General features: G+C 38.8%; 1 protein-coding gene and 1 pseudogene across 2 annotated transcripts; one reads left to right on the top strand and one right to left on the bottom strand.

The window, feature by feature from the left end:
- The first annotated feature begins 3,934 nt into the window (after positions 1 to 3,934).
- LOC149175029 (tobamovirus multiplication protein 1 pseudogene) lies at positions 3,935 to 5,050 on the top strand (annotated as a pseudogene).
- A 43,842-nt stretch (positions 5,051 to 48,892) lies between these two features.
- Positions 48,893 to 126,672, bottom strand: LOC149175028 (uncharacterized). Of its 2 annotated transcripts, XM_089419499.1 has the most exons (7): positions 126,332 to 126,671; positions 125,175 to 125,585; positions 124,494 to 124,546; positions 124,300 to 124,340; positions 50,700 to 51,000; positions 50,222 to 50,556; positions 48,893 to 50,081 (listed from the first exon to the last, which is right to left on the bottom strand). In XM_089419499.1, exons 1-7 carry the CDS (start codon positions 126,342 to 126,344, stop codon positions 49,058 to 49,060), a joined length of 2,178 nt encoding a protein of 725 aa, XP_089275625.1. In that variant the 5' UTR covers positions 126,345 to 126,671; the 3' UTR covers positions 48,893 to 49,057. The 2 variants fall into 2 exon arrangements, with proteins under 2 accessions (XP_089275625.1, XP_089275626.1); XM_089419500.1 differs by lacking the exon at positions 125,175 to 125,585 and having other exon boundaries at positions 126,332 to 126,672.
- Positions 126,673 to 144,179: the final 17,507 nt, after the last annotated feature.

Here is a 144,179-nt window from a genome sequence, read left to right as displayed (position 1 = left end):
GATCATACAACTGCGATACATTGCGAACTCGACGACAACATTATGGAAGGTTTTATGTTATATCGCATCCACCCTATCAGTGCTCGCATAGTGCAATACCCAAAGGGTTGTCCTCCTTCAAGCGCCAATTGCAATGAATGTTGCGGACCCGATGCAACATTGTGTTTTTCTTTAATATCATGTCGCATCCGCTAGTGAATCAGCCATCAGCCATCAGGAACTTACAACTGCCGATTGCGATATATGTAGCAGATCCGATACAGGAATAGATTGAGGTAAAATGTATTTGAAGTCCGCCCTTTAGCGTTTAAGTCGGATTTTCATATATTTCCTGTGTGATTCAAATAATTGTGTTGCGCGGGGTTTTTAGGCCAAAAGGCTTATGATAACGGTTCTGATAGTTCAGGAGGCCTAAACGATGCCGACTGTGATTGTGATGGTGACGTGGCCGGAAGGGGCCGTCCTGATTGACAAAGGAAGCCAAAGGATCGGGAAGCCGAAGAAGCAAGACAGTACAGAGGAAGCCACAGCAACCGAGGATCAAGCAAGGCAGAGGAAACTACAGCGACCGAGGAGGAAGCCCAAGAGCCAGTGGAAAGAGGAAATCGTCGGACAGAGGCATCAGGAAGATAAAACAGGAGAAACAGAGAACAAAGGTGGGTTGAACGTTGTTGAAAAGGCTAGAGGAAACAGAGGCAGCAGCAGGTGTCCAGCGGAACAGAAAAAGGGTCGAAGGACCAACAGGACAGCAGACAGTCAAAGGGCAGAAGTAGTCAGCAGGGAAGCAGTCATGCTGAAGTATTCACTGTGACAATGAGAACATATGCCTCGAACAGAAAGGTGGTTCTTATGCAGAGCTTAGTGCAGGTAATAGTAGACTCACTAAAGTTGTGTGGAGACATTATCAGAGGTCATCTATTGGAGACTCTGTGTGGACAGTATGAAGAGTTGTAAAGACTACTTCATAAGAAGACTAGTTGTCATTGATGTTGTAGCCTGGAGACTACAGTGAAGTTGTAAACAGACAGAACTCAGTAAAGAAGAGTTCTGAGAGCAGAACATTACTATTGAACATGCCTTGACAAGATTGGGTTGGAACCATTGGGGTTGGTGCCTCAGAAGTAAGAAGGATTGGAGTCCTTGGGGTTGATGCCTCAAAAGTAAGAAGGATTGGAGTCCTTGGGATTCGTGCTGTAGTGCCCACTCTAGTTTCCTGACCCTAATACGACATTATCTTAGACACTCTATTCTTCGAGGACCTCAAATTGAGGATCTGGACCCATGACACTATTATTAGCGATTGAGATATTCATGGTTGTGATGTTTATGAATGCTTTCCATTGATATTATGGTAGCATGAATGGTTATGTATCTTATCTATCAGTATTCTGATGATTGCAATATTAAATAGTTAAGTTGGTCTCTATTTGAAATTATGATGAGGGTAGTAAAGAATATGTATGCGCTCTACTAAAAGCATAACGAGGATAAATTTTATGGATAGGTATATTTCTACAATGTTACGATGTTGATTAGCTTAATGAATATGTATGTTTCCATTGATGATTATTGATGATAGCCATGAGGGATGTGTCCCCTATGTTACCTACTTACTTTAGTTCAGACTTACAATGGACAATGATGTGAATGACCAGGAATTGTTAATGATGCTATTATGATAATTGACTAACATTGAGAAACCTTGTTACTGATGATTATTGAGTATGGCAGGAAACCATCAGAGGCACTCGCATATGACATGTCGATAACACCTGGTTTGATGAAAATTTATATTACTTTAGCTTTGAAAGTCTAAGTCGATCTTGGAATCTGCCATATATGTTTAACTATATTATGATGATATATTAATGGTTGCAGGCACAGATTAGTTGCTTGACCGAATGACTCACATATGGGTGATGGGGTTGTACAAGTGGATGGAACTACATGGGAGGGGTGGGACAGAGTCCCTGATCTCACCCACTAGCACTCCCGCCGTGACTTGGGCTGGAAGGGTTGAAACACCTTCGCCTTGAAGATCACGATGCCATGAGGGCAGGTTCCAAAGTTGGTTCGCTCATGAGGACTTTACCGGGGGGCGCGCATCAAGGCGGATTCCTTGATCCCCGACACCATTAGTCTCACTATAGCAGGCAACATAAGAGATGATAGTGGTCTATGACGTTGCACTATACTTTCCCCTCGTAATCACTGGATGCTTGAAGGGAAAGTGGTGTGGCACCCTTGGAACTTCAGGGGAATTTCTTGAAGGGCACGACCAACTTGGCACCCTTGGCATCACAAATAAACTATTAGGTGTGGCACCCTTGGAACTTCTAGGGAAGTTCTTGAAGGGCACAACCAAACTGGCACCCTTGACATCACAAATAAGCTATTAGGTGTAGCACCCTTGGAACTTCTAGGGAAGTTCTTGAAGGGCACAACCAAACTTGGCATCCTTGGAATCATTAAAAATAAATAATAATAAGTAAATATAAGCAAGGAATGAAAACTAAGTAAATTTACATCAAGGGTAAATGATGATTAGAAACCAATGTAATTAAATCAAAAATAAAACTTGGAATAAGGAGGATCATAGGAAGAATTAAAATAGAGTACCTTAAAAACTCTACCCTTCCCATTTTGGAAAATACTAGGAAGATTATGTGGTTTAATTAGGAAAAAGGGGAAAGACAAACATAATGGTAAGGATAAAGATTAATCCTAAACTAATTTAAACCTAATTAAGAAAAGGGGAAGGTGAATTAAAATGAGAATAATAAATTAAATTTAGAGAAATGTAGAGAAGCTCCATGTGTCAACAACCAACATAAGAATATCCATCTAGGAGATAACCTGAGTTAAATTAGGGAGTAGATTGGGGATAAAATCTTGACTCATTAATTGACTTCAAGTAATGAACACAAATTAAGGAATAAAAGGGGGGAATAAAGAGACAACTAGGAGAAGAAATAGGAATCTTGTTGAGGTGAGGAAAATATTAGTTTTAAATAAAAAATTAAGTAAATAATTTTGGGAGACCCTTGATGTGAGAATGACACATGGGTGGGTGAATAATCAAGCTATTGAATTATAAAAAAATAATTAATTATGCATGACATGACAAGTGTCACCTATGAGGACTCCTATAAAAGAAGGGGCAAGCCATGGGAGAAGGGACTTTTGGGAACCCTATTGTTGGATGGATGAGATGATGTTAGAGCAGTGATTACGAAGCTATAGTGAGTTTGGTGAGGTAGAGGATTTTAGAGAGGGGACTCTTGAGCCAAGGTGTGCTCTCCTCTACCAGCTAGTGCTTTCCTCCATTGTACAACCCCATTGCAGCTCGGGGGTCCGCGGGGAAGAAGAGTACCCAAGGAGTAGGTGGGAGGTTAACCGGTGGGTCTTCGCATTCAGATCAAGTGCGCCATCATTCACTCGCGGAGGTGACCAGCTACAAGGGAATACCAGCAACAGCAGAGCAAGTGGAGTCTCGCCTTCTGGTGAACGGTACATATGTATTTCATTACTATTGATCTTAGTTAAAAGTATGAAAATGTTATGATATGTTTCCTGAAATGAGTGGCAGGAATGTGCGTGCTAAATAAATTTGAATTTCAATGCGTTTCTTTTCTGGATGTATTTGCTGTTAAAAAAAAAAAAAAAAAAAAGTATATAGTCTGGATTAGGTCCTCACACTTGGTATCAGAGCACAAGTTGAACCCTTGAGGCCTATGGGCCCATGCATGCATAACTAGTTTTGTTTGCTATGTGGGTATTTCTCTAAAATCAATTTACTCAAGTTTCAAAAAAAAAAAAAAAAATGTGCAATTTAGGAACATTTTTAAGAGCTCTATATTGTATTATGATCCAAATTCATGGACAGAAATGGAGTGGATTTATGTCACAGATCAGAAATAGAGACATCAAGCCAATAACCTCAGAAATCTGGGTCTCAAGTGCTTTCGAGCCTTTAGAGTTTCCGAATAAGTCTATAGTTGTTAGGTAACTTACGCAGGTTTTTTTTGGATTTAGAACCATGGGAAGGGATGTGTTATTCTGGCATAGGTTTTGGCATGAGGGTATAATAAAGTTAGAGGCGGCCTCGGATTGGTGGGATGAAGTTGATGAATCCCAGAAGTGGCAGGACGGCATTTATTACGCACTCTGTGCTGCTTATTCCCTGGTTGCAGCGGTGGCTCTGATACAACTCATTCGTATTCAATTGCGGGTACCAGAGTATGGGTGGACAACGCAAAAGATTTTTCATTTTATGAATGTTATTGTAAATGGAGTACGCGCTATACTCTTTGGATTTCATAAAGATATATTCATTCTGAGGCCAAAGGTTTTAACAGTTGTTCTGCTAGATCTTCCTGGTCTTGTGTTCTTTTCTACATATACATTACTTGTCTTGTTTGGGCTGAGATTTATTATCAGGCAAGAAGCCTTTCTACAGATAGTCTTCGGCCTGCCTACTACATAATCAATGGTGGTATATATTTTATACAGGCATGCATCTGGATATACCTTGGGGTAGAAGATAACAGTGCATCTGAGGCAGTTGCAAAACTATTCTTTGCAGTTGTATCACTCTTTGTTGCGCTGGTTTTCTTATTTTATGGTGGAAGGCTTTTCTTTATGCTTAGGCGTTTCCCAATTGAATCAAAAGGCCGGAGAAAGAAACTAAATGAGGTTGGCTTTGTTACAGCTATATGCTTCACTTGCTTTGTCGTAAGGTGCATTGTGGTTGTTGTTTCTGCATTTGACAAGAATGCAGACCTTGATGTTTTGGACCATCCTATTCTTAATTTCATTTACTACATGTTGGTAGAGATTCTTCCATCAGCACTGGTCCTTTTCATCCTCCGAAAGCTACCCCCAAAGCGAATGTCAAATCAGTATCACCCAATTCATTGAAGATGATAAATCTGTCAAACTGCCTTCGGCTGTTAGATCCTTGATCCACCAAGGAGGATAATTGCTGGATTGCATTACCTGTTTTGGTCTTTCTAATTAATTAATTTGTAGTGGTGCATCAACAGGATGATGATGTCCGAGTAATGATGTAGGTGGTGGTGCGTGTATTTAGTATTTTTGGAGAGATGGTGTACATTGTTAAGAGGCTGTGCTGAGGAAGTTGAATGTCATTTTTTCCTTCTGTATGTTGTAATGCGTTAGGGAGTTGATTTATTTTCAACACAGAAATCTAGTTACTAGGGCTCTTGAATATTTTGAAAGTTACTAAACCATTATTGTGTGTTTAAATTTTCAGAAGTGGTTGTTCATTTTGAACTTATACATATATTAGAGTAACAGGACCAGGCTCTCTGAAGAGAGGTGTGCATTTTTGGTGGAATGAAAATTTTGCAACGCATCTGAGTAATGTCGAGGTTATCTTAATATTCATATTCAAAACAAAAACAAATTGTCAATAAATATAACATTCCTCTTAAAAGATATGCAGAGATTCCAAATGCTTTCAGTTTCCAAGGAAGAAAAGCCGAAGAATTTGGAGCCATGACCGATCATTCTTTTAAGCAGTGATCATAGAACTCCGAACTAAACTTGTCCAGGGCACGGTCACAACTCCACGACATGTACAACCAAAGGGGAGTCGATTGATAATTCGACATCCGGTTCATGGAAAGGAGGCATCGTGGGCAGAGCTGGTCTTATCGTTTCCCCCGAACACTTGTCTGGTGGTCGATTTGAGAGGTCCTAATAAGATGGGATTCATAACCAATTCGAATGAATTATGCTTTTCATCATTTTTCATTAAGATCAGAGTAGGGTCGTCGTCAGTGAGATATTACGGTGAAATCAGCGAGGATAACGACCATAGAAATGCGTACGAGGTGTTGGGAGTGGCGAGCAACTGCAGCGATGTTGAAATCAAAGCAGCATTCAGGAAGCTCGCGAAAAAAACTCATCCAGACCTGCACATACATTCGGATGCCAATTTATTCTCTCGCCGATTCGTCCGTATTCTGACCGCATACGAGATATTACCTTTAGAAGCAAAGTTCAACAGCCATTGGAATCATTAAAAAAATCATTCAGGGTTCTAAGAATTTAGATTACCTGATTATAGTAGGTGTCACTTGAACTTGAAGTGCAGATTCTCTCGAATCCACAGAAACGTGCCCAGTATGATGCTGATTTGTTGGTCCAGAGGAACAGTGTTCAAAGCAATTCTAAAAAGCAACCAGATGTGTCTACAGATGATGGTATATCACAAGAGTTTTCTAGAGGAAGACAGATGGAAGTAATACAATGGCTAAAATGGTACAGGCATGCAGTCAGTGAGATAGTGTCACGCAAAGAGATAGGAATGGGGTCTGGACTTAAAGTGTTTCGGAAACCAGGCAATGAGATCGTGTTGACTAACTGTTCCGAGATTAAAAAATGGTATGTGGACAGTGTACCATTAAGTGTAATCAAGATGACAATAAAATGACGGGCATATCATTTTATATAAATTTCACAACTCTACGTTTTAAATGCAACGTGGACAGTTTGTATTAAACTGCATGGGCGGTGGTTGCAGATTTTGATTAGGATGCAACAAACTGTATAACAGTAGTTTTGATCTCGTCTCAGATCTAGAACCGAGCTGAACTTCGAACCGTTATTGTAAAAATTATTGATAACTCTATGTGTGTGCGAGTATCTAACAATTCTACAGCATGTACTGACTGGGGAACTGACAAATACATCAATCTTTCACGTTGTGAGCGAGGAAAGCGTTGTCTGTATGAAGGTTCGACCCCACCCGGCGGTTCCCTGAATTCATAGGTATGCACATGCTTAACGGTTGTCAAATATGATAAAATCAAATTCACCTGTGGTTTTTATTTTCTACGGGCGTTTGCTGGTTTAATCTTTGTAGGATGTCTCTCGCCACACTTATATTATTAGAGTAATGCAGTTTGTAAAATATATATTAATTAGGCAGTATTCCTTTTTGGCGTGTGTTGTTTTACCTTGCAGACAAATATAATTGAATATATTTATGTATCCTTTATTTTCTTTGCTTCAAGTGTCATTTATTTTCTCCTATAAGCTAGAGGGCAGGAATCAAAACTTTGGTTACAGTTTAAATTTTACACCTTTTGCTGTGCAATTAGCTTCATTCTCTTATCCTTTTTATATGATTTACAACTGGATATGGGTTTACTCCCTCTGCTTCATGGTTCTTTGGTGTCTTGTCTCTATATTGGTGAAGTCTTTTTGCATGGTTGCTATAGTGCCTGCTTCAAAAACATCTATACTGTTTGTTTCTATAATGAAGCCAATAATATCAAAAGAGGTTGATCTATACGAGTGCAACATACTTATCAGATGGATGATCAGGAAAGAACTTATATTCTTTTATTGTATAGATCTAGGAGATTTGCAATCACCAACATGGAAAAGATGTCCAAGAAAGTTTGCCAAGAATGGTGGATTTTGGGGATTGACACAAGAATTAAATTTTATTGACTAAATGCATGAAAGTATATGTGAACTCCTGCTCTTTGGATTGTATCTTGTTTTTATGGCCAGACATTTAATTTATTTTTCACCTTTTTAATTACTAGCAGAATGGTGCAACTCATTGCACATCAGATCTTACGATTTACAAAAATGGAGAAGTCCACTGCTGGGAACAGAGCCTATGATGATGAAGGAACTCAGGTTTGGGGTGTAAAATATGGCCCTTATGAGTTCAAACCTGCAACAACTTCAAGTTCAAATGGGTCTTTTCTTCCATTAGATTTTTCATCTATTTCTTTAGGCAAGAAGCTGGATGATAAATCATTTGTAGTTGATGGACCTTGAAGAGTACATACCTTTCTCAGCGACTAAATGGTCTTATAATGGAATGGTAAGGATGGGTTCCGTTCTAATGCTTGGAAATAATATTCCAAAGCCTTCGTATGTTCCCCATTACTTGTATGCACAAGACCTATATTATATAGTATATAACTTCGATCATAAGGATCAGTTTCCAGTCGCATAGCTTCATAATAATTTTGTAAAGCTTCCGCATAGTTCCCCTTCCGATTGAGCTGACATTCGTTACGGTCGTTCATTCCATTGAAATGATCTCCGCTTCAAAATCGTACATGAGATTCCCACCTCTTACGGCTCCTCCTTTCTTTACAGTAGGTAATATGGGGAGTAATCTGTGGAATTGAAAAAAAAAAAAAACAAATTAAAGAATTCATAAGAACCAGGATATCTCATTTTATCTAAACTGTAGATATCATCATATGCTGTACCTTCGCATGGCCGTCCAAATATGGTAGACTTCAACCTTTTCCAGGTTGCAAAGAGGCATACGAACAAAATGAGCACGAAGCCGCCCTCGACACCTAAAGTTATTGATAATTATTTAATTATTTAATAAATAATAATTTAATTATTCAATTGTAAACAAGATTTTTCTTGATTCTTGGTATGGATTCGAAATGACTAGTTTGCTTATAGAGCATAAATGCACCCAGCCGTATATGTCTGGTTGTTGAATTAATGGTCTGCTCAAATTTAACCTGGTCTGTTCAAATCCAATCCTATATAGCACCGTGTACGTGTATTTGTGGCCCATTGGTTATTGGTTATTTTCGGAGTTGTGTTTTGGGAAATTTTAATTTGTGTTATTCAAATTGATTTTTAACTAGATTAATTAACCTTGAACATATTTCGGATCGCATTGATTATTCAATCTTCTTGAACATATTTCGGATCGGTTGCATCCGTTGAACCTTGAGCAGCCTGTGCAAGAGTGGGATACAAAATTCAATAAGATATTGGGTCCTCGTGTCAGGCGATTTGCATGTTGTTATCTGCTCTATGACAGCTCTATGACAGACACAGTTTCAAGATTTAAGTCAAGGGCTGCATTTTGGGAAAAGGTTCAAGGAGTGAAGAAAGTTGTATTTGCTTTAGCAATTGAAGAAGGCAGAGAGACTGATTTTTTTGCAGGCTATCGGCATCTAGGGTTTGTACACACAGAAAGGTATAAGGTTTTAAGAATTGTTTTCTCCTGGCATCCAGTTTTGCAGTTCAGATTGAGTTTTTTCAGGAACAGGAATAAGCTGACTTCTCAAGTCGTTTTTGAAAAGCTACGGCTGAGTGATGACCACTACCGTTGAAAGAGGATTTCTGCATCTCTATTGTTACTAAATAGCTTGGCAAGTGCTCCAATACCTTTGGGATCATTAAACTCTGTTTAGGCAACCTGAAGAACTTTGATGAATTGTTCTTATATGTTATATGTTGTACATGCATTATGAGGTCAATAGCAACAAATGTTGGTCCTGACAGTTAAAATTGCAAAAGGAAGGTCTTTATGATAGATATTCATCCAGTTGTTCATGTTGCATAGGGAATTTTGCTTGATTATGGCACAAGTATAGTTATTGGTAAAACTGCCACTGTTGGAAAAAGATTCTTCCAGTACCTTGGAACTAAAGCATATACTTGCCTATATCTATTCAGTTTTTAAACCCATGAAAAAGTTAAGATTGTTCTTAACTGGATTGCAAAGAATCCAAAACTCTTGAAGAACCCAAAGATAATCGAGGAAATAGTTGAAGTGTGGAGAAATTAAATCCGATGGCACATACAGATGAGTCTTTCTGGTTGAAGAATAGTAATATGGTCAGATCAATTCAATGTCTAAAACCAAAGAAGCTCCAGTTAAGAGGTCTATAGGTGGGAAGGATATATTGCCAGAGAGGGATTTGTTTATAAAAGCTACTGGCTAATTGTTTCACTTTCAACGATTAAGTGAGAGGCAAAACCTTCATGAATTTGTTTGAGCATTTCAAGCTTGCAAGGGGAGTTTTTAGGACTTTTCAAACGAATCCATGAGAGGTTTTGATGCACTATTGTTTACGTTCTATGTAGTTAACATTTTTTTTTTATCTCTAGATAGTGTGTACCATTAGGTATCCACTAGAAAGGAGTGGTATGTATTTATTTTAAAGTGCTAATGGTAGTTTTACAACATTGAACTTTCAGAACATGGATCATGAAGGTAAATCAAGTCTCTAAGAAGGTGTAGTAGGCATTGTTAGGTCCCCCTAGCAAGCAGTGGCATATATTTATTTTCAAAGTACTGATTGTAGTTCCTAACAAAATTGAAGATTTAGAACATGGTAAACAAAGGTGGATTACGTCATAGGTGAAAAATCAAACAATAATTAACACAATTATTATTGACCATTACAAATATTGAAGTCCAAGCCTAAGGTGGGTAGTTCCTCCTATGAAAAAGGCATAGGCATCCCCTATGAATTTGAGTTAATACAAAATTATTGCTATCTTAATTGCATGATTGAATGAATAAAACTAGAGAGATTTCTCCTAAATTAGTCAATTTGTCATTTGAAGGAAGGTGGGTGTTATTAATTGTTGCTTTAATTAGTTGTGATTTTGATTATGATGATTTTGTTGGAAAATTTTATGTATGACGCTTCCTTTAACTATTAATTTTAATAATATCTATAATGTATGTTTTGTACATTTATACAAAAAGTGGGTTGCAATGTTCCCCAGATATAGTCCTTCAGTTATAACGGAATTCGTGTTATAGATACCTTGGGAAAATTTTAACCTGCCCACCAGAAGGTTGGCAAGAGTTTCAGGAAGGGTTCCTAAGATTATGTGTCGCCGTTTCTCCTTTATGTTCTAAGGACTTCGGGACGAAGTCCATTGTTAAGAGGGGGTGTATGTAGTGCCCACTCTAGTTTCCTGACCCTAATACGACATTATTTTAGACACTCTATTCTTCGAGGACCTCAGATTGAGGATCTGGACCCATGACACTATTATTAGTGATTGAGATATTCATGGTTGTGATGTTTATGAATGCTTTCCATTGATATTATGGTAGCATGAATGGTTATGTATCTTATCTATCAGTATTCTGATGATTGCAATATTAAATAGTTAAGTTGGTCTCTATTTGAAATTATGATGAGGGTAGTAAAGAATATGTATGCGCTCTACTAAAAGCATAATGAGGATAAATTTTATGGATAGGTATATTTCTACGATGTTACGATGTTGATTAGCTTAATGAATATGTATGTTTCCATTGATGATTATTGATGATAGCCATGAGGGATGTGTCCCCTATGTTACCTACTTACTTTAGTTCAGACTTACAATGGACAATGATGTGAATGACCAGGAATTGTTAATGATGCTATTATGATAATTGACTAACATTGAGAAACCTTGTTACTGATGATTATTGAGTATGGCAGGAAACCATCAGAGGCACTCGCATATGACATGTCGATGACACCTGGTTTGATGAAAATTTATATTACTTTATCTTTGAAAGTCTAAGTCGATCTTGGAATCTGCCATATATGTTTAACTATATTCTGATGATATATTAATGGTTGCAGGCATAGATTAGTTGCTTGACCGAATGACTCACATATGGGTGATGGGGTTGTACAAGTGGATGGAACTACATGGGAGGGGTGGGACAGAGTCCCTGATCTCACCCACTAGCACTCTCGCCATGACTTGGGCTGGAAGGGTTGAAACACCTTCGCCTTGAAGATCACGATGCCATGAGGGCAGGTTCCAAAGTTGGTTCGCTCATGAGGACTTTACCGGGGGGCGCGCATCAAGGCGGATTCCTTGATCCCTGACACCATTAGTCTCACTATAGCAGGCAACATAAGAGATGATAGTGGTCTATGACGTTGCACTATACTTTCCCCTCGTAATCACTGGATGCTTGAAGGGCAAGTGGTGTGGCACCCTTGGAACTTCAGGGGAATTTCTTGAAGGGCACGACCAACTTGGCACCCTTGGCATCACAAATAAACTATTAGGTGTAGCACCCTTGGAACTTCTAGGGAAGTTCTTGAAGGGCACAACCAAACTGGCACCCTTGACATCACAAATAAGCTATTAGGTGTAGCACCCTTGGAACTTCTAGGGAAGTTCTTGAAGGGCACAACCAAACTTGGCATCCTTGGAATCATTAAAAATAAATAATAATAAGTAAATATAAGCAAGGAATGAAAACTAAGTAAATTTACATCAAGGGTAAATGATGATTAGAAACCAATGTAATTAAATCAAAAATAAAACTTGGAATAAGGAGGATCATAGGAAGAATTAAAATAGAGTACCTTAAAAACTCTACCCTTCCCATTTTGGAAAATACTAGGAAGATTATGTGGTTTAATTAGGAAAAAGGGGAAAGACAAACATAATGGTAAGGATAAAGATTAATCCTAAACTAATTTAAACCTAATTAAGAAAAGGGGAAGGTGAATTAAAATGAGAATAATAAATTAAATTTAGAGAAATGTAGAGAAGCTCCATGTGTCAACAACCAACATAAGAATATCCATCTATGAGATAACCTGAGTTAAATTAGGGAGTAGATTGGGGATAAAATCTTGACTCATTAATTGACTTCAAGTAATGAACACAAATTAAGGAATAAAAGGGGGGAATAAAGAGACAACTAGGAGAAGAAATAGGAAACTTGTTGAGGTGAGGAAAATATTAGTTTTAAATAAAAATTTAAGTAAATAATTTTGGGAGACCCTTGATGTGAGAATGACACATGGGTGGGTGAATAATCAAGCTATTGAATTATAAAAAAATAATTAATTATGCATGACATGACAAGTGTCACCTATGAGGACTCCTATAAAAGAAGGGGCAAGCCATGGGAGAAGGGACTTTTGGGAACCCTATTGTTGGATGGATGAGATGATGTCATAGCAGTGATTACGAAGCTATAGTGAGTTTGGTGAGGTAGAGGATTTTAGAGAGGGGACTCTTGAGCCAAGGTGTGCTCTCCTCTACCAGCTAGTGCTTTCCTCCATTGTACAACCCCATTGCAACTCGGGGGTCCGCGGGGAAGAAGAGTACCCAAGGAGTAGACTGGGAGGTTAACCGGTGGGTCTTCGCATTTGGATCAAGTGCGTCATCATTCACTCGCGGAGGTGACCAGCTACAAGGGAATACCAGCAACAGCAGAGCAAGTGGAGTCTCACCTTCTGGTGAACGATACATATATATTTCATTACTATTGATCTTAGTTAAAAGTATGAAAATGTTATGATATGTTTCCTGAAATGAGTGGCAGGAATGTGTGTGCTAAATAAATTTGAATTTCAATGCGTTTCTTTTCTGGATGTATTTGCTTTTAAAAAAAAAAAAAAATTATATAGTCTGGATTAGGTCCTCACAGGTGCCTCAGAAGTAGGAAGGATAGGTGTCCTTGGGACTGGTGTCTCAGGAACTGGAAGGATTGAAGTACTTGGGAGTTGGTGCTCCTAAGTCCAAGATTGTTGCCTTGGTGAAATAGAGTTGGAGCTCTGGAGGTTGGAGCCTCACAAAAGTCCAAGGTGGTGCTTGGGAACTGAATGCAACGACTTATATATTGTATCTATTTTATTGCATAGATTATATTAATAAAAGCATTGATACTTGTTATTCATCTTGTGTTCTGAATATAAATGTTTTAACTGGTAAAATAATAGTTGAAAATGAAACACTGATTCACCCCGCCTGTCAGTGTTTCCAACAATGAATTGGTGCAAAGTGTGAAAAAGTGGAAACACTACTTGATGGGTAAGGAAACAATTATTCACACTGATCATCAGCCATTGCAATACTTGCAATCACAATCAAAGTTTCAGCAATCAAGGCACTTCCGATGGATGGGTTTTCTTCAACAATTCTACTTGGTAATAAGGTATAAGAAAGGTATCTATAATAAAGTTGTTGATATGCTTTCTAGGCCTATTTTTAGTGCAACTAATTCACTCAAGCATATTTTTGTTTTGAATGAAATTTATATTGAGAAATATGCATTAGACAATGGCTTTCAGGATGTCTATGCAAACTTGAGTCAAGGTAACCAAGTAGAGGAATTGGATTATCGTTTGCATGATAACTTGTTGTACCATCTTGGCAAGTTGTGTATTCCACAGGGAGAAAGAGTCAACATCATAAGAGAGGCACATACTTCTCTTATTGTTGTTCATTTCGGTGTAAGTTAAACAATGGCACATCTACAGAGGTATTGTTGTTGGCCTCGTATGCTTGAAAGTTTGTCACGTTTTATTAAAGGATGTTCATTGTCTACAATCAGTAAGCCTAGCAATAGGAAGTTAGGATTGTACACACCACTTTCAGTTCCTTCACGACCGCGGGAGAGTGTTTCTATGGATTTTGTAGGAGGTCTTCCTTTGTAAAAAAGAGGTCATGATTATTTGTATGTAGTTGTGGATAGGTTCAGGAAAATGTGTATTTTGATGCCATGTAAAAGCAAGTTACAGCTAAACAAACTACTCAGTTATTCTTTCATAACGTATGGGTGCATTTTGGATTGCCCACATCCATTGTTAGTAATCGAGATTCTCGCTTTATTGGGAATTTTTTGTCAAGCTTGTGGGGATTCATGGACACCAAATTGAAAAAGAGTACAACATTTCATCCTCAAACAGATGGTCAAACAGAGGTGATGAACAAAATAGTGATACATATTCTTCGTGGGTATTGCAGCAAGCATCCTAAGTTGTTGGATGAACATTTTCACTATATTCACCATGCTTACAACCGGGCCAAGCACTCTTCAACTCAAAAATCGCCATTTGAGGCATGTTTGGGATACTTGCCTAAGTCTCTTTTGGATTTAATTTTTGGCAAAGATGTTGCTATTGATGATCATAGTGACATAAACAAAGCAAGAAGGTTCATTGAAAAAATCCAATTGGTACACCAAAGAGTACAAAAACAGTTTGAAAAGAGCTAAGGCAAGTACAAAGCAAGGCATGACAAGCATTGTGTAAATCACAAGTTCCAAGTCAATGATGAAATTTGGCTTCACATTAGCAAAGAGAGGCTCCAAGGAGAAGGTAAAAAACTAAAACCAATTAGATATGGTCCATTTAGAATTTTGGAAAAGATTGGTAACAATGCCTTCATGTTGGATTTGCCTTCATATATGATAATTTATGTTGTTGTTAATGTTGAGAACTTAAGGTTGTATGAGCCTCCGTTGATTGAATATTAAGGATAAAATGTCCAAATTCCTTCCATAAAGGATTTTTCTCTTGAATACCTTAATGAATTACAATAAAACACCATTCTTGATAGAAGAACAAGGTCTTCAAAATGAGGGAATGTGGATTACCTTCGAGTGGGGCTCAAGGGAACAAATCCTTCAAAGGCTAAATGGATTGAGATTGGAAAAGTGAGGGAATTGTACCCTCACCTGTTGGACAATTGAAAGTGATCTTTTGGGGTTCAAAAGGCTTCCGTGGGGAGGAATGATCAGGTGCTCAAAAAGTAGCTCAAATTTCAAAGTTTTCGGATTGGTGTGGAACCTAGACGACCGCGTAGTGCTCATCATCCTGAATTCGACACAACTGGTTTCGCATGAAATGGACTCTGTATGACTCCTGAAACGAGTTCTATTCACTTTCCCAAACAGGAAAATTTAAATTAAAAAAAAAGACAACCTAGCCACTAGTCCGTACTGCTAACGTGGCGTTGACTGGGCAGGTGATGTGGATGTTGACTTGGTCAATGGGTTCCTTAGTGAATTATTTCATGCCAATTGGTACATTCTGAATGGTCGAAATTTTGTGTTTTTTATTGGTTGGAATGATGGCCAACCACAGGCTGACACGTGGCATAGCCGGAGGCCGCCATGGTCAGCCCGGGAGGCCACTAAAAGTTTTGCTATAGTCTGGCCAGAGGCAGCGAGGGTCAAACCCACGACTTCCCAACACACAACAGAGCCAACTACCATTGCACCAAGCGGTTGTTACTTAACCATTATGAATGTGCGTTCATTATAAAGCTTACTGTCACCCAGTTTGGAGATTGGGCCAACCCGTGGACTTAACCGCCCATGTGAACGCTGCATTTTTAGCTACCAATAGCTTATGTGACCGTCAGAGGAAAGGGGCCAGCGTCGGGGGCTAGCCCCTGGGTGCATGGCCCTTCATATGACCTTTCTCCTAATTTTTAGGCCTTAGCAGACAAATTATCCGTCCAAAAAATCCGCCCAGATTTCGATGGATTTGGTGGCCAATTAGCGAAAATGAGGGTTCGGTGCCAGATTTTGGGCAATTTGTGGAGCGAATAGTGGAGAAACTAGGAGAGGTCATAACTTCTCCAGTTCTCGACCAAATTGGGAGCAAAAAGAGGCTAGATAGGGACAGTCTGCACTGATTGGAACAGGTTGCAGAAGCATTTAAGCATTGTAAACACATATTTTTACACATTTTGAGCATAATAGAGAGGCCCAAGCCATTGGAAGCTGGAAAATGAGACATAGCCCAAGAGGGGTGAACTCCTTCATCATATTCCTGTTGTGATGTGTTTTTGGTGATGTTCTGTACATTTATATATTTTTGTTCAGTTTCTTATTTATGTTAAATTACTCATAAAATTAACATAAAAACTCATTTTCACTTGCAATAAACTCATGAATCCTTAAGCACATGAATATCATTTTGTTTATAATCTGAGGAGGATCTTAGCACAATTAAAATAATATTCCTAATCAGATCATGTATGCTTGTGTTTAATATTATAATGTCATGTCATATGGTTGTAGGTAACATGGACCATTGCTTCTATCTTGATAAGCACAATCAAGAGAAAAAGATCTCCTCCTCTAAAAGGATGTAGGAAGGCATAAGTTACGCTAGATGAAATCAACACAATATATCCTCATAGAAGTATGAGGTGGTTGATTACAATTTAGAAACTCTGATTGAAATTTCATGGGAATTGAATGTGTGAGGAAGGAAGAGATCGTGAGATATGAAACCATGATGAAGGCAATCAACATCCAAAAGACCAAGAAGAATTGACTAGGAAATCTCTCGGAAGGATATGAAGACTCCGATGAAAGTTTGAAAAAGATGAATACCCTTGACAATGGATATCTTTGGGAGATGTGTTAATATGTGTGCATTATGTTGATACCTACAAGAAGAATTCATGATGAAGAGCCATATCGTAAGGTATGATGTTTTGATTTATTGAATAATATCTGGATAATGCAGGCCTACTCAAGCAAGAGTTGTATATACAAGTACAACTAGCATTGATGTGGTGGATGGAAGAAGCATGATGAGAAGGAAGTAGTCATATAATGAAGGTTCTAGATATGAAGAAGGTCACTTTCCATGAAGAAAGGAATTACATTATGAACTAAGGAGGAAAGTGATCAATGGTTGTTGCCCTACAAGGAAGAAGCACAACTGATTTTCATGACATCAAGGAGAGAAGTTGATCAAGCAATTGAAGGACCCATGAAGAAGAAATTGTTGATGTATAGAAGAGTCCCTAGCTAAGAGAGAGATCTGATAGGTCCCTGATCAAGAGGGAGCTTGGATTGGATCACCCCTTATTAAAAGGGAGTAACATTTGTGTTTTTCTATTTCATGTGTCATGCACTAGACCCTGACTAGCAGTGGTAAGTCTAGGTGAAATCCATGAAGAGAAATGTAGACACATGATATCCTCCCTAGTTGAGAGGAGAGATAGACACAACATTCTTGTCTTCACTTTGGAAGAAAGAATGGAGGATTGGGTAATCATTTGGCATCTGATGCTATTTAAGGATGTGTAGGACATCCAAGACAAGAGTAGGCAAGAGGATCAATATTCTTTGAGGGCTAGGAACCCAAGATAAGAATAGTCCTAGAAGTTCATACCCAGTGAACACCCGGGTGGGTATGTATCTTGAGAGACAATGATGAATGTGTCTATAGTCATTGGTCTTGCCAACATTGTGCTCTAATCTAATGAGAGATAAAGTTGTCAGTCAAGGCCTTGTTGTGGAAACAATGTTGGTTACTATGATGCTATACAAATGGGTTACCAATCTGATTGTTCTTATGAGAAATTATTTAGATTGAGAATGACCAAATACCATTATAAATACCTCCCTAATTAAGAGGGTGTGTTGAAGAAAGTGTAACTAGGTTCAGTATTTACAAATGTAATTTTGAACTTTGTACTTGTGAAGAAAAAGAAATATTATTTTTGTAAGTTATAAGAATGGGTTTCTTGCTCATTTCATAGTTCTAGGAAAGTCAAAGAGTCAAACTCATGTATAAGGAGCTCTTCTAGAGCCTATGTGTAAATGTATACTAGTATAAAAATCCCTCCAAGACAAACACAAGAAGAAGTTTTCAAGCTAAACGATGAACAAGACAGTCATGTTGGCCTCAAAGCATATATAAATTTCATGTCGGCTCAATAAAAGAGACACATCGGTTCACATTGACACGTTGGCTAAATATGGGAGCCTGACTACTATATATACTCAGTTGGAGTCACCACAAGAAAACGGAATTTCACGCATACCTCTGCAACTTCGAATGGTACAGTGAAAGCTAGAATCTCAGACAAGATATAGTGGTACAGATTCTCGAGCAAGCACAGGAGTACATTCTCTTGGATGGGTACAGGGATCTAATCCGCATTACAAGAGGGCATTATCTTCTGGAAAATTTCAATGAGTATATTACAGTGTCGGTCTAACTATGATGACAATCTCGACACAAGAATGTCACTATCTCGGTATAGATAAGATGATAAAGATCACATTGCTAATCATTGTCTCAACATATTGGATGGAGAAGATACACTCACTTTCTCAGCACTTTGATCTCACAAGTAATACACTCTCAGCATATTAACTACAGTCATGACCTTAATAGATAAGATCACTCTTCTCGGTGAATCTAAGTGCAGTTGTCCCATATATATATATATATATATATATATATATATATATATATATATATCATACTCTTTGTTGTGAAGATCTCGGTGAGGATACAGCAGTGATGAATATCTCCGTGATAGTGCATCAAGCTACAATAATGATGTAACAGTAATGGTGGTAGAGATGATCTCAATATGCAGCAATGATCTAAGTAAATATGGAACAATGATGAAGCATCAGTGATGATGATCTCATCAGTGACAAAGAAGAGGATTCTTGTCTTGGTCTTGGAGTGGCATGATAGGTCAAGGGTCACGGTCTTGGTATTCGTCAATTGGAATCTCTATAAGAATAATTTTGTGCAGGTTTTCCTCTCCAAGAGGGAGAGGTTTTGGCCCTGGCAAGATGTCAACATCTTGTGTTCTTGTCTCTTTGTTTTTGTAGCTATTTGATGAACTAACGAAGACACACTCTAATAATAATAAGTGAAGATTGGAATAAGAAGAAAAATTGAAAAACACCTCACAAATAGTTATCATGCATAGAAGAATATCATTAACTATAATTGCCCTAGATTCTTCAAAAGAGTGTTTGCAACCACCAAAGGAAAAACCAAGGCTCTGGAATTTGGATGCAAGCCAAAATTTTGGAGGGTGTTGTAGCCGCTACAACAACATCCTATGCTACAAAACCTAACACTCCCTTTTAGAGAGGAATGTGTTCTAGTGCTCTACTGCACATCCTGTGTGAGCACCATGTCTCGACATCATCTCATGTCATATCGTTGATGTTTGGATTTCTTGCCCACCAACTACTGCGTAACTCTGATATGCATTACATCTGTGTTGATGTTGACTCTGCTGAATTGATGCCAACACTGCATCTGCACTGCAACTCCCTCTCATTGTTGTGGTTGCAACTACAACAATTGCAACTGAGAAGCATCCTAAATATTGAATCAATTTTTATCATTATGCATCTACCTCCTGAGTCTCTATCTACTGCTAATATCTGCGTTGTCACTGAGGAATTTACGTTGTTACTAACTCTGCCCTGTGCCACCTGCACTGCTGCCAACTCTGCACTACGCTCCTCAGCAACTGACTGCTACTAGACTCTGCATATGTCACTCTGGCATCTAACTGCATCTACTACCATTGATCCATCCTGCTACTAAATATTGTGAGCCCTCGTAGCAAGGCACTAATTCAATAGGTGGACCTCCTCAAGAATCCTGCCCATATGTAGCACTCTGCGGCTACAGCACCAAGTCACACCACTTCACTCCTAGGGGTATATCGACAAACATGGCAAAGTCTTCCTCCACCCTAGAGGAATCCTACCAATCTATCTTGATGCTGCCTGTTGGTCCTGCTTCTCCTCCTTGTCCTTCTTCCTGAGAGGAGACTAGGTATTGTAGTGACCGAGCTCACCACATCTGAAGCACTTAACCTTCGACAAGTCCTTCTTCTTCTTTCGCTACTCCCCTATCCCTGACTAGGAGCCTTGGATGTGAGGGCCACATTCTTCTCCTCCTTCACCTGCTTCGATCTGATACTGCTGCCACTAATGGAGCTCTTTAGAAGAGCTCGCCTCATTTCCAACTACTACAAGTCATCCCACATCTTTTCCCACTATGGTAGCTTGTCGCTGCCCAATATGATTTGGACAAAGACTTGCCACTCCTCAAAGACACTGTTGGGTGCCAATCTCACAAGCTCTGTCGGTTGAGGCGTTTCCCCAATAGTTGACAATTGATCTCGAACTTCTTGAATCTTAGAGAGGAAGGGGTCTATGCCTTCCCCCTTTTTCATCCTGATGAGCCTCAGCCTCTCCTCTAAGTACATCTTCCATGGCTCGGAAGTGCCCTGGTATAGCGTAGTGAGAGTTTCCCACATCTCTCTGGTAGTCCCTTTGTCAGTTATGCGTGAAATAATGTGATCTTGAACACCATAAAGGATCAACCTCTTTGCCCACGCCGTCTCCTTTCAGTACTCCTTCAACTGATTTTCATCCTAGGGAACAGCTACCACTGCATCTATGTACGTCTTCAGGCCAAACTCATCCAAAAGGAAGGACATCCTTGCCTTCCAGATGACATAGTTGGAAGCACCATCCAACCTGTCATGATCTCGAAGCCCAATAGTGGCCATCTCAACAAATGTCGAAAATCTCCACTTCCCTTCTGCTCAGCTACTGCTAGGCTATTCGCACTCCCTTCTGGACTGAGAAACTTTGCTCACAACGACTTTTGATCTGCAAGGGAAATCGACCTTCTTGAGACTAGAAGTTCCATGAGGAAAATTTTCCCTCATTGTGTGCTCTTTTACCACCCGACACTAGCTCTAATCTAGCAAGTTATTACAAAATTATTGCATCCAGCTAGAGATATTTGTGAAAATACTAGCATCTCCCTCTACCTTTGGAATCCCTCAATCTGGAGAGTTCGAATTTTTATGCCTCACACTCAAAAAAATCGAATCTCCTCAAAAAAATTGGCCTCTTGGCCAAGGTGACTGCACTACCTCTGGGGTTTTGATCTGTTGCCCACACTGAACAAAGAAACTCTCTCTTCCTACGCCATTGATCTCTCCAGCTGATCATATGCTCTCTGATACCATGTGAAAATTTGGAAACCTAAATCCTATTGCAGCGACTGGAAATTACTCTAAATACTAACACAATCACTATGTCACTAATTTTTGAAGGTTGGGAGAGCGATATGGAGGTGAATAGGGCATACGTGAGGGCGAATTCTGCGATAGCGATATATCTGCTCTGTCGGTTTCTCTCAGTCCAGGAGATCATAGAGGCTTCTTACACCAGACAGAAGAGGGAGGCATCGACGACTTGTAGCTAGGTTACGCTACTTAACTGTAATCGAGCAAAGCGACCACAATGGGGAGGCGCCTCCTGAACAGGGTTTTGTTGGGACAATCCGAAGCCTTTGCCATGTGCTAGAAGGATTAGGGCACAAAGGGATATTCATCCGAACACCATTGATCAGCATAACTAAACCTTCTTTTATCTGCGCAAGAGATGGGGATGAATTACCTTTCATCAATCTACTGTCCAGGGCCAGATCTACATTTGCAGCACCGAGACAACGCCCCTCCTTCAGTATTTACTATGGGAATATTAACGCTTCGGTCATCATACCTACTAGGAGCCTTCACCACATTATCGGGGATGATCAACTTTTCGACGCAGCGGCCAGATCTGACCCGATCTTGCGGTATGGATGGACATCCTATTCAAGATATTGTTGTTACCAGCTAGATCTGTTTTCTGTGAGGTGAGTTGTCGTAAATCAGGGGATTTCTACATCACTGTATACAACGAATCCCATCAACATGTAGAAATTCCCACTATAGATCAACAAATTATGCAATATACTAAAGCAAAATACAAGATCTACTTCTACAACAAACTTTGCGGAAGCTTAATCAATTTATGAGCAAGATCAATTAGAACACATATAACAGATGAAGAGAAATCAATCACACATGAACACAGAAGAATAACCCAGGGAAAGCCTCAGCCTAAAACCACAATCTCTGTATTATCATACAGGTGGAAATATGTTCAAATTACAAAAAGAATCAGCTCACAAGCTATCTTGCTCTCTCTGCAATCAAACAATGCCGCTCATAGACAGTCAAAGGCTTCTCCAAACCTTCTCCTTTGCCCTCCCAGCCTCCTATTTCCTTGCACAGTTTTCCTTAGGGTCCAGTGTTGCCACCTGTGTGAATTGGCCTCTTCACACACTCACTAACATCTGATCTAACCATGCAATCCTGAAGGAGATTATTCCTTCTGCATGGATGACTTTCCTATATAGGAAAAATCCTCCAACTGATAGTACATTGTCCCTTCCTCTGATCTCAACTAGGTCTCTGACTGAACTAACATGCATGAGTTATTTATGAGAGAATATTCAGTTATCTAGAGAGCAGCAGTTACATGCATGCAAGCATTAATTAACTGAACTCACAATTAGTTCAACAGACTATTTGAACTAATCTAACTGGACGTAACTCAGATAACTGAGCTAACTAATTACAACTCAAAGTACAACTCATCTTGGTCTCTTTAACTAAGGGATAAATTCCTCAATCAATGGAGAAATTGTTGCATGTCTTCACATAGACTTCATGTTTGATTTCCTACAACTAATTAAGTCAAGATAAATTAATTAAATATTTTACAAACCGCTGCTAAGATCAAATTCGAATTTAACTTCTCAATTTTAGTTCAAGGACTAACTAAAATTGGAATCCATCCCAAAATTCTATTTATAGCAATGTTATTTTTAGATCTTCCATTTTTCATTCATTGTTGCTATGTCCAACACTGGTACCCGAACTTCTATTTATAGTAATGCTATTTTTTGGCATTTCTATTTTTAACATTTCTTGTTGCTATTTTCAACACTCCCTCTCAACAAGAAAGGCATTCAACTCGAACCCGATCATGAATCTTTGGAATGTTCTGCATGCAACACTTCTCCCAAGCGTTGTTCCTCCAGCAACTCTAGAAACAAAAAAAACTCCCAACTGACTTCTTTGTTGGGCTATAAACATCCTCTGATGCTAAAGCTCCATCTGCCACTGACAAGTGCTCCCTCTCTAACCTTTGAGCTACTGCAACACTCCATGCATCTCGCACCGTTGCACACCTCTCTATGCCATCCTGCACTGGTGCAACACTCTTGTGCCTCTCGCATTGTTGCAGCCTACTAGCTCTGCACTGTCTTGGGATTCCTGCACTGTAGCTCTCTCTGCCACTCCATCTGCATCTGTCTCTACCCACTCAGCCAATCCTGCTACTCCTCGTCGGGGCTCCCGTAGCAAGGTCTAATCAAAGAGGTTGGGTACCTCAATGATCCTGCCCCTATTCCAGCCTTCTTCGGACTGTCACTCCACATCGCCCCACCTCCTACCAGGAGGTATGAAAGCATGTGATCCCTCTACCCACCTGGCTCAAAATTTCCCCCTACTGGAGGTCTCTGCATGAGTGGATGCCTCCACTCAGTCTCCTCTCGGCTTCTCCAGTTGTGGCTGCTCCACAACCTCCTGAAGCTGTTTCACCAATTTTGGCTCCTCCACAATTGTCTGAGACTTCTTCTGGCGCTGCATGTTGAGAGGTAATGTACTCTCCCTCTCAATCACCAAGTCTTCAACAGTTTCCTTGCTCCTCAAGGCTTTGCATGCATCTTGAACCTCAAGAGCATACAGGTTCTTGACTCGTGAACCGATCTGCTTCACCTGTCTCGTGGTGATGTGTCGAAGGAAAACCTTTCCCTTACTGAAGACTACATCATAGCCTTTGTCTTCCAACATTGCGATCGACACCAAATTTTTCCTCAGTCCTGGTACATACTTGACATCAGTCAAGGTAATGCGAACTCCATGCTCCCTCTGAAAAACAACCATGCCTACACCTGAGACACTATACTTTTCATCATTACCCATCGCTATGAGTATCTGGAAATCTTTCTCCTCCAAGGTACTGAAAAAACTCTTGTCGTCAGTCATGTCGAAAGAAGCTCCACTGTCAAGAAACCAACCATATTCCACCATGGATGAAACCATGCATGCGAAGAGGGTGAAATCCAACTCGAACTATGAGGCCAATGCCTCACCTTCAGATCCTTCCTTGGATCCCATCTTGGCTTTCTTCAGTGGACAATTTGTAGCAAAATGGCCCACTTCATGATAATGAAAGCATCGCACTTTCGATTTGTCAAAATTCTTCCCACCATGGGAAGAACTCGATTTGGGATGAGAATCCTTCTCCTTCCCTTTCTTCCCCTTACTCGCTAAGGCGCAATTTTCTTCATCCTCCTTGGATGAAGAACCATCTCTGGTGCTTCTTCTTATCTCCTCCTACATCAGATCCGACCAAAGTCGTTCCCGATCTAGCAATTTATCTCTTCAATTAACCGAGTCTTGGTAGCTATGCCAGCTCTTAGGAAGACCGAGGAGAGCTAGACTCACCATGTCATCATCGACTGTTGTGATCCTTACACTTCCAACTGATAGTACATTGTACCTTCCTCTAATCTCAACTGGGTCTCTAACTGAACTGACATGCATGAGTTATTTATGAGAGAATATTCAGTTATATGGAGAGCAACAGTTACATGCATGCAAGCATTAACTAACTGAACTCACAATTAGTTCAACAAAATATTTGAACTAATCTAACTGGACTTAACTCAGATAACTGAGCTAACTAATTACAACACAAAGTACAACTCATCTTGATCTCCTTAACGAAGGGATAAATTCCTCAATCAATGGAGAAGTTGTTGCATGTCTTCACATAGACTTCATGTTACTCAAGATGAATTAATTAATCATTTTACAAATAGCTACTAAGATCAAATTTGAATTTTACTTCTCAATTTTAGTTCAGGGACTAACTAAAATTGGAATCCATCCCGAAATGCTATTTATAGCAATGTTATTTTTAGCACTTCCATTTTTCATTCCTTATTGCTATGTCCAACACTGGTACTCAAGCTGCTATTTATAGTAATGCTATTTTTTGGCATTTCTATTTTTAGCATTTCTTGTTGCTATTTTCAACACAACAAGCCATCAGAGATGCATGCAATGCAATCTTCACCACAAGAGCCAGAAATACCTTTCGAAACTAATCTGGATCTTCACTCCCTGGATCAGGAAGATCAGAACCTCTTCCAAATTTTTCTAAGAACTCCAGCTGGAAAATCTTCATTAATATCAATGCAAGCTACAAACAAGGTTTTCAAGTTAAAGCATAATATCATGCAAAATTCTGGCTATCCAGCACACCTGCAACACCTGATTTGTGATGGAAAATCTATGCAGGATAATTAGAATCTACAAGAATACAACATTCTATCAATGACCACCATCATCCTAAATTTGAGACTGATGGTGGACTCTCCTACAAAAACATCCTATAGGGAAAATCAGCAGATTCAACTCACACAGAACAAACACGCAATATTCTCAGCCCCTACATAGTGGAGCAAATGAATCATGTCCCAAAACTGAACATAGACATTCCAAAAACAGGTGATCTCTACACTATATATGAAGCGCAAGCCATCATCTGCAAATTTAACAGTTTCTGGCCAAAACCAATGGATATCTTTCATTGGATATTCACAAATTGAACAACAAACTGCGAAATACACCTATGCTCCAAAGGATTCTTCATTATAAATTTTGCATCAACAAAGGATCGTGATATTACTCTTTGGGAAGGCCCATGCTTTTGGGGATCAACGAGACTTTTCATTACTCCATGGTTCCCAAACTTTGATGCAAATACCATGACTATATCCAGGATGTTGGTTTGGGTGAGGTTGCATAACCTCCCCTACATTTCTGGCACAATCAAGTACTAGAAGGTATTGGGACTATCTTAGGACGATATATAGAAACTGACACACAAAGAATGGAGGAAATAATCTATACCTTCACATGAATATGCGTGGTAGTGGACCTCAACAAAGGCTTACCAGATCGCATACACTTGATACACAACAAGCAGAATTAGACTCAGTTCTTAGATTTCGAGAACACGGCCTTCAAATGTCGAATATGTCGACAAACAGAACATCTTCAAAACATGTGCTCTTAAGCAAAGAAAGAATCACGAAGGAAGAAGAAACCAAAAAATCATCCCAAAGGATGGCAATTTCCTCCAAATGAGCTATATGAAAAAGAGTATGAAGCATAAAAAGATCACATTCCCAAGGTGGACAATCAGAAATTGCATGAAAAATAAAGAAAAGGGGGAGTCTCACAAGATCCAATTGACTTACAGGTCACTACAACGTAGCTAGCAAGGATACCAGAAGTAAAGGATACTAGCAGATTCAAACATCATCATGCATCAAACAAGGAAACTGCAAAAATAGAAGAAGGAAATCAGCTAGCTATCGTCTCTTCCACGCCATCTCAAGGAGAATGGCACAAGGTTGAAAAAAAAAATGGAGAAAAGTTTAACTTTTCTCTTCATATGTTTTTAGTTGATTTTTTTGTATGAACATGATCATCAATCATTGACTAGATGATGGAATGCTTATAAGCATCTGCAACATGTAATTTTGGTTTCATTAATAAAATTACGATTTTTCCTTGGGGAAAAATGGAAATTACTCTCCTAATTGTTAATTAAATTTAACAATTTATTTATTGTTTCCTACAACAAATACTAAATAACTCGCACTGCAACCTACACAAATAAAACTGCAAAATAATAAATGCTAGAAGAAATGCTAACACACAGTTATTTTTGGACCAATGTCCCCGGAAAAAACCCAACTTGGGAAAATCGATGCAGTAGTGAGGGTTTATTTTATTAAGCAGCAGTGAAATCTGAGTACATCTATGGATGCCCAACTATCAATCCAAACAGCAAGAAAACCTGAGTAAAATACTTAAGGGAATTACCCTTCTCCCATAGGCAATCTCTAGTTGGACTTTCCCTATCAAAACTCAGCCCCCTGAAGCATTGCGTCAGCGTCTGCACTAATTTGTGTAGCTGGCTAGACGGCTTGCTCTAGACTGGGCTCAGAGGAAGTCATTTTGCCTCTGGAAGCTAAGAAAATCCTCTCTGACCCTCTAAGACTCCTCCCCGGATTTTGGAACTGAAAACGAATAATTCTCCTCACCAAATCGATCTGCTTCACTGAAGCATTGCGCAGTCCCTCAACGTTGCTTCTCTGGGATAATTCGACTCACTTATTATTGTCTCCCCGTATATGGAAAATCTTTCCTCCGGCTCACTGTCCCTGCCCCTCAATCACTGCTTCGATCTCACTAGCTCTCTCTCCGGCAACTGATTTCTACTACTTTGGAAATCGATCTCCTCATGAAATCGAACTACTAAAATTCTTTCTCCAAGACCCATTGACTTCTTATAATTCTCTGTTGAGACTTCAACAACCAAGATTAGATCTTAATAAATGGATAGGATTAACTTGAAATCGATATGTGTGAGTTTCTAGCACATTCACACCTTGACTTAATTAATTCTGATTAATTAGTTCCATTCCCCATGTTTAGATTTAGGAAATATTTAAAAACTGACTAATAATTTAATTAAGTCATTTCTAGGCAGCATTTCTAGAAACAATTTTTGGGTTTTGGAGATCTCATGTATTTTAGCCTCTCCACAAAATTTCAAGGCTAGAACACATCCTATGCTACAAAAACTAATAGGCCTTGGATAGTTTCAAACATATATTAGTGTTTTCTTAAGAATAACTTCATGTTGGGGTGGATGGGCTAAGGAGGTGTCTCAAAGGATTGAATGGCATGGAATTGTACCAGAATGCTTGAATTCCATTTTTTAAGAAGGTTTTCCATACAATGGGAGTTGATGATCTCTACACAATTGTATATCATTCCTTTGAAATTGTAGTGATTCCTTTGAAAGTGTAGTGATGCAAGATTAAGTGTTTAATTTTCCACAAGAATGGGCATTATGCATCACAATGTCCAGAGAAAAAGAAGGGAAAGTAGAAGTCACAACAAGAGTAGCATTAGCAAAGGTTCAGTTAGATAAGTTTGCAACAAAGTTTGAGGACTTCTCATTAGTCTCTTATCTTTCTACCAACACCATTGCCAAAAGTGAGTGGTAATTGGACAATGGTGCATCACATCACATGAGAAAAGCATAGGAGCTATTTAGCAGTCTAAAAGAGAAATATTTAGTGGTTCATGTGGAGTGTGTGGTAATTGGACAATGGTGCATCACATCACATGACAAAAGCATAGGAGCTATTTAGCAGTCTAACAGAGAAATATTTAGTGGTTCATGTGGAGCTTGGTGATGATGTCAAGTATGAAAAGAGGGGAGAGGGAACTATCTTATTTCAACTCAAGTCAAGAGTATCGTTGGAACCCAAGGATGTGTTGTATGTACCAAGACTGAAGAAGAATTTTCTCTCGATCTTAGTGATGGAGGACAAAGAATTTGTAATCATGTTCAAGAATGGGAAGTGTTCATTTGTCCAAAGGAATCTAGAACTAACACGGTCATAGCCATCAGGGTACGATAAGTTTATTAGGTTTTGGTACATGACAGGGACAACTTGTCTGAGTTATGGTACAAGAGGAAGGGACACCTACATTATGAGGTGTTTCCAATCTCAAGGGAGATCATAATTGGTCTCCCAAATTTTAGTATTGAGCAGTGAAGTGTGTGCAAAGAGTGTGCACTTCACAAGAATGCCAAGGTTTCTTTTCCAAGCAATGAGCATAGGTCCAAAGTGATATTGGATCTCATTCATTTAGATGTATGTGGGCCAATGTCAATGGCATCGATACAAAGAGCACTATATTATGCGACATTATTGATGATTATTCTAGGAAAACTTGGATATTCTTTATGAAGACCAAGAATGAGGTCTTCAGTTGGTTTTGAGTGTTCAGTGCCTAGGTGGAGAACCAGCCAAAGAAGAGGATAAAGGCATTGAGGTCAGACAATGGGGACAAGTAGACCTCCAATGACTTCAAGGATTTTTGCAAGGAGGTGTCAGGCCAGGAGGTAACTCCTCAAATGAGATTATATTATTCATTTAGGTTGTTCATTATTATATACATGAGGGAGTGACTGTTGAGTTTCATCTCCTAATGACTCTTTATTTTCTCTATTATTTATTTACACTATTTACAGTTGTTCACCCAACCCCTATGATTAGGTGTCAACATTTCCCCCCTTAATATGAAGGGATGTTGGTGAGTCCAAGCATCGTTCTGAATCTTTAAGGCTTTTCTCTTCCAAGCGCTTAGGTGAAGATGTCTACAATCTGCTCATTAGTGGAACAATGGCAAATATGGATTGTTTTGGCCTCAACATGATGTCGAATCAGATGATATTTTGTATTGATGTGCTTCGTTCGATCATCGAACCTTGGGTTCTTGGCCAACTTTATTGCCGAAGTATTGTCAATCATGAGTGGAGTCGAATGTACTTGTTTTACCTGCAAATCTTCCAGAATTTTCCTGAGCCACACAATTTCTTTTGTTGCCTCAGCTACTGCCACATATTCATCCTCTGTTGTGGAATCTGCTGGAATTGATTGTTTGTGTGATCTCCAGGAGACAACTCCTGATCCAAGACTCATAGCATAACCAGAAGTAGATACCCTAGTTTCTTTGTCTCCATTGAAGTCTGAATGAGAGTATTCAATCAAGATGAAGTCGTCCACCTATGTATACTTGAGTCCAAAGTCTTGAGTTCCCTTTAAGTACTTTAGAACTCTTTTTGCAGCAAACCAATGTCCCTTACAAGGCTTTTGCATAAACCTGGAGAGGATTACAACAACAAATGAAATGTCTAGTCTGGTAGTATTTAGGTAGTTGAGACTTCCTACAAGATGTCTATACTTTGTTGCATCCTCAAATTATTTTCCTTCAATGGATGTGAGCTTTAAGTTTTGTTCCATTGGAGTAGTCAGAGGATTGCATTCAGCTATGCCAAACATGTTCAACAGATCTCCAATGTACTTCTTTTGAGAAAGGAATATGGACTTTGGATGTTGAGTTACTTTAATACCGAGATAGTAATGAACATAGCCCAAATCAGTGATTCCAAAACCTTTCCTCAATTCCTTCTTTATGGATGCAATGTAGCTTGTTCCCTGTCATCAAAATATCATCTACATATACCACAAGATATACAATTGTTTTTCCAACTTTATTGACAAACAAAGTTGCATCATCAAGATCATAATGTTTGAAATTGAGTTTCAGAAGATGCTCAATTAGTTTTTCATACCACGCTCGTGGTGCTTGTTTGAGGCCATACAAGGATTTCACAAGTTTGCATACTTTATGTTCATGTCCTTTCACAGCAAATCGTTCATGATGGGACATAAAAACATTCTCTTTTAGATCTCCATTCAAGAAAGCAGTTTTTACATCCATTTGATGGACTTTCCAACCATTCTGAGTTACTAGGGAAAGAGTGTCTGGATGGTAGCCCATTTTGTTGTGGGGGCAAAAGTCTCCTCATATTCGACCCCTTCCTTCTGTGCAAAACCTTTTGCCACAAGCCTGGCTTTGTGCTTGTCAAGTGAGCCATCAGCATTATACTTGTTCTTGTAGACCCACTTGCAGCCAACTGATTTGGTTCCTAATGGAGGATCAACCAGCTTCCAAGTGCCATTTTTTATCAAGACATCATACTCCTTTTGCATTTATTATTCCCATTCATCATGAGAAGCAGCTTCTTTGAAGGAATTTGGTTCAAAATCTGTAGACAAATTCAATTCACAATCATAAGAAACATCCATATCAACAGGTGAATCAAAGTCATCTACATCACCTCCATTTTACCGAGTTGAATTTCTAGTTCATGTCTTTCCAACCTCATCAAGATGAACACTTTCAAATGTCTTTGTCAGCAACTTTAGGGGACCTTTCTGAGATGGTCCAGGCTGCTTAGTTGATTGAGTTGGGACTGAATCAAGATTGAGTCTCATAATTTTGTCAATCACATCACTCAAACTATCATCCATTGTTGGAGTTTCATGCGGGGGAGAGAGTGCTTCAGAAGAAGATTCCACAGGTTGATCTAGTATAGGAATCCCCCCTTCAAGATGTGGAATCTGATTATCAAATTCTTGAAATGATTTTGCGTTTGCAAATCTATCCAAGCAATCAAGTTGTCGCTTAACAACATTGTCAGTTTTGGATGATTCAAGAAAGATTACATCTCTAGATACAACAAACTTGTTTTTGACTTCATCATAAAGACGGTATGCTTTGGAGGTGTTTGAATACCCCGAGAAGATACACTTACAACTTCTTGCACCAAGTTTTTTCTATGTACCTTTGGTATCAAGGCATAACATGTGGAACCAAAGACCCTAAGATGCTTTACTGAAGGAATGTGTCCATACCACATTTCATAAGGAGTCTTGTTTCTAATAGCATTAGATGGACATCTATTCTTTACATATACAGCACATAGAACTGCATCAGCCCAAAACATCAATTTTACATTTTTGAAAAACATCATGGAGCGCACCATATTTAAGATTGTCTTATTCATTCTTTTAGCTACTCTGTTCTATTGGGTATTATAAGGCACAGTTGTTTGATGTTTGATCCCATGTTGGCGAAGATAGTTTTCAAATTCATTTGAAGTGTATTCTTTTTCATTATCAGTGAAAATAGAGCCAATATGAGATTGTGCATCATTTTCAATCCATGTATGGAAGTTCTTGAATGTTTGAAAAGCATCAGATTTTTTCTTCAATAAATAAACCCAACACATTCTGGTGTAGTCATCAATAAATGTCATCATATATTTATTTCCATTTGCAGAAGGAACAGGCATTGGACCACATAAATCTAAATGAATGAGTTCAAGTTTTCTATGTTCTCTCGAATGTGAATCATGAAAATATTGTTTGCTATGCTTTCCTAGAATGCAAGCATCACATTGTTTGAGTTTCCTAGGAATTGTAGGCAAACTAGTAACACCATTTTTCTTCAACAAGCGAAGGCTATCATAGTTCAAGTGTCCAAATCTGGCATGCCATAATAAACATGATGGAAATGTACCTTCATCATAATGAGAATTGTATGAGAAATTTTGTGCACAAACAGAGGTACCCTGCAGCTTGAGAAGCCTTTCTTCTTCTATCCCTGTCATGACAAGTGAGTGATCTGATGCTTTTCTTACCTCAACCTTGCCATCAAACATGTGAATGGAGTGTCCTTGTTGGCGGATGTGGACCAAGGACAGCAAGTTTCTCCTCAACTGTGGGAGAAATAAAACATGATGTAGAAGAAAGTCTGCAATACCAGGAAATTTAAGCCTAATTGTGCCAAGCCCTAATGGCTTGAGTTTTGATTTGTCTGCAAAGTATACTGCTCCATCAACATTGTCAGTAAATTCTTCAAAAAAATCTCTTCTAAAAGTCATGTGGCAAGTTGCTCATGAATCAAGCAACTAATCATTTTTCCAAGAAGCAAGTGAAGCATTAAATAAGTTTTCATTTACTCCAATATTATAGTGTGCCACAACATAGTGAGCGGATTCATGTGCTTAACCTTTCTCTTTGTCATTAGTTTTACCTTTGGGTTGGTTTCTTTCTTGCTCAATTTTGTCCCAAGGCAACTTGCATGTGGATGCATCATGTGATCCCTCTCTTTTGCAACGTATGCAATGTAAATCTGACTTTTCTCCTTGAGAGTGTATGTCCCCCCTTCCTTTGAAATTTCCTCTTCCTCTTCCTCTTCGACCACCTCTTCCTCTGGAAGAATCTTGAGCAAGATTCTTCTCTCTATATGCAAGACACACAGCCTCTTCAAAACACTAAGGCGTTGTCTTCTTCCCAAAAGCTTTCTCTCTTTTAGCAATTTGTTTCTCAAGGGAGTCAAAGGTAATATCTTTGAGGTTTCCATTTGCTTACAATGACTCAAGATAATTTGAGTAAGTGAGATAAAGTGCCTTTAGAAAAGCTATGAGAGAAATATCCAGTGCAACATTAGTGACTTTGATATCATGCATAATAGATTTTACTTCTGAAGCAAGAGCAAGATAATCATCATTTTGTAATTCAAGGTTGAACAATTTAATCATGAGTTGAACAACTTCAAGTGCAGAGTGTGAGTCACAGGGTTCCTTCAATTTTTGTAACGCTTCGAAAGCATTTGAAAATGGCGAAATATGGCGACTCACCTCTTCATTTACTGATGCTGCAATCAATGCATAAGCCTTGTTGTTCTTATTTTCCCAAATGGAGAATTCCTTGTCTGACGTACGCTATTCTGGATCTTTGTCTCCGTCTCCAACACACTAATTTCCACATCTCATTAAAAATGAGAGTGTGTTTAATTTTCCTTGACCATTCTGGATAGTTCTCTTTCCCAAAGAGAACTACTCCAACAATAGACATCAGTGAATGCATTCCCGAAAAAATATATTTGCTTTTGATTTCCAAAACAAACACAACCTTTTTGGATATCTTTTGTTTAGGTGGAAAATAATTCACTATATTAATACTTTTAATGTAGCATATATTCCTCCACTCACAAATATATTATATGATGGTTTCAACATATAAACCATATAATATATATCCAAAGAAAAAAAATACCATCCAAAATTCTCATTCTATTATCACCATTCAAAAATCTCAACGAATTTTAATACTACCACCATTTTCAAAGGAGTTGAATGGGCTTCACACCATAAATATTCACCATACCTCGAACTTTTGTCTACGAAACTGTAGCAGTGAATTTGCAACCAGTTTGAAAAATACCCCAACAATCTTCGACGTTGTGACAATCAAAGCTATGGGAGTGGCGCTGAGGAACAGGGATTTATATGCAGAGTTTCAAAATATTCCTATTGAAATATCAGTGTATACAGCGTTTTGATATCAGACCAGCATATGCAATGTTGGGCCTCAAAATAGTCCCTATTTTCACTCCATTATTCACCAATATCTTCACATTTTACCTTCATGTCACCTCCATTCCACCTCCACATCATTACATTTACCTCATTATTGGGTCATAACTATGCTTTTCCAAAGTTTATTAATTCTTAACATTTTTAAGTGGATTTATGGCTAAACTTTAGAAAAAAATATGCTTATACTTATACCTAACAATTAGAATGAGTTTGTTGACATGTGTAGGTACAAAGGAAGCTTCCAAGGCATCTTTATGTGGCCTTGAATGATCAAATTCGAATTTGATAAGATAAGCCTCATGGAAAAGATCATGATCTCATGGAGAAGATCATGGACCTCATGGAGGAGATCATGGAGGATAGGGTTATGTGTCTAGATGGTTGAGAAATGTATGGAACTAAAGAGAGATTAGTGGATCATCATTATGAGTTTGTTATCTCATCCCATTGTATAAATAGGAGTACCTCCTCCATTCCAAAGGGAGGACTCTTGGAGCATGCATCCAACTTATGATGGAATAGAATAAAGCTTCATTTTACATATATTTCCATTATGTAGTTTTAGATATAAGTTGCCTTAATGTAGTATATGGAATAGCTTGTCACTTTGTTCTTAGGAGAATTGAGCTCACTCTAGAAGGATCAAAGGAACATGTTATTTCATATTAGATCTTATTTCATTTAATTTCTTAGATGTTTGAGGATTTGTTTGTGATTGATGAATGAGTTTTAAATTAGAATCTTATCAGCATATGAGAGGACAACCAAGGCTCTAAGTTAGGCCCTCTCTCCATTTGATTTGTATGATAATTGAAATTCATTCTTTTGCTTTTAAGTTTCAAGTTATTTCATTTCTTATGCTTATGAATGAATCTTAGTTTAGTTTGGATCAGTATATGAGGGGACAATCAAGGGACTAAGTTAGTCTCTCTCTCTATTTGAATCTGAACAACAATTAAATTCATTCTCTTGTATTTATTTCAAGTTTCTAGTTTTATGTAATCAATGATTTCTTTTCAATCTATAATACTGTAGGGAAGGACAACCAGGACCTCCTTAGTTAGGAGCCTCTTCCCTTGCATATTATATTGAATCGTAAATAATTTAGTTAGACATAGAGTTAGTTGCCTACTCTTGCATATATTTCGCTGGCACCATCGCAAGCTTACGAGTTTCCCTGGTTGATAATTTAATGAAAGCAATTTAAGCAAATAAATTGCCCAACATTTTGGCGCCATTGTCGGGGATGGTGCTAAGGGATCAGGCATTAGGAATTTAATTAAGTACTAGTATTTTTCTTTAGACAAAAGAATTTGTGCAACCTGGTGATAGCAGGATCTTCACAAAGGAAGTTCAAGTTTGAGTTTTCTGATGTTTTAGTGTTTAGCTAGTTTTAAATTTCGTCTTTTCAAAAAAACCCCCCCTGCATAAATAAAAACAAATCAAGCGATTAGTATGCTCTCTTCCTGCGCTTCGTGCGATCAGGAAGATCAGAAAATCTATTGATTTTGTTCCAATACAAATACTCTTACTGGAGAACTAATTTGCAAAGAGACAATAAAGAATTTTGTGAATAAAAAAAAAACATCTTTAAATTTTTAGATGAAATTTAGTTTTTTTAATTTTAGAAATAAAAATTTCCACAAATAATAATAATATATGTATCATATATATACATATTATTATTATAAAAAAAAAACTAAATAAAAAAAACTAACTATTTCTTTTTAAGATTTGTTGTTTAAAAAAAAAATAAATAAAAAAATAAAAAAAATCGATTATGAGAATCATTAGTTTGTGTTTCCGAGGAAGTGCACATCAGATCTATGGTGCCTTGAATATCTTGTGAACTTGCAGCTTGAGAGCCTCTGAAACTGCTCCCCTGCAGCAAGCCAAATATATTTCCTCCAAAGTTTGCCATTTGGCCTGCATCGGAAACGAGTGGATGACCTTGGTGCTGCTTTGAATATCTTCATCTTTCTGATCATTAGGGGTCGCCTTATTTGCAATTCCATGCTCTTGCTTAATTGCATGGTGACTTTCTCTCTTGACTTGTTCATCTAATGCCCGACCAACTCTTCCATCTTCAACACCACTATAGAGTGATGAAATTGGGGATCGTGGATTCATTGAAGCCCTTCTTGCTATAACTTGATATTGCGGAGAATGATCAGAACTTGACGCACTAACGGGATCAGCATCATCTCTAGATGATTGTCTTTGGCCACTAAGTGTGGAACGGCCGCGAGCCTTCAGAAGGGGATGTTCTGGACTAGATGGAAAGCTTCGCACTCCATCCAGTTTATGCCTTCTCTGGATCCACATAGGCTCTGTGAATTGCTCTGGGCTGGAATTCGCTGACCGGTGTTCGCCAGTGACTTTCCTCCGGTTCCGGTGTAAGAAAAATTTGCAATGTCTGGTTCACTTCTTGATACACTTATTGTTTTATCTATGAAAGCAGCTCGTCTTTGCTTTATGTCTGGTGATGTTGGGCCTGATGATGTAAAAAGATTTTCACCCTTCATCGGGTATATAAACTTGAAGCTGTGATCTTCCAGTTCTGGGCTTTCGTTGCAATATTTGTCTGACAGATCAAACATGGGACTGCTTGGTTCTAAAGGAGAATCACAGGAATCGTTGACGTCTTTGGGGAATCGAGATGACGCTCCAGGAGCTCTTCTACTGTGTCTGGACCATTGTTAAGGGATCGCCGTTGTGAAAATGTCAAGAATTTCCGCCATGCAACTGACAACCGTAAACCCTCAGTGCCATCGATTGCCTAGTCTTTTGGCCCCGGATTGGTAATTCAAGCTAAGATTTGTTGAATTTATAGGTGCCCCGTGAACGTGGCCATAGAGGTTGAGGTTTTAGCGCAGAGCAACCCTTCGAACTCGATTCCTGAATTGGTAACTCGAAGCGGAGATTTTCACATTCAACGAGAAATTCATGACTGTGTAATACTACACTGGTTGTGTGATTGGGATTAAATCTGCAGATGCTCAAGATTTGTTGAATGGTGGGGTATTGGTTAATCATAAGAAGCAAGCATGCCCAACATTTCGGCGGCATGGTATAATGATAAATGTACACCCAGCATACACATCCACGTGGGAGAATGCAGACAAATATAGAACGCCATCATTCAAAAGTACATCAAATCCTGGCGATGATGATCCTCCCAGCAAATCTTCCGATTCTAACCGAGATCCTGGAGAGATCATAGGAAATCATAAATTTCGAGGATTTTTCTCTGATGCGATGATGATCCGCCCAACAAATCTTCTGATTCTAGCCGAGTTCCTGGAGAAATCGTAGGAAATCATAAATTTCAGTTGTTCCTATAGACCGACTTGCAAATATTTTTAGATATGTTAATCATCCTGAAGCTGTGGCAGATGCATTTCGAAAGATTTGGCCAATTTTGAAAGCGGTTTTTGATCAACGTGCTTGGGACATGCTGACCATGGAACGACTATGCCAGGCTTGCAAATATGCTGTTAGAACATGTGGGAGATCCATGGGTGTCACAATAGGTGATATGCTACAGGTGGTCCAATTGCAATATCAACATCACCATCAGTCTTGCTTCCTTTACCTTTCAAGCGAAGTTATAAAGGTATTTGGTTCTGATCCCTCATGTGCAAATTATCTGGGAGCTTTAATTACTTCACTCTTTAGCCACACTATTAGCCTTCTAAAGACTATTCAGGATTTTACATCGAGGCCAGACATTGCTGATGACTGCTTTCTATTGGCATCAAGATGCATCAGATATTGCCCCCATTTGTTTGTACCGTCGACGATATTCTCTTCATTAGTCGATTGTGCAATGACTGGCATCACCATACAACACAGGTTATTTCACTGGTTACGTGATGAATTGGGTTCCAACCCGGATTATTTAATTAGTTTTCTTGAATTGCTGACAGTCTTGCCACAGGAGGCATCTAGCTATAAAATAGCAGCCCGTCCAGAGAGGCGTCGTCAATTCCAAAAGGAGCTTGTTTCATCCGCGGAGGTTTCTTTTGGTTTGCTGGCTTCTTGTTTGAGTTTTAAAGAGCTGCATGAACAGGTTTTGGATGCTTTTGCATCCTGGCTAAGACTGAGCCATGGGATACCAACTGCCACCCTTGCTTCTCATTCGTTGGTCCTTGCAGCTATTTCTGGTTTGAACTCAGAGCAACTTTTTGATGCAGCAGTGAATGCCATTTGTGAATTGATTCGTTACACAGTGTATGGAAGTCCTGGTGGCCTTGCAGGGCAAATGCCACTGGTTCAGGTTCTTGTGCCCCAAGTCATGGGACTCAGGAGTCATTTTTCGGCATCATTAAAGGTTGCTCTCATGAAAAAGAAGGTAATCAAGGAGGAGAATCTGGAATAGATCAAGCTTATATGGAGGATGATGAGATTGTGAAGGGAATGGCTCGCTTGTTTGCAGAAATGGGGGATTCTTATGTTGAGTTGATTGCAAGTGGTTCGGCTCACCTTGCTTAGGGATTTACTTATTTTTCCTTTAATATATTATTTAGATTTTTATTTCTTTTTGTTAAAAAATAAAATGCTAATAAAAATTAAAAAAAATCAAAACACCACAAAACAACTTTCTTGTAATTTTCTTATTTTTATTTTATTTTTAATAACAAAACAAAACAATTTAAACAAACAAACAAACAAACAAAAAATACTAAACTTTTAGTGATAGTTTATTTTAGAATTTTTCTTTATTAGGTTTTAATAAATAAATTTTTGTTGATTTTACAATTTAAAAAAAATAATAATAATAATTCAATAAATTAAAAAAAATTTGTTTTTTTAATTTGTTGTTTAAAAAAATCTAAAGCAATAAATAAAATCAACATAAAAAAATAAAAAAAAATTATGTTATCATTTACTTATTACTTTTAATATTTTCTTTTTAAAATTTGTTGTTTAAAAAAATAAATAAATAAAAATAAAATAAAAAACCAAAATTCACACAGATTTGAAAATAAAAAATGGAATACTTGGAAACAAATTTCAAAAATCGATTTATCAAACATTGGAGGATTCTTCTTTTGATAGCTTTAAGTTGGCATTAACTCATCACATCTTTCTGTTGTATGCTTTATGATGCACTAATATGCAGAACAGAATTGCCAAGCACATTTCATGAATTATCTAACACAAACAGGGAGTATTATTTTTCATGGATTGAAATTGATATCATGAATTGAGTTACTTTCAACACTTTGATTTTTCTTAAATCTGTTTTATTTGGTATGAAATTTTTGCGTAAGAATCATGAAGGAAATGCGCAATTCTTCTTGAACAAACTTATGTTTTCTTTCTGCCAAGTTTTTTTTACAGGTTACAGGATAACAAAGTGATCATTAAGGAGATTGCATTGTGACGACAATTAGTCTTCCAAAGACTAAATTCATGAAAATTCTGAAGACAAATCCATCTCCACAACCACTACCTTCCACCTCCCTTTCTGAAAAAGATTTTGAATTCCACCAATTGTAAGCATGACATTTCCATATCCATTTTTCACAGCAAGAGTTCTTATTCATACACCATGCATTTCCTTACATCCATTCCTTACAAGCTTATTGTCATTTTCCATGTCTTTACCATTCCCCTTCATTTCCGCCAATAAAACCCTACTTGAGTCAAAGTCCTAGAGTCTAAGTATCATTGAAAAAACACCTAGAGGCTTGCATGCCTTAATGGCAAGTACTCTTGCCAATGAACAATGGGAGTACATTAATATCCCTTGTTCGTTGGATCTTGTAGGTGACTCGACCACGACAAATTAATTCGTACCTACCAAGATGTGTTAGGCATCCTGACTTCCATTGGAATCAATGGTGGGAGCTCTTGTGTTGGCTAGGGGCATTCATTAACGGCCACTAAGTCAACAACTTCTTGCTATGTTCGACATCGACACATTTAATCACATAGTAAGATTTGTGCCATCGAGCGTTGAAGACTTCAAGACCGATATTTTGTAGCAGATGAAGCCGATTTCCTTTCATTGTTTTTCAGTTTGTCATCACTTGAGGACAAGTCAATAAATAAGGTTGGGGGGAGGGAAATGTAACTTCTATATTTTGTATACCTTCCAAGCCTTATACATTTTCAGCCGCATTTAGCAGCAGATTCCGAACATTCAGCAGAAGATCCAACAACAGATTCAACAGCAGATGCAACAACAATAAAAGATTCACTTTTTCGATTTCATCCACAATTTTCACAACCAAGTAAAGAAGACTATTGCAGCCACACGTGCACAACTCTCATCCATTTTTGGAAGGGTAAGTTAAGGTATGATATTTTCTAACTTCTAACCATTAAATTCCTTGAAAGGTTAGAATAATAATTTTTGGAAAAACTTCACTTCCTTTCCCCTTCCTTTCCTCATTTCACATAACTGCCCAAACCATCTGTTTAAGGGGAAGGATACATTTACATACATGCTTTGTCACATTCATATCCACAGTCATATATCACATTCTAAACCCCACTTACCTTCAAAATGTATTCACTATTACATGAGCATACAAATGGCTTTGTCTAAAGTATTTAAAAGTTAATTGGATGCCAACAGAATCATGGTTGTTACACAAGAACCAACCATGATGCATTCCAACAAAAATACTCTGCAATAAAAAGCACATTATCAATATGCAAAGATCATACATTGAATGCAACAAACAAAATATGGTTGAAACACAAGAACCAACCATGATGCATTCCAACAAAAATACTCTGCAATAAAAATCACATTATCAATATGCAAAGATCATACATTGAATGCAACAAACAAAATATGGTTGAAACACAAGAACCAACCAAGTTGTAGTTCATCAAAATAACGCTTTGCAAAAGCGAAGTAAATGATATCATGCAAAGTTTAAGCCAAAGCTCAAGTACCAAAAAGTAATGTAATAGATTGCATGAAGACATGCAATACCTTCAGTTTGGGGGTATGTTGGGCTCAAAATAGTCCCTATTTTCACTCCATTATTCACCAATATCTTCACATTTTACCTTCATGTCACCTCCATTCCACCTCCACATCATTACATTTACCTCATTATTGGGTCATAACTATGCTTTTCCAAAGTTTATTAATTCTTAACATTTTTAAGTGGATTTATGGCTAAACTTTAGAAAATAATATGCTTATACTTATACCTAACAATTAGAATGAGTTTGTTGACATGTGTAGGTACAAAGGAAGCTTCCAAGGCATCTTTATGTGGCCTTGAATGATCAAATTCGAATTTGATAAGATAAGCCTCATGGAAAAGATCATGATCTCATGGACAAGATCATGGACCTCATGGAGGAGATCATGGAGGATAGGGTTATGTGTCTAGATGGTTGAGAAATGTATGGAACTAAAGAGAGATTAGTGGATCATCATTATGAGTTTGTTATCTCATCCCATTGTATAAATAGGAGTACCTCCTCCATTCCAAAGGGAGGACTCTTGGAGCATGTATCCAACTTATGATGGAATAGAATAAAGCTTCATTTTACATATATTTCCATTATGTAGTTTTAGATATAAGTTGCCTTAATGTAGTATATGGAATAGCTTGTCACTTTGTTCTTAGGAGAATTGAGCTCACTCTAGAAGGATCAAAGGAACATGTTATTTCATATTAGATCTTATTTCATTTAATTGCTTAGATGTTTGAGGATTTGTTTGTGATTGATGAATGAGTTTTAAATTAGAATCTTATCAGCATATGAGAGGACAACCAAGGGTCTAAGTTAGGCTCTCTCTCCATTTGATTTGTATGATAATTGAAATTCATTCTTTTGCTTTTAAGTTTCAAGTTATTTCATTTCTTATGCTTATGAATGAATCTTAGTTTAGTTTGGATCAGTATATGAGGGGACAATCAAGGGACTAAGTTAGTCTCTCTCTCTATTTGAATCTGAACAACAATTAAATTCATTCTCTTGTATTTATTTCAAGTTTCTAGTTTTATGTAATCAATGATTTCTTTTCAATCTATAATACTGTAGGGAAGGACAACCAGGACCCTCCTTAGTTAGGAGCCTCTTCCCTTGCATATTATATTGAATCGTAAATAATTTAGTTAGACATAGAGTTAGTTGCCTACTCTTGCATATATTTTGCTGGCACCATCGCAAGCTTACGAGTTTCCCTGGTTGATAATTTAATGAAAGCAATTTAAGCAAATAAATTGCCCAACATGCAACGTTTTGATATCATACCAGCAACACAATCATTCAATGCATATAAATAATTCGTACCAGCAGTATGCAGCGTTTGCCAACAGTGTCCAAATATTGATATAATGAGGGTTGTTTGGTCTTCTACCAAACTCAGAGCATACTCAGTCCAGCACCACGCTCCAGGGAATAATAGACTCAAACGCAGTTGCAGTCACATTGTTGGCCATAACACCACGCTTCTAGCTGCGCCACCCTTCCAGCACACAGTCGCAGCGCTTCCTGGCATCACATGACCATTCCACACAGCAACTGGTTCTAGTCTTCACAGTAGGCAAAGCAATGCCTTAATGCAACAAATCGACCCTTCAACACTCCCACTGCATTTAGACTAATGAATTCAATAGTGCACAACATCTTGCAAGGATAAGATAAAGAAATCACCAATGCACGTGTACAAGATGCAAAGAAGGTGATAGTTCTGCAAAAATAGGCAGAACATGAGGGAGTTACAAAGAGAAGAAAGCTAAAATTAGAACTGGCTCTGATACCATGTCAGGCCAGGAGGTAACTCCTCAAATGAGATTATATTATTCATTTAGGTTGTTCATTATTATATACATGAGGGAGTGACTGTGAGTTTCATCTCCCGATGACTCTCCATTTTTTCTATTATTTATTACACTATTTATAGTTGTTCACCCAATCCCAATGATTAGGTGTCAACAGGAGGCAAGGATCAAATGGGAGTTGACAATCTCGTACAAACCCCAATCAAATGAGATTGTGAATAGAAAATCGATCCATCATCGATTCTATCAAGGCTATGATATATGACCAAGATCTACTTATACGCATTTGGATAGAGGCATGTAACATGACAGTATATGTGCAGACTGAGAGTTCTCAAAGGAAATTGGGGGACAAGAATCCTAAGGAAGCATTCAAAGGAGTGAAGCCAAAGATAGGACATTTGAGGATATTTGGTTGTCCAGTATACATCCATGTGTTTATGGAGAAGAGAATGTAGCTATAGCTTTCATGAGAGAAGGGAATATTCATGGAATATAGTGAGACCTCAAAAACTTACAAGATCTTCATACCAATGTAGAGGAAGACAGTTGTGAGCATAGATGTTAAGTTCGAGGAGAACTTGGCATCTAGGATGTCTCATGAGTTGCCACTAGTAGTGACAAGACAGAGAGCAAGGGGCTCTGAAGGGTGAGCATCATTCAGAGACTTCCAGTTCATGGAGTCATCCTTCTAATGGAGAGGAGTCATTAGCTCCTTCCAGTTCTGTCAAGAGACCCAAGTGGCTCCTTCACGACAGGTGATTGAGCCCAACTTTTGTTGCCGCCATGACAAGGCTAAATGAAAGAAAAGACCACCTAGCCCATCATTTAAACTCTTGGCACACTTCGTTAAATTCCCCTGTGATGGCAACATTAATTCAACCTTGATCATCGTACACAATATCTTGCTCGACTCGTAGGCTCGTCATTACATTGAGAGGTTTATCTCGGCAATGGAGGAAAATGGCATCATGGATAGTCAGCGTCCTTCCTCAAAGTCATTTTCGTTTTTAGCATGCATCCCTACAAAACAATTGTCAGTGTTAGCTATGCCTTCCGCCTTCGCCTCGTCTATGCAAGATTGTTATGCCTGCGACTCTAATAATCTCTTCCCATTCTTTGGTTGGATTGTTTCTTGGTTTGTTTTGGTCTACTCAACAATGGAGGGTTAGTATCACAATTTGTTTATCAATCGGCCATCTTCAGCCTCCCATGTTCGCATGGTGGCTTTGGAGTCTTAGTGGGCCTCCCAGGTTTTGCCTTCATGTTGCGACTTTCTCGCAGGGTTTTTTGTTTCCTTAGGATCCGTAGGCTATTCTGATCAAGTCTAAGGCTCAATAGAAATCGGTGTTTGGTCTTAAATGGCTCCATTCTTCGAATTCAAACCCCACCTTCATCTCAATGGTCGAAAGGCTCGTGGGTCGTTAATGTTTATAGCTTGTCATGCTCCTATTGGTTTTTCAATGGACCCTCCAAAAACTCCTACCTCCAAATTGGGGTCTTATTTTTCCTTTGTTGGTTGTGGGCTTCACAATGATTGCCAGCTCAAAGTGGTGGTCAAAGGTTCCAGCTGGGGGTGGTGGGCTTATGTGCTATGGTCAAAGGGCAATTGCAACACATGGTTCATGGGTTTGGGCTACTCGCACCTCGTCGATTTGGCTCCTTCATGGGTATATGTACTCTGGTGGAGGAACAAATGCAGATTGTGGTTTGTGGGCCTTGGTTGCTTGGGCTCCATCGGTGCAGTTCCTTGCCATGATAAATCCTCCATGACCTCATGGATACAACTTCCAAGTTCCACAACAATGTTCTTATTCTCTATCTTAATTGACCATGGGTGATTTCTTTTTGTCTTGGCTCTGTTTGGATAGCTTTGTAGAACAAAGCCTATATGTCTATAACCTCTTGAAGTTTAGTGTGGGCTCAAGCACTTTTTTCTATTTGACTGCTAAACTTATCAAGCGAGATTTATGTAATCTTAAGCTTCTCAATCTATGTTATTGGGTTGATTTTCCTACAAGCAAGTCATTGGTACAGAGAACCATCTTTTGTAATGCTCTCCTTCAATAATAAAATGTTGAACCTTACACAGAAAAAAGACCCAAGTGATTTATGTAGACATTGAAGGATGTTCATAAGCATGTTAAGGCTCCTAAGAACACATTCATGGAGACAAAGCCTCCACAGAAGTTTCCAAACTACATGGCGGTGATGGTTAACATCATTAATGAAGTAGCAAACCAAGAGGTTTGCCAAGATTGGAGGGAATACTAGTGCTAAATGACTCTTCGATAAGTAACTTCCTCGCTAAGAGGGTGTGTTGACGAATGTGGCATCAAACAAGTACTTATGCACAAGTCTAAGTGTCTATGTGTGGAAGTTGTTCAAAGCCTTTAACTTTAGCAAATTTACTTTAACTAAAAGAATAATTAAAGTGAAATGTTTTTATAAGAAAAAGTTTAATCTAATGAAATGCAAAAATCATTTGCATTAGTAAATTAGATGAATCCAAACCATTGATGTCAAGTGAGGTGAGATATAATCTCAATTGTTAATCACTTTAGAAATTAGAGTTATAGATTTGATCAACAACTCAAGCTTATTGAAAAGCAAAGCTAGGTAAACGAGGAAGAGACAACAATAGTGAACACAAGACACAGTGAAATAGTGAAGACCTCAGTGATAAGGTGAAGGACTTTCATCCAAGTGTGCAAGTTCTGAAGGAGATAATACCACAATCAGAAAAATTGCAACATGAGAGATTAGTTTAGCAAGTGAAAGGACACCCAAGTAGATCATACGGAGCAACAACAAGGTTTGCAGTTGCAACAAACACTCCTACATGAGGATCATAAGTGAAACAAGTCATGTGAACAAATCAAGGAGCACTGGCAACGCACGAGCCGCAATACAAGCCACATATGTGAGTTGTACAACAAGTCGTGCGTAATCCGTATAGGTTGTACAATGGATCAGCAAGATGGAGGGTTGTTATAGGAGTTTTTGAGCATTGTACAAGTGCCAAGTCAATTTTCAAAAAATTGTTGTAGCTTGTATTTTTCTTCAAAGGGTCGTTTTCCCAATAAGAGAGCCCTTCTATGCTAAGATTTTTAACTAATGAATAGCAGATTCACAAGGCAGAAATCTCTCTGTGTGCATGTGTGAGGTTGGTTGATCAAGTGCCAAGTCAATTTTCAAAAAATTGTTGTAGCTTGTATTTTTCTTCAAAGGGTCGTTTTCCCAATAAGAGAGCCCTTCTATGCTAAGATTTTTAATTAATGAATAGCAGATTCACAAGGCAGAAATCTCTCTGTGTGCATGTGTGAGGTTGGTTGATTTTGCTTCCATTGAATTTTTATTTTTTATTTTTTTATTTTATTTGTTGTTAATATCCCAGCAATGCAATTTAATTCAATAATCTGTGGTTTAATTAATTTATAGCAATGAATTACTAAAAAATATTTTGCTTGTTTGCTGAGATTAAAATAATTTAACAAATAGCAAACAAATCAAATCATCTTCCCTAAATTTCTCTAGATTATGTAAAATAAAAATTACAAACCTGTAATAATTAATTGTTTTGTACTCTCTTAGCCTGATTATAAATACTTCATCATCTAGATGGAATGAACAATGGATAAATTGTTGATTATATGAAAAATCTTGTCCATATCTTGTAGGGGTTTGGTGTAAATTTGTTGATTATATCAAAAATCTTGTTCATATCTTGTAGGGATTTGGTGTAAATTTGTTGCCAAATATAATAATGACAATTTGTGCTAATTAAAAAAGGTTGTGCTATAAAGTACACACTATATAAAGTTGAACTTGCCACAAATTGTGTTGTACTTGCATCAATTCTACGAGGACACTCCTGTTTGTATCACATAACGACTTAGGAGACCATCGGGCACTTTTACATGGACATGTTATCCTTCGATGTCAACAACATAATTTGTGACCGTAGCATAGCAAGCTCAAGCAACGTTGGTCCAATGGTTAGGTGGAGAGGTTTGGTCCCCACAGGTCTTGTGGTCCAATCCCGGGCAAGACTATGTATGCCTGAGAGCTGCTCCAAGCATGATTTATTCAGTTGAAAAAAAAAACTCCGAGCATGATTTATTCAGATGAAAAAAAAAAAAAAAAAAAAATCTCCAAGCATGATTTATTCAGTTGAAAAAGAAAAAGCTCAAGCAACATTGCTCCTTTGCCCCTAGAGAGCAATTTGGTTGATTATTGTTGAGTACTCAACAAGGATTTTCTGCTTGCAACACTCCTCCAACTGTCATATATATTATTCCATTTGGGTGAATTCTTGTTATGATTGCTCTACAGCAAATTTTGGCTTTGTATGAGAAATTACTTATTTATGCATTCACGCCTTACCCACCAAAAAAACAAAAATTAGTCAAATTTTCTTGAAGTGAAGATATGTTACCCTAATTGAATCTCAAGAGACTCTTTAAGATGTTGCAAGAGATCAATCTATATATAGACTTACCTAAGAGGTTTGAATGTTGATAGAAGCTCTGGCAGCACGTTTATTGGCCTCGTGGTTGATCTAAAAATAGCCAAAGTTACTATATAAGGAATTTTACCCCAGCAAATGAGCGTAATGTAAGTTTTTCTCCCACTAAGTAAAAACTACCCAGATGAGGTAGCAGAGCACATCACTGGGCTAGGCTAAGATTCAACTCTGCCTTTCCTTGATAGCTTGGAATAAGAACCCCTTGGTAAAGATTCTGAATGCCCAAGACTTGTTAATAATGTGTATCCCATGTCTCCTAAGCCCAGACTTTAATCACGCCCTAGAAAATCCAAACTAAGAAAATTTTATGCAAGCCTGTCAGAATCTCGACTTTATTCTTATTGCTATAAATATTAGATCCAACGAGGGGTTAAAAGTTATTGCCATTTTCTAGAAAAAACACATCTATGTTTGAAACATTGGGTCGGGGAATTATTTATTCAACACCATTTAGGGTGAGAACTAATATCGCATTAATGCAAGAATCCAGGCATTATTTATTTAACACCCTTTATGGTGAGAACTAATATCGCTTTAATGCAAGAATCCATGCATTATTTATTCAACACCCTTTAGGGTGAGAACTAATCTCGCGTTATTGCAAGAATCCAGGCATTATTTATTCAACTAATCTCGCGTTATTGCAAGAATCCAGGCATTATTTATTCAACTAATCTCGCGTTAATGCAAGAATCCACCATCCAACTGCCTACCTTAATGGAAAAGTTAAACGTAAAATCCTACAGCCAAGCAGAACAGCTTGAAGGCATGCACTCATTTACTTGCCCTGTCAGGGCTACACCACAAGTGTCTTCCCCCTTGTAAATTTTAAATAAGCATCTCAATCCATAGAATTATGTACACAAGAAGAATGTTTATTAATGTTTCATATGCATTTCTCTACTGTTCGCAAACAACAATGCTTAATTAATATTTTGCAATTGTTAACTTAATCATAAGCTACGGATGTATTGCATGATGGAAAACTTTTCTAAACAAAAGCTATGGCTGCAATTCAATTTTGTCAATAAGGGAAACGTTTCATAAGCTGCTTTAGCACCTACCAGCCCTTACTTTTATATAAATTGGTTTCTCCTTGGCAGACTAATTGATGGGCTGCATATTGGCTAAAATATATGCGTCAATATGCGTCAAGAAGATTTTGATCTCATGGTTCTATTGATGAACTTGTCTGAACTCTATTTAACTTGCTCTTAATCCATTTAGAAATTGCTGGTAAAATATAAACCTAGAATAGAACAGACTGCCTTTGTGAAGCAGTTTAAATGACTTGGTTGAAAACCTTCAAACCCCCTAGTACAAAGAACTATTTTAGCACTTAAAGTTAATGTGTGGTTTTGAATTCCAGTGCTTTAATTTGCAAATGTTAAAATTAAAAAAAAAAATGCTTCCCAGATATGTGTCAGACTGAATTGCCATTATGGAATAAGAAACATAATTTATCCCAATGTATGTCTTCCCTTGCGCATCTGGGCGATTCAAAAACATGAATTGGACCCCCAATTTGTTTGGTCAACTTACATTGAAAATAATACAACGTACAGGAAAACGAATGATAGAAATTTACTCCCCTTTTACCTCAATTAACCGTCCACGGATCCATTTTTTCTTCACATCCTTATTTGAAGCCATAATGCCATTGCTACCAGTGTGGACAGAGTTCAAGTCCGACGTTACAGGTATAATATTTGCTTGGCCCTTCGAAGCAAGAGAATTTGCATCTCCAGACATTGTAATGTCTTCCAAGAGGTTTGGCACAGGCCCGTTTTCAAACTCTGCAGTATTGTCTAAAACTACATCCTCACCCACCATACTAGAATGATTCACTGAAGAGTGCTTGGCAGATCCCGATTCAGATATTCCAGCAATATCCTCTGTCTGACCCATAGAAGCAACAGAATTTGCATCTACAGATGCTGTAGTGTCTTTCGAGAGGTTTGGCACAGGCCCCTCTTCAAATTCTTCAGTTTTTCCTAAAACTGCAGACTCATCCACCATACTAGAATGATTCACTGACGGGGAAGAGAATTGTTTCTCTGAATGTGGCATGGTGTTGTTTCTGGTTGTCGCATCAGTCATTGCCTCGAATGTTTTAGCAGTGTCTTCAGTTGTGAGATTGGGAGTTCCAAACAGAGAATTAACATAACTGAGGACTTCTGCTCTGCCTATTATTTCTGCAGAAGGACTGTATTTGCGGGCATGATGAGATACGTCACCTGTCAACATATCATTTAAGGCATTCCCTGCTATGGATTTATAAGTATCATAATAATTTTCCTTCTCAGTGTTGCTAAAAGACAAGTAATGCATGCTGTTAATGTCAAATGGTCCGGGTTTTGGAGATGGAATTATGAGAGAGTTGTCCATGTAATAATTTGATTGGAAGGTTTCTGCATCATCATCTGTCCCTGGGTTTCTTTGCAAAACATCCGCATCAACATAACTAGAAGATTCAACAGTTTGCATTGCACGTATTGCTTCTGAAAGCAGTTTCCTAGTTTCAAAGAGAGAAGCCTGGGCTGAAGCATCTGTAACTGCAGCAGCTTCTAATGATTTTGCAGCCTTTTCAGCTTCTGCTATTAGTAACCTGTTCACAAATGCATTCATTGCAAAATATTAAATTGGTGCAAATTTTTTTATGCTCAGTAGTCTACAAATATTATTTCATTGGTGAGGACACAAACATGCACAAAACAGAATAGCAAAGCAACTTGTAGCCATCTTTACCGTGCCCGCTCAGCTGCTTCTCTTTTCATCCTTTCAATGGATGATCGATTGGCTCGGAGTTGTTTTATCCTGTCCAATTTTTCGCCTGCCAATGGGTCTGAAAAAGGAGTTGGGGACATATTTTGGTATTTAGTCAGTACTTTCGAAAATTTAGAAGTTTTTTCTGCAGTTGATTTAGCACCATTTTTTAGAGTTTGTTTCCTAACAACTCTTCTGACAGATGATGATGATCCGTTTTCATTTACAGGCCGTTTTCTCACAACTCTTCTGACAGATGAGTGTGGTCTGTTTTGATATACCCTTTGCATTCCAGAGCACACCCTTTGCCGGTAAACCTGGAAGTACATAGATAAAGATTAGAATGTGCTAAAATAAGCAAGAATTTGGGAATTTCTGCTTTAGCACACACAACAGAGAATCCTTTCATTAAAAAAGAGATATGTGAACATGCCTCTTAAGAATTCAATAATGCCCTTACAGGATCTGCCCATTTGGCTTTGATTGCCTTTGATATATTCTTCTTCTGCTCAACTGATTTAGGGGCCCTCTTGTCTTTACGCTTCCGCTCAACAGCCTGCAACCAATCTTCATGCATCTTTTCTTTTAGGATTGCATAAGAATCCCATTGTAGTTCATCCTCCCCATCAGCACCTATTTTGGCAGATTCTGCAATACTCTCTTCCCACTGAAGCAAGCATGTTTCTTGCAATTTCTTCCTCTTACGCCGTCTTTCAATGGCCTTTCTCACTGCTATTCCAATCTTCTTCTTTGTATCCTCACTGCAAGAAAGAATTTTATTAATAAATTGAGAAAAACATTAAAAAGGATGTAGAAATCAAGATAGAGAAGCATGATGGAAAGCAACAAAGGCATAGCTAAACAGCAGTTAGATGGTGTCAATTGTAAATAATACAAGGAAAAATATCTTAAGTCTCAAGTGTGAAGTAAAACATGATAAATAATAACTTTGAAGGTTTTATATGAGCTAGGGTTTGTCCTCAACAGAGGACAGAGATGTTACTTTGGGATCTCGACCATGGCTCATGAGCACACCTCATGAAGTTCTGGAAACATGATTTTGATCCAAGAGCTAAGTTGCACTGAAATGAATACGGGAACGGATATGGATATGGGGTTTGAAACAGATACGGCAAATTTTCAAAAAATCCGGATACGATATGGCAAGGAAACGGCGCGCACACACACACACATATATATTACCATTCATCTTTTAGAATCTAGATTCTATATCTAAAAATACACATCATAATCATCATCATGAATTCAACATAAACAAAATTACAAATCATCATCATCAATTCAGCGTAAACATTGTCATCATCATTAGTGATTATTATAACATTCAACATATCGTCCAGTTTCTCAGTGTCTATTTCAAATTCCAATCATCAACATGACAACATCATCACCAAAATTAATAATGCTTACTACTTAATACAAAGTACAAAATGAACAATGATTGACAGTCTACTATCATATGGCATATTATTGTATTCAATGTTCATTGCTTAAAAGTTTAAAACAACATCATAAATTACATTTACATATCATAAAATATGTATGCATCCATGTAATTAAGATCCACATCCTCTCCAGGAGTGGGAGCATTGCTGCCATGTCCACTTAAAGATCCAACTATTGGTGCCTTCTCATCAAACAAAGTCATATGAAACATGGCATTCAACGTCATATCCAAGTCAGGCAACTCTGGTTTCACATCCCATAGTTTGGTGGGACCAAATTTGTATTTTTCACTCTTGTGTGATAGAAGTGTTAAGTTTAGGTATGTTCTATGCTTAGAGAAATTTATTTCAATTTTCACAGTTAGCTCAATATCTTTTCCAGATTAGCAATCCCATCAGCATTATAGTAAATTGCAGATAGAACATAAACATAAATCGCAGAAGACAAGCCAAGACAAGAGGACACAAGATGTGGCACTAGCCAGGGACAAATCCCAATGTGGGGAAACCCTTGATCAATTCTTTTTATATGTTCTTCAATAGTTCAGTAAAGAGGGGGAGAGAGATAGTACATTTACAACAGAAGTCAACACTTTGACTTATCTAAATAAGAACATAGATCATCTCTAAGAAGATGATACGTGAGATCAGTTGAAGACATGCTGCTTCAACTGATTCTCAAAAGGTGACTCCTTCACCTATCATCGTGCTACATCTTCTCATCACGCTGCACCTCACCGTGCTGCACCATGTTGCACCCATCATCACAATGTTGCATCTTATCATGCTTCATCAATCATGATAGTACCCATCATTGCACTGCATCATGTACCCTCATGTGCCATTGATGCACCTTGTTTTGCCACCATGTGCTTGATGTACCTTGCTTACCATACTGTTGTCCCAATTTCTATTGCAGCACCATGTCTCGCTGTTGTCCCAATTGCTATTGTAGCACTATGTCTTGCTGTTGTCCCAATGCTTACTGTTGTCCATGTGCCTTTGCTGCCATGTCACAGATGTCCCATGTATCTATACAACACTATGTACCTTGTTGTCCCATATATCTTGACAGCGCTATGTACCTTGCTGTCCCATATATCTTGATAGCACCATGTACCTTGTTGTCCCATATATCTTGACAGCATTATGTACCTTGTTGTCCCATATATTAGCACTGTTGTACTAGTTGCCTTGCTGTCCCATGCATCTAACTATCAGTCCACAAATAGCCCTCAATTCACTGCATGCTATTGCTGATTTCTGCCTAGGGTTTTGTGCATGTACTTGACTGGTTAGGGCACACCAACAAGCCTAACATATAGGGAGAATACCCCTATTTGCCTTGTTGTCCTTAGAGATGACTACGGCCTAGTTAGGAGGTCCTTTCTCTCCCAACAGCTACTGTAATAGTCCCTTACTACGTCCCTATAAACAGAGATATCCACCCCAATATCATGCATAAAACAATCATGAAACTCACCACTAGTCTGCGGCCTGATTTGCACGGTAAGACTGCTCCAATGTGTCACCTCAAGCCATCCTTCTTGCCTCATGCAATGACTAAGAGCTGCAGCTTTTCTTCTCTAAAATCTGCACCCAAAACAGTCCACAAACTCGGACCTGACTCAGCCTTCCTTGCTCCAAATTTGCACTATATTTCAAACCTTAAGATTGCATTAGGGCATCCAGCGTTAGGGCTGCTTTAGATCTGCATTAGGGTAGCGTTCTATCTGCATCTAAGGCAGCCTTCCATGTGTGTCTAGGGCAGCTTTCCATTTGCGTCTAGGACAGCCTTCCATGTGTGTCTAGGGCAGCCTCTCTTCCTCCAACGTCTAAGGCTTCCACTCCTAGATTTCTCTTCCACTAAAACCCAAGACAAGTGGAGAGAAATCAAGATAGAAGTGTGTGTGAAATGACTCTCAAATCATCTCCTTTTATACTAAAACGTTGAGCACATGTGAGGTTTATTTGGTTGTTGGCCGACCTTGACGAATTATCTTATAACACAAATAAATTCATAACTCCATGAATACTTATCGGAGTCGGATGATCTTTAGATCAATCCTACACCTCTCGATGAGAGGGATCCAAGAAAAATATCAGCTGCCATAAATAAGATGATCCACATGGAGTTTGGCCCTAGTTGCCAATTTTAACAAAGGCAGAGGTTCGAATGAACATACACTAGTTCCTCATCCTTCTTGGGGCCCAATTTGTTTCACTTCACCAAATGGATGAAGCCATATGTACCCCAGTTCCTTTCTACTGAAAAGGAACTAGCAACCTGTGACAAGATCATGATGGCCAATTTTTAGATATGTGGAAGTTCCCCACCATAGTAGTTCCACCAATCAATTGGACTTAATCGGTCATGCCCTGCATAGAATCAATATCAGCACCCAAACCCTCTAATCCCACAAAATGAGCAAACTCTAAACGAATCTAAATCCCAATTTCATGAACTACCAATAGCTTTCTAAAAGCTTTCTTAAATCATTGTGAGACTTCTGGGTCTTTGTTTGGTGTGGTTCTTTCTTAATCACTTAGCAATTTTGCAAAATAATACTTTGGATTCGCTGCATAGGCCAAAAGGTGCAATGGGGTGGTCATCTTGTTCCACCTTTTGGTCAATATATCTTTTACTTCTCTGTAAAAGACTTCATTTGGGTCATTCTCCTTGGCATTTATAACCACCCTTATCTTCTCTATCATGGAGTCAATGCCCTCATACACCTTTCCCAAATTAGGCATATTTGAATCAAACATGTGGAGCAAATCCACAATTGAATTAGTAAATGCCAAGAAGTACTCCACCCTGTCCCACCATTCACATCAACAACCAACTTTTTTACTACCTGTGCTCATTCAGATTGGGATGCCCTCCATTGGTTCCAAAGAAAACTGCATATCATTGACTGTAATGCTTCTTTCACCTACATAAGCCTTGTTAAGACTATGATGTGAGAAGCAAAATGAATCTCGACAACTTGCAAGTGCCAATGTTTCAATAAATTAAAAATCATGATTGATTGCCTACCTATTATGATTCATAACTCATGACATTTCTAGATTCCAATTTACATATTTGAATTTAGAGTCATAGAAATTAGAATTTAATAATTTATGAAATAAACTTTAAAGTTTAGGTACCTTAAGGAGCTCAAACTTCGCAAATTCCCTATAGATGCCTTGGGACATGTGGTGGTTTGTGATGAAGGCTTGAATTTATTTTGTCTCCTCAAAAATAACTTGAATCTACTCAGTTTGCTTCCCCATCTTGCTCAACATGAAGTTCAATGAATGTACAACACGAGGGGTCCAAAAGATGTGTTGATATTTGCCTTCAATAATTAGGTTTGTTGTTGTACACACCATTGCATTGTTAGTTATTACTTGGACAACATTTTCTGGCCCCACCAATTCAATTGCTTCAATCAAGATGTCAGCGATGAATTGGGAATCTTTCAACTGCCCCTCACAATCCACTGCCTTCAAAAACATTGCCCCTTTTGGGCTTTGAGCAATTACATTGATCAAAGGCCTATTCCTTTGATCTTTCCATCCATCAAAAATGATGGGCACCCCTGAAATGTGCCATGAATTACAAATGGGGCTTAATTTAGCGTCCAAATCTAAATTCTCAGCACACAACAATGTAGTGTGGACTTTTTCATACCCAGGGCTCTTGTGCCCTTTTGGAGCTTCATTCATTGCTTTGATCATCTTTGCCCAATAAAGAGATCGCACAAGGTTAAAGCGAAGGCCATTTGCATAAATGCATTGACCTATAGTTGCATCTGCCTTCTCTCGAGCATCATTATTAAAACTCATTTCAAGTGGTCCCAAATTAGACCGCTTTGAACCAAGGTTGCTAATTCCATAAGAGGGAAGTGGAGGTTTTCATGAAGATGCTCCCAACCTTGTTGGTTGTTTGAATTGAGAGGCGGGATTTGCCTCATTTCCTTTAGCATCTGCCTTGTCTTGTTCCATTTGATATTTTGCAAGTTTTTCCTTGCTTAAACCTTTTCTTTTTGTGCCATTCTCTTTAGGTGGGCCGGTGCATATTTGAATCCCATTGCCTCTTTAACCCAAGTAAATGTGCTTTAACCCGAGCGTATGATCCCTTAACCTCCTTTTGACACTCACTGCAAACCCATGCTAATGATCCCCCTCCTTGGATCTTCCCAACAACAGTTACATATTTCTAAATTGGTCACTTTGGATCAACTTTAGAGGTAGATTCAATTTCATGTTCCTCATTACGAATGGAGGAACTTAAAGTTTCCATGATGATGATGTAAATGGAAACTGCAAAATAAATTTGACAATTACAAATTGCACTAGTTAAAACGTAGCCTTATGGTGATATCTTGATTCAACCTTGTTGAAATTGAAATTGTATTAATGATTTAATCTCTACAAATGATCAAAATAATAGTCATTTGCACAAATAGACAATTTTGCAAGAATGTTGCTTTAACCTAGGGATTGCTAGATGCATGACTCAAGAAAACAATATAACTGAAGCTAAACATAAGCATCAACAATGAACAATGTAAAAGGAGAAGAGTAAAGATATAGAAAATCCAATTAATGTTTATTACTACAACCTAAAATTCAGCCTCCATTAGGCTAACAAGAAAGCAAATCTAACAAAGTTGAGAGCAATGAAAATGTTGTCCCTACAATGCTCCAAATTAGCAAATAGGGATGAATATTAAGAATAAATGAAAAAAACAAAGGCCTTTTCATGGTGGTTTGTCAACATTATTAGAACTGGTAAATAAATAATATGACTACACAAACTTTATTTAAAGGGTGATATTTGGAAAGATATTATTATATGGAGAATTATACTTCTTGCTTGGTACCAAGTAATTTAGTGTCTATTCTAAATTCATTAATGCACTTCGAATTTCCCAATTTTTTTGGGTGGTATTACTACACTTCATAATTTTTTTCTTAGCATTCATTGATTCATATGCTTTCTACTTTAGTGCGCTCTCTATATATATTCAAGAGAATATTATTGGTGATTTTATTTCATATAAAGATAAAAAATATGTGGTACAACTCTGCAGTATATACAACTTAAAGAAATGGTGCCAACAAGTCGATATTGCTTCAACAAAGTTAAAAGTCAAAGACTCAAACCTGTATTTACTATTTAAGTTCAGGTAACGGCGGCTCCTCCAACAACGGGAGGGTCACGGCGGCTCAGGTGCTCACTGCTTGGTCTATGGCGATCACGTGTCACAACGGCTCTCTGTGAGTCTACTCAGGTGCTTGGTCTATGGCAATGACGGGTCACGGCAGCTCCTCCAACAACGTCAGACAATTCTCGAATGAAAAATAACCAAGGGAATTGAGATAAGTTAAGTGACAAGTCACTTGGCGCTAAAGTAAAGGCAGATATGTTAAAAATTAAAACCTAAAACTTCCTCTGACACGAAAAGTTTTGCGTTCTCGACAGTTTTTAATGTTTTAAGGGTGGATTTGTTTCTGAAAATACAGAAATGAATCCAAAAAAATTTAATACCCTTGGAAACGTATCCATTTCCAGATACGGAATTTGGCAGAAAAACTTTTCCACAACGTTTTGGATGAGGATCATACCTGTGTTCGTTTCGTAAACATGGAACAACATTTCAGGCCCATTCTCCAAGCATTTTCGGTAACCTTTGTCGAAGAGAAAAAGTTAATATTATTACAATCGCCACTCATTCCTTGCAATGCAAATTAGTATTCATTCAAAGGTATAAGAGATTCTCTTCAATCCTATGAAAAAAATGTCAAAACTACAAGACAACATGCTGCAGCGACCTATGCCAGAATCTGCATAAACAGGGATCTAAGAAATGCCCTAGCAAACGAACTAACTCTAAGGCTATGTTCATTGGTCTAGGAGCAAGATATCAACTATGAGAATATTCCCTTTAAGTGCAAATGTTCTCAATAGTATGGTCATTTCAAGTAGGTATGTCGTAAGAAATCAAAGGAAGCAAATCTTGAAAAGAACCATTCTCCCTAGGGAAATCTAGGTAACCAGAAAAAGGAGGGGATCAAAAGATTAACAACAAGAAACTTAAGTTGGGCTTTCAGGGAGAAAAACATAGAAATACAAGAAATCCAATTGCCTAAACACTGAGAAAATAAACACCATACAATTGTGCTTCAAGGGAACTATGTTTCTAGCCCTTTGGGCACAATCCCCAAATATAACCCCTAGCAAACGAACTAACTCTAAGGCTATGTTCATTGGTCTAGGAGCAAGATATCAACTATGAGAATATTCCCTTTAAGTGCAAATTTTCTCAATAGTATGGTCATTTCAAGTAGGTATGTCGTAAGAAATCAAAGGAACCAAATCTCGAAAAGAACCATTCTCCCCAGGGAAATCTAGGTAACTAGAAAAAAGAGGGGATCAAAAGATTAACAACAAGAAACTTAAGTTGGGCTTTCAAGGAGAAAACATAGAAATCCAATTGCCTAAACACTGAGAAAATGAACACCATATAATTGTGCTTCAAGGGAACTATGTTTCTAGCCCTTTGAGCACAATCCCCAAATATAATATATCTGAAAATAATATGTGCTTCAAGGGAACTATGTTTCCAACCCTCTAGGCACAATCCCCAAATACAATAGATCTAAAAATAATAACAACAAACTTGTTACAACCACAAATCTGCCCTCTTAGCTGAAAATCAAATTTGAAAGTATACAAAGTTTGAATAGCAAAGTACACTTCATAGACATAAGAATGAAGTGACAAGTAAATACCAACAGCTTATCACATATTGGTACAAGATAGTCCTTCAAGCTTATTGCAAGCTAGGACTCTCCATGCCTCCAAACCCTACCTCGGGCATCCACCAGCAATAGCAAACCCTAACCAACAATATAAAAGACCAAGCACGACATCCCACAAAGCTTTCTAGCCACCCCAAAGCATTCACAACAAGCTAACATTAACACCAAGTGCATCCTCGATTTTTCACCAAACTCGCCTCACACAAGCTTTCCAAGCAAAGTGCTCCAAGTCTCCTATAACATTTCTTTCCCACAAACCCTAAGTCATCTTCACACAAGGACTCCAACCTAGCACCTTCCTTGCATAAAGACAAGTGCAAGGACAAAAGATAAGTTCACCTTCAAGACAAAATTAATCTATTGAAATTCCACACGCTTCTACATGATTGCTACGACTACAGACTCTCTCCCCCCTTTATATAGAATAGGTGGGAGGGTCCAACAATAGTGGAGTGGGCTAAGTCCACAAGCACCTAATCTAATCCTCAAGATAAGGTCTACAAGTCAAGGTCTCTCTCTCCAAGGTGTACACATGTCAAGGCAAGGCTCCTCAAGTGGTGCTCTCTCCAAGCATGGGCTCTGATGTTAAGCACTCTTCACCACATGGCCCCTTGCTTTTCAAAACAAGCATCCAATGCTCCAATGCTCCCCCTCCTCAACATGTGTCCTGGGTCCATATACAACCCAAAAATAAGGATGGAGTTAGTCAATCTAGCTCTAGGAGCCAACATTAATCAATTAAATTAATTAATGTGCTTTTCCTAAGTTAAACTTAAGAAAAAAATCATAATAACACTTACTTCTCTCAAGTAAGCACCTAAAGAGGTGATCTAACATCTTCTGCATCCTAGACCCCAAGCATATGCAAAAGCACTTATCCGAACTAATAACATTAACACGCCCTCCTAGCGAGGAAGGTGTTTTGTACCAACCCCAACCCATCTCTGTGGAAAACAAACTTCCCCTTCACCAGGGGCTTGGCGAGTATATCTACAACCTACTCATTCGTGGATATGTATTGCAAGGTCACAGTTGCCCTCTAGACCCTCTCTTTGATGAAGTGATACCTGATCTCTATATTCTTGGCCCTGTCATGAAACATTGGATTCTTCGAGAGTTTGACATAGTTAGATTGTCACAGTGAATCACCTTCAAATACAACTCAATACCAAATAACCCTATGAGCATCTTGGGAAGCCAAATGGCCTCACAAATCGCCAAACTCGTGACCATGTACTCGGCCTTTGCTGAACTGAGCATCACTAAACTTTGCTTCCTGCTAAACCATGAAATCACTACCGAACCAAAACTGAAGCAACACCCTAAGTTGCTCTTCCTATTTGTAGCACTCTTAGCCCAATATTTGAGTCCATGTAGCCTCCTAATTGCACTCCACCACTCCTAACATAACTCAGTCCATACTCCATTGTACCTCAAAGATACCTGAGCACATGCTTCACTACCACCCCTTCGCTTCACCATAAATTGGTTCAGTGTATTCACAGCAAAGCAAATATTTTGCCTACTGTTGAATAGATGCATCAAAGAACCTATCAACATTCAGCTTAGTCAACTCTAACTCATAAGCATTCAACTTCATCAAGTCGGTAGTTACGGGTGTCAACATAGACCTGCAATCCTCCATCCTAAATCTCTTCAAGATCTCAACTGCATACTTTCGCTATCCAAAGAAGATCCCCTTTGTTTGTTGCCACACCTCCAATCCCAAAAAGCAGTGAATCATATCAATTTCCTTCATCTCAAACTTTCACAAAATTCCACTTGCACATCTCTATGAGCTTCTCTGACCCTGTAAGAAAGATGTCATCCACATACAACACTAAAATGAGTGGATCAAATCCAACAAGTGTGTAATACAAACTGGGACCTACCTCACTCTTGGTGAAGCCCATGCATAGCAAATATGCATCAATCCATGAGTATTGGACTCTTGGTACCTACTTGAGTCCATATAGTGCCTTCTTCAACCTGCAAACATGTGACTCTTGTTAGTTTTTGGTAGCATCAAAAGTGCTCTAGCCTTGAAAATTGGTGGAGAGGCTAACGCACATGAGTTTTAAAGAACCCAGAAACCGTTTGGTGAAATTCCACCCGATTGTATTTTATTAAAATAACTGATATTTTTAATGGGGTTCCTAGGTCTAAACTTGTGGAAATTAAAATATTAATGGGTATTAATCAAAATATGGGTGAGAATGATCTAGAAGGCAGATCAAGTCGTGTTTTAATCTTAGTCATTGATTAGAGACTTAATCTCGGTTGTTGAAGACTCAACAGGAAAAGTATAAAATGGAGGCTTGGGGTTCATTTGGAAACACACACATAGAGATTGAGGAAATTGATTTTTTGAGTTGAGCAGTTCTCAGGAGGAAAATCGATTAGGGAGATCTTGCAGCTGAGGGGAAGAGAGAATCCGGAAGGACTTTCCGGAAAATACAGAACAGAGAGGTGGAGAGAGCTTGCAGAGAGGCACCGCAATAGCCGGGAGAGTTGACGCAGAAAAGTTGTCTGTCACACAGAATCCAAAGCTGTCGGAAAAGCCAAAACTGTCGGAACGGGCGGGAGAGCTGACGCAGAGGCAGCGTAGTAGCCGGGAGAGCTGGCGCAGAAAAGTTGCCTGTCACAAAGAATCCAAAATTGTCGGAACCGTTGGGAACTGCCGGAGCAGCCGTGAGAGTTGATGCAGAGGACAAAGAAGGTGACTCAGGGCTAACGCAGAGCCAACACAGAAATAGTCGAGGTTAGCCAGTCTTGTGCCGGATCAGCCAGAATTCTGCCAGGTGAAGTGAGGTAAAACTCACTCAGATTTTCCGCTAGTATTTTCTCTGTAAAGGATTGCTAGATGAGCATCCTAGATTTGTATTCAGATATTTCTCCTACATAATAATAAACCCTCAAAGCTGCTCAACCGGTTTTCCCGCATTGAATTTTTTCAGGGACTATTGTGTCCAAAAATAAGTGTGTCCTATGTATCTTGTTCTTTGCTCTGTTTTCTGTTTCATGAGATCAAACATTTAATTAGTGTAGACTGCAGAAGTAATTTGCAGCAGTATTTAGAAGAATAACTTGATGAATGCAATTTAAAAATCAAGTAGGTGAAGTAGATTCAGATTTGCTACAGTACGGGTTCCTTCAGAGTGTAGGAATTTTCACATGGTATCAAAGCATTGATTTTGAAACAGGAAGAGCAAATCAAGTGTTGAGCAGTGAGGCCGAAAGCTGCACTTGGCAACAATTTGAATCCCCTTGAAGGGATTGCGCAGTCCTTGTCGGGAAGTAGATCCAAGGAAATCTCTCTCTGAGTGAGACGACAGAGGTACAATTTCCAGTTCGTGAGTTTCCAAAGGCAGAGGGAGTGATGCAGAGCCTCAAGGCAGTGCTTGAAGGGCGTAGTTTTTGTTAGGGCAAAAATCTGCTGGAAAAAAACAAAGACACGTAGAAGGGGAATTTTCTCCTCAAAGAACTTTCTACCAGAAAGTTCGAATTTCTCACTTGTTGAGCAGTGCTAAGCAATGACTAGAGGAGTCAGTTCGACAATGGGCGAGATGGCATCACATGGGCTCAGAGATCAGGACAGGTTGGAAGGAGCTTCCAACTATGTCATATGGAAGACCAGAATCATAGTTGTTCTGGAGGAACATAATCTCGAGACCTACGTCAAGAGTACTATGGTTGTTCCTGTTGACAACGACCAAAAGAAGAAGCAAAAGGCCGAGCAGGGGAAGGCAAAGAGGCTCATTCTCGATGGAGTTCGAGATCATGTGATCTCACACTTGCAGGGCAAGTATACAACCTGAGAGATGTGGGAAGCCTTGTCATCTCTGTATGAAGGCTCTTCTGAACAGTGGAAGATGTACTTAGACAAAAGTTGTAGCGGACTTGGATGTAGAAGGGAGGAGTCAACTACTATCTTCAACGTCTTCAGGATACCAGAGACCAGCTTGCTGCAGTGGGGTCCACTCCTCAGTCAACCGCGATGATGAGGATAGCCCTGAATGGAGTCTCTGATGAATGGCAAGTCTTCGTCCAAAGTATATTGGGCAGGGAAAAACTACCTTCATGGGAGGAGATGTGGGTTGCTCTTCAACAGGAGTTAAGGAGGGACCTAGTGAAGGTCAACCTCAATGGAAGCAGTGGGAGTGGCACAAAGATGAAGGAGGAGGAGGAGAATGCAACTCTACCATCGAAGGGACAGCAGAAGCAGAAGCGGAAGAAGGACATTTCGAAGGTGAAATGTTCAGTTGTGGCAAGAAGGGCCACTATGCATCTTAGTGTCCTTTGAAGAAAAAGGACAACGATGAGAAACATGATCCTGAGGCTGCTTCAGCAAAGATTGACGAGGAAGACTATGCCATGAGTGCCCACGCATCTCCAAGAGGGAGATGGGGCGATATTGAGTTGTAGTCGAGACTCAAGAGGACTGCATGTGGGCAAGATCCTTGAGGAGCCCACCTCTTGGATCAATTTCTTGCTATGGGAGCCCAAGATTCAGCAGTAGCGAGATGGACTTAGTGTCGGATGATGCAATGGAGTGTTTGGAAGATAGATGTGGTAGCTGGGGACCAGAGACTGATCAGCGCAGAGCAAGATTGGCAATAGTGCAGCTGGCACAGTGCAGGAGTCAACAACAACGCAGAAGATTCAGAGGGTCGAAATAGAGCAGCAGTCAGATTCCAACATTCATTGTATTATGTTGGAACTAATTTTGGATGTTTTTCAGTTGCTTCTCTCAGCAACTGAGTTGCAGTACAGATGCAGTGTTAGCAGTGGCAGTGCTAGCAGCATAGTAGATGCAGCGTTTGAGAGGGAGTTGTAGATAAGATGCAGCAGTGGCAGTGGCGGTGTCATGGGCAACAATCCAGTAGCACAGTGTTGGTGGTAGCAGCAGTGCAGAAAGGGGAGGCTTCAGAAATAGAGCAGCATGCAGGTGGACATTGTTGTTAGAGCACTTTCCTCGCTAAGAGGCATTGTTAGTTTTTGGTAGCATCGGAAGTGCTCTAGCCTTGAAAATTGGTGGAGAGGCTAAGGCACATGAGTTCTAAAGAACCCAGAAACCATTTGGTGAAATTTCACCCGGATTGTATTTTATTAAAATAATTAATATTTTTAATGGGGTTCCTAGGTCTAAACTTAGGGAAATTAAAATATTAATCGGTATTAATCAAAATATGGGTGAGAATGATCTAGAAGGCGGATCAAGTCATGTTTTAATCTTAGCCGTTGATTAGAGACTTAATCTCGATTGTTGAAGACTCAACAGGAAAAGTATAAAATGGAGGCTTGGGGTTCATTTGGAAACACACACACAGATTGAGGAAATCGATTTCTTAGGTGAGAAGTTCTCAGGAGGAAAATCGATTGGGGAGATCTTGCAGCTATACAAAACAGAGAGGCAAAGAGAGTTTGCAAAGAAGCAGCGCAGTCGCCGGGAGAGCTGACGCAAAAAATTTGCCTGTCACGCAGAATCCAGAACTGTCGAAACAGCCGAAACTACCAGGCACTACCAAAACTGTCGGGAACTACCGGAACAACGAGGAGAGCTGATGCAGAGGCAACGCAGCAGCCGAGAGAGCTGACGCAGAGAATTTGCTTGTCACGCAGACCCAGAACTGCAAGAACTGTCAGGAACTATTGGAACAACTAGGAGAGCTTACGCAAAGGGCAGAGAAGCTGACGCAGAGCCAGCGGAGAAATAGTCAGGGTTATCCAGTCTTGTGTCGAATCAGCCGGAATTTTGCCAGGTTAAGTGAGGTAAAACTCACTCAGATTTTCCGCCAGTATTTTCTTTGTAAAGGATTGCTAGATGAGCATCCTAGATTTGTATTCAGATATTTCTCCTACATAATAATAAACCCTCAGAGTTGTTGCACCGGTTTTCTCACATTGGGTTTTTCCGGGGACTATTGTGTCCAAAAATAAGTGTGTCCTATGTATCTTGTTCTTTCCTCAATTTTTTGTTTCATGAGATCAAACATTTAATTAGTGTAGGCTGCAGAAGTAATTTGCTTCAATATTCAGAAGAATAACTTGATGAATGTAATTTAAAAATCAAGTAGGTGAAGTAGATTCAGATTTGTTGCAGTAGGGGTTCCTTTAGAGTGTAGGAATTTTCACAACTCTCTCCAATGCACCTCAAAACCCTATGACTACTCAATGTCCACCTCCACCTCAATAACCCCATTCAGCAAGGTTGGTTTCACATCTATTTAATGTATCCTCCACCCCATCTCTGAGGATATAGACATCACAGCGCTGATAGAAGTGTATCTAGCAATTAGAGTGAATGTGTCCTCATAATCCACTCCCTCCTTCTAGAAGAACCCTCTTGCCATGAACCTAACCTGTTCTCAATGATGCCATCTGCAACATGTTTGAATTTGAAGATCTATCGCAAACTAACCATTTATTTTCCCTCATACCTCGGCACATTGTCCCACACATCATTCTTCATGATGTAGGCATACTCCACCATGGCATCTCTCCAAACTTAATATCCCATTGCCTCATCATAACTGCTAGGCTTAGAGTCAACGAAGTCACTCATGAGAGCCATGTAACTAGGAAACTATCTTAGTGGTCTACTCTCTCTGAACATCCTCCTAGGAGCTTTCACATGCTCCTCAACATCCCTAAGAGCATGCTCCAGCCATCTCAGCCTCCTCTTGGCAGAAGAAGAAGGTGATGCTTGCTCCTACTCATGATCTGAAGATTGAGTACATGTTGCTAGTGCTACTAGCCTCTCCTCAACCTTTAGAGCCTCTCACTCCCGATTGTATGTCACCGCTAGTACTGTATCAAGTCCTTCCTCAAGGCTTTGAGCTCCTCAAATCTCACATCCCTGCTAATAATAGTCTTCTCCTGCAATGGGATGTACACCTTGTAAGCCTTGGAAATCTCTCTATAACCAACAAAGATGCCCTTCAATCTTGATGGCTTCAACTTCGTCCTCTTCTCTTATGGTACATGGATATACACCTGACAACCCACGATATGAAAATGCCCCACATCCAGTTTCACTCTTGTCAACACCTCCTCAAAATTCTTGTCCCCCAAGACCTTGTGACGACTCCTATTCTGAATAAAGACTGTTGTATTACATGCTTCTACCCACAGGAACATAGGCAAATCCTGATCATCGATCATGGCTTTAGCAGCCCCAATGATGTCCCTGTTTTTCCTTTCAACCACACCATTCTGCTGCAGGTTGTAAGGAACTATCAACTCTTTCTTGATGCCTACCTCTCTACAAAATTCCTTGAACTCATTATAGGTGTACTCAACCCCATTGCCTGATCTAAGGACTTTGACCTTCCTCCATATCTAGTTCTCCACAAGAGCTTTGAACTCCCAAAATCGACTGGAGACCTCATCCTTGGCCTTCATGAAGTAGATCCATGTCCTCCTAGAACAATCATCTATAAAGGTAACATAATAGTTGTACCCACTCAAGGACCCCACTGACATAGGACCACACATGTCTAAATGTACTAGATCCAACAACCCTTTGGACCTAGAATCACTGCTTGGGAAAATAGTCTTGGCATACTTGCCCAAAGCACACCCTTTGCAAACACTTTGTTGCTCCACGTTGAACTCATGAAGACCAATGATAATCTCCCACAAAATAAGTAAAGCCCTATGATGCAAATGTGTCATCTGCCTATTCCATAACTCGCACAAGTTGTCACTATCATGAACCAATACTCATACTAGTTGACCCCTCAGCATATATAGGTTCCCTTCTCTCCTTCCAATCCACTCAACATGTGCCCAAATTGGAATCTCTCAACCTAACAAATACATGCCCATCTCTAGAGAACACCTCGCACCCCTTGTCTTCAATGGATGAGATTGCTAGAAGGTTCTTGGTCAATCCTGGAACAAGCAATACCTCCATCACCTCCAAAAGCTCCCATAACTCTAGCTGAAATTGGATAGTGGCAATCCCCTCTACTGCACAGCTAGCATTGTTGCCACACTCCACATGTAGCTTTGAGTCTGCCTCTGAAATACTAGTGAACAAATCATGTGATCTCGTCATGTGATGAGAAGCACCATTGTCCACAAACCATGCACCCTTGGCTATCGTGCCAGAAATACAAGACACCAATGAGAACTCCTTAGACTTGGAGGCAAACTCAATCACTTGCATGTTTGCTAAAGTTGCTAACTGAGTTTTCCCCTTGCCCTTCGTGTTTGGATATTGACCTACATAGTGACCAAATTTGTGACATGCAAAGTACTTGACTTTGCCCATGTCCTCCTTCTACCCAGCTCCTGAGGTACTCTTTCCTCCTATGTTCTTCTCCCCCCTGCCCTTCCTTACCTTACTGACAAGGGCAAGGTTCTCATAATCATCCTTAGACTGGCTCCCATGAAGAGACCCCTCTCAAATCTCCTCATGTATAAAGTCATTCCATAACCTCTTCCAGTGATAGGTAGATTGTCATGTGATATGATCCCTTTGATGAAGGATGCCCATGGCTTGGAAAATACATCCAAGGTTGTCCTTGCCATCTCCTCATCTTAACACTTTCTACCCAACTCGTCTCGAGCGTGTGTGATTTTGGCGAGATATGTAGCAACTGTATCTAACTTGGACATCTTGGTGTTTCTCATCTGCTCCTTCAACACCATCATTCCTTTTGCATTGTTCATTTGATATAGCACTTGGTCAAAGCCTCTCACATTTCCCTGGCCAATTTCTTCATGGAGAGATGAGGGATCACATGATCCTTCACACCATCCAGGATAATTGTCTTGGCCTTCACATCTTTTTGGTTAAAGATGGTCAGTTCTACAGCATCAATAGGAGTGAGAGTGGTACTCATAAACTCCCAAATCCCATTCTCCATTAACACTAATGTTATCATCTCCTTCCAAGCACTGTAGTTGGATGCCCCCTCCAACTGATCTCTCATATCTTAACCCTGTTGTAGCCATCCTTGCAAACCTCAACATCAAAGAACAAAACCCCAGAAAATATGTTGCTGGGGAAAAAAAGAAAAAAAGTGTTGCTATAAACCCTTATAACAATCTGAGCTTCCCCTCAAGGTTTCTAGTGCTCTAATACCATGATAACTTTTAATACCAGATCTGATTTATTTTTCTCCCACAAGTATTTTAAACCCATAATTTATTTTTCCTCAAATAAAATTCTAAAAACTATTTGAAAATAAATACACTAGTATTTTTAAGTTTAAACTTTCAAAAATAAATTGCAGAAAGCCAAAAAAAAAAAAAAAGGAAAATCAACCACAAGAATAGCAATTTTTTTTGCCCAACAAATCTTCCTTCACTTTCATTAATCTGGAAAATTAGGGCCTTGACACACAAAAGAATACACAGAAAATACAACACACTTGAACCTTGAAAACAGCCCACTAGATTTTTTGGCCTCTAGAGAAATTCGGTTGGCCAAAGAAAATAACTCAACCCTCGCAAATATGGGCCTCCAACTCTATGGCCTACGCACTGGGAAAATAGTCCACATGCTAGACACCAAGCTTATGCAGAAGCACCTATCTGAGCTAATAACATCAATAATCCAAGCAACTGATGAAACAAAATTTTGCAAAATGTACCAAAATTGTTGTCCATAAACACAACAAAATTGTTATGTAAAAATAAAACCATGTGTAATTGAAATATTTTGTTTGTAAGTTCATTCTTTTAGTCATGCAGTGCCATAAATCAAAGGTTTTGCTATAGTATTTGTACAATGCCATTTATGACAAATAAGTCCTACAATAGGAAAGTAGTGCATTTCAGATTATTATGTTAAATAAGGATTGTTACCCACCAAAAGTGGGTACCCCTAGGGGAACTTTTTTCCTATTCATTTTCTTCCAGTCGGCAGCCAACAACCCCTGGCAACCACCTTATATCCGATGTGATGTGCCACTTGATCTCCGCCTCCTACATCAGTTGTATGTTTCCTCACTTATTTTTCAAGAGCATATGTTAGAAGGTAGGTAATCTAACCCAAAAGATATATTTTTCATTGTGCAATTGGGTGCCTATGCTTGTTCTTCATTTGGGCATTTTGGGCATGGATTATTGGGTGACTTGGAAGAAGTTGGTTGTGGTTTTGTTCCCTCACCTTTAAATGGGGGGTTAATCTTCAATCCTAGTCCTGTGGGATCTCCCCTATTGGCCTATGGCTTTAGGAAGGGAACTACTTGGGAAACCCCGATTTTGGTAGCGTGGTCTTGTTTTCCCATCCATATTTTTTCACTCCCCTCCACACATTACAAGCCCTATTCCACCATTTCCTTTCTCTAGGTCCACAAGGCACTGACACACCCCCTCCCCTTGTCCACATACCTGGGTTGGCCCTAGAAACGTTGCCCCAAAGGTTGATGCAGCTAAAAGAAAGTTTAATGCATGTTATGGCCACAAGCAAGAAACAAAAGATGGTCAAGACATTTAATAAAGCACGTGGGCAAAATCCAAACATGAGCTCCACCCCTTACCAATATGGACATCACCTTGGTTCCTAGGGCTGATCAATGCCCCTCACATCATAAAAGGAACCTATGCATGTCCCAAACCCTAGTGGGCGATGAACTGCCCCACCTTTAAGGGGGTAATAACTGCTTTACATCATTCACGGCATGCTCTCATTTCCTAGAGCTTCGAGCAGTAATACAAAGAAAAATCAAGAAAAAGAAAAAGGCAAATAAAAAGGGGTGGAAAAATAAAATTTGGGGTAACTCATGTAACCACGATTGCTCCCTCCTCACATCTATGCACCCATTATGTGGACTTCCCTCATTATTGCTATCCTTGTACCCATGGCATTTGGCCCTGAGACCCCTTCGTCCCCATTGTTTCATCATTATTCACGTCACCTATTGATTGAAGGATGTACCAAGGACATGTCTTCCCCCTTGGGGCCTAGGAACACCTAATAGGATTGTTTATTAGCCACTCCTACCTAGGGAGGTAACACTATTACGTGATCAAAGCCCCAAAATTGGAAAAGAAGCCCCATATGAAGTCTCAACTTGCCCTTGATTAATGAACTTGGTTCACTTAAATGCACTAATGATTAATTTTACCTAATGGTGAAGATGTCACACTGGACATTATGTGTGATTGGTGGGTGGTTTCATCATCGGTTGGGCAACTTAACTGGGGCCCAAGTCCACTAAAGGAGCATATGACACCCTTTGAGTGAAGCGTTGAGAGCCATGGGACTCTTATCACTTGTTGAACATCATTCCATTTCATGGGCACCTACAGTACCCCAGCAGTTTGTGCTTTGCCCCACATTATTCACGAGATAATGCACCTGGACCAACATGCCCCAGCCAACTTAGCAGTAAGTACAAGTTGTGGCAGTTGATCTGAGGCCCAAATGAGGTTTTTCTCACTCCTTTGAGCCCTCAACGTTGGAGCAGATTCAGCTTATTCTAGCACCAAGAGACCCATGAGACCCATTTGTGCCCCAAATACAAAATTGGGTCCACACGATGGTTTGCATGGAGATCTAGGGGCCAACCCCTAGAAACTGATTTTTGGAGCCCTCTTCTCTCAACTTGGCACCATAAGAGCTCAACGCAAGCCTCCAAGAGGCCCACCCATGGATGACATCATCATTTCAACCCTATTGTGGGTGGTTACTTATGTTTTTACATTGGCTATGAGGTTGCCTTGTAACCTCAATTAGTTTTGCCCATCATTTGACAACTAAGAGGGGATTTTACGCCAAATTAGCATTCATTAGACATGTATAAATAAGAGAGAGCTCATTTGTCTCTCTCATCATCATCTCTTGGACAATTTGACTTCTTAGAAGAATTTCACACTTGTTCCTTCTTGGCTATTGGAGATCTTTTGGATGCATTTCGATGTTTGGAAGCTAATTCGATCTTGTCTTTGGAGCTACTTCTTGGATTATGGATGGATATATTACATGTTATCTTGTAAGTGCTTAATGTTGATGGAATTTTTCTTTTGAAATTGTCTAATGTATGGAATTGCTACTTCTAGAATATGCTAAATTGTGCCCTAATTGTTGAAAATCAATTTTTGAAAGGCTTTCTAGTTGAGTATTGCATATGTTATTCATTGTATGACATGTAATGAATGTTCCTAGTGGAAGAATCTTTAAACTCTCCATCAAACTCCATTATCTTTCGAAGTGGGTAAATGTTGGGAATTGGTACTTAGGGCATCAATTTTAGGCCTCCTTAGAGACAGTTTAGCTCATCTTGAGTCTCCTAAGACTCCATATGCCCAAAGAACAAGGCACTAATCCAAGTCCTTGGTGCTCAAACTTATTTCTTATCCATAAATCTTCTCTTGAAAATTTCGGTCCTCTTAAGGTAGGACGTCTAACTAGGGCTTAGAGCGAATTGTCATGGGAGAGATGTGTGGTAATCGAAGAGCCTAAACATCAAGCCTGGGATCTTGACTACATGACCTCCAAGTTTGGTGGGCATCCACTTAGATTTTGTCCATAAAATCTCTTGCCCTAGGTGTTTCCCTAAGAGGGAAAATTTAGCTATTCCTCCTCAACTTAGGGATTTTTATGACGGTTGTATGAACTTAGTGCTTGTTGAAGTATATCATAAGAAGCCCTTGTTGAAATTTGGTACCGGAGGACAGGTGGTTCCTTAAGGCTTTGATCTTTGGCCTAGGGAAAAGTGTCCAAAAGAATTTAATTTTTCTCCTAAAGTAACTTTATAATTTTTATAAAGTTAAATATAATTTAAAAGTGACTTTAAGTGATAAAGTTACTAAGTCTAATTTTAAAGTGACTTTTATAAAGTCAATGAAAAATTAGAAAGGAAAAGTGACTTTGGAAATAAATGACTAAGTGGGTCTTTATTAAAGTGGGGTGAATTAAAAAATAGAAAGTGAGATTTAAATGAGCATTTAATCTCAGCCTTAGATCTCAATCTATTTCAGCCATTGGATTTAGGGATCACCCAAAAGTCACTTGGAGTTAGATTAAAGGAGGAAAATGAGGAAAAGGTCATTCATTTTTTCATGAGCAGATTGGGAGAAGAAGAGCAAGAGAAATTTCTGAGCAGGGAGGAGAAGGAGACAGCAGCTTGGCACACATTCCAAGGCAGCAGTTGAGCAGATTTGTACAGCGGGTTCAGCACACAGTGAAAGGCAGATTTTGGCACAATTTTCGAGGAGTGGTTTGCACAAAAATCGAGCAGCAGTTTGCTGATTTTTCTGCACGCAAAACGAGGGCCGTACAGCACATTTATTGCAGTCTGTACAGCGCATTTAATGTTGGCCGTACAGCAGCATTTAATGCTGAAAGTGGGCACGAAAATCGAGGAGGCCGTACAGCATTTATTGCTGTCCTGTTTGCTGTAATTTCCAGTTTGTTGTGAGGCATGGGAAAAGAGATAAGTTGTAAATTTGCTTGCTAATTTTTTGCTGAATATTTCTCACTGTGAAAAAGGCATTTTCCAGAAATAAAGAAGAGCTCTCAAACTGGTTTTCCCCAAGAGTTGTAGGGGGTTTTTCCAGGGTCACATTGACCAAAAATCTCAGTGTTTAAATGTGTTTTAATGGCTGTTTATTACTGCTGATTTTTATTTCTGCAATTTCCAGCGTCTGTAAAATTTCCAGAATTTGTGTTTTCAGCAAATTTATTTTTTCCAGCTTGTTAAATGTATGGTTATGGGAAAGGGCATTTAACTATATGGGAGAAATAAGGAGAAACTGAAAACCGGGGTGGGAAAACAGAAATTTCTTCATGGTATCAAAGCTTGAGTGCTGAAGTGCAGTTAGGGACAGCAAGGAGGAAAAATTACAACTGCTGATTTTTCACTCAGAAAATTCCAGCAAGCTGATTTTTTCATAAACGGCGGTTTTACCTTTATTACAGCAGTGCTATTTTTCAGTTTTAGGACAGCAGGATGTCATTGGGATTGAGGGTGGAGGATAGGCTGGATGGGCATACAAATTACAGCGTTTGGAAGGAGAGAATGCAGAGTATCTTTGAGGAGGCAGAAGTCTGGGATATCATGGTGCATACCACACAGAACCCTGTTGTTGTGCCTACTGATGCTACTCAGTTGGCTAAGTATAATAAGAAGAACAATAAGGGTAAGAGGCTGATTCTAGACGGAATCAAAGACCATTGCATTCCTCATGTGAAAGGAAAGAGCAATGCCCATGAGATGTGGACAGCATTGTCCAATCTCTACCAGAGTACCAATGAGAACCGGAAGATGGTCCTGAAGGAGAAGCTGAAGAACATTAAGATGGGTAATGATAGTGCAGCTGGATATCTCACAAAGATTACTAATGTGAGAGATGAGTTGGCAGCGATTGGAGAGGCCATTCCACCCACTGAGTTGGTGCGGATTGCAGTGAATGGCCTCCCCCGTTCATGGTTGAACTTTGCTGACGGGGTTTATGCACGTGAGACCCTTCCCACATGGGAGAGGTTTTGGGATGATTGCATTTAGACAGAGATCAGGAAAGGTCAGCTTGGGCCAGCCAAGCCAGTTGAGCAGGATGAGGATGTAGCACTGGTGGCAGGAGGCAAGAAAGGCAAAGGGAAGAAGCAGGCTTCCACAAGCAGTGGTGGGGGCAAAGGCAAAGGTAAAGGTAAACAGGGGAACACACAGAAGGACTATTCCAAGGTGAAGTGTTGGAATTGTCAAAAGATGGGACACTATGCAGTTGTGTGTCCGGAGAAGAAGAAGAAGAAGGGGAAGAACCAGGACGTGGCAGCTTCAGCAAAGATTGAGGACTTTGCAGGTCGTTTTGACCGGGAGTTTGCGTTCACTACGTGTGAGTCCTCTAGTGCAGGATCACCTGCCACACAGGTTCAGAGGGAGCATGCTTTTCCCTCGATTAGCGGAGCATCTTCAGGTATCTGGTATGTGGACAGTGGAGCTTCACGTCGCACGACAAGAGTCCGTGAGTACTTGTCAGAGCTTTCAGAGAGTGGCACTAATATTGAGGTAGTACTCGGTGATGACAGAGTTGTTAGAGCAGTCGAGGTGGGGACACTGACATTTCAGAGGGAGTCCAAACCTCCCTTGAAAGTGTCAGATGTTCTTTATGTGCCAGGGATGAGGAAGAACCTCATATCCATCTCAGCTTTGGAGGACAGAGGATATGAGGTACTATTCAGGGGAGGACAGGTGTTGATGTATCCTAGGGGCACTCCAGCTGATTCAGCTAGAGTGATAGGTGTACGCCATGCAAAGGTGTACAAGTTTGCATTCCAGCCCCTTTTGGCATTGAGCAGTAGTACCGACAACAGAGCTAGCAATTCTGAGCTGTGTGAGATTTGGCACTGCAGGATGGGACATATGTATCATGGAGCCTTGAGGACATTGCGGGAGATCACTACAGGTGTGCCAGATTTCAGTGCTGATCACTTTGATACTTGCAGAGGTTGTGCGATGGGCAAGTTTGCCAAATCCCCTTTTCCCAGCAGTGACAGCAGAGCGACTAGGATACTTGATTTGATTCATTCTGATGTGAGTGGTCGGATGCCTCATGTTTCCTTGAGTGGATATGAGTACTATGTTTTATTCATTGATGATCACTCCAGGAGGACCTGCATTTATTTTTTGAAGACCAAGAGTGAGGTCTTCAAGCGGTTTCAGGAGTTCAGAGCTCTTGTGGAGACACAGACAGATCGAAAGATCAAGTCCCTGAGGTCGGACAATGGAGGAGAGTACACCCTTGGAGAGTTTGTTGACTATTGTGCGGAGGCAGGCATTAGGAGGGAGTTCACTGTTCCTTACAACCCCCAGCAGAACGGGGTTGCGGAGAGGAAGAACAGATCCATCATAGGGGCTGCCAAAGCCATGTTACATGATCAGGGGTTGCCATTGTTCTTGTGGGCAGAGGCCTGCAACACAGCGGTTTACTTGCAGAACAGGAGTCCGCATCGTGCCTTGGGGCACATGACTCCGGAGGAGGCTTTCTCTGGGAAGAAGCCTGATATTGGTCATCTTCATATCTTTGGATGCATTACATACTCCTATATACCCAAGGAGAAGAGGACCAAACTAGAGCCCACCGCAGAGAAGGGTATCTTTGTGGGCTACAGTGAGACCTCAAAGGCCTTTCGGATTTACATTCCAGCATAGAGGAGAGTTGTTGTCAGACGGGATGTGAAGTTCGAGGAGGACAGGGCCTTTAGGAGGTCACGGGAGTTAGAGTATCTGGATCAGCCAGACCCTCAGCAGCAGTTGAGTCAGTCGCAGGGATCCAGTGGGCAGGGATCAGGAGGATCAGGAGGATCAGGAGGTACATCTATGAGGATGTCAGGTCCGTCAGTGAGCAGTGGCTCACCGAGCCAGAGGGGTGGTGCTCCGGGCAGCATGCAGAGCAGTTCACAGAGCAGTTCACTAGGGAGTCCACTGATGGACAGTTCACACGGTACCTCAGCTTCTACAGGTTCAGGTGCAGGCAGGAGGACAGCAAACAGACAGTCAGGAGTTCAGGCTCCTGATGATGATGAGGAGGAGGAGTTTCATTCTCCGGTGGGAGAAGTGCGCTCAAGGAAGAGGAAGCCCAAGTGGCTTCAGGACACCTTGAGAGATGCCACATTTGTTGCTGAGCCGAAGAGGCCGGTCAGAGAGAGTAGACCACCTGAGAGGTTTTGTAGCTATATGGCGATGGTTAGCAGCATCCTTGACTCTGAGCCTTCTAGCTATGAGGAGGCAGCTAGCCAGCAGGTCGGGAGAGAGGCCATGCAGGAGGAGTATTCTTCTATCATGAAGAATGATGTTTGGGAGGTGGTGCCGAGGCCTGAGGGCAAATCCGTGGTTACTTCCAGATGGCTTTACAAGGTAAAGCATGCTGCAGATGGTAGCATTGAGAAATTCAAAGCGAGGTTTGTGGCTAGAGGGTTCTCCCAAGTAGAGGGAGTTAATTATGAGGAGACCTTCGCTCCCGTGGCTCGATATACTTCGATCCGCTCCATTATATCGATAGCAGCAAAGATGGGTTGGAAGATCCACCAGATGGATGTGAAGACCGCATTTCTCAATGGCTTCATACAGGAGGAGGTGTACATTGAGCAGCCACAGGGCTTTGAGGTGCATGGGAAGGAGTCCCATGTGTGCAGATTGAAGAAGGCCCTTTATGGCCTGAAGCAAGCTCCCAGAGCTTGGTACTCCAGGATAGATACATATTTGCAGGGGATGGGTTTCACAAAGAGTGAGGCAGATCCGAACCTTTACTTTATTGTGATTAGTGAGGAGCCTCTCATTCTGGTGTTGTATGTGGATGACTTGGTCATTACAGGTGCAGAGAGACTCATAGAGCACTGCAAGAGAGATCTAGCGACGGAGTTTGAGATGAAGGACATCGGCTTGATGCATTACTTTTTGGGCTTGGAGGTGTGGCAGGAGGAGGGGCATTTCTTCCTGGGGCAGGGGAAGTATATTGTGGACATCCTTAGCAGATTCCACATGGAGGATTGTAGACCCATGTCGACACTGATGATCACCAACTGGAAGAAGCTTAATGCTTCGGATTCCAAGTTGGTGGATCCCACATTGTACAGGCAGCTGATTGGTTCCTTGATGTATTTGGTCAACACTAGACCAAATATCTGTTTTGCAGTCAACACGATGAGTCAGTTTATGTGTGAGCCTAGGAAGGTTCACTGGGTGGCTGCAAAACACATTTTGCGATACTTGCAGGGGACAGTGGATTATGGTCTGGACTACAGGCAGGGAGATGGAGTGAGATTGGCAGGATACACTGATTCTGATTGGGCAGGTTGTGCTTCTGATAGGAAGAGCACTTCAGGGTGTTGTTTTGGGTTGGGTTCAGCAGTAGTGTCATGGTTCAGCCGGAAGCAGCAGTCAGTAGCACTGAGTTCAGCGGAAGCAGAGTATATGGCAGCCAGTCTAGCTAGTTGTGAGGCTATCTGGCTTCGCAAGATGTTGTTTGGCTTATTTGGTCAGCCGTTGAGACCTTCAGTGATTTACTGTGATAATCAGAGTTGCATTAAACTCACAGAGAATCCAGTTTTTCATGACAGGTCAAAGCATATCGGGATCAAATATCATTTCATCAGAGACTATGTTCAGAAGGGAGTTGTGAAGCTTGAGTATATTTCCACTGATGAGCAAGTTGCAGATCTTCTTACCAAAGCCTTACCACGGGGCAAGCATGTCTACTTCAGAGACAAGATGGGTGTGGTGAGGAACACCTTCCTCGGTAAGAGGGAGTGTTGAAATTTGGTACCGGACTTTGATCTTTGGCTTAGGGAAAAGTGTCCAAAAGAATTTAATTTTTCTCCTAAAGTAACTTTATAATTTTTATAAAGTTAAATCTAATTTAAAAGTGACTTTAAGTGATAAAGTTACTAAGTCTAATTTTAAAGTGACTTTTATAAAGTCAATGAAAAATTAGAAAGGAAAAGGGACTTTGGAAATAAATGACTAAGTGGGTCTTTATTAAAGTGGGGTGAATTAAAAAATAGAAAGTGAGATTTAAATGAGCATTTAATCTCAGCCTTAGATCTCAATCTATTTCAGCCATTGGATTTAGGGATCACCCAAAAGTCACTTGGGGTTAGATTAAAGGAGGAAAAGGAGGAAAAGGTCATTCATTCTTTCATGAGCAGATTGGGAGAAGGAGAGCAAGAGAGCAAGAGAGATTTCTAAGCAGGGAGGAGAAGGAGACAGCAGCTTGGCACACATTCCAAGGCAGCAGTTGAGCAGATTTGTACAGCTGGTTCAGCACACAGTGAAAGGCAGATTTTGGCACGATTTTCGAGGAGTGGTTTGCACAAAAATCGAGCAGCAGTTTGCTGATTTTTCTACACGCAAAACGAGGGCCGTACAGCGCATTTATTGCAGTCCGTACAGCGCATTTAATGTTGGTCATACAGCAGCATTTAATGCTGAAAGTGGGCACGAAAATCGAGAAGGTCGTACAGCATTTATTGCTGTCCTGTTTGCTGTAATTTCCAGTTTGCTGTGAGGCATGGGAAAAGAGATAAGTTGTAAATTTGCTTGCTGATTTTTTGCTGAATATTTCTCACTGTGAAAAAGGCATTTTCCATAAATAAAGAAGAGCTCTCAAACTGGTTTTCCCCAAGAGTTGTAGGGGGTTTTTCCAGGGTCACATTGACCAAAAATCTCAGTGTTTAAATGTGTTTTAATGGCTGTTTATTACTGCTGATTTTTATTTCTGCAATTTCCAGCATTCTGTAAAATTTCCAGAATTTGTGTTTTCAGCAAATTTATTTTTTCCAGCTTGTTAAATGTATGGTTATGGGAAAGGGCATTTAACTATATGGGAGAAATAAGGAGAAACTGAAAACCGGGGTGGGAAAACAGAAATTTCTACAGCCCTTTCTCCTTGTTGCCTTGATCTCGGGAGCACCCTTAACTAAGCAAAATCATGAAACCCTAGACCTCATGCCTCTTTTTCCTAAGTCTCTTAAGGAAGCAAAGTGTCTTTTGAAGCCTTGTATCATAACTTTGAGCGTTCCTTGAGAGGTCTTACTCCACCATGCACCTTAAACCCTAGAATACCTATTATGGGTGATCATAATCTCACTGGGACTCCTCCCATCGGTAAAAGTCCATAAAAAGCAAGGGACCTTGCTTGTGGTGACAGTGGGCCATTATCCCATCTTTAACACTTAGTCTAGCCACTTGTCTTGTAGTGTTTCCCACTCCAAGGTCTGCTAGAATTTGTGGTAAAATTTTTGGGGTCGTTGCTAGGGAGGAAACAAATTTACCTTCCCTTTGTTGAATCATTTGAAGAGGTGGTTCCTTTAAATGACAACATAGATACTCTTTTGGTGACTCTTATAAGCTTAAACTATGGATGTTAATACCCAACCTTTGTTAACATATCATATATGAGATGAGGGTACCCTTGATTCCCCTTTCTTTGACAAGATTTGTTCAAGACAAAAGACATCATCATGGATGCAATGTGCTCTTGGTCCTTTAGATTTTGGAAACATCCTAAGAGCTCCCCATACTCTTCTCCAATTCGATGGCTTGCCAAGCTTTAGTGGAAAACGAAATGAAAACCCCATAAAACACTTAGAAGTTTTTCATTGCTTCTTGGTCGAGGATACCCTTGAAGAAGATGTGGTCATGACCTTGTTTGCTTACTCATTCAATGATTATGCCCATGAGTGGTTTTTCTCTATTCCTAGCAAGTCATTACAATCATGGGATATTTTCTTAAACATCTTCACTTTGAGGTGTGTCGAGGAAAGAGATGTGGTTGAATTGTACAAAAACCTCCTCAACATTAAAAGAAAAGAAAGCGAGCCTATTGAAGAGTTCAACCAAAGATTCAACACCTACATCAAAATAATCCTTGAAAAACTAAAACCCTCTGACCGAGTTATCCTTGATGTCTACTTTCAAGCGTTTGATGGGGAGATAGCATACATCATTAGGCTAATGAGTCTTCTAACCTCTTGCATGCCCAAGATAAGGCCTTCAAGCTTTGTAGAACAATACAAGAAGTGGAACCCATAAACATAGTCACTAAGGAATACGATGACTCTTTGTCAACGCTCATAAAAGATTTAGAACAACAAATTCAAACTCTAACTTGTTATAACAATTTTATTTGTGCCTACATTGATACATTGAAAGATGAGCAAAATACCTGAGGGTTATCCAGGGAAGTAAGCATTGATCCTCCAATCATTGTATACCCCATGAGATATTATCCATTCTATATAGCCCTTAGGTTCAATGACAAGGTATTGAAGGATTGTGTTTTTAATTCTGAATCGATGATCAATATTATGCCTTTTAGGATAATGGAAGGCCCGGTTTACATGTAACCCGAAAGTATCATAACACATGCGCTATTGGGCCTGAAAAGGTAAAGGTCCATAGGAAAATAGAGAGACAAAATGTGTCCTTAGAGGAGTGTCCTGAAAAGGGTTTGTGCATCAACATAGTTGTTGTAGATATCCTCTCAAAGGAATTTGACCAATTAGGTGCTATTTTCATAGATGACCAATATGTCGAAATTCCCATGGAGGAGAATTCTTTCACCCTTATATACCGTCAACCTTTTTCTAGACCTCTAATAATCCATGATGGTGGTTCCAATGATGAACTTCCTAATGAGAATTATGAATTTGGGGAATGGAAGTTGTACATACAGGAACCTAATAGTGACCCGGAGCTAGGTGGGACTTGGACATTGTACTTTGATGGGGCATGTTCAAACACTAGCTCTAGGGCAAGTATTGTCCTAATTTCCCCATCCATGATGCACACATAGCTCTCATTAAGGCTTCAATTTGATTGTGCCAACAATGTGGTTGAATATGAGGCCTTGATATTGGACTTAGACACTGCCCTTTCAAACCAAATTCACAAACTAATATTTGATTGTTTCTCAAGTCAAGGACTCTTTCAGAACTAATAAAAAATCGATACCATACAAAGAAAGAGTGTCTAACACCATAAAAGAATTTTGAAAGTTTTGACATAAGGGTTGTTCCTAGAAACAATAATTGCCTTGTTGATGCCCTAGTTGTGGTTGCCTCGAGTGACCAAATACCTGATAAAGACATATCCAAGCGTGGTAGGTGTATAACGGATGTTGAATACCGACCTATAGTTCTGAATTAATTTGAGCATTGGCCTGTTTTTAAGGATGATAAAGAGATAACATGTTTTCTACCAGGAGTTCAGGAGATTGATATTGGAGAGAATGATATACTTATAGAAAGATGTTTTGACAGAGGTGATAAAACCAGAATCAATGAAGTTCAAGAATCATCTGATTTCATTGAACTCAATCTGTGTCCTCCTCCATCACCCCAAATCATTAAGATAGGAAAAGGATTGTCTAAAGAGGAAAGAAGCAACCTCGATATGTTGTTAGGGGAATTCAAGGATGTATTCGCTTAGTCTTATCAAGATTTGAAAGCATACAGTCCTAAAATTATACAACATACCATCCCTCTCCAAGAAGAGACCAAGCTCGTTAAGCAAAAACTGAGACGAATGAATCCGAAATTAGCCCCTCTTGTTAAAGAAGAACTACAAAAGATGGTAGATGCTGGTATAATAGCTCCCATTAGGCACTCCTTGTGAATCTCTAACTTTGTTGTCGCCCGAAAAGAAGGCTAGGAACATTAGGATGTGTATTGACTTCAGAGATCTAAACAAAGTATATTTAAAGGATAACTCTTCATTACCAAATATGGAGAATTTGATACAACATATAACAGGGTCTAAGTTGATGTCATTCCTTGATGGTTTCTCTAGGTATAATCAAGTAGTGGTAAAGGAAGAAGATCAACTTAAGACCATTGTTGACCACTACGTGTCAACAACCCATAGTAGTACACCCCCTTTTTTCAGATAGGGATAGCGTCTGATCGATGTGTCTGTGTCATTCAACTATCATCATTAGCCTAATCATCATGTTATATTGTGAACCCTTTATGCATGTGTAAATTGTAAATAATCTCAGCAGATCCGTGTCGTGTATGTAATTGCCTAGGTAAACCTATTTTTCTGGTGACTATCTACATTCCAGGAGGTTTTTTGTCTCACCGATCCATTCTCGAATCGTCGGCCCTTCAGCTTTACCCCAAAGCGGGAGTAGATTTTGTCACTGGGATCTTAGAGGAGTCCTAGTGTTCTAGATCGAGTCTATGTAAAAGTGATTTGAGAATAATCCTAACTATTTGATTAGGTTATTTTATTACAAATTGTTTGGTCTGTTGGATTATATTTGTGTCGCGGAACTGAGTAGTTTGTGAGGGTCTTTTGCAAATGGGTTTTCCCCCTTGAGATGTAAAAATTGTGAAATCATGATTTAAAGTGTCTTGAGGATTGGAAAAATAATGTATCCCCTCATAGGTTAATTAATTAAATTTTGTAGCCAAAAATTTAATTAAAATCCTAAGCCAGAAATTTAATTAATTATAGGTCCTAAGTAAATTTAAATTTTCCAAAAGCAAAATTCGTGGGTCCTTTAAAATTCAAATTTTAAAAGGTCTCAGGACTAAGGTAAATTAATTATTTTGCTAAAATTTAAGCCTTTGGTCCCTGGGGTTAAGTCAAAGTCAAAATTTTGAAGAAAATAATTCAAAATTTTAATTTTTGAATTAAATTAAAATTCATTTAATTGAAAAATTCGATTTTCCTCAATAATTTAAAATTTCGACGAATGAGATTAAAAGAAATTTTAATCCTCATCAACGGTCAAGATTGCTTTGACGAGGATCACTTGAACTAGCCGTTGGAGAATTTATCTTTAAATAGGAAGTCATTTGTCAGTTGATGGAATCGATCTCTGGATCGTGTACTAAACTCTCAAGTTCTCTTGTATACTTTTTTGAATTAATGCAAAAGTCTTTGGACTTTCAACGTGTTGTAGTGTTCCTCTTCATGAATTTATGGTAACATTGTTTTAATTTATGCTTAATATTATGTGAAAACTATCAATCAATAGCTCTCTTAGAATAATCTGAATACAAGTATCTTATTCAATTTGTTGGATCTGGGGTAACATTTTTAATTTTGATTGAAGTAGCAGGTATCTCTATTTTTTCATAATTTTATTGTTGTTCTATTTCTCTACTTGATTTGATGGTTGATCTAGTGTTTGCAGAAGATCTCTCAGGTTCTCATTGAGCGTTTGGGGATAGTTCTCGGTTGGACCAGTGAACTCTCGACACATATTTTCTGAAGAGCCTACATCATATAAGCCTCTGGATTTATCTAATGATAATCTTTTTTTTGCAGGGTGTTTTTGGGCTAGTACCTCTCTAAAATTTCAAAATCTTTTAAATATTTTGTAGAAATTTTGATAGATCTGGCTATTAAGAGCCTTAGATTATCAAATCTGGGAGCAGAGTTGAACTCATACTCCTCAGATCTGATAGATCTGTAAATTATTTGTATATGTCCGTAAATTATTTGTATAGATATGTTATTTACTTGTGTAGATCTGAAATTTTGTAACATAATTTTGAATTTTAATACTTGGGTTTTTGGGATTTCTCTATTTTTTTACATATTGGTATTGGGTTTTTCTCTTTTCACTTGTGCAGAAATAGATCTGAGAAATCAACTAAAAAAATATTCAGATCTGAGCTAGATCTAGACCCTGGAGGGCAAGATCTGGGCTCAAAGATTGTTTGCAGGAATAGATCTGAGAAATCAGCCAAGTAAATCTTCAGATCTGAGCTAGATTTAGACCCTGGAGGGCAAGCCCTGAGCTCTAAGATTGTTTGCAGGAATAGATATGAGAAATCAACCAAGTAAATCTTCAGATCTGAGATTTTTCAAGCAGATCTAGGGGTTTTCAGACAGATCCAGGCCCTGGAGGGCAATATCTTATCCCAAATATTTTTGCACGGCCAGCCATTAAAGATTTTGCGATAAATCTGAAGATTTGAAGCAAAATATTTTTTTTCAGAACAAGGGTTTCAAGTTTTGGGGCTCCTAAGCCCAGATCTGCCTTCTCCTAGCCCAACGCTAGTTCTATTGGGCCTAGCGCTAGCTCTCATTGGCCCTAGATTCCCTTGCTCCATTTTTTATTTGAATATTTGATTTTCTGAAGCTAATCATTGGTGGGTTTTGCAGAAAAATTGGTAAAAATTTGTGTTTCAGATATTGAAAAAAAATTTGGCAACCTAGGCAAGTGATCTTCAAGGCCTTAGGGCCTAAGGGTTTGATCTCTAAACCATATTTTTCCTCACTATTTGCTACAGCAGTCATATATCTTTCTAATAGTGGTGAAAAACACATCTAAGTGGTTTGAAATTAACTAAAAATTTGTTAAATACATTAATAAGTCATTTATGTTTGATGTGTATCAAGAATTTGGCCTAAATCTATATTTTGGGTCACTGTTATCTCTAAATAATTATGTTTCTAAACTCTGAAATATAACAGTGAAAAATTTTCATGTGGGTTAGTCTAAAATCAGTTCCTAAGTTGTCTAATACATTAAGGAATTAATTTCTTGAGTTGGGCATTCTTCATTAGGCTTATTTCATGTTTTAATTGTTGGTTGTAATAAACATATGAGATCTGATATAATTCCGGAAATCACATCACAACAGACTTAAAAATTTTGATAATTCATGTGGTCAAGTTTAGAAAAATTTCGGTAATTTTTTGGCATAAAGATATCATTGATAGCTTATTGTTTTCATTGTCATATTGCTGCTATCATAAAGTTTTTCTTATTGCTGTCCTAAAAATTAATTTCTGAAAATTAAATACTCTGTCATGGAATTGTGCTAAAATGCATATCCTTTGTTTCATAAACTGAGTATTTTTTTTAGCCTCTGTTGACACTGATATCGAATTGCAAAGTTGTTTTTGTTCTCTTTGAGCTAAATTGTATCAAGAAGATCTGAAATAAGTTGGTGTTTTAACTATAGTATCTTCAAGAGTTTATTTTCTAAGTCTTCATCTAAAAAATGCGAGCATTTCATTTGGGTAGTTGAGCGCTTTTGCGGCATAAGTGTTTTCCCATTCTCGAGTCTAACTTCATCTTATCTTCCGGTGCATTTGCAATGTTGCATATAAGTTAACTTTGCATAGATAAAATTTAATTCCAAGCATACGCTTGGTCGATAGACAAATAGATCTCCATCCATCTTTTCTTGAAAAGCTTGTTTTAATAGTACTTAAAACAATGACCTTGGAATCGTCAGAGCCACAATTCTCTGCACCAATGGAGGCACCGGGTATGTTAAAATTTCAGGAGAGGTATCGTTAATCACACCTTAGTGTGCTTCCCCTGATCTTCTCTCTGCCAATTACTACGAAATCAGGCTCAACACAGAAAGGATTGAAGGGTTCACATTTAATAGGCATTTAACTAAAATTAACCAAGATTCTTGCATCTCACATTAGTTTTAGGATTTGCATTTCATATAAAATAGTCATTCATCTAAGCAGCGGTTGCTAATCGATTACTTGGTCTTAATTTCCCTAGCAAGATCGTTGACTCCATAAGGCACTAGTATCAATCGTTTAAAATCTAATCAAATCCTATAAGTCTTGCTAAATCTTAATTAAGTACTTGATCGCTTCACTGTGTCTCCCAAACTGGTTGGTTCCCAACTAATTCTTCTTCATTCCACTTTTCCATAGGGTCTACCCCGCTTAGCCTTTTGTAGGGAGACAGCTTAAACGGAGAAATTGGGGATCAGGGTGACAGCCCCCGATCTGAGCCATTGTCGCAGTGCCTAGACATTCTATGTGACAACAAACCACATTTACTACTCCTTGGGGAACTTATAAATTTCTTAGAATGCCTTTGGGTTATTAAATGTTGGATCTACTTTCCAAAGAGCCATGGATTTTTCCTTTCGAGAATTGATAGGAAAAATCATTCAAGTATATCAAGATGATTTCACTATAGCTTATAAATAACGATATAATCAATGTAAACATTTAAGAAAGGTATTCGAGAAATGTAGGCAATATAATATTTCTCTCACTCCTAAGAAATGTATATTCGGGGTAGATCATGGGACATTGCTTGGTCATATTGTTTCTAAGGTTGGAATTAGCATCGACCCTGATCCAAGTGGATATTGGTGGCCCGCCTATTCCACCTAGACCTCTAGTCAGTTTCGTTTGTTTCCTTGATTATAGCAGCATTTACTATTTTTAGTAGTTCTTCGGCTCCTGAACTTCCAGAGCTGTTTTGACCCCCTGAACCACGTCTTTTTGAGGTCCGCATCAGGCTCGTAGCCCTATGCAGGGGCCTGTGGCAAATCCTGTAGTACTCGGAGAAATCTTTCCAACAAGGTATCGTACGCGCCAAATAGAGATAATATGACCAAGTAACGACCCCGAGAAGTAGGTTGCTCAACTAACCCCAACAAGGCCTACAAATTCTTGGCGTTTCATCTCCTGGGGTTAGGGTTTTGGTTGTTTAGGGTTTTTCCTTGTTCAATAATAAAAAGGCCCTTGAGCCTGATTGTAACACAGTTCAGAGGCATGTAGCCGCCACATCTCTTCTCAGAGATAAGCTACCATCGCCCGAGCTAGTTTATTTCCATTTTGTATGTAAGCATATTTCAATTCTTTGATATTAACGAAATGAAGTTTTATTTCTGTTGCATCCCTGTGTTTATGTTTATATTTGTATTTTCTTGTGTTCCTACATAAGTCTGGATCAGTGGTATCAGAGCAGTCAGCTCTTTCTTTATTTTTCTTTGCATGTCCCCAACCAGGTCAAGGTATAAGGGGTTGTTAAAGTCACATGGAATGTAAACAGCGAAAATAGATGATAAACATTGAATGCATTATTATTGACATGATATACATTTATAGTATATTTGTGCGACCGTTGGGTTCCACATCCCAAGGTCTCTTGGACTCTCGTGGCTGTTCACATTCTACACCAACCCATAGAGGATTAGGTGTCCAACATTCACCCCCTTAATCCAAAGGGGTATGTATGAGTCCAAGAAGAGAGCTATAATACAAAATGTGCAAAAATGCATGGCGGCACTGGGTTGAATGTGCTCTCTGAAATGTCGGTATAAGGGGGGTGGTTTAAGGATGACCACCAACACTAGAATGCTTAGTGCAGTTCCCGGAACTCTTCCAAGTCTGGCATGAAGCTCAAGTCTTCTACTAGAGGAAGTGCTCCTGATGTTTTGAAGAGGGAAACCTTCAACCATGAAAGGGATGTCTCAACCTGTGATGGTTTAAGGATAACCAACAACTCTGGAATGCTTAATGCAAATCCTGGAACTCTTCCAAAACTGGCAAGAAGCTGAAGTCTTCTGCTAGAGGATGTGTCCCCAATTCTTTGAAGAGGTATCACCAACTGCAGGCATGCTCAAGGGCATATTTGTCTCTGGTTACAACTCTAAATCCGGTATGGCACGTTGTGGCTCAGGCTCGCTTGATGTGGCTTTGAAGCTTGTAGATGACCATCATTTCCCCCCTTGTCAGATACAAGGTGAGAAGATGAAGAGATCTCAACTGCAAGACTTTGCAATATTCGAGAACAAACCCTATTGTATGAGAGAAATATCTTCTTGGTTGTTGAAGTCCATTGCCAAGAAGCGATCCATCCAAGATGAATCTTTGTTCTTGCAGGAGGTTTGTTTCTGAAGCATCTGTTTGAAGAATGATTGGTTTTATGACAGTGCTTACATGGATGAAAATCAAAACAGTGATCTTTCATGTGGCCAACTAGGTCATAGTGTTGGCATTTCACAATTTGTTGTTGTTGTTGTTGCTGTGGAAGAGGGGCAGAATTTGGAACAGTTTAAGGTGAACTGTCATGAAGGAATCCAACACTCTGAAACTGAATGGGCTTTGAGTAATCTAGAATATGAAAGAAAACCTCCTTATCATATCCAAGACCTGTTTTGTGCTTGTTGTGAACAAGCTCTTCCCAAGGTCTGATGATGGGCTTGGGAAGTGCAAACTGAACTTCTACATCTTCATGTACAACTGTTGCTTCATTGGGTACTAAATCTGAATGAACTTCAACAATATTGACTTGCTGCTGATGGGTGTATGTCTCAATGTTCTAAACAAAAATAGGTTCAGAATGATATCTATTTTGATGTAGCTCTTCTTGCTGGAATTGGGATTCGAGCTGCAAAAAATCAATTTTTTCATGTGCATTTTGCAAACAAATTTTAATATTAGAAAGTGTACCAGACCTAATTTTTACCATTCCATCAACAGTGGAATGAATTAGGATATTTAACAATTCTAATGTATCATTAATTCTAGCCATTGTCTCAGCAAAGAAATGAAGGCTCAACAATCCCAATGGAGACTGTAGCAAGGCTAGAGAAACCCCAGCTATTGAAGATTTCAAAAATGAAGAATACCAGTTGTGCATCAAACCATCATTGAATATATAATGCAGGCATAAATGTCTCTTGAATCATTTAGTGATGCCACTCATAGAATTTCCTTCTTCAGTCCTATGCATGAAATAGTTTAGATCTCTCGAGCAATGCGAGATTCACTGCATTAGTTGATAACTTCAATCAAGCCCAAATTTCAGACCAGACTTTCAAATGTGATAGAAAATCCAACCAACAGTCAACAAAGGATGCAATGATTTGCTATAAACACAATAAATGAATCGTAGCCCCTTCCATTTCACCAGCAATGGCCCAAAACTCCAAGTAGTTAGCACAAGATCCAAAGTCGAGCCTCTATAAGGTGATATACAGCCTCAATGCACATGAATAATTGTGGCCTTTGAATAGACTATAACTCAGCCCAAAAAATATCCAACACTAGTCCAGACTACTTGGTCTAACTGTTGCTGAAAAAAAGTCTATCAACATGAAAAACTAGTCCAGACTGCTTGGTCTAACCACTGCTGAAAAAAAGTCTATCAACATGAAAACATACAACCAAGACCGTGCAGTAGCAACAGCATGAAGAGTAAGAAAAAATAACCACATCTGCAAAAGAATTAGTGTGCTCGGAATCTCAAGTTCATTTTCCCATCAGATGCAGAATTTGAAACAAACCAGCAGGTGTGTAGGTCCAGTTGCAGCCTTCATGACTCTTCACACTGACAAACTGACACTACCAGATGATATTCTCATTATAAAACACTCTAACATACTTCCTGACCTCAACTCAAACTGTTGCCAAACAAATTCAACATACGAATAACAATGTAGTTGAATACTGTGATGCGAAAAGACTAATATTATAGGAAATTATTTCAAAAGCACTGCAAGAGAGGGTATTTTTATGACAGTCAAATCTCTTTTAAAGATAGATGCTCTTAAATGCTCAAGTCCAAAACCATGCTCAACTGAATTGCATGGGCCAACTGCTGCGTATGATGGTATAAGGGTTTCAGCTAGTCAGGGTTTACTTGGGTTCATTATATTTCAGGTAAGGTGCGTAGTGCTGCTGCTGGAAGCGATAATGTCTGGCAAGGAGGAAGGTTTCTCGCACTGCTCCACTGCTGTTTACAACAAGGTTGTGACACATGAGCCTGAGCTGCAGGATCTTCTTGGGTGTGAGGAGTTTGTGCACGTAAGTGCTCAACTGTTGCACGTTAATTGTATGATCAAATCTGAACGTGTCAATAGCATCATCATCACCCTTTGTTTTGTATGCAAATCAGGAAAATATATGCTGCTGAGCAGCTACTATGTCACGGCTATAACGGCCCCGGGATTTGAACGCATAACCATCATAAGCACGAATGCCCATGTTCACACATATATGTGCATATAATATTAAAAGACAAAGCTAAGCATGACACTGATATCGTGTTCCACAATTCAGACCCTCGTGGCACTGAAAATGGACAGCATAACCAAAATGCTGACACAACAATCAATGCACCCAAATAGCATACCGGACAGGGCCGGCCTCCTCAGCCGGCAACCACTCTGAACCCCTTCATCATCAACTATTAGCATTAAATTAAATATTTCCAAAGATTTCACATCAAATGTAGGCCACACACCATCGTTCGAGCCACGGGGAAGTTTCTTTACGGTGAGAGATCTCTTGGGGCGGCCTCTAGAACAGTCTTCGAACAGCCGGAACTTCAAAGCGAAGCATAAGCTTTCTTTGCGCCTGGACTAAAGACAACGGTTTCGAAGCACTCGAAGAACCAAATGAAGCAATATTTTCACCCAACTCCCGAATTACGGTATAAAGGACACGAGTTCAACCCACCAGAACAACATCAAGCTTAAAAACACAAAGAGGGAATCCTGTAGCTAAGCTGTTGCGTTTACCGCACCAGCATTAAATCGCTTGCTTCAATGCTCTAAAAACTACCCAGAGAACGCACCATACGTTGTCAGGCCACAACTATCAGTGAACCATCGCACCATACGCACAGCAGAGTCAACGTTCAACCAAACGCATATTCATTCATTCAACAAACACTCTTTTGATCAAATTTTTTTGAAAAATAACATCCCAAAATTCCAACGAAAAATTAATAACTTTTCTAACAAATTTGTAACCTCGGTAAATAACGGCGTATTTAAATTCTATGTTTGAAATATTTGTGGCCCCAAGTACTACAACCAATCAACACCAAGCAGTAAAAGTTGCCTGCTATAAAGATATATAGTGAGCGGAAGAGATACATTCCAAAATCATATTTGAAGGTAGATGTGAATTTCATGTGGCGTGTCCAAGACCTCTGAATCACGTTTCGGCCCACACTGACTCGCACTTGTACATGTATGGGGTCCTCTGTTCAAATCTTACTGCATCTCCATCTCCGCCTTTGGTGGGAACTAGTAATGCACGCTAGACCATGCACCAAAAATTAATGTATTTTGGTAGAGGAATAATTGGAGTTGTTACATAGTAATGGAAAACATATAACAATTTTGACCATGGGCGTTACTATGCACAGAACAACTAGAGATTTTCGAGAAAATAAATTTCGCTGAGAGGTCAGTGGAACAACGCGTAGTAAAATAGGCATGCACACAATAATGACAGTTCTGACAAGCAGGTGGGCAGAGCTGACATGCAAAGAGAGAGGTCAGTGACTCAAATTGGAGCAGGGCAAGAGAACGCCTTCTCTGATACCATGTTAAAGTCACATGGAATGTAAACAGCGAAGGTAGATGATAAACATTGAATGCATTATTATTGACATGATATACATTTACAGTACATTTGTGCGACCATTGGGTTCCACATTCCAAGGTCTCTTAGACTCTCATGGTTGTTCACATTCTACACCAACCCATAGAGGATTAGGTGTCCGACAAGGGTTAGGGCTCAAACTGGTTGAACCTTTGCAAGACTAGCCTCGCAAACCCCGACGGCCTCCCATGGCGGAAAAAAGAAAGACGAGGGGGCTGGAGATCCTTTCAAAATATTGCTCGAGGAAGTCCTCGAGTGACAGAGAAACGTGATGATGGATAACTTTGGCCAAATCCTTCAGTAGCTACCCACAGACGACGCATCTTCATCCAGCAGCCACTCTAGAGGCGCCACACCTTTTAAGGTACAATTTAACTTTGACATTCCCATATTTGAAGGCCAGATAGACGCAGAATTCGCAGATAGATGATTAAATTTGTTCGAAGGATATTTTTTGGTTCATGACTTTTTCAATCAGGAAAAGATTACTTTTTCACTCCTCAAAGCCGCCCCACATGTCAAGGACTGGTGGGAAACCTACTGTGAACAAAAGGACGAGAGGGAATCCTCATTGTTTTCAACCGCACCCACTTGAATTCTTTCCAAGATGCCATCAAGGAACAATATTACCCTATAGGGAGCTATGAAGATAAATACATAAAGTGGACCACACTGCGACAGGGAAGGGACCAAGATGTGTCGGAGTCCACAAATATTTTCCATACCCTTCGCACAAAGCTGGGTATCAAGGATTCTGAGCGACCATTGGGTTCCACATTCCAAGGTCTCTTAGACTCTCATGGTTGTTCACATTCTACACCAACCCATAGAGGATTAGGTGTCCGACAAGGGTTAGGGCTCAAACTGGTTGAACCTTTGCAAGACTAGCCTCGCAAACCCCGACGGCCTCCCATGGCGGAAAAAAGAAAGACGAGGGGGCTGGAGATCCTTTCAAAATATTGCTCGAGGAAGTCCTCGAGTGACAGAGAAACGTGATGATGGATAACTTTGGCCAAATCCTTCAGTAGCTACCCACAGACGACGCATCTTCATCCAGCAGCCACTCTAGAGGCGCCACACCTTTTAAGGTACAATTTAACTTTGACATTCCCATATTTGAAGGCCAGATAGACGCAGAATTCGTAGATAGATGATTAAATTTGTTCGAAGGATATTTTTTGGTTCATGACTTTTTCAATCGGGAAAAGATTACTTTTTCACTCCTCAAAGCCGCCCCACATGTCAAGGACTGGTGGGAAACCTACTGTGAACAAAAGGACGAGAGGGAATCCTCATTGTTTTCAACCGCACCCACTTGAATTCTTTCCAAGATGCCATCAAGGAACAATATTACCCTATAGGGAGCTATGAAGATAAATACATAAAGTGGACCACACTGCGACAGGGAAGGGACCAAGATGTGTCGGAGTTCACAAATATTTTCCATACCCTTCGCACAAAGCTGGGTATCAAGGATTCTGAGCGGCATTTGGTACTCAAGTACCGTTCTTGTCTACACAAGTACATCCAAGACAAGATGGAGTTCTTGGACATCTCCTTGCTTGACACCGCCTATCGATACGTTGTCAATACCAAGCAAAAATTTAAACAAAAGAAGCTAGAATTTGGATCTGTGAATCCGAAGCAAGGGAAAGGCGCCCCCAAACCGCAGAACAAAGGACAAAGCCAAGGCGAGGCGACCCAGGACAACCTGCAAGCAAAGAACAACACCACAAAGACAGAAGGACATGGGGAAATGGCGTGAGTTCCATAAGATCCCCAATCACAACACAAGTGAGTGTCGAGCCAAGCAGTCACTGGTGGCTGAGCTGAAGGCATCCGAATCAGATGCATGTTCCGACTTTGAGTCAAAAACCGACAAGGGGAATGACAATGGGAAGCAGATTAATTATGCAGAGCCTAGTGCCACCGTTGTCACCACCAAGATCCAGAGGGTTGAGTCTGAAAATCCAGAGGATGGGGAGAAGCTCTTCCACTCACAGGTATAGGTGAAGGGATCTCCGCTGCAATTCATTGTCGACAGCGGAAGCCAAAAGAACCTCATTTCAACAGAGGTCATGAAGCGATTGGGCTTACTGACCACACCACACCCACAACCGTACATCATCGGGTGGCTTCACCAAGGGCGAGATCTTCGTGTCAGCCAACAGTGTCGCCTTCCCTACAGCATCAAGCCCTTCACAAATGAGGTATTGTGTGATGTTGCTCCTCTTGAAGTTTGTGATGTATTATTAGGCCAACCATACTTGTGGAAGTGTCATGTTGTGTATGAGTCTAGGCCTCGCACTGTCATTATTTCTTTGGGCAATAAGTTATACAAGATACCGGAGGTAGCACCGCCTACCACCATCTCTTTGATCTTTGTGAAGCAATGCAATAAGATCATTTCCCATACCGGGAAATTTGTCTTCCTTATGATTCGCCCTCAAGACAAGAAGAAGATTGTGGCCACATCCACAGCCTCCAAACAAGGCTCCTCCGCACGGCAGCAGCAGATGAACATGGCCATGGAAGAGTATAGGGATACCTTCACCTCACCAACAGGGGTACCCCTACACTGCCAGGTCAAACACTCCATCAATCTGACCTCGGGCGCGCCACTACCCAACGGACCGATCTACTGACGCTTTGTTCTGGAGAACGATGAAATTAAGAGGCAAATTCAAGAGTTGTTGTAGAAAGGGCACATCAGGCCAAGTTCATCACCCTATGGAAGCCTGATCGTGTTGGTACAGAAGAAAGATGGCACCTGGAGACTCTGTATTGACTATCGGGCACTGAATAAGATCACTATCCGGAATAGGTATCCAATCCCATGGATTGATGACCTTCTAGACTAGCTCAAGGGGGCCAAATATTTTAGCAAGATTGAATTGAAGTCCAAGTACGACTAAGTACCAATTGAACCCTCTGATGTGTGGAAGACTGCCTTCGAATCCAAGAGGGTCTATTCGAATGGTTGGTCATGCCTTTCAGGTTGACGAATGCCCCCGCAACCTTCATGCGAATGATGGACGACATCTTGCGACCCTTTACCAACTCATTCGTGATAGTGTACCTGGACGACATCCTGATCTTCAGCCGGAGTTGGGAAGAACACATACACCATATCCAACAGGTCCTCCAAACCTTGCGATAGCACAAATTGTATAACAATTTGGAGAAATGCACTTTTGGTATGACCCAAGTTCAATATCTAGGGTACATCATTAATGAGCGAGGTATGCATGTGGACCCAGCCAAGATACAAGTTATCTGAGATTGGCCAGCCCCAACCACTCTAATAGAGCTCCACAACTTTCTGGGCCTTGCCAATTTCTATCGCAGGTTCGTGTTGGGATTCTCTCATATCACTTGGCCTTTGAGTCAAGTCACCAAGGGCAGAGCGAAAGCAAAGTTCTTTTGGCCTAAATCCCAATATAAGTCGTTTGTCAAGTTGAAGCATCGTCTCTGCTATGCACCAGTGCTCCCATTGTCAAACCTGCAACAACCATTTGAAATTGAAACAGACGCCTCCGACTATGCTATTGTTGCAATTCTTACCCAGGAAGGGCATCCAGTGGCATATCAAAAGTGAGACACTTTCAAATACAGTCCAAAAGTATCCCACTTATGACAAAGAGATGTATTCTATTGTGCAGGACTGTCGACAATGGAAGCATTACATTTTGGGGAAGGAAACGGTCATCCACACAGAGCACCGACCCCTGCATTTCATACAAACACAAGGGAAGTTGCAAAACGATCGCCATCAAAAATAGTCCACATATGTACAAAAGTTTCATTTGAACATCAAGTACAAGTAGGGCAGCACCAATAATGTTGCGAACTGTCTCAGTCGACCACCGGTCATGGCACTAACCACTGTGCTAGACTCTTGTGGATGACTCAAGGGGGCCAAATATTTCAGCAAGATTGAATTGAAGTCCAAGTACCACTAGGTATCAATTGAACCCTCTGATGTGTGGAAGACTGCCTTCAAATCCAAGAGGGTATATTCGAATGGTTGGTCATGCCTTTCAGGTTGACGAATGCCCCCGCAACCTTCATGCGAATGATGGACGACATCTTGCGACCCTTTACCAACTCATTCGTGATAGTGTACCTGGACAACATCCTGATCTTCAGCCGGAGTTGGGAAGAACACATACACCATATCTGACAAGTCCTCCAAACCTTGCGACAACACAAATTGTATGCCAATTTGGAGAAATGCACTTTTGGTATGACCCAGGTTCAATATCTAGGGTACATCATTAATGAGCGAGGTATGCATGTGGACCCAGCCAAGATACAAGTTATGTGAGATTGGCCAGCCCCAACCACTCTAACAGAGCTCCGCAACTTTCTGGGCCTATGCCAATTTCTATCCCAGGTTCGTGTTGGGATTCTCTCATATCACTTGACCTTTGAGTCAAGTCACCAAGGGCGGAGCGAAAGCAAAGTTCTTTTGGTCTAAATCCCAACAGAAGTCATTTGTCGAGTTGAAGCATCATCTCTGCTATGCACCAGTGCTACCATTATCAAACCTGCAACAACCATTTGAAATTGAGACAAACGCCTCCGACTATGCTATTGTTGCAATTCTTACCCAGCAAGGGCATCCAGTGGCATATCAAAAGTGAGACACTTTCAGATACAGTCCAAAAGTATCCCACTTATGACAAAGAGATGTATTCTATAATGCATGACTGCCGACAATGGAAGCATTACATTTTGGGGAAGAAAACGGTCATCTACACAGACCACCGACCCCTGCAGTTCATACAGAAACAAGGGAAGTTGCAAAACGATCGCCATCAAAAATGGTCCACATGTACAAAAGTTTCATTTGAACATCAAGTACAAGTAGGGCAGCACCAATAATGTTGCGGACTGTCTTAGTCGACCACCGGTCATGGCGCTGACCACTGTGCTCGACTCTTGTGGACGACTTCAGGGTGGCTGCATCTTTACAAGAGCGATCCAGAATTCAGCAACACCTACTAGATGCTCCTAAAAGGCAAGAAAGTTCCAGATTTTCACCTTCAGGCCGCATTGTTATGCCACATGGGACACATTTGTGTTCCTACAAGCGAGTGTGCCAAGATGATTTGGAAGGTGCACTACAGTCGGATCAATGGACACTTCAGAGTAGAGAAAACAATGGAAGTGTTGCAGAAGTATTTTTATTGGTCGAACCTTCAACAGGATGTTGGGAAGTACATCAAATCCTGCACTACCTGTGCCATTGCCAAACCAACAATCAAGAAGCAAGGCCTATATACTCCTCTGCCTACTCCTAGTCGGCCTTAGGAATCCATCTCCATGGATTACATGTCGGGCCTTCCTTCTACTAAGCATGGCAACAACTGCGTGTTCGTGGTCGTCGACATATTCTCTAAGATGGCCATTATGGCGGCCTACAAGAAGAGTATCACAACAGAAGCCACTGCTAAGCTCTTCTTTGAACAAGTGTGGGTACATTTTGGGATCCCACAGTCCATCATCTCAAATCGAGACAGCAGATTCCTGTGTACATTTTTGTCAAGCCTCTGGTCGATGCTGGATACAAGCTCACTAAGTCCACAGCCTTCCACCCCCAAACTGATGGCCAAACAGAGGTCATCAACAGGATGATCGTGCATATTTTGCGCATGTACAACTCGAAGCATCCATGCACATGCGATGAAAGCCTCCCCTATGTCCAGCACAGCTACAACATAGCTCTCCATAGTTCCACTGACCACAACCCTTTTCAGGTGGGGTTGGGATTCCAGCCAATATGTCCCATTAATATGACCATACCATTTCCAACTACTCAAGCAGATTCGACTCATGCCCAATCTGAAGCTGATCGGGCTAATAGCTTAATTGAGCACATTCAGCACATCCGCCAGCAGGTCCATGACATATTGGATAGAGCCAATGCTAAGGACAAGCAGCGTCGTGATCAACCTCGAGTACCACGTAAGTTTCAGGTGGGCGACAAAGTTTGGTTACATTTGCAAAAGGAGCACCTCGTTGGGCCCCACCGCAAGCTTCATCCGCTGTGATATGGGTCGTACACCATCACCAAGGTTGTAGGGGACAATGCCTTTGAGTTCAGCATTCCATCGTTCCTTGGTTTGCACCCAGTGTTCAATGTGGGCTGGTTGCGACCATACTTCCCTCCATTGTTGGACAAATCCAACATCGAGGAGCAACTAACACCAGCAGACCTCAACCCAAGCGGCATTGAGCAGGCCACAACTGACAAGATCATGCACACAAATTAAAAACACTCACCAGCAGGGGATCCAGCTATATCGAGTTGTCAAAGCAGGGCAACTCCTTCACCAAGGAAAGTGGTTCACCAAGAACCAGGTTCAACAGAAATTTTCTCACCTCATGGAGGCTCTGCACGCAATGGACCATTGCATCCTAAGGGGGGAGGGTTGATCCAGGTGGATATTGGTGGCCACCCCAACAGAGGATCCAACTATATCGAGTTGTCAAAGCAGGCCAACTCCTTCACCAGGGCAAGTGGTTCACCAAGAAGCAAGTTCAACAGAAATTTTCTCACCTCATGGAGGCTCTACACGCAATGGACCATTGCATCCTAAGGGAGGAGGGCTGATCCAGGGGGATATTGGTGGTCACTCGTCTATTCCACCTAGACCTCCAGTCGGTTTCATCTGTTTCTTTGATTATAGCATCATTTACTATGTTTAGCAATTTCTCGGGTCCTGACCTTCCGGAGTTGTTTTGACCCCCTAAACGGTGTTTTTTGAGGTCTGCATCAGGCTCGTAGCCATAGGTAGGGAACTGCAGCAAATCCTGTAGTACTCGAAGAAATCTTTCCAACAAGGTATCGTACATGCCAAATAGAGATAATATGACCAAGTTATGACCCCGGGAAGTTGGTTGCCCGACTAACCCCAATGGGGCCCACAAACTCTTGCTGTTTCATCCCTTGGAGTTAGGGTTTTGGTTGTTTAGGGTTTTCCCTTGTTATTCAATAATAAAAAGGCCCCTGAACCTCATTGTAACACATTTCAAAGGCATATAGCCACCACATCTCTTCTCAGAGATAAGTTGACATCGCCCGAGCTAGTTTATTTCCATTATGTATGTAATCATATTTCAATTCTTTGATATTTAACGAAATGAAGTTTAATTTATGTCGCATCTCTATGTTTATGTTTATATCTGTATTTTCTTGGGTTCCTGCATAAGTCCAGATCAGACCCTGAAAGAATAGAAGCTATCAAAAAGCTTGTTGCCCTAAAGGATAAAGGAGCCTTGAGGTCATTCTTTGGTAAGATAAATTTTGTAAGAACATTTGGTCCAAACTCTTTTGAGATTGTCAAACAAATGAAAGACCTCCTAAAAAAGGATGTTCCATATGTATGGGATAGCAATAAAAATGCATCCTTTGAAGAAATTAAGATTAGGATTGCTTCAGCTCCTGTCCTCACCAATCCTGATTATTCCAACGATTTCATCATTTATTCCTTTGCATCAAAGGACACTATTGCAGGAATACTAATTGTTAGTGGAGGGAAATGGTGTGCGCTCTAGAGGTTAGGGTTCCCCTACTCACTGCATCTTCTAAGGGTGTCGTTGCAGGTTTCCTGCACAAAACAACTTTTCACCCTCTGTTTCATCAAGGCTATGCCAAGTGTAGTCTTTTTTCCATGAAGATAAACGAAGCCCTATTAATATGTGTGGCGACTGGAGGTTTTGTGCTCATAAGTCGTTACAGGAGTCTACCCTCTGAGAAAGACCATGAACCCTCAATACGTCAACAGACATATGTTGCTCTAGTATTTTCTTCACATTATTACTTTAAGGTTACTTTTTTTGGAATTTACCTTCGACGAGTGGAAGCCTCGGCTTTTTCCGGGTTTCTCTTTTCCTGGCAGGGTATACAAACATATCCTCCCCCTGTTCTTATTTCACCCTCCCGCCAGGTCGCTCTCTTTGCTAGGCTTGGGGTGTCTCTTCCCCAAGAATCCTCACAAGTGGACTCCAGATTGGTGGTTCCTCATTCTGAGACACAATCTGAAATATGTTGTTTCGATTAGACTCCAACAGGGCATCCAAGTTTCATATTTTCATTAAAATTTTCAGCGGGGAATCCAAGGTCGTTTGGTTTAATAGTTCATCCTCCATATTATCTATCAAATGGTTCATTGAATCTTGTTGGGGCATACCTCTCTATTTTCAATGTCTTCAATTTAATGGAAAAGTTTTAACAGACTTTCACGATCTAGAAGATTATGACATCAGAAAAGACGACTCCATTATTCTAAATTCAAGACTTCGAGGAGGGTTTCCTATTACGAACTCTATCAAAGGACTTTCAATCTCTTTTAAAGAAGTTGCACAAAGGAAGACAACAGCCCCTTAAACTCAGCCACAAAATATCCCAGGCCCATATATTGTTGAACAATCGGAAAATATCCTTGCAATGGAAATAAAGCTTCGAGAGGTAAATTCCCTGTTCTTTGATCTACATAAAAATGCTATCATCTACAAATTTATGGCTTTTGGCCAAAACCAAAAGCACTCATTCAATGGATTGCAACAACATGGACTCCTAATTTTGAAATCTTTGCTCTAAAGGTTTCTTTATAGTTCAGTTTGAAACACAAAAGGACATGGACTATGCTCTAAAGGCAAGGCCCTAGTTTTGGGTAAGAGTCGGGCTTTTCACTACTACATGGTTCCTGAGTTTGATGCAAACTCTATGGTGGTTTCCACGATGCCGATTTGGGTTATATTCCCAAATCTTCCTCTCCCATTCTAGCATCCCCAAGTTTTGGAAGATATTGGCAATAATTTGGGAAAATTCAAAAAAGTTGATATGGAAAGAGCAAAAAATGGTATTTTCACATATGCCAAAATATGTGTGGAGATCGACCTTAGTAATGGACTTCTCGATCACATAAATTTGAAGAACCAAAACTTTTATTGTTCACAAGTTTTAAAGTATGAAAATATGGCATCTAGGTGTTGTATTTGCTATTAGACGGGCCATTTACAACATACATGCCCCCAGGCAAAGAGGAACCCCAAGAAGAAAAACACCAACAAACAAATCAAAAGGATGGCAATTCACAAAACCTCCTAAAGAGTTCTTCTCTAGTAAATTTATCTCCTCATAAGTGTAGATAGGGTTAGCAAGTGAAAATCTAATGTTTCCCCCCTTACTCCCCTTCAAGGATTTGATATTTTCATGATTAAATTCCCTTACTACTCCATCATTCAAGTAGATAGAAGGAACTGGCATCCATATTGATGGTAAAAAATCACAAAACTTTTACTTTTTCTCTCTCCTAAAATTTTGGCACCTCAAGGCAAGCCACTAGGGTTAGGGTTTGAGGTCAAATTCAAATAGAGCATGAGAATTGAGTTGATTTGAGGTCGTTCTACTTTGTTGAGCCTGAAAACATCAAAAAATAGTAATTTCCATGGTTGTAAGTCCCTCCCTAGGGTTGACGTCATCAACCCTAGGCAATTATAGAGCTTGAAAAACCCTAATTCTGCATTTAGGCTTCAACTTAGGGTCATTTTGAATGTTTGCATCTCCTGTTGTTGATCATTCCATTGAGCAAACCTTTTCTCTCTTGTATAACTAGTTGGGTTAATATTGACGTATACATTGGAAACCCTAGGCTACAAGCCCCTCTTTATAGGCCTCTCCATAGGTACGCTTTTTGTAACACACCCCCTTCCTAATCCCAAGCACAAGATAAGTTGAAAGGAGGTGGTTACTATGTTGACCCAATCTCCATAATCGATTATGGGAATGGGGTCTAAATTTTTCGACCTTTTTCCAACTTCCACAAAACCTTAAATAGATACCATTGTTGTGTTTGTCTCGTCGAGAGTCGAGACCTCTTCAACAATATAATATTTTCCTCAATTTGGACGCATGGATTAGCAGATATGGCCACTCAAAGATAGACCATTACGATCTTGCCACGTCATCCATGCTTTCCTCGTGCAACCGGATGACGACCCACGTGGCGCCTTACGTAGCTGTCATGCCCACCATGGCACCTCATGTGGTTAGGCGCACTCCACTAGGAAATCAAAGGTCAACCTATTCCAGCTTCGCAACACATTAACTAAACAACGGGGGGCCCGAACCCCGACCCCCCACCTCCATCTTGGACCATCTCTGCTTTGGGCCCTAACCAACCCGACTCCAACATGGGTGTTCAGCCTAACACCCGACCTAGGCGTTCGGCACAACTCTCGACTAGTGGGCCCACCCGACAACTTACACTTGCACACTTTGGATCATCCACAACTTCACTCGAGGTCCAACCTTTCCACTGACCTCCTGACCCCCAACTTGGCAAGTCCTACAAGAAACTTCAAGCCAATTTTTCGCCTTTAACACACAGAAAATTTTGTGGATTTCTTCCTTGGTTTACATAGGCCCGAAGCATTTTGACTCTTCGGCCTGAGAGAACGTGAACTTCATGATTTCACAGCAACTCCCATGGCACCAAGGCCATGAAAGCCATCAAGCTTTGTGCACGAAAAACAGCCATCCATACGGAAGAACGCACAGAGTTTAAAGACAAAACTTGGAAAATAGTATGAAAAGGAGATTACACTTTGTAAATATGCATTCAAGTGTGTTTCTCCAAAAACACAGGGAACTTGAGCAGCTCCCTCACATAGCAGAAAATGTGTTTCCTTAATTCAACAACTCACATACACAGAGCAATTAAACAGTGAACAGTCAGTACTCATGAAAGAACTACATCTTTTCATGCTTACACCACATATGTTGGACTTTAGCCATTCCTTATCCATGCATAAAGAAAATCCAATGTCCATTAACAAAAAGGAAGTCACATTCCTCATTAACAATATCAGCATGTAACTAGTACAATGACCAATACAAAATATCCAATATGAGAAAGATGAGCAAGTACTTATCTTATGTAGCCAAATAAACAGGGAATTGAAATCGGGACTTCGACTCTCTACCCAACCATAGATGAGCTACAACCACTATTGCTTGTAGTTGTCACCCCTGAGCCAGAATCCAAAGCTTGAGATGGAGTGCTCCCGAGGGAAACTTCAACCAAAACAATAGCTAAAATAGGATGTCTCAAGGCCACTCTGCCTTCATCCACCAACTACATAAGTTCAACCAAAACAACAGCTTAAACAAGATGCCTCAAGGCCACTCTGCCCTCATCCACTAGCTACATAAGTTTCCACTCAACCCTCTCAAACTTTTCATACATTATGAACATCCATTCCAGAACATCACAGTACAGAGAGTTCAACTCATTTTCAAGAGAAGAGAGTCCACAATAAGGTTCATTAGTGGATAAGCGACTGACGGGTAAAGAAATCACTCTCCAGGTGGTTCATCAATGAATCAAACACCAGAGCTTTAGCCCCAAGGCAAATCCTGGTGGTTCATCAGCCCTCACGAGCACCTGAGTGATTCTTGCCAACCCAGTAGGTTCATTAATCCACAAGCTTCCAGTGGGTTCTTCAGCCTTACAAGCAAGCCATTGCTCTCTATAATGCTCTTACCCAGCAAGCCCAGCTAGTTTTCAAACTCTTCAAAGCTTAAATAACAACAAACTACTCTGTGACGTTGTTTGTTCTGCGCTCTCACCTCTGACCTTGGAGGAATTTTTCCTTTCTCATAATGGAGTCCATGCAGAGAACCCTTTCACTACTTCAGTGCGCTCCCAGAGAGCTTATTCTCCCTACATAAGCTTCTACGCGTGCCTGAGTGAGAGTGCGTGTATGAGTGAATGAATGAACGCATCCGGTCCTCCTTCCTTTTCCCAACAAACTAATTGCCCATTGTTCTCCACGATTGCATAGCAGTCAACTATTGGACAACGCAGCCCATGCATGTCTTTAAATGTTTTGTCCTTTTCTTGCCTATGGTTGGGGCTAAAAGACACTTGGGCCAGTCCTCTTCTTTCCAATTAATTTATGGCACAATCAACCCCATTTAAAACCACTCAGCCAACCAAGACTGATATTTAAAACAACAATTTCCTCAAGCAATGGAATTTGTGTCCCTCTCTTGGCCTTTTAAATAATTACAATTATTTACAATGAGAGAAACATTGGCCAGGGGATATTACAGTCCCCTCCCAGTGCGAAAATTATTAACCAAGGGATGTCACACTTTTCCTTATCACATAGATTTGAGTCTTGTTCTTTACTCCAAGTACCTCTGATTGAGCCTATTCAAATGCCACCTTTGAACCTCGACCTAGAAAATCCTTTAGGTGAACTCTACTGGGAAGCCTCTAGTGTGGTGAAATTCCACTAAAGAGCAGGAGGTGGATTAATGAGGTGATAGTGGCATCAACCTTATTGTTGTGTCTTAATCTAGATTTTGCCTTGTGAGGCATCTCACAAGACCTGCTAGATTTTAAGGCAGCATCCCCCCAAAATGGTAAATGGTATGGAGCAAAGTTTAAGGTTAATTACTTTATTTATGTGGAATAATAAATTAATTCCATCATGCATGGAATAAAAAAATATTATATGCACTTAGGTTAACAATTCCCCATGAAAAATAGTGGGCACAAATACCTAGTAATTTTGGTTTTGACCTTTTAGAATAATTTTTTATTTTATTTTATTTTAAGAAAGGTAATATCAATTCATTTAATAACCTAAAATATCTAGTTATTGATATCTATTTATTAATTAATTAATATTTATGACTTATTAGTATTAGTATTATTAAATATTATTATTATTATTATTTTAATTTTGGCTCTAATTAATTATGAGTTTAGGTAATAAGACAAAGACTTAGTACAAAAAGGCTCGACTTGGTTTAGGAGATGAGGACAAGATCAAATAAGCCAAAGTTGCCTAGGGTGTGGTCATTTCATGTTACAACAAAAAGAAGTTGCAATTGATCCCTAGTTTGTTCATTATTGACTTGGTGGTTAGAGTCAGTCAAAAAAGATAATGTTATTTTTTATTTTCCTAAAATATTTATTGAAGGAAGTTGAGGATCCCAAAAAACTTTTATGCATCTTTAGTAAGAAGTTTATTAAGTTGAAGATGATTATTCTGTTAGAAAATCAGAAACACAGAAAGATTTTCTTTATATAGATAATTACTTGTGACTTTCTTATTTGTGTGTTCTTCTTTTATCTTTTAGTTCATCAAGCAATTACCAAAACAATAGCACAAAGATCATAGACACCAGATATAGGCAGACAGCCAAGGCAAAACCCCTATCTAGGGGAAAACCCAGTCAACAACTCTTCCTTAATAACTTCACGAGATAATCCAAGACTCTTGACCTAGACACAGACTTCCTCCACACCAAGTCAACTTTTTCTTCCTTTTGTAGATGATGACCCTTTCAGCGACAACTTCGACTTAGCAGCAACAACTTCGACCTAATAGCAGCAACTTCGACCTAGAAGCAGCAACTTCGACCCAACAGTTAGCCCAGCAAATACTTCAACCTAGCAGTTAGCCCAGCAAATACTTCGACCCAACAGTTAGCCCAGCAACAACTTTGACCCAGCAGTATTCGATCCTTCAGTGGTAGACCAGAAAATCCACACGTGTGAGAGAGAGATGTCCCAAAAACTTCGATCTTGATCTTTCCAACACTTCTCCTTCTATTCTTGGAATTTCTCACTTTTTATGCCTACTTCTCTTGGATATCAAAGTTGTGTGTGTGATGTCTCCAAATGAATTCAAACTGCTCCAATATATAGGCTTTTCCTGAGGTCGAATTACCCAGTTGTCAAATTACCCAGTTTGAGGCCAACTTGGTGTGGAGGTGACAAATAGCTTATTTGACTCAATAATAAACCATTTCACATGATTCAAAAGCCCAAGAAGGGAATTTTGACCTAAAACATGATGACCCAAGCATTAAACCAATGCTTTAATAAGTCATAATCATAATAATAATAAATTATTTTTCATTCTTTGATAAATACATTCCATTATGACTCAAATACAATTTATGAAGACCGAACCTAGTTACATTCTTCAACACTCCCTCTTAACTAGGGAGGTATTCATACTTACACATACAAATACATGGAAGATCTCAAAACACACAAAGAGTTTAAGCACTTACAGAACCACGGACTAGATTCCTGACCAGGGCAATCTATCCGGGTGGGACTAAGATGGACTAAAGCTTTTAGCTAGTCTAGGTACCATCGGGCTTACTTGCTAACCATCAACCTAGGGATCTAAGTGTGTATCCAAGGTCAGAGCTCCATGACCAACACCACCCTCCCTACTACTTCAAGATCTAGACATCAACATATATGTCGGCTAGATGTTCTCCCAGGCATTATACACACTCAATGCCTCAACACATCAAATCTCTCTAACCTCAAGCGTGATTTTCAAAAAATTTGAGAGATTTACCTGAGCAGTGGCAACCCCAATCAGTAACAACCTTTCAAATACTCATGAGTAAACACAAACCTTCGAGGTCTTCTGACATCCTGATGCTGCCTCATAATTCATCACAATAGGACTTCGAGGCTTCCCAAACAAATATTGACAAAGGTTTCCTCAATTATTCAGCTTCCTTTCCTACTTCACATTTAGCAACCAAATCGAGCTTTCCTTCTTTCAACAACACATTAATATGTATTCTCCAATTTCTTCTTCAAGGTATCCATCGTGACTATAATTTTCCCTCCCTCTCAACTTGGGGGATATACTCTTTTCTTTATCTAGGCTCCCTATTAACTTAGGGAGATCAACTTCTTTTCTATTACATCGGAGAATGTTATATACCTAGGGGGGATAATATGGGGTACCAAGGGAGGTACCCAAGGTAATAATGTAATAATGAGATGGGCCATAGTAATAAATAAGGTGGTTAACCCATATCATGTAAGGGACCACATGTAGTTAATAATAATGTAATGGGCCCATGGTATTAGTTGATGATATGAGGGAACCATGGTAATGACCCATGGTATTGTATGTATGAGGCCTATATAGAGGCTAGAGACTCCACATGGGAGACATATAGAGAAGGATTATTGTATGAACAAGCATATGGCTTGTGGAGTGTTCTCCTTCCTTAAGGAGTGAATGTATGGTGTTGCCCTACCTTAAGGGTTTGATAATAAAGAATCATTTCTATCTATTTCTATCTTTTTATTCTTGGGTTATTTCTATTATCATAATATCTTTGGGTTAGAGCTATAACAGATGATCTTTATTCAAAGCTTCTTAGAACTCCTTACTGCTCAATAGATATTTGAGCCGCCTTTTTCGCTTTTTCATCTTAGCTCTGATACCATGTTAAAAAATTAGAAAAGCAGAAATATTTTCTTTATATAGATAATTACTTGTGACTTTCTTATCTTTATGTTCTTCTTTTATCTTTTAGTTCATCAACCAATTACCAAAACAATAACACAACGATCATAGACACCAAATAGACGGACAGTCAGGGCAAAACGCCTATCTAGGGGAAAACCAGTCAACAACTCTTCCTTAATAACTTCACGAGATAACCAAGACTCTTGACCTAGACACAGACTTCCTCCACACCAAGTCGGCCTTTTCTTCTTTCTGTAGATGATGACCCTTTCAGCAACAACTTCGACCTAATAGCAGCAACTTCGACCTAGCAGCAACAACTTCGACCCAAGAGTTAGCCCAACAAATACTTTGAACCAGCAGTTAGCCCAGCAACAACTTCGACCCAACAATACTTCGATCCTTCAATAATAGACCAAAAAATCCACGTGTGAGAGAGAGATGTCCCAAAAACTTTGATCTTGACCTTTCTAGCATTGCTCCTTCTCTTGGAATTTTGCACCTTTTCTACCTCCTTCTCTTGGATATCGAACTTATGTGTATGATGTCTCCAAATGAATTTGAACTGCTCCAATACATAGGCTTTTGGTGAGGTCGAATTACCCAGTTTGAGGCCAACTTGATCTCCTTGAGGCTGACTTGGTGTGGAGGTGACAAATAGCTTATTTGACTCAATAATAAACCTTTTCACATGATTCAAAAGCCCAAGGAGGGTCTCTTTTAATGGGCAATGGCTCTAATGACTCGGAATAAATCCTAGAAGTCCTCAATGGGGACTTTGACCTAAAACATGATGACCCAAGCATGAAACCCATGCTTTAATATGTCATAATAATAATAATAATAATTTCTTTTTCATTCTTTTGATAAATACATTTCATTATGACTCAAATACAATTTATGAACACTGGACCTAGTTACATTCTTCAACATATTCTACCATTCTTCTTTAGAGAACTAATGAGTATAGGAAAAGAAAAAATATTCTGTTGTATAAGGAATTAGAGCTCAAATATATATAAGGATTTGCTCACCCATCCATTTGAAACTTGCATTGAAATGGTTGATTAATGGAAGACCTTATGAGTAAGATATCTCCCAAGGTTTTGATGATAAGGTGTCTTTTTTTTTTTCCGGGGAAAAAATCAAAACTTTTTATTAAGTGCTATAAAAAGTTTTACAAGCAATTGTATCATATGCCAACACAGCTGGCTAAGAAGTCTGCTGTTCTGCTCAACATTTAAGGAGCTTTTCTGTTGTTCTGTAGGACACGGAACCTGTACAAACAACCTTCCAAACGGAGGCGCCATGTCAGCCATGAAGAAACTTCAAAACAAAACCAAAGCCTGGGGTCTCCTTCAACTGAAGGAAAACAACCCCAAACATCAAAAAAATAGATATGTTTTATAGCCCGGTGACAGTTTCAAACGGAAAGAAAAAAGTCTGTTTGCTGTGTCTTAAAAGTACTGCTGCTGAAGACGATAAAAAAACTAATTAAACATAGCTGGAAAAATACATAAATATACAGGTGCTATATAAAGCCGCTACAAAAACTGTTGTCAAAAAAGTTGCTGAAAGGCAAGATGTCAATGAGCCTGTGCATAAGGAGGCATATTTGATATAACTGAATGCCCCTGTTTTTTCTCTTCTATGGTCCATTCGCCCATATCCTGTTGTACACCAGCTTTAGATAGCTGGTCTGCTTCTTCATTTCTATCCCTGTAGATGTGGCAGATAGAAAAAATATTAAAAGATGCTTTTAAAAAAGAGATTTCTTCCACAAGAGTCCTCAGAATCTGATTATGACAAGATGCTTTTCCATTGACCCAATTTATGACATTTAGAGAGTCCCCAAAAATCTGAATCGTGTTTATGTTTCTGTGGAGAAGCCAGCATAATAGGTAGCGAAGAGCTGATAATTCCGCATAGTTATTAGTGCCAGAACCCAACCCAACAGAAGCCTTTAAAGTGTGTTCCAGATTGATATGAATGCACAGGCCAGCTCCAGCCCTGTTATTTTGCGAAGCCCCATCAAAGAAACCACAAGGGATGCCTTCCTGTATGTTGATTTGATTTTGCTTAGGATTAGGATCTTTAGGCTCAGGGGGAGGTAAGGCAGTGTATATGGCCGCGATGTTAATGGCGATGACGGAGGAGGGAGTGGCCTTGTCTTGGAAGATGCTATTATTCCTGGCTAGCCATATTCCCCAGCAAAAAATGGGAGGCAAGTTCCTCAAGTTTCCTTCCGGAAAGTCTTGCCACCATTTTCTCCAAGCTGACTCCAAAGAATCCTGACCCCACAGAGCATTTATCCTGAGCAGCGCAGTGACCTCCTCCCAAATCTGTCTAGTGAAGGCACAAGAAATGAAAAGGTGATTTATGGATTCATCTTCAGACTTGCATAGGGGACATCTACCAGGCCCAACTAAGAATCTTGCCTGTAAAATATCCCAAGTTGGAACCTTCCTTTTTAAGATACACCAGAGAAAAAGTCTGGCCTTTGCTGGGCTTTTGATTTTCCACAAACTTTTGGCCCACCAATCCGGACCACCCCAGCCTTTCTTTCCCATCAAGAAGAGGTATCCATCTTTAGGCGAGTATTCCCCTGATTTACTCTGGGCCCACATCAAGCAATCAGGTTCATCTTTTATCCTGACATTTGAACGTTGTAATTCTTTTGTGAAACCCTCCCATTCCGCCTTCCATCTGGCATTTATTCCCAAATCAACATCATCCTTCCAAGCCTGTCCCCAAATAGTAGACTGTCCGACCTTCTCCACCTGATTTAGTGCTGTAATACCTTTACTTTCCAGATGTCTGAGAAGTCCAGGTGATAAAGCAAAGTCTTCATTGCATCCTACCCAAGGATCCCTGCCAATCCTGACAAGTCTACCATCGCCTACTTTCCAGGCTAGGCCTTGTTCAATCACTGAGAAAGCTTCCACCGTGGCCTTCCATATGGCAGAAACATTTTTTATTTTCTTATTTTGACTCCGAATCCAGTCTTCCAAAGGGATGGGGTCAATGTATTTCCTTTTTACCACTTTTGTCCATAAGTTTTCCAGAGTTAATAGCCTCCATCCAGATTTAGCAGCTAGAGAGAGGCTGAAGTCTGGAAGTCTTTTAATGCCCCATCCTCCCCATTCTTTTGGTCTGGCCACTTTGTCCCAAGCCACCCAAGGTAACACTGAGCACTCCTTTGAGCCAGCCCAAAGAAATCTACAGCAAATTTTCCTGATTTTCTCCATCACTCCTTTGGGAATCCATGTCAGGGCGGCCCAGTAAACCGGTATAGCTAGAAGAACTGATTTGATAAGAGTCAGCCTCCCAGCTCTGGATAACCATCTGAAGCTCCAGTGTGATATTCTAGCTTCAATCTTGGCTATGAGCCAGTTCCAGTCCTCTTTTTTGTAACCAACAGGCTTTAACCAGAATCCCAAGTATTTGAAAGGAATATCCAGGGACTGTATGGGGAAAGGGAATAAATTAGCCAGACTATTCCTTTCCCTTCTTTCAAATTCTGCCACACAAGCTTGGGACTTTCTTGAGTTTATCTGCATTCCAGTGGCTTTAAGGAAAAGATCAAAAATGCATTTTAACTCCTTTAGTTCATCAGAGGAGCCATTAGTGAAAATCAAAATATCATCAACAAAAAGAAGGTGTGTGATGAAGAGATTGATTGCTACCTCGATACCCTTTACCTTCTCCGATCTTCTGGCTTTATGAATTAGTCTGCTTAGCCCTTCTGCCACAAGAAGAAACAGGAGGGGAGATAATGGGCAGCCTTGCCTTAGTCCCCTCTGACTGTTGAAAAAAGAGGAGGCTGCACCGTTAACCAGAACTGCAAAGCTGACATTTGTGATGCATCCCATGATCCAGCTAACAAAGGAATAGTTGAAGCCAAGGTGAGTCAGCAACATCCGCAAATAGAGCCAACTGATCCGGTCATATGCTTTTGATAAGTCAATTTTGAGCACAGCTCCCTTCTTTTTCTTCATTCTGATACTATGAATAACCTCCTGAGCTACACCAATGGCTTCATGAATTTGTCTTCCATCCAGGAAGCCAAATTGTTCCATCGATATGTTTTGAGATAGAAGAGGAGCTAATCTGAGCGCAATAACCTTTGCAATAATCTTATAGATGCAATTACACAAGGAAATAGGCCTAAAATCTTCGAAACTTTCCGGATCATCCTTCTTCGGAATAAGAGCTATAAAAGTTGAATTGAAAGGTCTATAGACTGCTCCTTTCTGTCTCGACTCTTCAACTACTTCAGTAATTTCAGTTCCTAATTGATCAAAAAAGTGGAGGAACAGTTCTATTGTCCAGCCATCTGGCCCTGGACTCTTATCCTTGCCCATGAGCTTCATAGCTGCTTCAACCTCCTCCTTTGAGACCGGGGAAGACAGATCTTCTGATTCATCTTCCTCAATGAACCTAGGAAAACTTTGCGCCGTTTGGATGACTTCTGCAATAGTAGCCTCCCCAGAATCTGAGAAAATATTTTGAAAATGTCTTTTCCCTAACCCAGAGAGCTCTGAGAAGGAATTGACAGTCCTCCCTTCTTCGTCTTTAAGGCGCCAGATAGTATTTGCAGCTTTCCTACCTTTAGCATAGTTATGAAAAAACTTAGTATTCTCATCCCCCGATTTTATCCAGACTGCCCTACTTTTTATCCTCCATTCTTCTTCCTTATCCAGTAGGATTTTATTTTGTTGTTTCTCCAAATGGAGGATTCTGTCTTTGGATGACTGAGAGGAATAACCATCTACCTCCATACTTTCCAATTGCTTCAGTTCCTCCCTAATTGATTCCTCCTCCTTATTTTGCTTCAGCTTTCTTTCCTTTGCCCAGGAGATTGTGGCCTTCTTCAGATTTTTCAGATTCTCCATGAACAAAAAACCCCTATCCTCATCTGAGTTTGGTGCAGGATGTCTCCATGAATTATTAAACAGATTGCAGAATGTGGGGTCTTGAAGCCAAGCAGGATTGAACTTGAAAGGGGCGGGAGGCTTGGGAGGAGGGAGGAAAAGGTCTAGAAAAACAGGGAAATGGTCCGAGTTTCCTCTTTCCTCAACCCACTGTTTGATCATGGGAATTTTTGTTAACAGGGGCTCAGCTATCAGGAAACGGTCAAGTCTTTTAGCAATGCGATCTTCACCTACTCTTCGATTTCTCCAGGAAGGCTTTAATTTGATCGGAGAAGGGTCAGAGAAGTTATTATCCGATATGAGGTTAAGGAAGAAATCTGTGAGCGGGTCTTCTCTAGCAGATGGCCCCCAAGCTTCAGCTCTGCCTATGGAGAAATTTAAATCACCACCCAGAAGCAAGTAAGGGGTCTTCATCATCGATTTTAACATCAGATCTTCCCAAAAAGATTCCCTGTCCTGACAGGGCCCATAGACATTTACTAAAGTAATAGGGAAAGAGAAATCTGGGAAAATAACCTCCAAGCCCATGACATTTTTCATACCCCATTGGTTTAAAATTTTAACCCGTCCTTCTTTAATTCCAATGGCGATGCCCCCCGAGTGACCAGAAGAGTCAATAGCAGTAAATGACCACCCTGGCAGAAGTGATTTTAGCATGGCTTCAATCTCAACGGCCTTCCCCAAAGTTTCTTGCAGAAAGATAACATCCAGATTTGAATTGTTTATCCACTCTTTTAGGGCCAGTTTTTTAGGTTTGCTGGCCAAACCTCTACAATTCCAGGATGTCAGGATCATTTTATAACCCTCTCAGGGGGATGGCCTGCTCTAAGAACCCCCGGGATAGAGTATTGTTTGCCATCTGCAACATCAAGCTTTGCTTTTATCTTTGCTTTGGATATATCCGATTTCCTACCTCTCTTATTTTTGGTGCAACTTTGTTCAGAGGGCTGTCCCAATCCGCCTATAGGCCCTGAGTCACTAGGTTTCCCTCCCATAGATCTCAAGTTATAAGGGCAAGGAGATCTGGTAACAGAAGGAGTGAGGGGGGGCCAAAGGTCTTCACGGTTAATATCCAGAGCTGGTAAAGCATCAGCAATAAAGTCTATGGAATGGGATACAGAAGTATTTTCCATATTTTCATCAACATAATATTCATGTACATTACAGGTTTGAGATGTAACATGCGGAGTAAACGATACATGCTCAGGCAAAAAATGAGAAGAAGGAAAGGTCCTTGACATACCCTTTTCTTCGTCTTCGCGTTGATCTTGTATTGCCGAGACTGCCTTAACATTCTCCTCCGCGATCTCCGATTCTTTGACAGGTTCCTCCATATGCACTGTCGAACAGTTTGCAATTTCCTGAGATCCCTCTTGGTTCGGGACATTTACATCCACTGGGGCTTTATCAGTTTCCTCTGCCTCCATATCCGCAACTCCATGCATCTCCGGAATTTCGTTATCCATGGGAAGATGGTCAGGATCTTGGACATTTCCTCTGTTCACTGAGGCCCGCCGGAAGTGTCGTCTTCTTCGCGTCTGTGGGCAATCATTAGCCAAATGCCCATACTCATGACAGAGATGGCATCGGAACGGCAGATATTCATAATCTAATATCTGCTCAAAAACGTAATCCTTATACTGGAGATTAATTGTTTTTGCTAAGCCTCTGCTCAGATTAAGGGTGGCCAGAATACGCGCCATCGAACGGTCCTTTGTATGCACAAAGGACATATCTGCCTCCAGATATACCCCCAATCTATTACCAATGGTTTTAAACACTTCTTCTGTCCACAGGAAAGAAGGCAAACCCGGGGCACGAATCCACACAGGAAACTCGTCGGTTCTCTCCTTGAAAGCATCGAACAAGGGTGTCCATTTCTTTAATAGAATAGGGATGTTCCCGATATGCCAATTGCGCTGAAAAACCCATTCTGCCGAGGCTTTGTCTACAAAACATAGCTTAAACCAGCCCTTCCCTAGAACTTGAGCTTCGAACTGAAGCGGTCTATCCGTCACAAAACAGGACTCTCCCCACACTTGCAGAAATTCAGAGGAGTATTTCTTACCTCGTACTCTGCCGACCAATGTGCATTCTGCTACAGCTATGGATTCTTCAATAGACACCTCCATTCCAAGGACCAAATTGCCTTCTACCGCCTGATATCCAATGGGTCTTTGCGACTTCCTCTTCGCCCCTTTGAATCCTAAATCTTCAACCTGAGTACCATAACCCTTACGGCCAATGTTCCTTTCTGAGTTTGCCTGCGGAATACCCCCATTAGATGCTAGCTCCTGCTGAGACGGATTTTGGCTCGCCAAAACTGCTTCCACGTTCCCTGAGGATGGCAAACCCTTTGCCGGTCCATCAGAAACTGCCCTCACCCCGGCAGGAAAAACTCCGGGGCCCTGAACACCCGTCTCTTCTAGAGGGAGGGATTCCCTTGGCAACGAAACCCTAGTAATCGGTGGAAGCCCCTCAGAGGTCCTAAGCGGGCTATCTCTTGCAGCGAGCCCTAAATTTGAAAGAACTTCAAAGCCCTTAGACGGCTGTAAACGCGACAAAGCTTTTTTACCCTTTGGGTCCGGAGGTAATCCTTCTTCTTCTGCTCCTCTAGAAACAGAATCGATGCCAACCTGCTTTGTAACGGCCGCTAAGCCTGAATGTTGTTCCGCACTGACCGCAACCTTGTCCACTAAAGGAAACAATGGGGTATCATTCGGGTTTAAGCCTCCCAACCTCGACAGGTCGAAAGCCCCAAAGTAACGCTCCACAGCCTGAGCGTTTGTGTCTTTCCCCCACATGGACAGGATGTCCTCAAATGTCGGGTCCAGATCAACTAAATCTGCGGGGTTAACCATAGTTACAAAGCTGCAGTCACTGGTCAATGGAGGAAGCCTTCACGGTTCTTGTTGGAGGAAACGAAAAACAACTGCGGTTGTTCGAGCTGTAGAAAAGTATTGATATGGTAACTCGGGAAAAGACAATAAGCCTGGCCCGGCGCCAGGTTTTACCTCCAACTGTCAGTCAACAATGAACCCGCGCCGGCAGCTGTTCTGTATCCTCTGACCTGAGCAGACTAACCGTGGCCCTTGCGGGTTTCCAAGCTGCTTCCTGGTTCCGAAACCCTAGCCGCCTCCATGATCGCTCCTCCTGTTACCAATTCAAGTAGACTTGGATGTGATTGTTGAACTAATTAGCAACTAAATTGCATAATTTTCTTTTCTCTTGATGATAAGGTGTCTTATGTAAGTTGTTGTTTCAATTATGTTAATTTCTACATTGTGGATATAAGTTATGGGGTGCCAATTTGGAAGATACAGTTTTGCAGGGAATGAATGACAAAGGCAAGTGAGGCGATAAGCAGAGAACCGCACTACATTTGAGAAGCATGTAGTGGTGAGATAAGACTATAGACATAGTCCTTGTGCCATTTACCTTCAAGATCACAACATTACACATGATACTTTTAAGTATAGGGTGTTTTTGAAGACAATCTATGGTAGAGACCACCTCATTTTTGCTTTGAGTGGTGGATCCTAATTAACCATCTCCCTCATAGCATTGTAAAATTTTAACCACCAAAACTTAAGGATGCAATAACAAACATCCTTAGATCGTTTGTTAACCCTAAGTCTAAGTCTACTATTGAACGAAGTTAAGGTGTGTAGAGAACATCATATGGCTGTCTATATGCCCTTGACTTTCCCTCTTGATATTGCTTGAATGACTTCATATCCCAAAGACATAAGGCACTTGACTCCCTTCCACTCATCACACCAAGCCGTTTTCATCATTCATTTCATTTTCACTACGTTCTCATTACTGCATGAAATGAGCCTAGTTAGCCATTGTGGTTGGCACAAGGCATAAGGTAAAATCTGATTTGCATTCTATTTTTGGTATGAGGCCTTGTACATCACTACTTAGGTGGAGGCTTGGCAAAGTAATGGTTGTGTGTTTGCTTCCCAAACTATGTATGCCAAAAGCCTATTGGAGAAGCCCAGAATGATGAATTGTCAAATAGCATCTGCACCTATTGATGTTGGGTTGAAACTTTGAGCACATCCAACTTAAAACTGGCTAATGACTGAGTGTACACATAGTTGGTGAACAACCTAGTGTATCTAACAACAATCGTGCTAGACTTGAGTTTTGTGAACAGCTATATTTCTAGAATTATGACTACTCCTAAGGCTAACCATAGGGTGGAAGCAAAGAGAACTCTATGGAGAAGTAAAAGGTACATTTGATTTTAGGATCCTATATGGCAAAGAGGATTTATAGTTTCCAAGGCATGGAGATTCAAGTTGGACAAGATCAGTGGATGAAAGGAAGACCACAACAAGATATGTTTTTAGCCTCATTATAGGCACAGTCTCTTAGTTGTGCAAGAAGCAATATGCAATCTCACTTTCCTCCCCTGAAGCATAGTACAAGAAAGTGGTGAAAGGTACTTATGCAATGATTTGATTAAGAAGAATATTTGTGATTTACCCAATAATACTTCACTGTCGTGATCACATTATTCTAAAGCCAAGAACAAATCATGTTTTCCATGAGCATAAAAAGCTACAATGTCACTATATTTAGCACATCTTGTGGACACTAGAGAAATTGAATTAAGTTATTGTGCAACACGAGAGACCAATAATAATTTTATCAATACTATGAATCCATATAGTTTATAAAACTTCGGGATATGTTTGGTGTGTAGTTTGTAGAAAAATTATGATTTGCACCCTTAGCCCAGTTTACAAGTTTGCATGTGTTGTTTAGGCCCAACCCACATGTTTTGTCATGCTGATATAAATTTCAGAATGCATTAATTGTAAACATTCAAAGAGTACTTCTACTATTTTTCACTTTTCCTATCAACTGAAATTAATACAAAATTTAGGCAAGCATTCAAGCATGTGAGACACTAGTTTTTTGTCAAGGTGACCCCAGAAAACCCCACAGCCTCCTGGGGAAAACCAGTCTTCAAAGGAGGATTTTATTGCTTGAGAAAATTAGTCTAAGTACATAAATAAATCACAGTACTTATTACCGTTAGCAGTTGAAGCTTTAAATGCAAATCTAGAAATTTGTGCCCACTAATAATTTTTAGATTTTCACAAAATACATGCCCATAAATTTTCTACACTTTCCCACAGCTCAGCTCCTCGATTTTTGTGCCAGAATTCTACATCGAAAACAGCGCTAAAGTTTGCCTTGTTTTCTATGCAAAAAGGGTGGTTGTAACTCCTCAAAATTCGTGTCAAACAACAGCGAGAAACCTCCTCGATTTTCACACTACCTGGAGCAAACTTCCCGAAATTTATGCCTCAAATTTCAGACCTGAATTATGTTGGTTCTTCCTCAAAATTCATGCTGCCTCTTCCTCAAAATGTGTGCATCTATTTGTACAATCTCCTCCTTGGAATTTGAGACCCTTCTTCTCAGATGTAAATTCTCTCTTCCTTTGTGAAGTTTCTTCTCCTCTCATCTCTTCCCCTCATGCTCTCTCTCTCAAGTGCGAAGTGAAGAATCAGCCTCTCTTTTCTCCTTTTGTCTCTTAGCAAAGAATGAATCCCAAAACCTAGGATCCAATGGATGAGATTTAATCTCCAAATCTCAAGATGTGTGATTGAGATCAATTCTCTCAAATGACCCCCCTCACACATTGGCCCCATTACTTAAAAGCCTCCTAATACTTTTTTCAAGTTGTGTACATTTTTCTATTTTTCTCATTAAGTGATTTTTCAACTCACTTTAATATTAGAAAAATACACTTAATACTTTACACAAAAATTCACTTTATAAAGTACAAGTGACTTTAAAATTAGAAAAGTACATGGTACAACACTTTTAAGTACCTTTTCCACCCATGACATTAATATAACTCGTAAATGTCACCAGAGAAAAGTAATTAATGTGTCTACTAGGCTAAAAGGGATAAATGCCTAGTAACACCTCTCCTTGGAACTATTTCCAACATAGTCCGATATGACCATTAAAAGAGGCTGCTAGAGTAAATGTTTATAATGATCATATCTTGAGAGTTGTGTTAATTAATGTTTGCAGTTTTGTTCTAATATCACTTTATGTCATAACGTTATGATGAGGTCATGACAGAATTGTGATTCATGTCCTACATTAGTTTATTCGATGTTACATAACTCACCATTATGTGCACCTCTCCTATCCTCTATATTACATTATTGAATAAAATTAGTGAAATATTATTCTCTCCTTTATTTGTATCACACTATCGATTGAAGTATTTGCATGAAACTCAGACAACATGGGTAGAGAGAGAGAGAGAGTTGTCAAACTATTCAATTCATACGTTCCCACCAAGTATATATAGAATACTAAGAACTAAAAACACTAGGGAGTGCAACCATCCATCAAAGTTATCAAACCTGAACTTAGACACGGCCTTCAGGGTTCAACTTGGTGGCCTCAAAACTCAGCGTTCCACTCTTGACTCAACAAAATAAAAAATACATAAAATATCATAAATTCAAATTAGAGAACATTCTTTCATGCATGTCATTGCTATGAACAATTAGAAACTAAATATTGTAAGTTTACTTATCTATATTTCATGTAAAGGGATAATGGGGAAAATCACATAAACATACATAAAGTATAGATTGTGTTATGTAAAATTGAAATTTTGGTTCATAGTACATAAGCATTGAAGCTCTAGAAGGCTTACCTACTCCAAAATATCCAAATTAATCATTTTTTTTATGATTAACATCCACTAAGACCAAATATGGTCTATCGAACCTCAATAAGGTAAGAGATTATAGGGAATTTTTTAGAATTTTCTTTCTATACACAAAAGGCATTAAGAGAAACAATCCAAGATCACCATAGTTTTGTTGTGTTAAAAGGTTGAGAAGGTTCGTAGTGTGACCAAATATGGTCTATCGAACCTCAATAAGGTAAGAGATTATAGGGAATTTTTTAGAATTTTCTTTCTATACACAAAAGGCATTAAGAGAAACAATCCAAGATCACCATAGTTTTGTTGTGTTAAAAGGTCGAGAAGGTTGGTAGTGTGACAAATATTTTATAATTTAGATCTAATCTGAGTATAAACTGGACAATCTAAGAAAAAGTGTTTTTAATATCTTTGTTGGGTCTCCTAATGTCATCTTTTTCATCCTCTTTTCATTCACTTTTAATCATATTCCACTATCTTTTTACCTTACATTAAGACCATTTTTATGATTATGTATGGGTTTAGACTTATTATTTTCCAAAGCATTTGTTTTAGTATTTTGAGTGAATTTATGATTAAATATTAGAAAAATAACATGTTTTCAATTATATCTAAAAGTTGGATGAGTTTTGTGATGTTTATAGGCATATTTGAAGACTCCAGTAAAGTCATATTTGACCACTTAGCCTCACATTCGAATTTCCTCTTCAACCCTTGAAGCTTTGAGGAAGATTTGAGATAATGATTCAAACACATTTGATGGAGAAGAATCATGAAAGTTTTGATAAGATTTCTTATCAAATATTTTATAGATTTGTGAGAGGATATGAAGAGATATTACTTGCTAGATATCAACACATGGTTGTAACCACATGAGACATTTGTGGATCTAAGAGAGATTTGTGGATTTACATTTATCAATTAGTTATCCTAGTTTTTGTATAAATGGGAGTGCCTTCTTCATTCAAAAGGAGGAACTTTTGGAGCATAAATCCAAACTATGATGAAATAAAATACATTTCGTAAGTTCTTGTATTATTTAGTTTATAGTTTTATATTCTTCTTTTGTTAGAAGAAGTAGTTTTATAATTCATGTAGTTTTATATTCTTCTTTTGTTATAAGACGTAGTTTTATAATCTATGTAGTTTAAATTAACTTATTTTACAGATCAGCAATAGCACTTTGCTTAGTGTTGCAAGTGTGAGCCTTCAGCACTTGATCAAAGATGGTGATCTAGATCAGAAGCAATTTCCGTGCAGTCAACTTCTGACATAGTTTTTTGGTAAACTAAGACAGATCTTCAAAAACTAAAACATGGATTTTGAGCAGAATGAGCCCATTTAGATGAATCATCAGAATTTCTTCAATCCAATGCACGGTTTTGGAGCTATTCGTGGATCTTTCAAATGGATTTTTTCATATTTCATGTTGCAGCCAACGAATGTAACAATAGGAGAGAACTTTAACTATCCATCAAATTAAAGAAGAAATCACTCATGCTGAACCTAAATCGATCTAGTTGTTGAATTCATCACACACAATTCTCTAACAATTGTCTGATCTTTTTAGTTAAAAAATAATTTACATTACCATCATCACTTAGTCCAGGATTTGATTTATTTAGATTTCATTGCCTTTACATTCCTGTCATTTAATTCCTTGCATGTGTGAATAGCACAACAGGTGACCAGAACTCTGTAAGTGAATAGATACTAATGATTGTAGTAACAACTCTATTTTATATCCAAAATGATCATACTGAGTAGATTAGATTTACCTACTTTCATAGACTAAATTTCTATTGCTTTCCTAGATTAGATTCACATGCTTTCATAGATTAAGTTTCCACGCATTCCTAGATTAGATTTACATGCTTTCATAGATTGCGCCAATAAACTGGTTTTCACAACATGACTTTTTCTTTTTGTCTTTTCTCTTTGCTTTTTGATGCAATATTTTTTTTATTTATCCTCCTCTACTTGAAAAAAGAAATGTCTTTCAAGTATAGGAATACACACACTACGACGTCCCCCTGCCCCCCTTGAATTTCCTTAAAATTTAGGGGTGCTCCCACACGTCTCCCCTGTGCATTTCCCCCTTCCCGCGTCTCCTCGTCCTGGAAACTTGGTGGAACATTGGTCCTAAGCAATGTCACCCTTGTATAAGAGAGTTAAGAAATTTTCAAACTTCGGCCTTACCATGTGTAATGACTTCTACAATCTAAATATGTCTATTGCAATAGAGCAGATTATGTAACTAGTGAAATCACGTATCATCTGATAGGGACGCTACTTATATTTTGTTGTGTGTCGCATGGATGCAGATTCTGGATTCTCACATTCCTACAGTGCAGCAACATGTCCCCGAGTAGAGCCAGATGTTGATCACTACGTGTCAACTACCCAAGTAGTACACCCCCTTTTTTCGCAAAAGGGATAGCACTTAATCGACATGTCCGTGCCATTCGATAATCATCGTCGACCCAATCATGTTATTTTGTAAACCCAGTCTGCATGTGTAAATTGTAAATAATCTTAGCAAATCTGTGTCATGTATGTATTTGCCTAGGTAAACCTAATTTTCTAGTGATGATCTACGTTCCGGAAGGTTTTTTGTCTCACCGATCCATGATCGGCAGAGTTTTCCTTCAGCCTAACCCCAAAGCCGGAATGGATTTTGTCATTAGAATCTTAGGGGAATCCTAGTGTGCTTCGAGTCTATGTAAAAGTAATTTGGAAATAATTCTAACTATTTGGTTAGGTTATTACAAATTGTTTGATCTGCTAGATTATATTTGTGTCACAGAACTGGGTAGTCTATGAGAGTCTATGTCAAATGGGTTTTCTCCCTTGAGATGTAAAATTGTAAAAGTCATGATGTAAAGTGTCTTGAGGGTTAGAAAATGTTTTATCCCCTCATAAGTCCTAGGTCCTAGGTGATTTTTCCAAAGGCTAAGTTCGAGGGTCTAATAAAAAAATATAGAAAAAATAAAAATAATTAATTAAAAAAATATAAAAAATTAATAAATTAATAAATTAATAAAATAATAATAAGTCAAAGTTTTAAGAAATAAATGCAAAGTTTTAATTTTTTAATATATTAAAATGCATTTAAAATTTCGATGGATGAGATTAAAAGGGATTTTGATCCTCATCGACGGTCGAGATCACTTTGACATGGATCACTCGAACTAGCCGTTGGGAAATTTTTCTTTAAATAGGGTGTCAGGGATCATTTGAGATCATTCGATCTGTGAGTCTTGTGCTGAAGAAAGCTCTCTTGTAATCCTCTTTTTTGTGAATAAAGAAAGACTTTGGGGTTGAAAATCTCGTTGGTGTTACTCTTCTGAAATGTTGTAAGATGTTTCATTTTTCTGCATAAATTTAACTTCAGCCATTGGTAGTAGCTTGATGAAGAGTGATGTTAAACACAGGTATCTTGTTTAGTCACTAGGGTTTGAATGGTAATAGAATTTCTGAAAATAAGGGCAGGTATCTCCATTGGATTTGGATTTTAGTATTGTTTTCTCCCTCTTTGTTGATGGTTGGAAGTAAGCTGTGCAGGGAAATCTAGATTGTGAAGATCAACGGGCGTTTGGGGAAGTTCTTGGCTGAACCAGCCAACTCCAGAGAAGCACTTTTTTGAAGAGCCCAGCCAGTTTTGATCCTGGGTTTATCATTTAAATTTATCATTTGAATGCATGAGAGGTTTTCTGAAGTATCTCATAGTAAATCTAAAATTCTGAAAATATTTATGTGGATTATTGACAAATCTAGCTGCTTAGAGTCGTTAGTTCGTGAATACTGTAATTATTTAGCTGGTTTTAGGATTTATAGTTTTGTTTCTTTCATATTTTTGGATGCTCAGTTTTTGATATTGCAAGTTGCAGGTCGGAAGAAAACATTTTGTTCGAAGCCAGATCTAGGCCCTGGAGGGCAAGATCTGGCCTCAGGTTCAGTTCTCGCAAGAATATTTACTTCATTTTTGGAAAATTTTGCGGGGTTTTCATCAGGCAATCCGAAGCAGAAAGATTTTAAATTTTAACTAAGTTTTCTGGAAAGGCCATTTGTTCGGGGGTTTCTGGGTCACCAGTTCAGTTTATTTGCTGCCCAGGGCGTCCTTCAAGCTGCAGCTCTGCCATCCAATCAATGCATTACCATCGATCAGCCAATCTGCAGCTTCATTGTTTCCATTTGAGCCCTCCTCCCCTCCTTGCAGGCCTGCGTTTTCTTCCTTCAAATCCATCGCTCAGACCCTCACACGCACTCCTCATCCACGCTGCCCAAGCCGCACGTAACTCTGTCCAGCCATCCCTCTGGCATCCCCTCGACCTATCATCAAACATCTTCGTGGCTGCTCACCCTATGCAGCAAATCGCCCTACGCTATCGACAAGCATTGAAACCCTGCCTCTCACGCAGCTGCCCTCCTTACGCTGCAATGTTCTCCCTCTTCCGCCGCCGTCCAAGCTTCTGCGTCCACATTTCATTGCTGCCACTCCCAGGCAGCTTCCTCATACCGTCAACCGTTGTTATACCTGCACGCTGGTTTCCGTCCAACCCGTCAAGCCTTCTTCCCTCAAATCGCTCTCCCTTTCAGTGCGTCGAGTTGCTCTCAAATGTTGTTTCTTTCCAGCTATACGCTCTTTTCCTATCCACAGCCAGTCTTCATAATTCGCAAACTATTTCTCCACCTGCATCTTTCGCTGCTCCTGTGCCGTCGAATTTTCTCCCTCACGCCATCCGTCCATCTCTCACGCAGCTCCCATTGCACCTACCATTCCCTCATCCGTCCGTCTTGCACGCTGACCTGCACAACGATTTACAAAACATTCGATTTTTATTCGATATCGTGTGTGTTAGGGATAGCATACTCTTTTGATTCCATTCGACTTAGGTTAGAATAGATTTCGGTTTCTTTTTTCTTTTAATTTAGTTTTGTTTTAAGAATTCATAATTTAAAAATATATATATATATATATATCTAAAAGTTAGTTTTCTCTTTTTTAAATTCGATTTTCATTTTTGTTATATATATGATCAGGTGAGTGGTTGCTTTTCATTTTTTTTTTAGAATTAGATTTTTTAATAAATTTCTAGTTTTAGATTTATTTCTTCTCAGTTTTAATTTAGATTTAAATTTTGTTTATTTTGACTTTAAAATAAATCATCAAATGATCATAAAAACTAAAAAAAAAATTAAAAAAAAATCTAGAAAACGCTGAAAATTTTCTTTTTTTAATTTTTTTTTAGATTAGACTAGATTTTAATTTTATTTAGATTAATCTTAGAATTTTACAAAAATCATTTTAAATATATAATAAATATAAAAATCCCAAAAAAGCATAAAAAGTTAATCCTTAGGTTTTTATTTGAAATTTTGTTCTATGGTTTAGATTTTTTTAGACTTTAGTTTTGTTTTATTTTAAACTTTGAATTTTTATAAATATTTTAAAAATTTGAAAAAAATTGAAAATTCATTTTTAGTGTCTTTTGTGGTATCTATGTTCCATTTCTCTATAGTTAAATGCACTTAAATGTTTATTTAAAGTTAGCTATATGAAAGTGGTAATTGGTTAGCATTTAAATTGTATGGTTGTTTAAAGCATTTAATCTTTAGAAATTTAATCGCTGGATCATTATTAAAGTATTGTGAGTTTATTGAATAGCTTGTATTGCTTGAGATATTTGATGATAAATGATTGTTTTACAAGGTTCATATTTCTGCAACATTTAATAAATAATCATTTAATCATTAACTCCATAAGGGATTGGTACATTAATTTCTAAAATCAATCAGGTGCTAAATTGCCTTGTTGTGTCTCCCAACCCAACTAGTCCACAGTTGGTCTCCCTTTATCCCATAGGGTCTAACCCCCTTAGCCTCGGGAGACGGCTTAAATGAAGAGATCGAGGATCAAGGTGACAGCCCCCGGTCTGAGCGTTGTCGCGCTGCCCAGACAATCTGTGCGACAACAGACTTCAACAAGGAATGAGCTTTACAAAGCAAAGAGAAACATGGAAACAAGGTATATGCTAACAAAATTAAGAAGCCAACTTACCTTATATGATTCTCTAAATGCAATTATATTACAATATAGGACTTTCATTCTAAGTTGCATGGTACGAGGAAACAAAAATGTGTATCTGAAATGGGAACGCACTGGAAACGTGACCCCCAAAAAATAGGAAATGGGGATATATATATATATACACTCTGAAACCTTGAAAGAAAGCATTTAAGTTTTAACGTTATAATTTAGAATACATATACAAATTCATGAATAAATGAGCAAGTGTAGAGGTCCAAGAAAATCATGCTATAAAAAATACCTCCATATTGTTGAAATCATTGCTTATGTTGGGATTCTCATCATCAATATCACCCTCTAAGCATTAAAATGAGATAGAAAAAGCTTAACATGTCAAATCTAAATTTTGTTGAAGTGATGGGTATACTTTTACTAGGGTTATGATACAAGGGTTCAACAATCAATGCCATTGATATTAAGGTACATAGAGGGCTTGATGCTCTTAATTAAATGCTAGTTCCATACATGACAAACTCCAAAAAAGTGAAACACGTTTTAGCCGCGTTTTGGGGTTTCTATACCAAAATGCGACTAGTGCAGAGGGGTCCCATGTTTCCTACAACTTAGCCTTCATTTTAAAGTTTTGTCAAAGTAAATATCTTTCAATATTTAGAAACAGCTGTGAAGCCAGTGGAGCATCTTGGCCTGTGACAGCGCATTCCTTATCTCACATATGACATTGCACTACACACACATACTATTGTATGTCATATGCCGCTACTCTCATATGTGATATCATAATGTTATTATATCTTTCATATTATTATACATATGCATGTTATAACGAGGGAATGATGATGGGATCCCATTCCCAACTCAGTTCACAATGCCTACTAGGCCTCCCAAATAATTTCTATGCCTCTAATTTCATCTTTCAATGTAATTCCTATAGCCCTAAGCAATGTCACCCTTGTACAAGAGAGTTAAGAAAATTTCAAACTTCAACCCTAACATGTGTAATGACTTCTACGATCTAAATATGTTTATTGCAATAGAGAAGATTATGCACGTTGTGAGACCATGTATCGTCTGAAAGGGAATTGACTTCAACAAGGAATGTGCCTTACAAGTCAAAAAGAAACATGGAAACAGCAAGTATATGCTAGCAAAATTAAAAAGCCAACTTACCTATGAGGATGACCGGCCCAGTCTATGATTTTCTTTTTAACCTGCAAATCGAAATAACATCAAGTAAAACCTTAGAAGAGCAGATTCTGCACATTGAAATTGACAAAACAACTTAATTCCCTGGCCATTATTCAAGTGGGTATACTCGAGTACATTCGACTCTAAAATAAATTTCACTTCTTACATGACATCACCTTGGGGTCTTGCATTGCCTGCTTCGTTCTTTCCCGTATCAGTGCAACAGTTTCTGTAGTACAACAACAACCATTAATATTTTGTAACAGCATATGACATAATCTTTTACCGAATAGCATACTGGTTATATCCAGACAACTCACAATATAACTCAATGCCAACAAATACTCAGTAACATCTAACTAGAGAAGTCAAACATACTCTCTTAGAACATAAAATACAATGAAACCTCTTGAGTGATTGTCCAGATAAATTGTGCCTGATAAAGTAAGACTAGACGGAAAACCTGGTGTGAGTTAAACAGAAGCCATCTTGGCATTTGAATCAGAGCTTTCAGAAGTGTCAGGCCCAAACAAAAAATGTTACGCAGATAGGTGCTTTTACTGATATCTCAGTTCATCTTCAAATTTTGCTTTTATGAACTTCGTGTGTAGAATTTCTTGTGACGGTACATGGGACTCAATTTTAACAGTAATATGATTTTCGAGTCTCTAGGCATGACAATCCTTTGTAAATCAAATATTACAAAGTAATTGGTATCTATATCTCATACGTATCATTAATTACCCCAGGAAAAACAGAACCCATTCTCATGGCATGACCCTTACATAAACGAAACTAACTACATAAATACTATACATACACATCCTGTAAATCTGATGATCTGTGTGGGAATTTACCTGGGCTGTGCTTTCTGCCTTTGTTCCAGGGTACTTTTCCTTTATTGGCTTTACTGATTCTCAATCTCCATTGGTCCTTCTTGGAAGGCATTTCTTTCGTATCATCTATAGAGATTCTATCTAATCCACTCTGTACTCTGCTGTCTATATTTACATTCTCTTCAAATACAGGACGGGCATTCTCTACTGGTGAAATCATCGCCACAGCTTTGATCACAATGGATCCCAGCATTATCAAATGTCTGGATTTGGAAGCTCCTCCGCTGGAAAGCTGCAGTCCAGTCTTCCATCTTGAAGATAGTTTATTGTTTTTAATGCGAACGAAGTTTGCTAAATTTCTTCCATGGGACGATGGAGACAACCACTCCACAACAACGCCAGACGGCAAAGATGACTGCAATGTAATGGTATCTGTCCAACAAACAAATGGAATTTTTTCCTCCAGATCAGGGATTTTGTTTTCGAACAAAATAAAACCAATGAATTCTTAAAGAAAAACACTTATATTTCGCTTCGCAAAAGATGAAAGAAAGCTGCAAGGTGCACTCTGCAACCCTCGTGAGGCTGGGAGATCCATTAATTTTCCATATGTGCACACCCGAACCACCGCGGTGTGTCTGATGGTGAGTTGAATTTATACCAATGCACTGAACATGGACACCCGCCCGGCATAATATGAACTTGAAACCCCAGCTAATACGGTATCTAAGTCGCATTTGTGAGTTCAGACGAATAACCCACGAAACAAATTTTGGGATTCAGTTGGGCAATCTTGAAGTCATATTGTCAATTGGGATTATCTTATGGTTGGGCAGTTGTTATCTTAGCTGCTTATGTTCAAACCTCTAGGTTCAAATTTCTGTTAGCTATCATCAATTATAATCTCTGTCTGGATAATTATTGCTGTAATGGCTATGAATATTATTGTATTATTTTTTATGTTAATAACTATAAATATTGTTGTATTGATTTTGAGTCCTGTGAATATACATTTAAAGCCGAATATACCTGTAACCAGAATTGGCATAGCTTAGTACCAAGCTTCACTCTAGCCCTCAGTTTGAAAAAAAACAAGCTCAAATATTATTATGACTATAATTGCTACCATGAAACTGAAGCAGATAATAAATGCAGAAAGAGAGAGAACCATGGCTGACCTGATAAAGGCATGAGGCAATCGAAACACCCCAACCAGAGCTCATTGACCACCCTCTCCGAACATCAAAGTAAAGGCTCCTCTTTGGGCTAATGTGAGTATGTATGCTTAAACGAATTCCAGGTATTTTGCCAAGCTAAACCCCCCAACGGCCATGGAAATATGACGACCTTTGTGGTCTTCGTGTGCAGCACAAATGCGAAGAGAGTACCAGGCAGCTGGATGAATGGAGAACCACATAAACAAGCGTGCAAGGGATAAATCGAAGAAAAAACAGGCGAGACAAAGCACATATAGGATGCTATATATCTGTGCTTTTAAAAATGAAATTAAAAAGGGTTCTAGGTTTTGTCCAACTCATAGACTAAATATCTTCACCCGTTGCGAAGCCTATGGAGGCGATGAACATGGGCTCCAAAATTATTCAAATTTTAGAAAGCTTATTGCCATTTCCTCGTTCTATTTTGCGTTGGAAGGAAGGTCTGTGAAAGTATATGGTTGGGTATATATTTATTGGGTGTTTTATTTAACCATCATATATGTTAAGTTTAAATTTTGCAAGTTATTTAAAATTGTAGATAAGTTCACAATTTAAGTTTTATTTTTAATAACGATGATGAGTGAGTCTTTATTTGTGGTTAGAGTTGTCATCATTATTTATTTGACAATATTATTGATTTGGCAACTCAGATATGATAAGTTGTCTCACTGTTTAAAATATATATATTATGAGTCATTTAGTAATATTAAAAAATTAATTAGAAGTTAGAACTATCATGTGGTTGGAGCTAGAAGGCAATGTTTATTAGATTTGGAAGTAGGAAGTCTTTGTTGCAAATTCATGGAATCATCATAATGGCACTTCTTCAAATACATTTTAATAATAATTTTTTCAACAATAAAAAAAATTATGATCACAATGAATACTCTTTATTAATCAAGACATAATCAAAATTAAAAAGGGTGGCTAGATTGGTTAGACTTATGTGTTCAAGTTAGTTAGTTATATATATAACTTTAATGACAAACAAAAGTAGATATAAAACATCATGCAAAAGTATTTTTCAAAAGAAACCCATTATAAAATAATAATAATAATAAAATATTTAATAGGTATAAGTGCTTGTGAAATTTATACATTAAGTGCAATTAATATTACTAGTTTGGAGCATATGTTAATGGGTATAAATTTAAGTTAACCATCCACATATCTTTAAATGATTTTCCAAAAAAAGAAATTTTATAGGTTGAAATAAGATTTTATAAAAACTAGGATCTTAATGTTCTTTTCACTAGGTATCTTTTTGTCAAGCTTAATTGTCTTTTAAATTTAACCATTGGTCAAGAAGTTAGCTGATCATTATTTTAACATCATATGTTTTGGATTAGATGAACATGACATTTACTTTAACCATCAACAAAGGTTGCTCTTTAACTGGTGAGGAAATCCAGTTGGTGGACTACTCAAACTATTCATTATCAAAAGATCAATATTTATACAATAATCTCTCATGTGCTCCTCATTTCAATATGTGGATGGTCATTGTGGTTATCTTTTAAGTCATTGCATGGTAGACACAGTGTATGTTAATCCATCTTGCTCACTTGTATCTGACAACTCCTTACAAGATCTAGTAGGATAGGATTCCCTGATCAATGAATCTACCTCCAAATCACAACTTTCTCATGCAGACATAGTGGGATATATTAATGCACTTCCTATTATTCACATCCATCCTCATACCTCTTTGACTTTAGACGATGCTCCAATTCACAGTTTAATGCACCAATATCACATTTCACAGGTCAAGGTGGCAGGTTCATTGGTTCAAACATCGATTTGGATGAACTTTAGGGGCCTATGCCCGGTTCTTCGTCATCACAGAAAGGTTGAAAGTGGAAAAGAACCATTTTCTCTCATGGTCATGGTGTTTCATTGGTGGTGGGTAGTAATTTACAGTTGGATTAAGTCATGGATCTGCTACAAAAAATCCTAGTTGGTAAGTACTTTAGGTGCAAAGTATATATGAGATAGATAGTTTCTTGGTTATAACAAAATTGGAGCCCTCCCATGGGTTACATCCCCATCTACCATTGTCTATTGAGGGGTCAATATGGGTTTGTTTTTAGGAATGGGGATGATAGGCATAAGATCGTTTTGCAAAGGTGGTTCGTAGACCACAATATGCCAGGGTTGAAATTGTGGAATCCCTCTTCGATGTTCATTCTACCATGGATGCAAGTATTCCAAATTGGGTTAACCTGCCCAATCTAACATTGGAGTTATGGAATAAGACAATCTTTAAGATTATTGTGATTTTATTAGTAAGTTTATCATGGGTAACTTAGAGTTCAAGGATAACAATCTTCGTAGTCTGGCTAACATTTTGGTTGAGATAGATGTTATACAGGGTCTATTTAAGACCATTCAATTTGTAAATGGAGGCATTTCCTTCGTGTAAACATTGAACCATTTGGATGTCCTTTTTATATGTTATAGATGTCATACAGCCATACATTTTATAGGGAGTTGTCATCTTCCTCATTCTCCATGAAACCAAGTTGTGCCTTTGAATATAAAGGTTGGTGGGTCATTGGAGGAAAGGGTGAATACTCCACATGATCAAATGCCAAAGATACTTGTCGGCTCTTATATGATCATTACATGCAGAGTTGGATTTTTGAAGCATTTAGACTAGAACAAAAATGAAATTTCAAGATTGGATTAGGCACTAACATCTCTTATCGAGAATCATCAAGTGGACCTAATCATTAGGGGTATTTTAGTTCCCTATTCCACGAGTACAATGGAGTTGGTGTAGGAGAAGGTCCAACAAAATGTGTCGTGTGAAAATTTAGACTTGACAAAGTCATGATAAGACATACTTGAAAAAATTTGGGAGTCAACTTCTCAGTCAATATTTTCTACGGGTAAGGAAACGTTCACAATTATGATAGAGGAGTTACACTTCTCTCCCTTGTTCTTCCTTTGACTACTCATCCCTTGAATACTCGTGTCACTTTTTCATTTGGAGTGTCAACACCTATCCCAGTTATAGGGGCGACGATTAGTGTGTCCCTTTCAAAAGTTCCATCCATTATTCTCTCTTGTCCATCTAAACCCTCTACTTCAATTATACAAGAACCTTACATCTTTAGATGTTGATAGTCTGCTTGGTCTTTAGGGGCTTATGGTTAAATTTTCCCTTGGACAGATGGTCTAATAAGGTAGGTTAGAAGTCAGTTATTCACATTGCACAAGAAATAGCATTGAAGGAGATTCTTTAGGGTAGATAAAGTATAATATCCAGGGTCCTTAGAGCCATGAAGACCTTGACAAATGTTCCCCCATGAAAAACTTGTCTATGAATGTGAGTGGGTTGGGAGGGAAGCCTAAAATTCTATCGTTAAATAGTTTATTAGAATATAATTCTATGAGCAATTTATTTCTTTGAGAAACTATGGCGCATGCACTACTACATTTGGGCGGAAATTTCGACGGAACGAATAAAATCAGAAAAAGTGTCGGAAGTTAAATGTCTTTTTTTTGTTGACAAATGTTCCCCCATGAAAAACTTGTCTATGAATGTGAGTGGGTTGGGAGGGAAGCCTGAAATTCTATCATTAAATAGGCTATTAGAATCTGATTCTATGAGCAATTTATTTCTTTGAGAAACTATTGCGTATGCACTACTACATTTGGGTGGAAATTTCAACGGAACGAATAAAATCAGAAAAAGTGTCGGAAGTTAAATGTCTTCTTCTTTTTTATTTTTCTTTTTTTAAATTCTGACGCCTGTCAAATATTTGATGGGAGTTCTTTAATGGTCAAATATTTGACAGAATTTCTTTTCTCGTTGATTATCTGACATTTTTCCTATAATCCCTCTTGTCGTCAAATATCCAACGGAAGTTCTTTTACCAATGGATATCCGACACTCTATCCAATATGACAATGTGTAGTCCAATTTCCGACAAATGGCAAATAACTGTTGCATAACGTTCAATTCCACCATTAATGGCTTTTTCCGCTGACAATGTCTAATATGGGACCGCTTTACATTGAGTTTAACTAATTAAAATAAATATAACATTAATATTATAATTATATATAATATTATTAATATATAATTAATGTATATTAATATTTATATTATATTATTATTATTATTATATATATGGGCTTGAACATCATATAATTTTGACATAGTTGCTATATATATTAATTGTATTTGTTTTGAAAGGTTGTAGGCTTATTTGGAGGTTAATTTTTTAATAAAATCATCACTAAAAGTTTGGTGACAAAAAATGTCACATAACATTCCTCAAGGAGACCAAGGATACGTGGGATTGGCATCGGGGGCTTCTGAGGATTGAAGATGTTATTTCCCTTGTAGAAATTGCAAGGGCTTGAGGCCAAGGAGAATTCTAATAAAATCAGCTAAAAAGCATTGTAGAGAATATGGACACGCTAAAGGTGGACATGAATATCATCCATTTGTAAGTTATTCATTATATGTCTTTGTATTGTAGATTGTTTTTGTAAATGTTTATATGTATATTGTATTTTAGATTGTATGTCTTTGTATTGTAAATTGTATTGTCTTTCTATTGTAAATGTATTTTATAATATTCTTTTGGGAGGTGTTTGACCTATGTTGTCATCTTGATGTGGACTAGAAATATTATTTGATTATTTTCGTTAGGGTCGATTAAGGGGTTAATTACTTATGGGCTTAGGGATAAGGAGTTATTGCTTAAGTGTTTAGGGGTTAGGGGTTAAGGGCTTAGGGGTTTAATGGCTTAAGGGAATGCTATTAGGGTGTTACGGGGTTAATTAAGACCTAGAGGATTTAGAGGTTAATCATGGGTTTTTATGGGGCATTATTAATAAGTTTTTAAAGTATATTATGCACATAATTTAAAAGATGGGCATAGTTAATACATTTTTATAGGAAAGAAGAAAATAATTATATAATATATTGTAATAAAATTTTAGAAGACAAAACAATAAAATACAAATATCTTTTTTTTGTTAACAGAGGAATTGGCAACTGGAGCAGCCTCGCAACTCGCATTACACGGGGTCGATTCTGATCGCTACCACTATAACCCCTGGGAAACTGTGCCCACCCCTCTCCACAACTTCGGGTTAGTCCGGGGGGAATTGAACTTGTAACCTTTAGTACGGAGCCCGCCTTTCAAACGAACTTCACCGCATTGTGATTACCAACTCGCCTACCCCCGTGGGGCTAATAAAATACAAATATCATTAAAATTTTAATTAAGTAAAAAAATTATTAAAATAAAATTATTATAGAGAAAGATGATTGGATAAAGATAAAATGAGTCATTTTATTAATTTAGGTAAAAAAAACAAAAAACAAAAACAAAAGCATTTTTTAGGAAAAAAATTATATAACAAAAAATTACTTTATTTATTAAAAAGTGTAAATTTATAAATCACAAATTATTAAAGTGTTGTGTTTCTAACCACAATCTATTTCATTTATAAAAGATACACTTTCTCTTTTTTTAAGGAAAAAGGTGTAGGAAGCAACCTTACACTTGTTGTTTCAAAATGTTTTAGGTGACAATGAACTTTTTAAGCTTAAGTGATATAGAGTAAAGAATTCTCTATATAAAGTCTCTTTTTGTGATAAGTAAAGGGTCTCAATTGTTGTAAATTGTGAGAAAACTAATTGAAGTAATATCAAAGCTATAATATTTTTAGCAAAAAGATAGATTAATGAAATATTTGATAAATAATCAATGGCTATTTTTTCCAAATTTTTCTTACTATTATCACTATTTTTTCCATTTTGAATGTCTTTTGAAGTAGGCACGATGTTTTTATTCTATAACATTCACTTACCACTAAGTACAAAGGAGTGAGTTTTTTACATTTTGGTCAAATCAAATAAGTATTCAAAAAGAAATAATACCCCATTTTGTGTAGAAGGAGAGATATTTGATGTCGTGCCTAGTAAAAAAGGGTTTCTTAAAAAAATGTCTTTAGTGGGTTCCCTACCACTTGCCTAAAGAAAAAAGCACACTTCCTTTATGTAAGCTTAAACAAGCATAGCATCGTCCATCAAGATAGTGCTTGTGCAATGTTCAACTCATGTCGACAGTCAGTGCGCACTTTTGTTGACAACCTCCCTCACTTTGGTTGCGTTTGTACTTCTATTTTGGTGAGTTTTCTCAACTATCGTCTTTTGCACACTTTTGCTTTCACAAGTGTCACTTTCACATTTGCAACTGTCGTTTTGGATTGCTTTCACTTTAATTAGTCATGTTTTCATGTTATCTTCGCACTGACATGTGTCGCTTCCAAGGTCAATCGCATGTGCACATGTCGTTTTCATGTCTTCTTACAATCGCGTGTGTCACTTTTAAGTATGTTCACCCCTCTATGTGTCACACCGTTGCACGTCGCTAGAGTTAGTTCTACTGCAGTTCTCTACATTAAACGCTCTTACATATCATTAGAATATGTGTCAAACACATTCCTACAGCTCACACGTGTTGATTGTTCCTAAAAAAATTCAACATAATCTTAAACATCTTGTTAAATTGCACAAGCTTCATGAATGCATTGATTTGTTGTATTTGTTTCTTGCTATCACCCAAGCTTATGGTTGCTCACTCATCCTCTTAAAAATTCTAGTCTCTAAGTGAACTTAAGAAAGAATATGGAATTATAATGATGAATGCAAAATAAAATCAATATGTTTTTAATTATGGTTGTGACTATATATCTTAGAAAGTGTCTCTCTTCCTTCATGTTAAGAAAAGTAGCATCTTTCTTATATTTTTTCAACATATTCTTAAATATCTTGATAAATTGCACAAGCATCATCATTGATTTGTTGTCTTTGTTTCTTGGTCTCACTTAAGTTGTCTTTCTCTTTGCCTTTGTTGTCTTTGTTTTCCTTATATATTATAATTGTAAACGATTGTTATATCGACGTTTCAATATTTGCTATATATATATATATATATATATATATATATTGATATTACTTTATTGATTGTAATTGTATAGTATGGGCCCCTTAGGGCATTGCTCGATGAGGAAGAGGTGGTTATAGTACAAGCTCTTGTTCAAGAACATGGAGCGAATAATATTGAGGATCAAGCTAATGATCCTATGGAAGAAGATAATAATGTTGATAACATAGTTGAAGAAGATGGGACAAATAGATTGATCCAGGAGGCATTTAATAATGTTGGAATGGATGATGATGGCAACTAGTATGATGACCGTGCTTTTGATATACATATATTTGAGAGGGAAACTAAACCTCTTTATGAAGGCTAAAAAGTATCTCTTCTCTCTGTTGTATTGTTGTTGGTCAATGTAAATGTGGTGAATGGTTTTCCAAACACATGTGTGACACAACTCCTAAGGTATGTAATATATTTTGTAACATTTAGTAATATATACGTGATAGAGCAATTCTTTTAATTTATTTTTAATCCCGACGCCTGTCAAATATTTGACGAGAGTTCTTTAATGGTCAAATATTTGACGGAATTTCTTTTCTCGTCGATTATCCGACATTTTTCCTATAATCCCTCTTGTCGTCAAATATCCAACGGAAGTTCTTTTACCAATGGATATCTGACACTCTATCCAATATGACAATGTGTAGTCCAATTTATTATAATTATATATAATATTATTAATATATAATTAATGTATATGAATATTAATATCAATAATATATTTCCCAGATGTGGGTGTTTAATAGCGCCAGTACAGCATAGCAAATCTAGGCTGGCAAGTGGCACGGCCACATGGCCACCCACGCTTCCACCTAGAAGCTCACGGCCGAAATTAATGGTGTTTTAATGCTTTGTGCGGGCTGAGGAAACCTCATTTTGATCCATAAAATGGCAATTTCAGACCACCCTCCCCCTGTTCTGCCTCCTTTGAATTGCAACTGTCTCCCTGCTACTGTAGAGTCAAGCTCGCACACAACAATGGGGAGACGTTGCTAGATTCTTTGCTATATTGAAATGGTTGAAGGTGCCCACTTCTCGCATAATCTTCTTTGCTGCTTTCGAACTGTTGCTTCGGCCCTGAATCCTGCTTCTGAACCTCGAATTCCTGATTCTCCTGCTCCTACTGGCCATTCTATCCCTCGTTTTGCGCCTCCTAGTCCTCATCGACCCAATTCCGACTAGGCGAATATGCCTCGTCTGCGTCACAGGCTGCGCTGTAGAAGAGGCTGTAGCAGAGGAAGAGAAATTTGCCCCCCCCTCGCTGTCCCTCTCTCACTCTAGCCCTTCGGATTCCTCCTCCCCCTTGACGACGACTCATTTCGCGGGTCGTTATCCTGCCACTCACAGCAGTAGAGGGCATGGTGGGTGTGCTCAAACGGCCGACTCTAGGCATGCTGAAGAGGCTCCTCAGCCGCCTGCTGCCTCTGTCCCGACGCTGCAACCCAGCCACTCCACCCAATTCCAGTTTCGTTGCACGATGGAACGCCCTTGCGTAATTGCTACCATTTCAATTGCTTTTAGAGAGGAGCCTCAAAGCTCTGACGTCCCAACTCACAACACTAGTAGAAGGAAAACTCATGGTAGCAGCTCTGGGACACGCAGAACCCATGATGAAGCTCCAGACTGAATAAGCGCAACTCAAGGATACAATATTCTAGGCGACTACGCGAATATGGAAGCTACGACGAGAGATCAACAGCACGAAGAAGATGACATGGAGGCATGGGCTCGAACATCATATAATTTTGACATAGTTGCTATATATATTAATTGTAATTGTTTTGAAAGGTTGTAGGCTTATTTGGAGGTTAATTTTTTAATAAAATCATCACTAAAAGTTTGGTGACAAAAAATGTCACATAACATTCCTCAAGGAGACCAAGGATACGTGGGATTGGCATCGGGGCTTCTAAGGATTGAAGATGTTATTGCCCTTGTAGAAATTACAAGGGCTTGAGGCCAAGGAGAATTCTAATAGAATCAGCTAAAAAGCATTACAGAGAATATGGACACGTTGAAGGTGGACATGAATATCATCCATTTGTAAGTTATTCATTATTATGTCTTTGTATTATAGATTGTTTTTGTAAATGTTTATATGTATATTGTATTTTAGATTGTATGTCTTTGTATCGTAAATTATATTGTCTTTCTATTGTAAATGTATTTTATAATATTCTTTTGGGAGGTGTTTGACCTATGTTGTCATCTTCATGTGGACTAGAAATATTATTTGAATATTTTCGTCAGGGTTGATTAAGGGGTTAATTACTTATGGGCTTAGGGATAAGGAGTTATTGCTTAAGTGTTTAGGGGTTAGGGGTTAAGGGCTTAGGGGTTTAATGGCTTAAGGGAATGTTATTAGGGTGTTAGGGGGTTAATTAGGACCTAGAGGATTTAGAGGTTAATCATGGGTTTTTATGGGGCATTATTAATAAGTTTTTAAAGTATATTATGCACATAATTTAAAAGATGGGCATAGTTAATACTTTTTTATAGGAAAGAAGAAAATAATTATATAATATATTGTAATAAAATTTTAGAAAACAAAACAATAAAATACAAATATCATTAAAATTTTAATTAAGTAAAAATTTGATTAACATAAAATTATCACAGAGAAAGATGATTGGATAAAGATAAAAGGAGACATTTTATTAATTTTGATAAGATGATAATTAATAAAAAACCATTTTTTTATGAAAAAATTATATAACAAAAAATTACTTTATTTATTAAAAAGTGTAAATTTATAAATCACAAATTATTAAAGTGTTATGTTTCTAACCACAATCTATTTCACTTATAAAAGAGACTCTTTTTCCTTTTTTAAGGAAAAAGGTATAGGACACAACCTTACACTTGTTGTTTCAAAATGTTTTAGGTGACAATGAACTTTTTAAGCTTAAGTGATATAGAGTAAAGAATTCTCTATATAAAGTCTCTTTTTGTGATAAGTAAAGGATCTCAATTGTTGTAAATTGTGAGAAAACTAATTGAAGTAATATCAAAGCTATAATATTTTTAGCAAAAAGATAGATTAATGAAATATTTGATAAATAATCAATGGCTATTTTTTTCCAAATTTTTCCTACTATTATCACTCATGCAAGGCAGAACATTCCATTTTGAATGTCCTTTGAAGTAGGCACAATGTTTTTATTCTATAACATTCATGTACCACTAAGTACAAAGGAGTGAGTTTTTTACATTTTGGTCAAATCAAGTAAGTATTCAAAAAGAAATAATACCCCATTTTGTGTAGAAGGAGAGATATTTGACGTTGTGCCTAGTAAAAAAGGGTTTCCTAAAAAAAAGTCTTGTGTGGGTTCCCTACCACTTGCCTAAAGAAAAAAGCACACTTCCTTTATGTAAGCTTAAACAAACATAGCATCATCCATCAAGATAGTGTTTGTGCAATGTTCAACTCATGTCGACAGTCAGTGCGCACTTTTGTTGACAATTTCCCTCACTTTGGTTGCGTTTATACTTCCATTTTGGTGAGTTTTCTCAACTATCGTCTTTTGCACACTTTTGCTTTCACTGGTGTCACTTTCACATTCGCAACTATCGTTTTGGCTTGCTTTCACTTTAATAAGCTGTGTTTTCATGTTATCTTCGCTCTGACATGTGTCGCTTCCAAGGTCAATCACATGTGCACATGTCATTTTCATGTCTTCTTACAATTGCGTGTGTCACTTTTAAGTATGTTCACCCCTATATGTGTCGCACCCTTGCACATCGCTAGAGTTAGTTCTGGTGCACTTCTCTACATTAAACGCTCTTACATATCATTAGAATATGTGTCAAACACATTCCTACTGCTCACACGTGTTGATTGTTCCTAAAAAATTCAACATAATCTTAAACATCTTGTTAAATTGCACAAGCTTCATGATTGCATTGATTTGTTGTATTTGTTTCTTGCTCTCACCCAAGCTTATGGTTGCTCACCCATCCTCTTAAAAATTCTAGTCTCTAAGTGAACTTAAGAAAGAATATGGAATTATAATGATGAATGCAAAATAAAATCAATATGTTTTTTATTATGGTTGTGACTATATATCTTAGAAAGTGTCTCACTTCCTACATGTTAAGAAAAGTAACATCTTTCTTATATTTTTTCAACATATTCTTAAATATCTTGATAAATTGCACAAGCATCATTATTGATTTGTTGCCTTTGTTTCTTGGTCTCACTTAAGTTGTCTTTCTCTTTGCCTTTGTTGTCTTTGTTTATATATATATATATATATAGATATATATATATATATATATATATATATATATATATATATATATATATATATATTAATATTACTTTATTGATTGTAATTGTATAGTATGGGCCCCTTAGGGCATTGCTCGATGAGGAAGAGGTGGTTGTAGTACAAGCGCATGTTCAAGAACATGGAGCGAATAATATTGAGGATCAAGCTAATGATCCTATGGAAGAAGATAATGATGTTGATAACATAGTTGAAGAAGATGGGACAAATAGATTGATCCAGGAGACATTTAATAATGTTGGAATGGATGATGATGGCAACCAGTATGATGATCATGCTTTTGATATACATATACTTGAGAGGGAAACTAAACCTCTTTATGAAGGCTCAAAAACATCTCCTCTCTGTTGTATTGTTGTTGGTCAATGTAAATGTGGTGAATGGTTTTCCAAACACATGTGTGACACAACTCCTAAGGTATGTAATATATTTTGTGACATTTAGTAATATATACGTGATAAAGCAAATTTATTATTTTATATTGTTATATATATATATATATATAGATATATATATCAATGCTAGTATTTTGATCACCATTTAATTAATTTGTAACAATTGGATCCAATATGTACGATTAATATTATTTAGTACATTAACCAGTTCTATTTTTTTATGTAGTAGATTATTAGGTGAATTTCTATTGCCACTGTCAAATGTTTTACCTCATACATACCAAGATTTACATGCAATTATGAAAGATATTGGAATTGAGTATCAAGTTATCCATGCATGCCTTAATAATGATATTATGTATTATAAAGAACATGCATTGAAAGAAAAATGCCCAAAATGTGATGAGAGTAGATATCAAACCGACAAAGTAACAAAAAAGGTACCTCGCAAGGTTATTTGTTATATTCTCATAATTCCACATCTATGACAATTGTTCAGGTGCAAAACCATAACAGAACTTATGGATTACCATGCAACGAATAGAAGTGAAGATGGTGTTCTTTGAATGTTTGCAGATGGATCTACATTTAGGAATATGGAGGAAAAGTGGCAAGAGTTTAAAAGATAACCTTGTAATCTTAGGCTTTCATTAGTTGTTGATAATGTCAATCCATTTGGAGAGCCCATATCTACGTACTTGACGTGGCCCATTTTTGTTATCAACGATAACATTCCTTTGTGGAACTCAATAAAGAGGGAGCACATAATGTTGACAATGATTGTTCCAAGTATTAATTTGTTTAGAATTTTTTTATTTATTTTTAACATAGTAACATCTCTTTTGTCTTGTTTGTCTCATAATTATGTCCTATATTTTTTTGTTTACTTATATATGTTCAATTATGCCTTATAATCCCCGATCGGGGTGCGAAACAATTGGAGGTCCACTTGGGTTTGATTGATATGACAAAGCATTTATTAGTTTGGGACGGTGGGTGGTATCCCCCATGCTCTCACACGCTTATTCACTGTGATAACATGAAGCGTCACAGATCAAGGCAGATCCACGATGTGAAGGTTGGTAACCCTCGGTGCCTACAGGTGGTGGGAGTAGAGGTGGAGTTAAGACCATCTGTCTAGCATATAAACTCGGGTCCTTAGCTTCTTATGGAGCCTAAGTTTGATGTTTACAAGTTCGTGGCACCAAGAATGTGATAGGTATACCCATTTGTTCACTATCTCAGTTCGAGGTTGGCGTATAAAGTCTGGTATGTTATAATGCTATCTTTGTATCTTGGGTTGAGGGTTGCTACTTGTGATAAGCCTCACGTCCAGAGGGGAAAGGAAACACTGGTTAAATTAGCAGTTTCTGTGATTAACAATATTGGCCTTCTTAACTATGTAATGTTGATTTCTATCTTTTTTAGCAACATCCTTTCTCGCATGAGCATGTTTACTGGTTTCCAATTTTTTCTCATGATGTTTCCTCTGCATGTTGATAATTGGGTTCCCCGTTTTAAGCTTGAATTGTCTGGGCAAGCCTTGTGGAGAGTAAGGGTTCTGGTAAATGATCAGGGCCGAGTCTACGGACTCAGGGCTCAGGGGTGCATGGGGGCCACCATTTTTATTTTGGTGGTACCTCCCACTCCTGGAGGGTTACTGTTTATATATGCTTGTTGGCTCGGGTGGTGGAATTATGAAGGGACTCAGTGTTGTTTGACGCTTCATTTGTTTTTTTGGTCATACATTCAATTAATGCTTGTCTTTCGGGTGGTTCTCTTTATAAATCATATTTCAGGTCTGCTTACGATGTATCCACTTTTGGCCTATGTATAGTGGGTTGGTTTATGAGCGCGGGAAGGTGGAAGAAGGGTGAAGAAAGGGGGCCTGACCTTGGCAGACATGGTGAAGTCTCAACCTCACGATGGAACCTTGGGTCGAGGCGAAAGGGGTCGCAAACACCAAGAGGGCACAAGAAAAGAAGTTGGTTAGTCTTCTAGTTGGATTGCGAAGTAGAGTACTGTGTGGCAGAGTACTGCTTGACAAAGTACTACGCGGTAGAGTACTGAGCGACATAGCACTATGCAGAAAAGTATTGTGCGGTAGAGGGTTGGAAAACGAACTCTGAGATTCTTCAGGCCACGTTTCAGGCATACTATGAAGGGAACCCGGTGCAGGTGAAACAATTGATCACGACCTAGGAGGCAGAGTTAAATTTGAAAGTCGAGCTTGAACCACCAGCCAAAGATTAGGGGGAGCTAATCATGGACCCTCGGTACACTCGCGACTGTCTCACTCTGCTTAAACAATCTTTCCATCTCTACTGGTTAATGAAATGCAAAGTGGCCAAAGAAATGTTTGCGACCTCCAACACAGTAGCGCAAAGTGAGGTCAAGCCGAGCCTCCGAGACATTCAAAACAAGCTCCAGCTTATTCAACTTTAGTTGCAGAATCAGAATGCTCACTTGGGCCGCATTGAGCGACATATCCCATGTCTGCCACAATCTGAATTGCCAGGATCAAGTGCTAAAGATCCTGCTCCAGTGGAATCGTCAGATGATTAGTTGGTCAAAGTTATGCCTGTTAATTTTGGCTTAATTTTGGTTGTATATGTCAGGTAGCATTTATGTTTTTAGTGTTATTCTTACTAGTTGGTTTCCAGACTATCAACCTTATAAGGCTTGGTTAAATAGACTCAAACTATTTATGCTTTGGATGGCTTATAATGTGATTCGGTGGTCAACAAACCTAGTTTCACACTGGGCAGGTTGAGGCCACCAAATGACTTATATATTTGTAACTTGCCTATTTATGGATGAATGAATGAAAGGTATTGCTAAGCTTAAAAAAAATTATGTCTTATAAATTTTTTTATTTACTCATATATGTAGTAATTATGTATTGTATGTTCAATCAATTAGGTAAGTACCAGGTCAAAGATATGAATGTATATATCAAGCCTCTTATCAATGAGTTAGTGGAGTCATGGAATGGTGTCACTATGTATGATATCTCTAGAACAATAAATGCGCAAAGGGAATTTGGATTCCATGCAATGGTTGTATTGACAATTCATGATGCCCCATGGCTAACACATTTGTATGTTATAATGTTACCCTGCATTTTAATAGTGTTTAATTTTATGAAGTTCATTTCATGTATGTTTTTTAAATAGTTCGAACTTCATTGTACATACTTAAAATATTTGATATAAAAATTATTCCATCTCTTTACGTCTTCAAATAAAGGGTAAATTTTCTTGTCTGGTTTGTGGTCCTAAGATGAAATCTTGTCGTTCAAGAATCTTAGGAAATGAGGTGTTTTATGAGTATAAGCACTTCCTTTCTAAGAACCATAGGTACCGAAGTACCAAAAAAAATAATTTTTAATGGGAAAGAAGAGACTAGATTAAGAGCACGGAGAATGGCACCTCGTGCATGGAAGTTGCAACACAATAAAGTCTCTCAAGGTATGGATCGAATTGTCTATGTATCAATATACATGATTTGTTTGGATTATTTTATATTTTTATGGTATTTTCTTCATTATACAAATTGACAGGTAATAATATTGTTATAATATCTTTAACTATGATTCATGTTGTAGGTCGTCAAGGCATTAATAACATCGCACTTCCACGAGGAATGAAAAGTTATCCTGAGCAATTAAATAAACTCACCTACTATGAGCACCTAGAAATTGTTCATTTGTTTGATACAATGCACATCAGGAAGAATGTAACAGATACCTTATGGCGAATCTTAGATGGAAGGAGAGATAAATAAAAAATTGTGAAGATTTGTAATGAAATTAAGGAGGCCAATCATGCATTGCAAAGTGTGACTCATTTAAATAACGATGGAGACAGCCAAAATATAAGCACCCTTCCATGGTTATTGACAGAGCAACAAAGCAAGGATGTTAAAGAGGTTATTGAAAAAATTAAATTTCCAATTGGATTTTCTTCAAACATAAAGAATATCCTAACAAAGAAAGGTGAATTAGGTGGGGTAAAAACTCATAATTGGCATACATTCATTAAGGTAATTATTTTGGTGTATATATTTATACATTGGTGAAACATCTTGTTAATTAGTGTTTTTTTTCTACTAATTTGGGAAAAAATAATGATCAATCATTATTTTTGTTACAGTATGTTCTACCTCTATCTCTCCCAGAAAACTTTGACAACAATGTCAAACAAGTTATATATGATCTTGGAAAATACATGAGGTAAGTGGAGATTTATGTGTGAAGTCTAATTTGTTCAATAGGTTGTTGTGTCACATATTTTTGACTGAATGTGTTTTAGTTGTCATCGTGTACTATATAGTTCTTTTGTTGAAACTTGTGATTTGGTTGCTTCATTTGTAGATGGTTGTGATCTAAAGAAATCGATAAAGAAGATATAAAGTATTGGAGGAAACAAATTCATCATCTAATGTATGAAATGAAAAAGTATCTACATCTGACATTCTTCAATGCACAAGAACACTACCTCATACACCAAGTCAAGGATATTGAAAAGTGTGGACATGTACGCACAAGATCAATGTGGATGGTTGAGAGGCACTTGAAATCACTAAAGGCTTTGGTCAGACAAAGAGAATGTCCTGAGGGTTCTATGGTAGAGGGATATATGGTATATCAAACCATGGTTTATATTCATCAATATAGTCATGAAATAGGAAAAATTATTAATGTATTGGATCGCATTTGGGATGTCAACTCTGTAGACAAATTTGAACGGGAACACGTATTGGGGAAAGGTAGAATGAGCAAGTGAGATGGAAGTAGATAGTGGAGATTTATAACACATTTGACTTTTTTGTTTTTATGTATATGGTACTTATTTAATTTTTAGACTTCGTGCATAATCCATTATTATGAAGGTATAAGATGGTAACTAATTATATATATGTGAATTGTTTTATTTTAATACAACCAGTCGATAGTGGGTTGCAATACATTTATACATTGCAAACAACATTGATTGGATGAAGGTATGGATTGAACGATGCAAACAAGCTAATAATGGTAGGTTATCATGGTATGGTGTGTCTACATTGGTCAAAGAAGCTCAACGTAGTGGAGATACCAATCTTACACAGAGGGAAATTTATTTAGCATATGGTTTAAAAGATTATCAGGCAAGCATATTCACCCATACTACTTAGTTTTTTTACAATTATATTGATGCATATGGCATGTTTTTTTCTTAATTTGAAAAATTTGCAAGTATAAATATGATTATCAATTAACAATGCACTTTTTATTTGTTTGACATATTGCAGTTGAAACACCACAAAAAAATGTGGTGCGATGGCCGCAAATTTCACATCAAAAGGTTGGATGAAAAGATGAAAACTTCTGATAGTGGGATAATTGTAGTATTTCAAGTTATCAATGTTTCCTCTAGAGGTGACAAACATCCAAAAGTCTCTGACAATCGATACTATGGGTATCTACATGATATACTTGAGTGTGACTTTGAATCCTTCAAAACAATTTCGTTTGATGTCAAATAGTTTAGGCTACGAATCAATGAACGTGACCCTAATAGAACTATTATTGAGCATGCTAACATATTTACTATGGTTGATACAAGGAATCTTGAGCCAGGATCATAGCCATATGTTCTTCCAAGCCAATATGAACAGGTATTTTACCTAGATGTTCTAGGTAAAGCAGGTCATATGTTGTTAGATATGATCCCAGAGGAAGGCCCGTAAAATATAATGTAGTGGAAGAAGATGATGTCAAGGAATAGGGGGTCATGCAATGTCATACGAAGATGTTGAATAAGTTCAAGGAATATATGTTAATTGATACAATGTTAATTTGGATGAACTAAATGATATTGAAATTGTGTCGGACAAAGAACTTGAAGAAGCTGAACCACATGTAGAAGAGCATGTTCCAGATGATGATATAAGCGATGATGGTGATGATGTTGATATGGTGAATCCTTTGAACATGAATTCTGAACTATTTGATACATATGATAAGATGGACGATAAAGAATATTAATTATATCAAAATGTTGAAAAGTACGAGGTATGTATTTATATGTTTTCAGTTGGTTTTTTCTCTTTCGTTCACCTTAAATGTCTATTTTCCTAGTTTTTATGTTTGAATGTTACTGTGTTTCTT

This window comes from Pinus tabuliformis, chromosome 4_1 (assembly GCF_031772625.1).
Source record: "Pinus tabuliformis cultivar Carrire ecotype Pingquan chromosome 4_1, CPIR1, whole genome shotgun sequence".
In the NCBI taxonomy this organism is placed as follows: domain Eukaryota; kingdom Viridiplantae; phylum Streptophyta; class Pinopsida; order Pinales; family Pinaceae; genus Pinus; species Pinus tabuliformis.
This window is presented reverse-complemented; position numbering and strand designations above follow the sequence as displayed.

Coding starts and splice junctions, on each gene's coding strand:
- LOC149175028 (XM_089419499.1), bottom strand. Junction 124,341..124,493: donor AGGCAATGCAAGACCCCAAG/GTGATGTCATGT, acceptor TTCGATTTGCAG/GTTAAAAAGAAAATCATAGA. Junction 51,001..124,299: donor TGGGCCGGTCATCCTCATAG/GTAAGTTGGCTT, acceptor TCTTTCTTGCAG/TGAGGATACAAAGAAGAAGA.